This window comes from Triturus cristatus, chromosome 1_2 (genome assembly GCF_964204655.1).
Source record: "Triturus cristatus chromosome 1_2, aTriCri1.1, whole genome shotgun sequence".
Classification (NCBI taxonomy): domain Eukaryota; kingdom Metazoa; phylum Chordata; class Amphibia; order Caudata; family Salamandridae; genus Triturus; species Triturus cristatus.
The window spans coordinates 764,075,421-764,219,599 of NC_140580.1; the positions used below are offsets into that span (position 1 = coordinate 764,075,421).

The following is a 144,179-nucleotide window of genomic DNA, read 5'->3' on the forward strand; positions in this document are numbered from 1 at the left end:
GTGCAAGTCTAACAGAGCAAGAGCAACACAAATTAAATCTCTGAGAACAATTCCTGTGTGCAGACAGACTCATGGTGTGATTCTAGGCACAAAACAGTATTGCTGGGTGATACCAGAACACCTTAAATTATGGTGAAGACATACTCCATAATATCTTACAAGTTCAAGGCAGTTAAATATCTTCCTTAACATAAAATATAAAACACAACTTTAAAAGTGGAAGGAAAATGTACCATGCTAATTTCAAATGTGTTAGCATTCGCCTCTCATTTGTGAGATAGTGATTTCTGCTGAATGCTAACCATCACAGTTCAAGAAAACAAGCTGCCCCTTTCCTGCGAGTGCAAGTCTAACAGAGCAAGAGCAACACGAATTAAATCTCTGAGAAATATTCCTGTGTGCAGACAGACTCATGGTGTGATTCTAGGCACAAAACAGTATTGCTGGGTGATACCAGAACACCTTAAATTATGGTGAAGACATACTCCATAATATCTTACAAGTTCAAGGCAGTTAAATATCTTCCTTAACATAAAATGTAAAACACAACTTTAAAAGTGGAAGGAAAATCTACCATGTTGATTTCAAATGTGTTAGCATTTGCCTCTCATTTGTGAGATAGTGATTTCTGCTGAATGCTATCCATCACAGTTGAAGAAAACAAGCTGCCCCTTTCCTGCGAGTGCAAATCTTACAGAAGAACAGCAACACAAAGTAAATCTCTGACAACAATTCCTGTGTGCAGACAGACTCATGGTGTGATTCTAGGCACAAAACAGTATTGCTGGGTGATACCAGAACACCTTAAATTATGGTGAAGACATACTCCATAATATCTTACAAGTTCAAGGCAGTTAAATATCTTCCTTAACATAAAATGTAAAACACAACTTTAAAAGTGGTAGGAAAATGTACCATGCTAATTTCAAATGTGTTAGCATTCGCCTCTCATTTGTGAGATAGTGATTTCTGCTGAATGCTAACCATCACAGTTCAAAAAAACAAGCTGTCCCTTTCCTGCAAGTGCAAGTCTAACAGAGCAAGAGAAACACAAATTAAATCTCTGAGAACAATTCCTGTGTGCAGACAGACTCATGGTGTGATTCTAGGCACAAAACAGTATTGCTGGGTGATACCAGAACACCTTAAATTATGGTGAAGACATACTCCATAATATCTTACAAGTTCAAGGCAGTTAAATATCTTCCTTAACGTAAAATATAAAACACAACTTTAAAAGTGGAAGGAAAATGTACCATGCTAATTTCAAATGTGTTAGCATTTGCCTCTCATTTGTGAGGTAGTGATTTCTGCTGAATGCTAACCATCACAGTTCAAAAAAACAAGCTGCCCCTTTCCTGCGAGTGCAAGTCTAACAGAGCAAGAGCAACACAAATTAAATCTCTGAGAACAATTCCTGTGTGCAGACAGACTCATGGTGTGATTCTAGGCACAAAACAGTATTGCTGGGTGATACCAGAACACCTAAATTATGGTGAAGACATACTCCATAATATCTTACAAGTTCAAGGCAGTTAAATATCTTCCTTAACATAAAATGTAAAGCACAACTTTAAAAGTGGTAGGAAAATGTACCATGCTAATTTCAAATGTGTTAGCATTTGCTTCTCATTTGTGAGATAGTGATTTCTGCTGAATGCTAACCATCACAGTTCAAGAAAACAAGCTGCCCCTTTCCTGCGAGTGCAAGTCTAACAGAGCAAGAGCAACACGAATTAAATCTCTGAGAACAATTCCTGTGTGCAGAAAGACTCATGGTGTGATTCTAGGCACAAAACAGTATTGCTGGGTGATACCAGAACACCTTAAATTATGGTGAAGACATACTCCATAATATCTTACAAGTTCAAGGCAGTTAAATATCTTCCTTAACATAAAATGTAAAACACAACTTTAAAAGTGGAAGGAAAATGTACCATGCTAATTTCAAATGTGTTAGCATTTGCCTCTCATTTGTGAGATAGTGATTTCTGCTGAATGCTAACCATCACAGTTCAAGAAAACAAGCTGCCCCTTTCCTGCGAGTGCAAGTCTAACAGAGCAAGAGCAACACGAATTAAGTCTCTGAGAACAATTCCTGTGTGTAGACAGACTCATGGTGTGATTCTAGGCACAAAACAGTATTGTTGGGCGATACCAGAACACCTTAAATTATGGTGAAGACATACTCCATAATATCTTACAAGTTCAAGGCAGTTAAATATCTTCCTTAACATAAAATGTAAAACACAACTTTAAAAGTGGAAGGAAAATGTACCATGCTAATTTCAAATGTGTTAGCATTTGCCTCTCATTTGTGAGGTAGTGATTTCTGCTGAATGCTAACCATCACAGTTCAAAAAAACAAGCTGCCCCTTTCCTGCGAGTGCAAGTCTAACAGAGCAAGAGCAACACAAATTAAATCTCTGAGAACAATTCCTGTGTGCAGACAGACTCATGGTGTGATTCTAGGCACAAAACAGTATTGCTGGGTGATACCAGAACACCTAAATTATGGTGAAGACATACTCCATAATATCTTACAAGTTCAAGGCAGTTAAATATCTTCCTTAACATAAAATGTAAAACACAACTTTAAAAGTGGAAGGAAAATGTACCATGCTAATTTCAAATGTGTTAGCATTTGCCTCTCGTTTGTGAGATAGTGATTTCTGCTGAATGCTAACCATCACATTTCAAGAAAACAAGCTGCCCCTTTCCTGCGAGTGCAAGTCTAACAGAGCAAGAGCAACACGAATTAAATCTCTGAGAAGAATTCCTGTGTGCAGACAGACTCATGGTGTGATTCTAGGCACAAAACAGTATTCCTGGGTGATACCAGTACACCTTAACTTATGGTGAAGACATACTCCATAATATCTGACATGTTCAAGGCAGTTAAATATCTTCCAAAACATAAAATGTAAAACACAACTTTAAAAGAAGAATCACATTTCTATTATTTATATCAAAATACACCACATACATCCCCTCTCAAATTCCTAACTCGCCTTTAAAAGTAGTTAGTTGAGAAAGAAATGTGGCACTCACACAGCAGATTATCAGAGCCAGAATCTCTGAACTGTACACCTCTCAGCAGAACCAGTAAATGGCAATGTTTCCCTCTCTTTTTTCACACATATACATGTTAACTTCAAATCACAGTGTTTCCCACATTTTTTCAAATGGAAACACACATTTCTATTGGTTGCACATTTCAACCCTTTCCAAATGATCCCTACCCCCAACATTACTTCTGTCTGCTACCATAGCAACAGGTCATGGAACACTGGTGTGAGCAGAGTGGTCAGAAGTTCAGCACACAATGTTTCAAATCCAAAGAGCAAGAGTGCTTGACTTTTCAAACCTAACAGCAAATCCAAACTAGTGTTCTGTTAGAACACATTTTTCACAACCAATACAAAACATGCTTTTATAAATGTAAACATACAGCCTAGATTTTAGTGTAGAATGGTTTGAAACAGCCAATGAGTTCTTTTCATTAAAAAAAGTATGTGTGCCTCCATTTTACAACTATCTTTCATTTCATATTGCCATTCTACTGAAAGACACCTTCTGAGTGCATCCAGATCTCCTTGGAAGATGTTCACAGTGTGGATTATAGGTCACAGCTATGTCTTCTGGAGTGAAAAGTTTGCAGAAAAAAGAGGTATTGTGAAAGACCTTGCTTTGCCAACTGTAGACATTAAATGGATTGGTCAGAGAGGGTTAAAGTGGCACCAATTAATGCCTTTGGTGAAAACCTTTCTACATCTCCCACAGCCTAACCTTATTATTGTGCACTGTGGTGGAAATGACCTAGGCACTTTAACTGGGGTAGGTCTGGAAATGCTTATTAAGGACACCTTTGTGCAATTGATGTCACTTTTTCCACAAATTGCCTTTGTATATTCTAATATATGCCAAAGGCAAAAGTGGAACTGGTCCAACCAACATTGTCCGCAGATTGACAAAGCAAGAAAGCACGTCAATAAGTCTGTTTCTGCTTTCCTCAGAGACTATGGTATGGGTTCTATATACCACAACAACTTGCATTACAACATGCATGGCATTTATAGAGGAGACGGTGTAGATGATGAAGGGAACAGAGTCTTCCTCTTGAACTTTAGACTCTGCATCGGTACTTACTTGTAGGTACCAAAAAACACTCAATAAACACAACACCTCTTTTTAGAGCCACCTAATATCTAAACACTTAATCTTCTTTTTTAAATCTTTTTTTTTTTATTTTAAATTCCGTGCGCGCACCCCACGAATTTTTTAGAAAAATTAAAATCTTTTTTTGGGCCCTTCGGGGTCCCACTGTGACCCCCTGACAAAGGCTAGGGGGTCAGAAACTCCCTACCCTGCCCCCTGTTCACGTTCTCCACCTTTCCTTTTCAGTGTGACAGACAAAATGGCGGCCGACACTTCCTGATTTCGACCGATTCGAATGTTTACAGACATCTAACAACCAATCAGAATTTCGCTCGTGCACGGCACCGTGCGCGCACGGTGCGCGCACGGTACACGCTTATAGATATTTATATGCTTTTAAATGCTATTTTCTCAGGAACTACTGAACAGATTGACACCAGACCTGCAAAAGGCACTTCCCTGACCTGAGGACTACCTCTCTGCCAAATTTCAAGTAATTCTGTTCAGCCGTTCGGGCTGTACCTTCGACTAAAGGTCCTATGGAAAAATGCATGGGGAAAACACGTTTTGGGACCCCCCTTTTTTCTCGGCCCCCACTTGACGAATCACACCGAGACTTTCAGGGTAGGAGCTGAACGGAGCGCCCCATTAGTTTTGAAAATTTCGCTTGGATTCGTCAACTGGCGCCAAAGCTATTCAAAATAGAATTTTCAGATTTCCTATGGAAACACGGTCCTAACTATAACTATCTACTGGCGACCGCCAGTAGATAATATATATATATATATATATATATATATATATATATATATATATATATATATATATATATATATATATATATATAAACTTTTATAAAAAAAGGAGAAAAAAAGAATGACATTTTTGATACATGTGCTTTCAATGTTAAAAAAAAGCTAAATAAACAACCATGTTAAAATCAATTTTATTCTAATATTCTTGTTGATGTGACTACATTGTTGTTCAGCCCATATTGAATTCAGTTTTACTGTGATAAAAGAAATATAGGTCGCAAGGGAGCTCTTTATTGAATGTTTTGGTTTTACCCTCTTCTCCCTGACCTCAAATTATCTTCTTTAGAGGGGTTCCCCTTTTTTGTATGAGCAGGAAGGCGTCATACTTACTAAGATATGGCGCATTTTCCGTTCTCTGTTTGCGCTGGCGCACGGAGTACAGCCTAGCGCCATCACAGGCACTCTTGCGCCAAAGTGGAGGGTAGTGCCTACATTACAGACAGGATTGTTTTTGTGCAGGAAAGGACACCTTCTTCCAGGGCTAAATCCAGGAGACAGGAGTCAATAAAAGATATGTTCATAAGCGATACTTGGACATCCTCAGAAAAGCCACTTGTCCTCAGCTAGGTGCCGTAAGGCCACTGTCAAGGAAACCACTCTGCCCGGTGAGCTGGTGGTGTCCAGTCCACATCGGATCATGAATTTAGCCACGTCTCTCTTGTTGGCAACCGCCTGGGAGAGTACGGCCCGGGCCTAACCTCCAGGACAGTTGGCAGCACCTGTACAACCGTATTCCACAGAGCATGGGAATAGCGTCCCAAAAGGCACGCTGTATTGACAGACCGCAGTGCCAGGATGGCGGAAGAAAACATCTTCTTGCCTAAGTTTTCCAGCCTCCTGGATTCCCGATTCAATGATGCAGTTGGGATTGCGCCAGGATTTACATGGGAAGTGGAGGCTTGGACCATCAAGCTCTTTTGGGTAGGGTGCTGGGTGAGGAGGGGCAGTGGCGGCGTGCAATCATCCTGTTCACAGAAGCCTTTTTGTTAGGCCTGGACCAAGTCCCAAGCAGGATGTCAGTAAGAGCTTTATTAATCGGGAGAAGTGGTTCTGAGGGGGACACTCTCGGTTGAAGCACTTCTGTCATGATGTTTGCCTTTACTGCCACTGATGGCGACCTAAGCTCCAGGACCTCTGCCACCCTCCTCACCACCATTTCAAATGATGCTCCTTCCTCTGTACCCATAGTAGGGGGAGAAAGCATGCCAGAATCTGGAGAGATATCCAGTCTGCTGACATCCACCAAATCCTCACACCAGTCTATGTTTGTGTCCTAAGGCTGCTATTCTTTATGGTCCAGTAACCCCTACCACTCATCCCTGAGTCGTAGCCCATAAGAATAGGACTCAGAAGGCATGGCTCCAGTCAGCGACGAGTCGGCTTAGGATGATGCTCCTACTTCTACATGTCCGAGTTGGGGATCAGAATGGGGAGAGCACCACTGGTAGCATCGACATCATCTATTACCACCTCGTCCGTCTTCTGTTCCATTCCTTAACAGTGAGCAGCTTGTCTGCTCCCCAGAAAACCTATACCCAGCACAGTTTTAACACCTCCCCCAATATGGCGCCACCTAGCAGGTAGGCATAAAGGGGGAAGTGCGTCACATAACATCCTGCTCGTTCTTTTTCTGACTTCGTCAGATTTCCTTGCCTGGCAGAGCGGTTGGTTCGGTGGATGTTTTCCCCTTCATTTTTGTTTTGTTTGTTTTACTCACGACCTGCTGTAGCGGCCGCTTTTATGCATGTGTTTCTTTGTGTTGTTTTCACGGCCTGCTCTAGCGGCCGTTTGTTAGCTCTGTTTTGTTGTGCTCGCTTCGGCGGCACGTCTGCTTGTTTGGGACTTTGCTGTGTTTGCGCTTAAATGCGCCCGGCTTCAGCGGGTGTTCCCGCTTGTTTACTCACTTTGTCTACAGCCTGCCCTAGCGGCCGCTTCTCATTGCTGGTGCCTTTGCACCCTGCTTTAGTGGGTGCAGGCCCTCTGCTGCTGGGCTGCGGCGCTGAGCGTCCTCTGCTCCAGTTTGGTGCCTCCCCTAGGGTGTTTCCCGTCCGTCTGGCTCGTATTTGAGCTGCCACGAACTTCAGGGTTACACGAGAGGTCGGGCCTCAGGACTACGTCTATTTTTAAATGGGTCCTGTTCAGTTGGGCTACATCTCTGCGTGTTTGCATGACAGAACCTGACCTTGACTGTTCTTTCGCTGCCATGGAGCAAGGTGCTCCTTGCTCTGCTGCCCCTAGTATGGATGCCCTGAGCCTCATTATTAATGAGGCTGTTGTTGCTGCTTTTAGGGGCTCGGGAGGCGGATGGCCCTCCTGCTAAGGTGCTTTGTGGAGGTTTGAGTCAGCCTAGTCCCTTGGCTGATGATGTGGGGGCCGAAGAAGAGGATTGTGTACATGGTCGATTTGTCCAGGGGGCAGAGCTCTCTGATTTGTTTGGCCATGGCAGGGACAATCTGGGTTCACTCCTCCTGCGGTGGATGTCCTGGAGGATGACTTTTTTACTCAGTATCACCAGCCCGATCCTGAGTCTTTGCCCTTACACGGCGCAGAGCGCAAGGTACTTACCCATGAGTGGAAGGATGTTGATAAGCCTGTATTCCCTTGCTTTTTGAGTAAGCGGTATCCGTTGGAGGTGTTTTCTGCTGAATTCCCTCAGTCTGTCAAGGTTGACAATTTAATGGCTGGCCTTTCCACGTAGGGCTTAGTTCTGTCCGAAGTTGCCCTTCCTTCTGACGCTGTTGATAAGCGAGTGGAAGGGGCCATGAAGCGTTCTTACGCTGCTTCCAACTTTGCTGTCCGGGCTACGACCTACTCGAACTATATGGTCCAGTCCCTGCTAAAGGATTTCCAGGCCCTGGCTCTTCTGTTGCAGGAGGGGGAAGATCCCTCCTCTCTCTTGGCTCTTATGGAACTGTAGGTGTGGGTTGGTGAGCTTGGTGCTTTGATGACTCCCCCCACCCCTTTTTGCGCTTTTGCTCTGACAAGGTGATTCTTCTGATTGTCTGAACTGGGGTGGCAGAGTGGGCTAAAGAACGGTGATGGATTAAACCCAGATCAGTTGACTGGGGGTGAGTGCTTGCAATGTTCAACACTCCGTCCATCATTTCCTTTGGTTTTGCTTTGTTCGCCATAAGTTGGCAGGGTATGCTCAGATGTGAGTCCCTTGCTCACTTTGCCACTGGATTCAAGCAAGCCTGGCTGAGGACGGCTGAAATGCCAGAAACCGGTCCTAGGAAGCTTGTTTCCGGTCCAGGGAAGACATGGCTTGGCAGTTTGGGCTGGACTGTTCCCATGAGGCACAGGCTCAGACTGATTTGCATATGGCCATGTCTGAACTGGGGTGGCAGAGTGGGCTAAAGAACGGTGATGGATTAAACCCAGATCAGTTGACTGGGGGTGAGTGCTTGCAATGTTCAACACTCCGTCCATCATTTCCTTTGGTTTTGCTTTGTTCGCCATAAGTTGGCAGGGTATGCTCAGACGTGAGTCCCTTGCTCACCTTGCCACTGGATTCAAGCAAGCCTGGCTGAAGACGGCTGAAATGCCAGAAACTGGTCCTAAGAAGCTTGTTTCCGGTCCAGGGAAGACATGGCTTGGCAGTTCGGGCTGGACTGTTCCCATTAGGCACAGGGTCAGACTGATTTGCATATGGCCATGTCTGAACTGGGGTGGCAGAGCGGGCTAAAGAACGGTGATGGATTAAACCCAGATCAGTTGACTGGGGGTGAGTGCTTGCAATGTTCAACACTCCGTCCATAATTTCCTTTGGTTTTGCCTTGATTCTTCGTCCTAGTCAGTTTTTACTACCGTAGATTTTGTCTTCTTTCCATTGTCAGGAGGATATTGTCCGTCCTGGTTTTTTTCTGGATCCCTCCTCCCCGGAGGAGGTGGTTCTGCATTCTTTGGATGTGTTAAGGGCTCTCCGCATCTATCTGGATTGGTCCAGTGCTTTTTGGAAGGTTGATTCCCTGTTTGTTATGTGTGGGGTCTCTGGGAAGGGGCTTTGTCCTTCTTTGTCCACCTTGACTCGTTGGGTGAAGTGTGCTGTTGTTTTGGCTTATGAGTCCGCTCACTGTCCTCTCCCTTCTTCTGTCCAGGGTAGGTCCACCCGGGTTGTCTCCTCTGCCTGGTCCATGTCTAAAGGTGCCTCCTTGCGTGACATTTGTAATGCTACCACGTGGGCCTCTCCCCATACCTTTGTTTCGCATTACCGTCTTGAGTTGGGGATGGCGGCCTTGGCTGCCTTTTGCGCTCAAGTTTTATCTGCTGTACATGGTTTGTGATTTGTACTGCTTTTGTTGTGATTAAATGGACCGGTTTACTGCATTTCCTGGTCTGTTTCCTTACAATCATCAGGTGCTTGGGTATGGGCTCACTGTTAAGGAATGGGGCGGGAAGAAGGACGAGGAAGTAATGCCCGGTTACTCACTGGTAATCTTCATTACTCTGAGTCCTGGTCTTCCCGTTCCATTCCTGAGCCCTACCCTCCCTCAGTGTTTTTTAATTTTAGGTGATTGTTTTGATTTCTGGGTTTCTTTGGTATTCTCAGGATGTTAGGTGACGCACTTCCCCCTTTATGCTCACCTGTTAGGTGGCGCCATATTGGGCGAAGTGTTAAAACTCTGCTGGGTATAGGGTTTCTGGAGAGCAGACAAGCTGCTCACTTTTAAGAAATGAAACGGGAAGACCAGGACTCGGAGTAATGAAGATTACCGGTAAGTAACCGGGCATCATTCCCTACTGCCAAATGAATGCAATTTATTACCTGTGGGAAAGTATATATTATATGATGTGCAGTCCAGTTCATTGTCTCCACAGAAGGTTGAGTACTAACAGACCAGTGATATGTGGTCTAATTCATTTAACTTATTGGCTGTGGTAGGCTATGAAGGCGGACACCTGATTGTTACTAGCTTGCAGTGTGAGTAGTTTCCTGCATGAGATGGGTTTAGTGTGAGAGTCGTTTTGTGTTCAAGTGGATGACTTGCAATTCAATTACACCACTACAAAGCCTGCAACATCATGGAACTCACAAGGCCCTCGCCCCTATTCGACAATGGCACGCATTTGTCATTGAGGTCCTGGGAGATCTGTTAGAGGATGGGTCATTGTTCTTCGTTGATGCCCTTGTGGAAAATTACAGGGTACTCCAAGGGCACTTCATAGTCTATAGTGCACTTCTGTATGTGCTACGTCGTTATTGGTAAATAACCACTCATGAACTGCCAACGCACGAAGTTCACCAGTCAAGCCACTTTCTGGGCAACATTAGCTAGATTGTCTTCTCGCTGGTATCACACACATTGGTACTCCTTGACGCACTGCGAGCCAAATGGGAAGTGGAACTTGAAAGAATGCTCAACAATGCTGAATGGAAAGGTGTTCTAGCTCATCAGTTTCTCAGTGGTAATGCCCGACTGAAACTTATGCAATTTTATGTGTTGCACAGAGCCTACCTGAAATGCCCTCTTTCCAGGAGTCAACTATGTCTGCCCTCGCTGTCATTTCACAGGTGCCAGCCTACATCACATTCAAGAAGCGACTGGACAACCTTACCTACATAGATGGAAGGTCAGTGTTCTGGGCCTTTTTACGTGCTCCAATTCAGACTGTGCCCTTTCTCGTTTCCTCAACCTAGCACTTGGACTTGCGACCTGCTAAATGACGCCCTCTGGAAAGCTTTGGTGCCATCAGCTTTTGGTGCTTGGCGACTAGGACTTATTTTGTGAACGGATACAGAGAGTGTGCTACTCCATCACAAAGATACTCTGGGACCCCGGAAATACCCATTGCCAATGAGCTGGTATACCCACCTAGAGGCATTTCAGCTCAACACGATGACAAGTTCCCAATATAAACTATCACTGCAAGATTACTGCCTAAAAGGATAATAGTTATTAACATCATTCCACAATTAGGTCCTGTTTCCTTACTCTGCTTGCCACACTTAGCAGGGCCTAGCAGATGCTATGCCCCATTATCGACATGCACAGCGCTTGCGGTGATTGTCCAGATAAATTAGATTCTTATCCCAACTGGCTAGCCGAAGAGATCTTGACTGTCATGTATGACACCTGCTAATGTTCCAAGCGGATTTATCTCCTTGCCCTGCTTCTTCTCCTGTGCCGCTCCGCCATACCCACCCCACCCATTGCACATCATTACAATATACCTGTATTGTCTTATCGCTCTCCTTCCTATTAGTTTTCTTAGTTCTCATTGTTGGCTGTTTGCATCACAACTCTCACTTACTTGCCTAGATGATGTCACACTCTATGCATTCCTTATTTCTTTGTACTGCAGCATATGTTGACTGTACACTGTATTGTAATGCACATTGAAAAAATAGGTGTTTGAGTGGATGACTCCGTAATCGTCTCTATTAGACATGGGGTGGGTGTGAATGACTGGAGGTAGGCATCTGAGGGATTAAATGTCTGTAATAACTTTAGGAAAGCCAGTGTTTTGGTGTAGTCCGATTGCCTTTGGGTGATGAATTATGCATGTTATGAGACAGGTGTGGCTAGCTGTACAGTGGTCAGTAGTGCAGATGGCCAATATGTGAGTTTGCTTTGTTTGTGTGCAAAGCCTAGCATTTAAGAGTGGCTGCTTGAATGTGTTTGATCGTGGTTGGCTGTTTGTGGGTGGGTTGTCATAAGTGATTTTATATGAGTGGTTGACGTAACTGGTGTACAGAAGTGGTTGTAAAGGCTGTATAGGGATGGTTGGCTGTACATGAGTGGATCTTGTGTTAGGTACTGAATACATGTAGCATGTTTAGGGATTGAGTGGTTGACAGAGGTATGCGATACATGGCTCTGTTTGGTGTGTGTGTATTGGGAAAAATTAGTAGTCTTAAGGCTATAAAGTATTAACGGAAGCAGGGACATTTTCATGCCAGGTTTATTTAAACCAGTCTGATGTGGCCACTATTAGGGCACGTGGCAGTGCTTTCTCCCTCGGCTCAACCGCATGTCCAAGTTTTGTAGCTGTTGGAGGAATCCATCATTTGGTCGGATGTACCTCTCTCTGGTCACTAAACATATGGCCTCCATCAAGGTTCGATTGCGATAGATCATTAAGTAGGCAAGAACGATGGTGGAGTTACGGCTTAATCCAGTTTCACAGCAGTGAACCAGCACCTTTCCTATAAGAGAATAAAGAGTTGGCTCAGTCAGATGTTCATGTAATGAAGAGACAGCAACAGAAGCACAACTGTTTGAAGAGAGCTAAAGGAGAGTTAAGAGAAGACAGTAAAGTGGAAGCAAAGGAGATGTGAGAGGGGAAGAAGAGCAAAGAGAGGCAGGAGTAATCTTGAAGAGAGCCAACCCCAGCTCGAAAAAACAAGAGACATCTTCTTCAACCTCATCAATGCACTCAACGTGAAACAGCATGCCACACAACCAACACGCTCCAAAGGCCACATCCTCAACTTCGTCTTCCCAACATCACCAATATTTCAATTTAACTCACCCATACCCCTGGACTTGACCAACACCTTTGCCATCCCTATGCTTAAGGCCCTACTAAGAAATTAAGGTGAACACAAAAGAGAAGACCAACCCTTCAGATCCTTCAAAGACTTCTCCATAGACAACCTAATGCTTGAAATCATCTCTCTCACCCAATCAACATCATGTTCCACGCCCACACTTTCCTGAATAACTTCAACAATTTTTTAGAATGCTACATGAACATCCACGCCTAACAATTATAAAATGCAAGAACAAGCCAAAGCTTTCAGCATCCTGGTAATCTAAAAACCCTGCTGTCAAGGAAAGATCCATTGGCAGACAGGAAGAAAATAGAACAAAAACAGATCTCCCAAGGAGCTTTTGATAGTGAAGACCCTCCATTCAACATGCAGACAGCTCATCACATCAGTCAAAGAAAGGTAGTATACATGGAATACTGTTCAGGACAATCGAGAACTGCATCAACCTCCTGCCTGTCCCTATTCTTCACTACACAGAGAAGTGAAATGCTATCAATCTCTACTTCTGTTTAAAAATCCAGAAGGTATGAAAGCACATCAATGACCTGCAGCCTGCTGGAATTCTGAAACCCGCCTCTTCCCGTAGAATCCTGCAATGGTCAGCCTTACAAACCCTATCTCTTCCAGATGTCACTGGCATACTCGACCACCTCGAAGATGATGTTTTACCATTGCCATTTATCAAGGCTCTCTCTGGAGATGCTATCTTGCTCCTACTTATATAGTTAATGCCTCCCTCACTCAAAGCATCTTCCCAGAGGCAGGCCAAATCGTTCTACTACTAAAAAAGCTACACTAAATCCTGATGACCTCGCCAACTACCAGCCCATTGCTCACTTACTATTCATTGGCAAGATCATTGAAAAAAGTATATTCAGCTTCAATACCACATCAGTGTACCTATCTCCAGCACAACTACCAGCTTGGTTTCAGAGTGCACTGCAGCATGGAGACTGCTACCTTACAGACAGAGTTCAAGACTCACCTCTTTAAAGAACACTACATGACCGTGTATTAACCATTCACAACCCAGCTTTCTCTCCTCTTTCTCATTGAATTTATGCTTGTCTTTGTCTATATTCCATGTTAACTTAGCTGCATTTTGGCTAGGTTGATGCTAAAGAAATACCATAAACACACACACATACATACATACATACATACATACATATATACATACATACATACATACATACATACATACATACAGAGATCAAAGGGGAGACATGCAGGAAGAGAGGGCAAAAGGTCAGGGAGTTGATGGGAAGGGCAAAGTGGACAAGAAGGTAAAGGTTACAGACAAAGGGGAAGTTAATAGACAGAGCACAGCAAAATGGAACTGAAAGTGAAAGGGAGTAAAACTGAAGAAAAAAGGGTGGGAAAGGCAAAAGCACCAGAGAGAAGAGGGCAGAACAATTGTATAAAAGAATAAAGAGGAAAAGAGGAGGGAGACAAACAGGGTAGAAGCATGCAAACAACAGCAAGCTAAGTGACTGAAAAATAGGGGGAGAGCAAGAGGGAGGAAAGGGGGGGACAAAAGACAGAAGGCACAATACAACAAAAAGCAAAAAGGAAAAAAATACAAAGAATGTGCAAAAAACTGTAAATAGAGCAAATGATGATGTGAAGGAGAGGCCAAGAGTTCAGAAAAATTATCAAGTTGGAATAGTGAACAAGATCAAGATAGAGCAAGTAGAACAAGATGAGAGAGCAATCGTGACAGCAACAGGAAGCAAAGAGTACAAAAAAGAAAGACAGACGGAGTGGTAGGGGAAACTAAAAGTCTGTTGTCTTGGTACAAAAGGGCATGGAATGCTGTAAGGCACAGAGAAAGAGGAACAAGCATTGTCAAAGCCGATAGGTCTCGCCTATGCTAAAACTGTTGGGTTTGCCAGTAAGTTTCAGCCATGGTGTACACTGGCGTGGCTGTTGTTCAGCATAGCAAAAGGTTTTGGGGGTAAAGAAGAGTGGGGTGGAGTGGCATAAAGTGGAGTGTTATGGAGTGGCATAGAGTAGTGGAGAGTAGAGTAGAGTTGAGTGGCCTGGAGTGTCATGGAGTGTTGCGGAGGGAGTAGAGTGTCGTAGAGCTGCAGGGGGTAGAGTGGAGTAAAGTTGAGTCTGTAGAGTGAAGATGAGTGTTGTGGTGTACAGCAGAGTGGAGTGGCATAGAGGGTGTTGTGTTGAGTGGGGTAGAGTGTTGCAGAGTAGAGTGGCGTAGAGCATAGTAAATTGTCGTTAAGTAGAGTGATATAGAGTGGAGTAGTGCAGGAGAGTGCAATGGGCTAGAGGGGAGTAGAGTGTTGTAAAGTCGAGTGGCGTAGTGTCATAGAGTGGAGTAGTGTGTAGTAGAATAGAGTGGAGTAATGGAGTGGTATAAAGGTAGTTGCTTAGAGTCGTAGAGTGAAGTAGTGTTGCAGAGTTGCATAGAGTGGAGTAGAGTTTAATGGAGTAGAGCATTGTAGAGTGGACTATGGTAGAGTGTAGTGTCGTAGAGTGGAGTAAAGGGGCCTGGAGTGAAGTGGCTTAAATGACAGTGGTGCAGAGTAGATTGGTGTAGAGTGCAATGGTTTTAAGTAAAGTGGTGTAGAGTGCATTAGCGTAGAGTGCAGTGACGGAGAGTAGCATGGTGTACAGTGGAGTGATGCAGAGTAGTGTGCAGTGGCATAGAGTAGATTGTTTCAGAGTACAGTTAAGTGACGCAGTGTACAGTGGGTTCAGGGTAGAGTGGAGTGGTACAGGGTAGAATGCACAGATTTACAGTAGAGTGGCATAGAGGTTAGTGGCGCAGACTTGAGTGCAGTGGAGTGGAAAGCAGTGGTGAAGAATAGATTAGAGTGGCCTGGAGTGATGCAGAGTGTAGTGGCGTAGAGTGAACTGGTGTAGAGTGCAGTACAGTGGAGTGGCATGGAGTGGCATGGAGTCTTATGGACTGTCTTGGAGGGAGTAGAGTACCGTAGAGCGGAAGGGAGTTGAGTGGCGTAGAGTGAAGCAAAGTGTTGTGGAGTGGTGTACAGGGTGTTGTGTAGAGTGGAGTAGAGTGTTGTAGAGTAGAGAGCCGTAGAGAAGAGTTAATTGTAATACAGTGTAGTGACATAGAGTGGAGTTGTGTAGGAGAGTGGAATGGCATTGAGAGGAGTAGAGTGTTGAAAAGTCGAGTGGCATAGAGTGTCATAGAGTGGAGAAGAGTGGTGTGGAGTGGTGTGTCACAGATTTGAGTGGGGTAATAGAGTAGTATAAAGGTAGTTGCACAGAGAGTGGTAGAGTGAAGTAGCATTGCAGAGTGACATAGAGTGGAGTAGAGCATTGTAGACTGGAGTGGTATAGAGTGGAGTAGAGCGTCATAGATTTGAGTAAAGTTTAATGGAGTGGAGCATCGTAGAATGTAGTACCGTAGAGTGTAGTGTTGTAGAGTGGAGTAGAGTGGCCTGGAGTGGAGTAGTGAGTATAGTGGTGCAGAGTAAATTGGTGTATAGTGCATTGGTTTTGAGTACAGTGGTGTAGAGTGCATTGGCGTAAAAAGCAGTGACGGAGAGTAGCATGGTGTACAGTGGAGTGATGCAGAGTAGTGTGCAGTGGCATAGAGTAGATTGTTTCAGAGTACAGTAAAGTGGTGTAGAGTGGGTTCAGGGTAGAGTGGAGTGGTACAGGGTAGAATGCAGAGGTGAAGAGTAGAGTGGCGTAGAATTTAGTGGCACAGAGTTGAGTGCAGTGGAGTGGAATGCAGTGGTGCAGAATAGATTAGAGTGCCGTGGAGTGATGCAGAGTGTAGAGGCATAGAGTATATTGGTGTAGAGTACAGTAGAGTGGTATAGAGTTGAGTGGCATAGAGTGCAGTGGCATAGAGTAGAGTGGTGCAGAGAGCAGTGGCGTAGAGTAAAGCGGACTGGAGTAAAGTAGAGTGGTATAGATTTGAGTGACGTAGAGTGCAATAGTGTAGAGTGGCATAGCATTTAGTGGCACAGAGTGCAGTGGTGCAGAGTAAAGTGGCACAGAGTACGGTGGTGCAAAGTCGAGTGGTGCAGTGAGCAGTGGCGTCGAGTACAGGGGAGCAGAGCAGATAAAGTGGCATAAAGTGTGGTGACTCAGAGCGCAATGGTGTAGAGTAGCATAGAATGCAGTGGCTTAGAATGCAGTGATGTGGAGTGCAGTGTCGGAGAGTACAGTCTTGTAGAGTGGCACAGAGCAGTGTGCAGAGAAAAGTGCCATAGTGTACAGTAGTGCAGAGTAGAATAGAGTGGCTTAGCCTGCAGTGGCATGGAGTGCAGTGGCATAGAGTGTAGCAGAGTAGAATATAGTGGCATAGAGTGAAGTGATGCAGAGTAGTTATCGTACAGTGCAGTGGCGCAGAGGACATTGGTTTTGGGTGTAGTGGAGGATAGTGCATTGGCGTAGAGTGCAGTGGTTTAGAGTATTGTGGCATAGCGGGCGGAGGCATTGTGTAGTTTGGTGCAGAGTAGAGTGGCGTAGAGTGGCGCACTGTAGAGTTGAGTGACAGATAGAGCAGTGTTGCAGAGTAGATAGTCGTAGAGTGCAGTGGTGCACAGTCGTGACGTAGAGTGGAGTGCAGTGGCATACAGTACAGTGGTGCAGAGTAGAATAGAGTGGCATTGAGTGCAGTGACACAGAGTACAATGGCACAGAGTGCAGTGCTGTAAAGCACTGCGGAGTAGAATATAGTGGGGTAGAGTGCAGTGGTGCAGCGTAGACTGGCATAGAGTGCAGTGCTGTAGATTGCATTGGTTTTGATTAAAGTGTTGTAGAGTGCAGCGGCGATGAGTCAAGTGAAGTTGGTCAGAGCGGAGTGGCACAGAGTGGACTGACGCTGAGTGCAGTGGCGCCAAGTGCAGTGGCGCAGAGTGCGGTGGAGTAGAGTAGATTGTTTTGTAGTAGAGTGGAGTGGTGCATGGTAAAGTACAGTGGCGTAGAGCAGAGTGGCGTAAAGTGCACAGTAGATTAGAGTGGCACAGAGTGGATTAGCATAGAGTGCACTGGCTTAGATTGGAGTGGTACAGAGTAGATTGCATTGGCGCAGAGTGCAGTGGCATAGAGTGCAGTGTTGCACAGTGGAATGACAGAGTGGAAAGGTGCAAAGTTGAGCGGCATTGAGTGCAGTTGCGAAGGGTACAGTGGTGCAGAGTAGGGTGCAGTGAAACAGTGTGGAGTTGAATGGTGTAGTGTGGAGTGGTGCAGAGTAGAGTGGAGTGGCGTAGAGTAGAGTATGCATGGTGTGGTATCGCACTGCCATTACAGGCAACACATCTTCAATTGAAATGATCATTACATTTGCACAGACATACAGTTTTACTGATGTACAAACGATAACGTGAGGAAATGTCAACACCTAGTGTACTGATTGTTTTGATCGTATTAAAATATTTGTTTCCACCACACTTCAGAACTACCAGAAAATGTGCTTCCTTTGTGTTTTTCTAATTATGATATATTCTGAAATATCTAACAAGTTCATTTACAAACATTTACATTTCGTTGTGTGCTAGGAAAAAAAATAACATTGTACAGCCTTACTCAAGCACTTCCCCATGGGCCAGGCTGATTGTCACATAAATGTTCCTACTTTGAGGTCAGAGAAAGAAAGGTAAACACCAAACTCCATGGAAGACAGAGTCTGACATTTGACCTCTGTCTTTGAAAGCACAGCAAATGTGGCAAGATAAGTACAAGATTTAAAGGCTGTTTTCAGAAATCCAGTACTGGTGGATGAATACAGTAAATAAGGTTTGGGCAAGGGAAGGGATGAACTCAAGCTGGACAGCCTAAAACAAACAGAGCCAGCAAATAGAAAGCCAGAAAATGTGTGTTGTAAACAACAAAGCCAGGTAAGCAGTGAGCAAATGCAGTCCGAGGGAAGCTTTCTGAATGTCCCCAAGATGTTGTTAGCGGGTAGGATTTGACCTAAAAATGGATTGCAGAGGTTAGTTTGTGTTCACGTTAGCGGTCAAAGAGGCTTTCTTAAGTTCATGTTATGGGTCATCTACTATGGACCTACTGTGCAGCATAAATGAAAGTTTAAACAAGCATTGGCATAGCCAATAGGTCTCGCCATTGGGACCTTATAAGTGTTTAGCCATGCAACAGTTGCATAACTAAATACTTATAAGGTCCCAAAAGCGAGACCTATTGGCTATGCAAAGCGGCCGTGGGGCCGCGAAAGTGAAAGTGATCCCGATCATGATCACGATCAAACATCAAAGCGGCCGTGTGGCCGCGAAAGTGAAAGTAATCGCGGTAAAGCGCGGCGAGCGCGCCCGCGCACATGCACGGTAGCTCTAGTCTGGCCTGGAAGCACTTTTTGGAGCCCACTCAATAAGTCTCGCCAGACCAGCGCATGCGCTGGGTCAGGCGAGACCTAAAAAAGGGCCAAAGTAGACCGCGTCGCGCTTTTCTTTTTTTAAAACTGTCAACCATGCCCTAGAGCAGCTAATGTACAACATGGCTTTAAAAACATTGACAAAGTCAAATAGTAGAGCTATTGGACTTTGCCACAATATATCTGTGTGTGTGCGCGCGCGCGTGTGTCTTTGCTTTTGTGTGCGTGTGGCTTTAGCTCCTGGTAGGGTTTTACACATTTTTGGCACAAGGCTTAGACTGGAATAAATGGATGTACTTATATTCTGAGTTCTCGCAGGCCAATTTCATTGAGATCAAGAATCCTCATTTGCATTTTATAAGAGAGGTGACTGCCTGATCTTACCAAGAAGGTCAGACCAGACAAACAGCTTCTATTATTGCTTTTACTGGGGCAGCAATTTAGCCCAATCTCACCAGAGCGGACATGGCTCATCCAGCCATACCGATCCTTTGCTTCTTTATGATGCAATTGTAAATAGCTCCGTTGGGTGGAAGTAATTACGTTAAATTCGTAACAATTTAAATGAGAAGACATTTTCTTGTAGTCTAAATATAGTCCTGGACACACCACAAAGATACCTCAAGTCATAAATCTGTTTCCTTCATATGTTTCATTTGGTGAGTATGGCTGTTATACAAAACATTAACAAAACAACCAGTTAATCAGTGACTGATGTGGCAATTTCACTGGTTTATTAACTGTAACCCATTAAGTTGGTGGCTCCCAGTATTACAATAATATAGATACTTTGATTATTTTTATATGGCCTGATATTTCCTACTGTTGATTCTATCCAGGATTAGAGGAGTCACCGGTTTCTGTTTCGAAACAACTTGGTGAGTCGCCTTTCGGCAACCCCATTTTTCCACCTTGTGATATAACCTGGTACAGACCCACCCCTCTAATACCCCCACCCCCTTTTTTGTTTTCAGGCTGCCCTAGCAGGGTTCGCCTCAGTAGACCCTGCGTAATGCCCTTTCAATAATGCAGACAGCAGGGTCTAAACGTCGATGTAAAACCTACTCATGTCCTTAGTCACTGTAACCATGAATATTTGATATTGTGGGTTACTTTTGAACTTTATAATTGGACGGAGATTTTTTCCTTGTTTGGTTATTTATGTATTCATGTAGTGTTTGGCAGTTCACCACTGTCACATCCCTCACTATATGTCACAGTGGAGAGGTGTGGCTCACTGGTTAGAGGCGGCAGATCCGCAAGCAGAGAATCGGCCAGGGACCAGGGTTCAATTCCCGACGCGGCAGGGTCGTGGACCAGGGTCAAAACGGACTTGATAATTCTCGCCTCGGTACCTACTCTAACCAGGAACACACTCGGCAACTCTGGGCATTAGCTTGCCTCATCTCCACAACGGCCCCCCACATTCGCTGGGGATGCCTGGTTTCACCTTGGAGATACCCAGGAGGGACCATCTCACAGGGATAGCCAGGACGGGTTCCCCAGCGGTCTACAGCGCCACGACGCCTCAGGGCAGCAGTGCGCTTTACAAGACACATACATACACACACACACACACACACACATCAGTCACCAATTAACTGGTTGTTTTGTTTATGTTTTGTATGACACCCATACTCACCAAATGAAACATATGAATGAAACATATTACTGTGGAGAAGTGTGGCTCAATGATTAGAGCGGCAGACCCTGATGCAGAGGTCTAGCCCAGGACCAGGGTTCAATTCCCTTCCTCGGCGGGTCTTGGGCTCAAAAATTCCACAGACCTCATAATTCTCGCCTCGGTGCCTATTCCAATCATGGAGTCCCACTCTGCAGCTCTGGGCAATAGCTTGCTTAATCTCCACAACGGCCCCCACAACGCTAAGGATGCCTGGCCTCCACCTTTGGGGTGCCCAGGAGTGGACGCCTCACAGGGAAAGCCAGGATGGGTTCCACAGCGGTATTCGTACAAGCGCCTTGAGACCCTTGCGGGGAGTAGTGCTCTATTCAAATTTACATTTACATTACTTGAAGTATCTTTGTGGTGTGTCAGTACTATATTTAGACTACAAAAATAAATGTCTTCTCGTTTAAATTGTTCGGAATTTAAAGTAATTCCACCCAACAGAACTTTTTGTAGACTATATCAACAATACCCAGGTTCCGAGGGACACTGGATCACCCCTTTGACTTTAATAACAAATGTAAATAGCAGTGCATTCGATTCCTGCTGCAACATAACACTAAAATGCTGATTCTGTTGAGGAATCACTGGTTGTTACTTGTACAATGGAATGCTTAACTGCAGATGACTTGTACAAAGACAGAAGACCAACATCCAAAGAGGAGCCTGACAGAGGAGGCTATAAGATTAAATCTTAGCAAGGCACTGACGGCTTTAACGTGCTGCCTAAGAACTTCAAATCTTCAAATACCACCCTGCACTAACTCCAACAAGGTTAGGGCAGTAAATCCTCTCAGACAGCTAACTCTCTGTCCTACTTACATACATAGTACACATCGTTTACATACACATTACGTGTTGCAAAGCCACACCCCTTGTGGCTTTGCAACTTGCATTGTAAGCATCGTGTTTCCTCACAACATTTGTTTCCTCCCTCCCCTTAACTTGGTCCTCGTGTTTCTAATGTGCACTCCATTTGAGCTACTTCATAGCTATTCCTTGCAACTCCCCACCCTCAAGACAGTGTTCCTTGTAGCTATCACATCAGCGCGGTGTGAGTAAGCTTCAAGCTCTTTGTGTGAACTCACGGTACACCACTTTCCCCCCCAGACAAACCAGTTCTGTGGACTCGGGCATCCTTTTTGCCTAAAGTTGTGACGCCATTCCACATTGGTAAAAACCCTGCCTGCATTCTATGTTCCTTCTGACCTGCCTAAGGAGAAAGACAGACTCAATTACTTGGACCCCAAGACAGCGCCAGGTGGCCAATCAGCAATTTTTGTGGCATTCTCTGGAGAGAAAAAGGTAAGTCAGTGTAGAAGAGAACCATGTTCCACTGGATCGTGCTCTGCATTTAGCGCTACTACGCACTGGCAATAAGGTAGCCTCTGAAGGAATGCATGCTCATTCTACTAGGGCCAAAGCTGCTACCATTGCATTAGAACGTAGAGTTTGTGTACTGGGCATCTGCCAGGCAGCTACATGGGCGTCTCTCCATACGTTCACAACACAAAACTGCCTGGACAGTCGGGTTCACAGAGAGGTACATTTTACCCACTCGGTCCTTTAGGAAGTTTTGGTTTGAATCCATTCACAGACCCACCTTTAAATAAGTACTGCTTTGGTATTTGTTCAAAAGAAAGGGTAGAAATCTGTGGATAGAAGTCTCTATAAGAAGAACAAATGGCATACCTTCTGTAACGTTCTTTCTAGTAGACTTTATCTAGTCCACAGATTCCTCACCTGCCCTCCCGTTCTTCCTGTTCTGTGATTGGACTCCATCCATTAATAACATCTTAAGTCTAGGAATCTGCACCATGGTCACACCTATTTGCTTCTGAGGCTCTGGGCATGGGTCATGAAAAGTCTCAAAAGCAGTTTACATCAGTGTGAGGGAGGTGCCAATATATGCTCCTCAGATAATTTCTCGGGCAGAATGGCATCTGTGAGGAACAACACAGTGCCACCTACTGGCGCACATAGGAACTGCAGAAAAGTAGGAACCGAGCAAGATGGAGTCAGCGTGAGTGTCCGCGCTGCTCGGCTGCTCACGCCAGACGCGTGGATGATCGGCTAGGCGCCCTGCGCCCTGCGATACGATGCTGACACGGATGCTCGCACGAACGCAGAGGCTGCTGGCGGGAGGCTTTCCACTACCCGGCTCTCATCCCCGGCAAAGCGCCACAGAAATGGCTGCTTCTTTCTTTATTATTCCGGCGGACCTCCGTGCGCTGCCTGCCTGGTGTTGGATCCCACTCCTGACATGGATTTTGTTTTACATCACTTTCTCGGTCCCGGACCTTTGTCTGTTCGCACCGGCAGCCTTATCTTCACCAAGATCTGGCAGATCTCGACGGGGGACACATCTGGGCAGTGCCTCCAGCATGATCAGCTGAGGAGCCAGGAGGGGCGGCAAAGTGAAGAGAGCAGCCATCCCTGAGCCCAGAGAATCCAGGGATACTGCATCTACCGAGGGCACTTCAAAACTCAGGCTGGAGGTTAGTGGCAGCAGAAAATCATTGGGGAAAGCAGGGGGAGGCGGACAGCCTAAAGACTTAAAAGACTTAAAAGACCTAGCAGCTGCACAGCTGCCCTTAGCAAAAATGTTTTTAGGCACTAAAGCCCAGCCCTTGGGTATCAATTCTAAAGCCCTTGTGCACACGCCCCCCCTGAGAATGCCCCCTTGGTCCCACTGTCCACGCTAGCGCATGCACCCAGCCTGCAGCTGTTTGCTGGCCCAACACCTAACCACCCGCAAGAGACTGACCTGGTAGCGGCTGCAACAGAGGAAGGGCCGCGCGCTGACGCAAGTACTTCAGCAGGACCAACTGTAGCGCAGAACATTGATGCTGGCTCTTACACTGTCACTCCTGGTACCCCCCTTAAAGCCCCCAAGGCTAGTATGGCTGGCTTAGCCAACTTCATCCAGAGCCTGGAAGCAGCCGCTGGCGCACAAGTTCCTTGGACTCCAGAAACAGGGCTTGAGCATTTTTACTCTGTTTCTGACGGTGCAGCTACCTCTTCGGAGGAGGGGTTTGACTCAAGCAAGGACGATAGTGACGTTTCAACCAAAGACACTGGTACGGTTCAGCGATTAAAGAAAACCAGAAGTAAGGGCAAGCGGCGCAGTCAACTGAAGTGGGATTACTCTGATTCACAAATGTCTTACCCCCTGGACGAGGACGACCCTAACACGACACAGTGGGGACAAGCAAAAAGACTGCCAATGGACACTGCTGAGCCCTCCCTAGCTTCTATCTTAGCTTCTATCAAAGAGTTTCAGGAGGAGGTCCGGGCAGACAGCCGCGCAGCCAAAGGTGCTTCCAAGAAACTGCAGGGAGGTTTAAGGCAGCTGAACAAAACCTGTACAGACATACGTGACCGTGTTTCTATGGTCGAGGCACGCACCGAACATCTAGAATCCGAATCCACGGCAATCAAACAGCACAGCGAGTCCAACTCTGCTTGCGTGATAGATCTAATGTCTAAGATGGAGGAGCAAGAGAATCGTCAACATAGAAATAATCTTCGCCTGCTTGGAATTCCGGAGGGGAAGGAAGGGGATGACCCCAGGCGCTTTATTGTAAAACTTTTGCAGGAATCCTTCCCTGATCAACCAGGCTGGGACTGGGACCGAGAGGTGCAGAGAGCGCATCGCTTTCTCTTTAATCAAAGACAGCAGCGCGATGGCAGCAACGCAACCGGTGGACAGCCAAGGGTGTTTCTGGTTTATTTCGGCAACTTTCTCCTGAGGCAGCTAATTTTTGACCAGGCTCGCCCAAATTCCCAAAAAGGGGCTAATGGCATAACATTCTTCGCAAAACCTGACTTTTGCCACCAGACAGTAGAGTGGAGATGGCACCTAAGGCAATTAATTACCCCATTTCAGCAGCTGGGGGCTGAGGTCTACCTAATGAACCCCGCCAGACTTAAAGCAATTTTCAACGGGGGCACCAAAATCTTTCTGTCTGAGGTTAAGGCTGGTAAATATCTGGATGAAATGAAAACTAAGAAAAGCCTCAGATAAAATGGTCACCATATAGGGCCCTCCGGTTTTTCTTCGCTCTACGTCAAGCATATGGTTGGCTGACCGAGCAGCGTTCATACTAAATGGAGGTCACTAGCCAAAACGTAGGATTAACTTGGTTTTTTAGGCGTGGTCAGCAGCCGGGCCTCATGACTGATTACCATCACTCAGGTTAACCCTGATTGCTCAGAAGGGGGCGGGGGGAGGGGGTGGTTACTACACAGGGTGCCAAAATAAAAGGGGTAGGAATCATGGTAGACAGGAGACTCTCTCTTAAAAATCCCCGTGTTAAAGCCGACTCACTGGGCAGATGGGTAATCACCGAATGCCATATATCTCCTAATCTCCCTTTCACCCTTTGCTAACTGTACGGGAGCAATACAGATGACCCAGAGATCATCGACCTGGTTTCAGGGGAGCTAGCTCACTGGCCTACCCCAATCATCCTCTGTGGCGACCTTGACATACATCTGCCCAGTGATTGGAAAATAGACAACAAATGGAGGTATAAAGGCAGAAAGCCCCTAGCATATCAAGCACTAACTAACTTAGGTCAGACTCATGGGCTAAGCGACATTTGGGCTAGCTTAAATCCTGCCCAACCTGGCTACACCTACTTCTCTGCCCCGCATCATACATTTGTCAGATTAGATTACTTTTTTATCTCATCCTCCTTACTTAACAAATGCACCATAGACGTCGCACCTCGCTTCATGTCAGACCACAATCCTCTCATATTAAACATCAAGGGATTAGGGAACTGGAAGGAGGCACCAAGGTGGAGTTTTGAGAAAGCCCTTTTACAAGACGCGGGTTATAGGTTACATATGCAAGGTTGGATACAGGAGTTCCTGGAAATAAATACTGGAACCGCCTCAACCATGATTGTTTGGGATACATTTAAAGCGGGTGTTCGGGGTGAAACTCTGAGGTTTTCAACTAGGAAAAACAGGAAGGAGAAGCTGTTAATTTGTGATCTCCAGGAAAAACTAAGGCAAGCAGAAACAAAACTGGTCCTAATGGTTACCTCTGGACAGGATATTGAGAATGTCCAAAAAGAAGTAATTTTTGCAAAGGCAGCAATTGGGGCAGTTTTCGCAGAAAAAACCGCAGCAAAATGGGCGACAATGCGAGAAAAGAATTACGAGTGTAGTGACTGTATTGGACATCACCTAGCCGTCAAAACCAGGCAACTGTTCACTAGTAGCGAAATACACGCAATTAAACTGGCAACAGGGATAGAGACCAACGATCCCAGCGCAATACAAAAGGTATTTCAAGACTTCTACACTGAACTATACACAGAAGAGAACGGCAGGGGAGCTAACTCAGTAGGAAGCGAGATAACTAGCTACCTGAATGAGGTTGACCTAGAACAACTTACCTCTGATAGTAGGGAGCAGCTGGATCTCACCCCTACCTGGGATGATATCTTGGAAGCCCTAACCAGTCTACCAGATGGGAAAGCCGCAGGAATTGAAGGCATTCCTGTGGAGTTCTATGAAATCTTTTCCCCTCAAATTAAACCCATTTATACTGAAGTAGTGACCTCAATCGTTTACGGGGTTTCCCCTCCCGCCTCCTGGTCTAACGCCAAAATATCCATATTCCTTAAAAAGGGCAAATCGCCATTAGAAATGGGCTCATACAGACCGATTACACTTATTAACTGCGACTCTAAGGTCTTCACTAAAATAATGGCAATCAGAATATCCTCTGTGGTTGAATCCCTAGTCTCAGAGTAGCAATACTGTTTCATTCCAAAGAAAGGCACCACGGAACATGTCAGGCGGGCTATTACCCTGTATGATGCAGCACAGGCAGCAGGAGACCCGATGTCACTAATACTACTAGATGCCGAAAAAGCATTTGATCGGGTCTCCTGGTGGTTCCACTACGCTGGTTTATACCACAGATCAAGCATCGGAAATCTATTCTTTAATACAGGAAGTAAGAAACATGGACACACATAGTGGCTCAATCTCGCAACAACTCAAACAACTCGAATATTTAACCAGACGTCAACTAAACCAACAACTTCATGCTTCCACACTTGTACAGTATCATAAAGCTAAACGGATTCCCAGAGGATTAAGACTTTCTATCAGACCAATGTTATTCCGTTTCCATTTAAATCCCACTTTCATGAATAAATGGTTCTCAATCCTGAATAAGTGTTCTTTGGATTTGATTCTGTTAATTATTGAGGAACTTTCTAAAACCATAACAAGAAATTCACACATTGAAAGACGAACTCCAAAATAGGTTAGAACATGACACCTGGAAAATAAATCTCGAAGGGCTCAACATCAAACTAGACAAGTACAGTAGAGAACTACAAGAAGGCAAACTCAGGAAGTATAAAAGAGACACCATTGACTACAAGTTAAATGAGGTTTACACCTGGGCCGAAATATACGCACGAAAGAGATTCGAACCCCGTAAGCAAACAACCCATTCATCTGAGGAAAGCTTGGTTTCTGACAAAGACATCTCTACATCCAGAGTACCTGTGCAGTCCGCGACCTCATCATCCAATTTATCAACATCAACCAAGGACACTACGGAACAAGTTGATAGAACCAATACGGTGTCTTTTTTATCCCAGGCCCCGGACCAGGGAATACCTCCAGTATTACAACCAGAAACTCAAAGCGCAGCCACAAGATCAGGAGAGGAAAGGGGAGGCAAATCGCTACGCAGCGGGAAGAACATTCCCTGATTATAAACATCTCTTCTGTTGATATCACACCCCACCAAAAAGCCGTCCTAAACAGAGGTTTGTCCTTTGTTCCAACCTCTCATGCCAACCAACTGGATATTGATGTCGCACTGTACAAATTTATGCGGACGTTACGTCTACGCCATTACTTCTCCAATGTAGTCATCTCAGATCCGACTCCACCTACCAACCAAATCACGAAATTTAAACCACGAAGCACTTTTCAAGCCCCTGTGTCACACAAGATGCTGGATACATTCGAGATTCTCATTAAGAAAGACATTAAAAACCTAATACTTCGTCCTAATACACACTGGAACCTAACAAACAATGAAAGGATTACATTGAGAACCCTCGCCAGAAATCCAGACATTACCATTCAACCCGCTGACAAGGGGGGAGCAATTGTCATAATGGACACAGAATTTTACTCAAAACAGGTCAATATTCATGTGAATGATCAATCCACATATTTACTTCTACAAACCGATCCTACACCACAACTGGAAATCATTTTGCAAGGAATATTGCAAAAAGCTCACGATCTAGGATGGATTGACGAACAAACCAGGCAGTACCTCACTACACCAAATCCACGCAGACCACACCTTTATATGTTACCAAAGATACACAAAAATCTTCATCAACCTCCCTTCAGACCCATTGTCTCAGGATGCGGGTCAATTTTTGATGTTGTAGGAAAATATTTGGATCACTACTTACAGAGATTTGTGCAAAACTGGTGGTCATACACCAAGGATACCACTGAGTTCCTCAAGAAACTTCAACTCATTCAACTCAATATCCAACCGACATGGTTACTGTGCACTATTGATGTGGTGGCTCTCTACACCTCTATCCCTCACTCCACAGGTTTGGAGGCAGTAGAATGGGCCTTACTCCAACGTGAAGACATTGATACAGAGAAGGTTTTCATCTTGCAACTCCTACACTTCTGCCTTCACCACAGTTACTTCAAATGGAATGAACAATTTTATGCCCAACTCTCGGGAACTTCTATGGGCTTTCCAGGAGCTCCTTCTTATGCCAACATTTTCATGGCGATGTTTGAACAAGAATACATCATGGACACACCTCAATGGTGGACAAACATTTACACCTACAGTCGATATATTGATGACATCTTTCTGGTTTGGACTAACTCCCAGCAACTCTTGGAAGAAATGATATCTACTTTAAATTCTCATAACCCCAGGATACAATTCACTCACAGGATTGAAACACAAACCATCCAATTCCTTGATGTTACTATCAATAAAAATCTTGATGGTCCAGGACTCTCGACTACGGTCTACACTAAACCCACGGATCGCAACAATGCGTTACATTTCTCAAGTTTTCATCCCAGTAACCTTATCCACAACTTACCTTATTCTCAGTTTATCCGCATTAAACGTATTTGTTCTAACACGGGAGACAGCATGACTAAAATCGATGAACAGAAAGAAAAATACCATGAGCGTGGGTACCCTCCAACCATCATTGACTCTTGTGCACAACGAGCATTGGCCAAAACACGGGAAGACTTATTGACACCAACCAGCAGAGACAACAAATCAAAGTTAGTCTTCATATCCAGATACTCTACCTGTTCCACAGCCATCAAGAAGATAATCAATAAACGTTGGGAACTACTAACAAATGAAGCTGAATTCAACAACATTTTCTGTGAACCGCCAATGCACGCTTATACTAGAGGTCAAAACCTCCGAGAACTACTATCGTCTACCAAGCCACAATCTCAAATTGCCCGCATCCACAAAGGCACCATGAAATGCCATAATTGCCAACACTGCAACAACATCATTGTAGGAAACATCTTAAAACATCCCACCACTGGCAAGGACGTTGTATTACGACATACCAGTGATTGCAATACTTCCAATATAATTTACGGGATCAAATGCCCTTGTGGCAAATTATACATTGGAAAAACCGAACGAAAAATGAAAATACGCCTGACAGAACACAAAAGCCGCATCAGAACTTTAAGCAAAAATTCTCCTCTGGCATCCCACTGGCATGAAGCTAACCACTCCATATCACAATTAAGATTTCAGATTATCGAACATGTGGAGTTACAACAAGGCACTAACAATCACCTCAGACTTCTCCAAAGGGAAGTTTTCTGGATCAAAAATTTGGACACTCTGGCTCCTACCGGTCTTAATGACCGGATGGATATGTCATGTTTTATCTGAAAAAATTTTTTTTTAACAAATCAGCATCCCCTAAGGCCAAATACCATAATCACAAACTCCGTCTTTAATCTCGCAGTAATATTTTTTCCAATTTCATGCTACACACACACATCAAATCACTAAATATACTAATTATGGTCATCACGCAATATGTAGTGGTTTTAGAAACTCACAAAATCCACCAACACAGTCTGATGCGCACTCCAACACCTGTGCGCAAACTTTATTGTACACCACTCTTTTGTTAACATTACCTTATGGGTCTATGAGTCCGCAAGATTAGGTTCCACGAATTCGAGTATATCCATGCAGATAGAACTTTATTCTTCTTAATACTCTAAGTCGCCACCCTCTTTGAATTATCATTCATATCTTACCTCCAAATAACACACTCGTATAGAGACATTCATCACCCGATTTTTGAAATCCGTTTTATGAGTACGCTCAAGTGATTATTTAGGCACTCATTTCAGTTCTGATTGTTTGCTCTTTTTACGTTTTTTCCTGTACCCTGTTTCTCCCCTCTTATATCATTGCGTTACGCCTCCGTTCCAACATGGCCCCCATATATGCTATGAGATTATCTGCTACTTAGATCTTATCCTAGTTTACTGAGTCCGTTGTCATTGCCGGTTACTTCCGGTGTAAGTTTCGTCTCGCTCCTCTTACATAAACGTATGCTCGACTGACGTCTCTAACTGGTTCACTGGTGTTGCCGAGACGTTCGCTATTCCGCTCACGAAGCATTCTTAAGGTGAGGTTTCTACGATGAACTGCCCGTAGGCTAAGATCGTTGTTATATCGCGTTATATTGTTGTGATAACGCTTTCGCTTCCTAACAAAATCCGGTTTCTTTTTCTTTTTCTTCCTTTTCTTTACGCAGCTTATTACCAAATCTCCGGAGGTAAGATTTCAGTTGTCTAGCCCTAACGGCAATTTCTCTCTGCGTGTAATTCTATATACTGTGCACGCCAAGTTTAGTTGACTTGACTCGCTATTAGCTCATATACGGTACTGTTATTTCCTTAACAGCTTCACAGCCGATGACCTCACTTAAGGTATGAATAAACTATCTTCATTGTAACGGCAACTTTTCTCAGCGTGTAATTTTAAATATTGTGCACGCCAAGTTGAGTTGACTTGACTCGTTATCAGCTCATATACGGTACTGTTATTTCCTCAACAGCTTCACAGCCGATGACCTCATTTAAGGTATGAATAGACTATCCTCATTGTAACGTGACACCGATTACCGTTTACTTGTATTAGGACCCCAGTTCTGATTACTTGCATTAACACAATCCGGTCCATTTTCTCATCCTTTCAGATATATGAGTTTTTTACACCCAGGTAAGCCCAGAGCTGACCACCATCCACACTCCTCTTGTTCGCAAATTTTATCATGTGAACCTATGTTGACTCAATCACATTTTCGTCCTTTTCAGTGAATATCCAACCACACAGTCAAACAGGTAACTTGTTGGCAAACACATCTGTTTTGTATTAGAGTCATTGAGATTGAGCCCCCATTACATGATCCTAACCAGAAAAATGGTTCGGTTTATTTTTCAGATTGGCCCCTGACGAAGGAACCGGCTGGTTCCGAAATGCATTGGGCATTTAAAAAATCTTTCTGCTGTGTATAAGTTTTTATGTTATTGCAATATGTTCAGAACATACAACTTGGAAATATGTGAAAAATGATTGTATCGATGTTACTCATGTACAAATGACATTAATTTGTATTGGCACAAACTACTACATTTTTGAATGTTGTCACATCTGATAATCATGTGTAAAACTTCAGAGTAAGCTTTGATTTATCGCTGAAAATTAAAAACACACGTTTCAAACAAACCAGTGTCAGGAAGGACACTTTGTGAACAGTGCTCAGTTGTATACAGGCTCTCAACCTGTCAATACCCGGTTTCGGTGGGGTGTCATGGGTAGGATGGGTTTTGGGCCTAAAGTTACACAGGCTGTACGGGCTCTATACCAAAAGCCGACAGCCTGTGTTTCTATCAATGGGCGGCTCACGGAGCAATTCAACATCTCCCGGGGTACTAGGCAGGGTTGTTCCTGCTCCCACTTGCTATTTGCCCTCTATATAGACCCATTCATCAAAAAAAATGAAAGGAACCCTGCTATCTTGGCAACAAGTATGCAGGGTATTAACACTAAAATTATGGCTTATGCCGATGACCTGGCCATAACTTCCCCTGATCCTGAGAATGCCATTCTGATACTGGAAACGGAGGCACAAAAAGTTGGGGAAATCTCGGGGTATGCACTGAATAAAACAAAAACCCAAATAATAATAAATAAGGAAATCACCTTTACCGACACCCGGGTAGTTCCGAAGGCAAAATACCTGGGGGTCTTCATTTCCGCTAATATTGACGAATTTGTAACGGAGAACCTATCCCCCCTTGCAACAGAAACCAAGAAAACCCTTAAGCTAATTGACAACCTGCATCTGACCCTCGTTGGCAGATGTAATGTAATTAAAATGACCTACTTCCCTAAATTGCTCTATTTCTTCCGCACCATACCACTGGAATTCAGCAAAGCAAATCTGCAGAAATTTCAGCAAATATTTAGGCAGTTTATCTGGGCCTACTCACAACCAAGGCGGGCTCTAAAGCAACTGTCTCTTCCTAAAGAGCGGGGTGGCTGAGCCTAACCCAATGTTGTGCTGTACTACTGGGCTTCGGTCCTGCAGTATAGTACTGAATTGCTAAGGGAACACTCCCCCTCCCCTCCATCTGGGCTTGCCTCACCATTTCAGCTTTTATTGGGTGAAGAGCATCGCAGTTGTCTTTTCCGGCAGATAACCTTTGGATATTACAAACGTGTGAGATTCAAGACTTTAATGAACTCCTTTAAGGTCTTCCGTAATATCCGCAGAATATTTGGGGTGGGGAGATTTCATTATTATTCTCCTATCACTGTAAATTGTAACCTCCCCACCATCTTTGACAGGTCCTATCTTTTAGAATGGCATAAGGCAGGCATCACGAAACTGGGAGACCTAGTCACCAGTGAAGGAGTTAAATCCTTTACAGACCTGCAAAATAAACATGGTCTGAGCAGTCAAGAGGCCTTTAAATACTTTTTCAATCGGGATTTTCTCTCCAGAAAGGTTGGGGGCAGCACAGGGTTTGCTGAAATAGAACTCATCAATACATTGCGGGACACTGCGACTCCTCGGATAGGTCATATATACAATGCACTAAACAGACAAACTTCAGACGATCTACTGAGAATAGCGGACAAGTGGCACACCAAACTCGCGGCTCCACACAGTACGTTTTATAACTCTTTAGAACTTTCTCAAAACATCTTGCTGTCAGCCAAACTGCAGGCGCAACACTTCAAAACCATCTTTTTTCTGTACATTACCCCCAGCAAAATTGCCAAATGGGGAGTCGGCAAAGGGACATTGTGCCCCCGGTGTTCGGAGTTTGGTGCCGACTCAGTTCACATGTTTGCAACCTGTCCTAAACTCGCTTCAGTTCTCTTTAAGGTACAGGAATTTCTGGGGAAAGTCACCTCCCAGGCCATTGCACTAACCCCCACAGTCATCTTGCTGGTGACCAAGACCGAAACTAATAGAAACAAAGGTGGGTCACTAATTTTTGTTGCCATGGCAGTTTGGAGGATCTGTGTTGCTTCGGCTTGCCTGGATGTTGATCCCCCACCATTCTCTCAATGGCTGGCTAGGCTAGTTGCAACTTACCATCTAGAAAACGCTATCTATGCCAGAAAAGGTTGTAAAGGGCGAAAGAAGGGTTTAGATGTCTGGGAAGTTCTCACTACTTGGCTGGAGCAGCCGGGCTAACCCGGCCTGCGATTTTCTCCCCTGTTCGCTTTTTCTTGGTTTCTAATACTTCTACCTACTTTCTTTCTTTACTTTACTTTCTCCTCCTCCTAGGGTATCACTTCTGACCTAGTGATCTTGCACTCTGCCTTTTTTTTGTTTCTTTTTTTCGCTGTTTTTCTCTTCTTCTCTCTTTTTTTCTTCTCTCCACAGTGCAATTAATTCCTGGTCTTTCTTTTCCCTTTTTGTGTCCTTGAACCGCCAGTTTATCGGTGTAGGAGATGGGGGGGGGGGGGGGGGGCTCTGAATGTCATACCTCTGTATTGTTTTGCTCAAACTCAAATAAAAAAATAATTAAAAAAAGGAACTGCAGAAAAGTTTCCGGATACAGTGTGACGCCTGGGGAATATTCAAAAGATGAGGAATCTGCTGAGAGATACAGTCTCTACCAGCAGGTAAGTAATTTGTCCCTTACACACAACTTACAGTTTATGGTTGATAAAAACACAGATCAAATACACATCATAGACTCGCGTAGATTTCCCAGACACCATAAATCACACACAACACATACTGCACACTCACAAACATAAAAAATCACAACACACCTTACACAACAGATAGCACCAATTACGAATCGCGAACAAAACACATGCACAGGTCGCCCACAGCACAGACCACGTCACAAAAATCACTCACGCAGCTGATTATATACAAAAACTAAACAGCCCTGTCTGACACACACATGCTCTAACAGCCACAACATGAAGACTGATTTTACCCAGGGCCACTGAAATTATGCGAATCTCCGAATGTGCAGTTTTTTTACAAAATTATAGATTACCTGCATTTACAACATAACCCATCAGCTGCTGCATAATTTGTAGATTTTAACCAAAAAAATGTGTTTCCAGCACAAACGGATCAAAAGTTTCAAAAAATGCAGCAGGTTGTAGCACAGGCTAAGAGGAGGATAAAGGAGGTAATTGGGTCATTAGCATGACCTGGTTGGTGACCTTGATCAAAACACTCTGGTCTCTGACAGAAACCAAGGGGCTCCCACAAAGAGGGTTGTAGATGTGCTGTAAGCGGGTCCTACAACTACGCGCAGAGACACAGCGGTCTAGACTTAATCACGCTCCCTTCCTCACTTGGGACATTGTCCCCGACTGACTGCATTGAGCCTCTAGTGCCAAGTGTATACTGCCTTCCATAGTGGGTGGCTCGTGCAAGTGGAGGCCAGCACAAGCCTGGCACCTGCCAAGCGCCCTGAGCAGGCCTACGATGGGGAACTCTGTGACCTGGGCACTGTGGTGAAACATCCTGGAGGCAGTGCCATCTAGAACACTATATTTTACACTGCCGGGGTTCTGCAGCTACTAAAAATGGACACTCGCCATTAAACTGGTCTTCTCCCCATCATGCACAGACCCACTGCCCAGCATGTGGATGTTGAGCTTGGAGGCACACACAGGGGAGCCTGCAATCTTGAGATGGCTCCTTTTGAATTTCAATCTGGAAATTGTAGGGAAATGGGACGGTCATAGAGCATTATGTAGAGGTGGACACGAATTCAACACCTGACACTGCCCTCACCCTGCATTACCAACTTGATTTCCATAAGAAACCTGTGGGAAACCCCACATTGCCAGTGCAGCAGGCGGACCAATGGCATTTCCGGGATCAGGCGTTTGCCAGTAATCAAGCCTGTCAACCCGCATCCTTGTACCTCTGGTCTATCATTGTGGCAGATGGTGAAGTATCAACTCAAATGGACTCCATGCGAACTCACATCATTAATATGAACCAACAGAGTTAAACGACAGAAATGTTGAACGCGTCACCTTGGAACTGCCTGAGAACCTGCAGGGTCAGAGCGCCTGCTTTAATCACGGGGAGGATTGCTGTAGTGAAAATGGTGACATTACCTACAGTACTTCCTATTTTCACATTTTCCAACTTTTTATGGTCTCCGTTGGTTCTTTAGGCCCTTCCCACCACATCTGGAAAGTACCTCTGGGCAGGCACAGGTCTTCAACTTAAACGGAGTGCCAGCAGCTCACATATGAATGGGGATGGCTGGCAGACTCCTGAAGATATTGTAGATGCATGCGACTTGGAACGCCAAATTCAACTGAATACTTTTGTGGACGGACACACAGGCCCATACATTGTTTGGCCTTGATATTAAGAACCCCCTACAGCCCTATTTAGCAGGTGAATCTAATCAAGGCACTAATGGTTTGGGATGAGCGCACATATACTCTTCTATACTAGAGAATATTGTGATGGAGCTTTCAATTATTTTTCCAACTGAAAGAGACAAGCAATGGTGTGATGAAAATTCAAACTCAAAAGGATCTTATTCATTCCAGGCTCTGAGAAATTTTGAAGGCATCTAATTTTTCCAATACAAAAATTGAGAAAATTCGGCTCTTGTTCTATGTTTTTTAGGTCGATCCTATAGCGACAGTGGGCATGCGCTGCTCGCTTTGTGAGACCTACAGGGGCATATCATCAAGACAATTATCGCCGCTTTATCACAGGAGTTGCACCTTTGCGAGCACTCCTTCGCAGAGGAGAAACACACTTGGAAGAGCTGAGTTGAGAAAAAGAATCAGAAGGAACAGAAGAACATACAAGAGCAATTCTACCAAGGTTCCAAATGCACCCATTATCGAGTTTTACAGCATTAAGGAATAATTTAATAACTTTGCGAGGAGTAGAGAACTTTGCACCTCCTGACTTCTGTGGAAATCGTACTCTTACACGATCACCTATGTTGACTTGTGTATGAGCAACAGCATGTCTCACATCAAAGTTAGCTTTCTTTTTTGCCGACTTGAGATCCTGGAGCGCCTTCCACTGAGGATCCGCAGGAACACTAATGTCCTCCCCATTCCCTCTCATCCAAGATTGAAACAAATGAGTGTTAGGCGTGCGTCCCCTAAACAACTCAAAGGGAGCTTTTTCAGTGGTAGAGTGAGGAGTCAACCTGTAAGCCATAACCTTTTGAGATATTTCAGCTCTCCAGTCACAACCTTGTTCCTTAGCTGACTGAATAGATTCTTTTAATACACGGTTGAATCTCTCAACCATCCCATTACATTCTGGGTGATAGAGAGAACACCGTTTATGAACAATTCCCTTCTTAGCCAGAAAGTCCTCCATCTCTCTTGACACCAGTTGCACACCATTGTCAGTCAAGAGAGACTCAGGAAGACCTCTGTAGAAAATGCCTTCCAAAAATTTTATGACATCTCTAGTTTCAATTCCCTGAGTAATCTTGACCTCCGCCCACCTAGAGTACATATCAATAAGCACCAGAACATAAAACTGTCTCGTCTTAGAAGAAACAGGACCCAATAGATCAACTTCAACATGTTGCCAACATCTAGTCAGAGATTCACGAACAACCATTGGTTGAGTACTAGTTTTGCACACTTACTACACTCATAGCAGTCTCTGACCACCGTTCCACAAGAATATCAACACCTGGCCACCAGAAGTGCAAACAAACTCTCTCCTTCGTTTTTGAGATGCCCTGATGACCATCCTGTGCCAAATGAATAATCTTCTCCCGAAGAGAGGACAGAGGAACAAGCTGTGTCTCTCTCCACAAGAGATCATTACGAAGTGAAAATTCATGCCTCACATTCCAAAATTTTTGTGCATCGCCAGACAGGGACTTAATACCTGTCCACCCATTGTTGTGTTTCGATTTAGATGTCCGTATATAGGTTTTCCTGAATCATGTCCTTATATAGGCACAATTCGCATTGCCCTTATTTAGGCATAGAATCCCAGTCCTTATTTAGGCATTAGCTATGCTATCCAGATACAGACATGGTCACCTACATCCATCTATCCCCACGTCACAGCGAGTTCTTAGAAACCAGACCCTTAAGCCATTGGGACTTTTCCTAGCTAGGATTATTTATTTCTTCAAGAACTCATCTATTATGCATGAACTACTATTCCTTAGGGGTTCATTCATGACGTCTTCCTCTGCCTGACTTTACGTCAATGCTAACATTCCTAAGCACCTTCCAGGTATAAATATACCTTCCCTTACCATGGCAAACCATGGCTCGGCTGCACAGCTCAATATGGCAAGTTCGGAAGAATTTGAGTCCCCGCCTGACGCACTGACCAGACGCTGTCATACCTGCTCGCAGAGAATCCAGCTTCCAGTGTTCTGACTCCCTTCGCGGGGTGTTAGAGTTTGAGACCAGGAAAGAGATTCCCACCTCTCTCATTCTAAGGTATGGAGCTGACTAGAACCTAGAGGGACTCTTGGCATATGCAAAACTATAGCTTACCGTACTATAGAATACGGCACCTACTTCTTACCTTGTACTACACTTAGGTTAGGTAGACTGAGGCAGAACTATTTAGAAGCATAAAATAAGTATCCACTTTTTAGCCTATGTTATTTATGTATGTGTATATGAATATATGTCATAGCTAGAAGACAATGCTGTTGCAGTATTATTTCTTCTTACTGCTTACGCTGTACGCATTATATCTCGCATACTGTCTTGCGATTGTAACAGCTCATATCTCTTACACGAGAAACAAGACTGTTCAATAAATCCTTTTTATTGAAACGCCCGTCTATCTATTTCTGTGTAACTCTGAAACTAAGTATGCACGATTGACTGAGTGAAACTGTTATCACTGTGTTCAAACGTGAGCAGGGGATTGACGCTGCCAACAACTGCTGCTGCTGCTATTGCCGTGGGCGCTGACCTACCGCCGCCGTCGCTGACGCTGGCTTCTCGCCCTGAGTGTCGGGCCACTTATGCAGCTGCTGCCGCCGCCTACCCGGGGACCACAACTCCCGCCAAAACCCGCGGCCAGGACGCCGCCTACGTCGCTACAGCGCCCGCTGGCGCATAAAATCACCTGAGAGCTCCGGTGAAGCGGGGGTGTTCAAACATGAGCAGGGGATTGACGCTGCCAACAGCTGCTGCTGCTGCTGCTATTGCCATGGATATGAAATTGGGGGAAGATTCAATGTGGTGAAACAGAGGCTGGAATCTGGACTAACTTTTTACATCATACATTTTACCTCTGACACCATTGATCACAACATTTGTTTTATCAGCTAGTCTATTTAATGACTGCGATTTGAAATACGATTTTTTCATTTGCTTATCAATTCTTGAATGGATGAACACTACTCCTTAGTAATACACTTTTTGTATACATAAAACAGTGACATATATTTACATTTATACAGTGACTTCATAACATGTCAAAAATAACACTGCAATTAATTTGAAAGCAATCAAAAAGCCTATTTTGGCATGACAATAATCGTTTGTCCGATACTGTTTGATTTTAAGAACTTGAGCCGGTAGGCTCTTATAGTTCTAGCTACTGTTGCGGTCCTGGGCAGAGTCGGATACCTGTGACTGTAAAGAGTTCAACCAAGCATATAGATTGCGTTCCTTCTATTTGTTTGCCAGTGAGGACGAGCTGGTTTCTAAGTTCGTCTCCCACATAGGTTTTCACGATCTCTGCATGTTCGCCAACGCGTTTCGACCAGTGTAATTAGGGACCTGTGTAGTGTTTATGAGGTCGTCATCAGGGCTGATATGGAGTTGTAATCGGACTTCTATTCCTGTAATCGAATCACAATGATGTCTATTTAGTATTAGTGCTGGATTGAATGATTGTGAATGAGAAAAGTCATGTGTCAACTTACGCTCACTCTGAGATAAGGGGGCTTGTCTTCTTTGTCTTGCCGTGTTGTGTGAGGTGCCAGCTCGCAGGAAATGACTTGCCTCGTGTTAGTCTTGCTTGTTTCTTTCTGGGGGACAAGAGATCAAAAACCGGTTGGCATCTCCATCCTGTTATTGTCGTTGGTGCTGCTATGCCATGGGTATCATGGTCACCGACTTGTGGTGGTATTATTTGGCTCAATACATGGTGTAGTTGCTGGTGCACCGTGATTAATCGTTTTGCGTCATACCGAGTGCTCGTGGCTTACGTTGATTTTGGGTGCCTTAGATATGGTGCTTGGGCTGTCATGCGGGGCTTCACCGCTTGTGCAGTATATTGGGTTCATGCATAAAAGATGTTTGTGTGATTGCGCTTCGCTTGTGGCGCTTAAAGAGGACAGCATACTCAACGTGCTTAAGAAATCTTAAAATTGCCGTTAGGGCATTATTTTCTCGCGTACGTATGGAATCAATCCTACCTTAGTGCTAGGGCGGTATTTTCATAGCGCGTCTTGCTTAATTCAAAGGGCCCGTGTGGGCTTGCTATTTCGTACCTCTTTGCTCGTTAGTGCTCTCGTTGTCTGGTACGCTGCTCCTCGTTCTTCCTGCTCTTTTTCGGCTCTGGTCACTCTTCTGGCATTTTCAAAGTGCTGGGAAACCCTCTTCAGCTGATTGGTTTATGTGAGGTATCCGGCGCAATTACGTGTTGCGTGATCTTGGTTGCAGCTGTTGGTTGTAGTCATGGGTAACAGAGTTGTTGTCATTTCCGAAAAAAATGTTGAAAAAACTTTATTGTTCCGCTACGTGATTCTCTTCGGTGACGTCCAGCGCGGTCGTGGTTACTGGTCTTCCAGCCCGTGTTTGTTTGTTGTGGTGGTTGCGTGATTGTTGTCCCGGCGGGGAAGCGGTGTTTTTTGATGTACCTTTAATGATCCGCAGTTGCTGACTAGTGTGTATGGGTTTTATTTAGTCAGTAGGATAACGATCTCATAGTTGGGTTTGTTTGTCTTGATAGCGTGAGCTTTGAGCAGGTTTTGTCTTCTATTGATGTTCTGTTGTTTGGTCTAATAACTTCCTGGAAGAGAGCTTCATGTTTTATTGCGTTGCCGTGTATAGGGATAGTCATATTTTGTGCTGGGCTGTATACTGGATGTCTGGATATGTCTCAAGTTCTGCACGAGTACAGAAGGCATCAGGTGTACTTGCACTTTTAGGGCTGGTGCTGGTGATGACTCACTTGTTGCGTGAACTGGTTGTTGTGTTGTTGAAATTGGCTTTTCGAGGAGGTGACATGTCTGGCCCCTATCAAGTGATGTTGGATATTTCAGTCATTTCGTTTAATCCATTTTCTATTGTCCCTAGGAACATAATGGTTTTTGCTTCCGTTTTTGAAAGAATTGCGTCAACATTTTTGCCTTGAATATGGCGTAGAACTGTACACTTGAGTTCGTTAGGGCTGTGATTTTTCTCAATACAGTGGGAAACCATTGGTGCATTTAGGATTTTGCATTTAATTCTTGATCGATGTTGCGAAATGCGATTTTTCACCGGTTGTGTCGTTTTCCCGATGTATGCCAGTGGGCATGGGCATAAAACACAGTAGATGACGTTATGTGTGTTGCAGTTGGTGAAATCTTCATGGATCATGTATTTTTGTCCATACACAAACTTTGTTCCTTCCACTGTACTCTCGCATGATACGCATGTTCCACATTTTTTGTGGCCTTTTATTGGAGGTAGTGAAAGCATGGACCTCAATGATGTTGCTGGATGTTTGTACGTGGTATTTGCACGTACCAATTTTTCTCTTATGCTGGTGTTTTTTTTAAGGGCAAAGATTGGTATCTGTGCGAATGATGGAATTCCTTTTACTGTATCCCAGTTTTTCCGGATGATCTTTTGCATTTCCGTTGTTCTACTTGAAAATGTAGTGACGCATACCAGTTTTGGGCTTGTTTTGTCTGGTCTTGGAGTTAGAAGGGAATCTCTGGGTGTGTACCATGCTCTTTTTAATGCCCTCTTCAGTAGTTTTTTGGGGTAATTCCTTTTTAGCAGTTTCTCCATTAGTAGTTGGGCGTTCTCAAAGTAGTCTTCTTTTTTAGAACAATTCCTCCTAATTCTCAGGAATTGACTGTATGGAAGATTTTCACGTAGGTTCCGTTGGTGAAAACTTGAGAAATGGAGAAATGTGTTTCTGTCAGTTTCTTTGGTGTACAGTTTTGTGTAGAGGTGACCATCCTCATGTCTGATGAGGAGGTCCAAAAAGTTCATTTCTGTTCTGTTGAAATTCATAGTAAATTGAATGTTTGGACTCCTGCTGTTCAACCATGTCACAAACGCTTCTAGGTCTTGTGTCTCGCCTCTCCACAGCAAAAAAACATCATCGATGTAACGACGCCACATTTTTATGTGGCCGTCGTATGGGTTGTTGTTGTACACCCATTTTTCTTCGTATAGGGCCATGAACATTATGGCCATTTCTGGGGCGAAGGGACAACCCATCGCAGTTCCCGTAACTTGCAGATATTGAGTGTCGTTAAAGGTAAAGAACTTGTTTTTGAGACAAATTTCTGCTAATTGGACAAGATAGTTTGTTGGAACATTGTGTGGACAAACTCTTTTGTCTAGGAAAACTTGTATTGCTTCTAGGCCTTCTTCTTGTGGGATGTTTGAATATAGGCTGACAATGTCCATAGTTACAAGGAATTCGTCGTCTTTGTCAAAAGGGAAATTTTCCAGCATGATTATGGCCTGCATTGTGTCTTTCACATAACTTGGAGTATCTTTAATCAGAGGTTTTAAAAAAGTGTCCACATATTTAGCTGGTCTCTCCAGTATCGAGTTAACTCCTGAAATTATGGGCCTCCCTGGAGGGTTCCTGGAGTCTTTGTGCACTTTTGGGAGGACATACATGATGGGTGTCCTGGGGTTATCATTGATCAGAAAATGTGATTCCTTTATTGTCAGCCATCCTTCTTCTTTGCCTGTGTTGATAATTGGCAAAAGTTTCCCTTTTATTTTCGAGTTCCAATCATCATTAGTTTTTCTGTAGTATTTTTTGTCCATTAGTTGGCGTTGTACTTCAGCTTCGTATTTGTCCCTCGGCCAGATAACTATTCCTCCCCCTTTATCCGCCGGTTTGATTATAAGGTTCTTGTTGTGTGACAGGTGGTCCAAGGCTTCCGTTTCTTGTTTTGACAGGTTCCATTTTATAAAAGGTTTTTTTCTGTCTAGGTTATCAAGATCTCTTAAGACGTTCTTCTCAAATGTTAAGAGTTCAATGGGCATATTTTGTGCATTTGGAAAAAGGGACGATGGGTTTTTCAAACCAGAGAAATTACGAGAAGTGGTTTCTTCTCTGTCTTGGAAGAATACTTTAAGTCTCATTTTTCTGAAGAGTTGAATTATTTCCATTTTCATTTGGGTTAAATCTGGTCTTGCCGTGGGGATGAATGATAGGCCTTTTTGGAGTACTTGGATTTCTGCTGGGAGAAGGGCTTCGTTTGAAAGATTGTATATGGAGCCTATTTCTTCCCTTACCATCGATATACATTCCTCCTGGTTGTAATCTCTCCCTGGTGTTGGTTCGATTGGGGATTGTACCATCTGTTGGCTCGTGAACGGCCTCTCGGCTGGCTGTTGCCTCTGTCTAAAAAAGGTGCCTGCTGGTAGAAAGGCCTTTGTTGAGTGTTTCTGTTATCTGTGGGGCCTTCGCTGTCGCTCGATGTCCCGGATGAAGAAGACGGTTCTGAAAATGTGAGGAACCTTCTCTTGCTTCTGCCTCCGTATACGTTTAATATTCCAGTGTTTTGGGGCTGGCTGTAATATTCTTTTTCCAGATAGGGGTAAGCTTTAGGTATTGAGAAGTTTATTATATCCTTCTGTAGTATAAATCTTTTTGCTTCTTCAGTATTCTTTTTGAAGGTCGTATTTTCTTTTTCCAATTTGGATAGAATGTTCTTAGCGTCCTCTATTGCTGTATTGTTTAGAAAGGCTTCTTCTAGTTCCTGAATTAGTTCCAGTTCTTTTATACTCAAGCGTTCAGCGGTTTTGATGGAATGGAACATCCAATCTCTTGAACATTTTGTTCCGATGTGGCTGAAACCTTCGAGGTACTCAGGTTGGTCTGTAAATATCACAGGTATATTCTTGACTTGTAGGCCTGTTGGTATTGTGCCTGCTCTTAGATGTTCTAATAGTGCTTCTCCGTGTAGAGCTGTCCTTATCTGTTTTTTCTTCAGTCTCGTTATTCTTTCCAAGTCTGTTTGCTGGGCAAAACTGGTAGAACTCTTTCCTAGATTGAACGACGACGGCCGTTTTAGGAGTTCTTCGATGTCTTCCTCTCTGAAGCTTAAGGTTTTGGGTTCTGTCATTGATGTAAGCTTGCTCCAATGTTAGCGTGTTAAACAGTGTGATCTTGAAAAGTGAGAGCGTAAGATTGACTATTTCTTTGCTTTTTGTGGTGCTTTGGATCTGACTAGTGTATGAAAAGGGTAGTGTTCAATCACAATTTAGAACCTAGGTGTTATTTATTCTAGGTGCTAGGATTGTTATTTTCCCGAGTAGTAGTAAATTACCTATTTACCCTCGTGTGCCTGGTGCCCACTCTAATCAAGGATATGAAATTGGGGGAAGATTCAATGTGGTGAAACAGAGGCTGGAATCTGGACTAACTTTTTACATCATACATTTTACCTCTGACACCATTGATCACAACATTTGTTTTATCAGCTAGTCTATTTAATGACTGCGATTTGAAATACGATTTTTTCATTTGCTTATCAATTCTTGAATGGATGAACACTACTCCTTAGTAATACACTTTTTGTATACATAAAACAGTGACATATATTTACATTTATACAGTGACTTCATAACATGTCAAAAATAACACTGCAATTAATTTGAAAGCAATCAAAAAGCCTATTTTGGCATGACAATAATCGTTTGTCCGATACAGTTTGATTTTAAGAACTTGAGCCGGTAGGCTCTTATAGTTCTAGCTACTGTTGCGGTCCTGGGCAGAGTCGGATACCTGTGACTGTAAAGAGTTCAACCAAGCATATAGATTGCGTTCCTTCTATTTGTTTGCCAGTGAGGACGAGCTGGTTTCTAAGTTCGTCTCCCACATAGGTTTTCACGATCTCTGCATGTTCGCCAACGCGTTTCGACCAGTGTAATTAGGGACCTGTGTAGTGTTTATGAGGTCGTCATCAGGGCTGATATGGAGTTGTAATCGGACTTCTATTCCTGTAATCGAATCACAATGATGTCTATTTAGTATTAGTGCTGGATTGAATGATTGTGAATGAGAAAAGTCATGTGTCAACTTACGCTCACTCTGAGATAAGGGGGCTTGTCTTCTTTGTCTTGCCGTGTTGAGTGAGGTGCCAGCTCGCAGGAAATGACTTGCCTCGTGTTAGTCTTGCTTGTTTCTTTCTGGGGGACAAGAGATCAAAAACCGGTTGGCATCTCCATCCTGTTATTGTCGTTGGTGCTGCTATGCCATGGGTATCATGGTCACCGACTTGTGGTGGTATTATTTGGCTCAATACATGGTGTAGTTGCTGGTGCACCGTGATTAATCGTTTTGCGTCATACCGAGTGCTCGTGGCTTACGTTGATTTTGGGTGCCTTAGATATGGTGCTTGGGCTGTCATGCGGGGCTTCACCGCTTGTGCAGTATATTGGGTTCATGCATAAAAGATGTTTGTGTGATTGCGCTTCGCTTGTGGCGCGTAAAGAGGACAGCATACTCAACGTGCTTAAGAAATCTTAAAATTGCCGTTAGGGCATTATTTTCTCGCGTACGTATGGAATCAATCCTACCTTAGTGCTAGGGCGGTATTTTCATAGCGCGTCTTGCTTAATTCAAAGGGCCCGTGTGGGCTTGCTATTTCGTACCTCTTTGCTCGTTAGTGCTCTCGTTGTCTGGTACTCTGCTCCTCGTTCTTCCTGCTCTTTTTCGGCTCTGGTCACTCTTCTGGCGTTTTCAAAGTGCTGGGAAACCCTCTTCAGCTGATTGGTTTATGTGAGGTATCCGGCGCAATTACGTGTTGCGTGATCTTGGTTGGCTATTGGTTGGCTATTGCCATGGGCGCTGACCTACCGCTGCCTTCGCTGACGCTGGCTTCTCGCCCTGAGTGTCGGGCCACTTGTGCAGCTGCTGCCGCCGCCTACCCGGGGACCACAACTCCCACCAAAACCCGCGGCCAGGACGCCACCTACATCGCTACAGCGCCCGCTGGCGCATAAAATCACCTGAGAGCTCCGGTGAAGCGGGGGTGTTCAAACGTGAGCAGGGGATTGACGCTGCCAACAGCTGCTGCTGCTGCTATTGCCGTGGGCGCTGACCTACCGCCGCCGTCGCTGGCTTCTCGCCCTGAGTGTCAGGCCACTTGTGCAGCTGCTGCCGCCGCCTACCCGGGGACCACAATTCCCGCCAAAACCCGCGGCCAGGACGCCGCCTACGTCGCTACAGCGCCCGCTGGCGCATAAAATCACCTGAGAGCTCCCGCCTCGCAAGATGCGCGCGGGGAGCTCCGGGAGAAGCCCGGGACAAGGGCGGGGCCGTCTTAGGCCGTCAGGGGCCAGAGGAGGCCGGGCCGGGCAACCCCTCTGATATCGACGGTGAGTTATAGTACTGTAGTCGTGTGCAGGGATCTGACTATGGTGAAAAGGAAAGCTACAGCAGCCAAGCTCAATAGGGGGACAGGGGCAACGCTGGACTCATATCTTGTCCGTGCCGCAAGTGTGTTAACTGCAGAGATAGAGCGAACTGAAAGGCGATTGTCAATGGAGGTAGCGAATGTCACATCGGCCTTAATTCACAACTCCAGTGAGATCCCCGACGCTCAAATGCTATTATCATCATCTTCATTATCGCCGGGGATACCCAGAGATTTGGTGGATAGGTCCGTAGCATTGGCCTCTTCCTGTCTTGTCTCTGAAGAGCAGACGGAGAATACGTCCCTGATAGCGATCCCAGATGATCTGTCTATTGCCGTTCCCTCTCCAAATGTACCGACCCTAGGCAGGCGCACAAGAAGGGGGGGGGGGGGCTATACCGGCCACGAAAAAGCAACAACAGGGAAAGGTCTCTAAAGCTGGGTCGGCTCTTCCATCGTGCCCCGAGGTCCTATCTAAAAAACTTTGGTTAAGCATAAAAGAGAAAATCGACTCTATTATGGCACCCTGGGTTAGAAGATTGGACTCTATTACTGACACTGTCACTATGTTAGAACAAAAGATAAACCGTACTTTTCCACCTGCTCAACCCTCTATAGATCCTATGGCTACTTTCAGTTTCCCTGCACAGCCGGAGTTGCTAGGGGCTATATTGACCATGGACCCTTCTCTTACAGACAATGCCACATTGCTACCATCTATAGCGGGCTGTTCCAGTGACGTTCTAAAAAACAATCGTCCTGTTCGAGATCGTTGTTCCGTAAATACATTCCCCCCCAATCTAGAACATATGAACACTGCTCCAAAGCATGATACTGGGACCTTTTGCGAATTAACCCCAGGAAAAAGGTTCACACTGGTAGAGGAAGCTCCGTCCCTGGTTCTTGTTCTCGCTAACGTCCCTCCCTTGAGATCAGATCAAACAGAGTCATCAACTACCCTGATGGACAAAGCCCTATATTGGTTAACCAATAATATGAATATCAATGTACAGGGTGGTTTCCAACTAGCTAAAGAGATCATTATGGCTAGACGAGTTCCATGGGTGGGCGGTGGCGTGAAGAAGTTCAAAGGGGATTGTATTGTGGTAAACTTTTCTAGTGCGAACGTGCTCCCTAATGTACTTGCTAATTTGTTGCCCCCCCAGAAGAGGGTTCCTGGTATAATTCCCTTAACGATATTTTTTTTTCAATCCAGTTCTATGAGGAAAAATGTAAGCTTTAAGCTTCCTTGTACACAAAACGTTTCACTACATAGGAGGGCATCACCTAGTTATGTGCGCGGATTTAATTTAGCCAACAGATTCACAGCCCTTACTGATCTGGAGGAGTGCGATTGACTCAGGGAGGTTGGTAGGGCTCCTGTATTGAACCCCCCCGTAAGTGATCCACCGAATAAGGTTTCGTTAAAAAACCCACCTAGAAATAGTTCTTCACTCTCCCTTCTATTGGATAACAGGAACCCAGTTTCATTAACACACCCATGTCACAAATTAGGTCATGAGACTATTAGCCCCCCTATGGTCGCAAGAGAAGATTCCTTACCTACTAATATTAGTGGAGAAGGTAAACTGACTCTATTATCTTGGAACATCGCGGGCATTGGGCAAAAATCTGTGTCCGAGGATTGGGGTAATTTTGTAGACAAATATGATATCTGCCTGTTTCAAGAGACCTGGGCAGTGGACCCAGTCCTTCGGGTGGGGTATCTCAATTTCTATATTCCAGCCATCAAAAAAGTCAAGGGCGACCTGCTGGTGGCCTGGTGGTATGGGTTCGTCAAAACCTATGTTGTGGTATTGCCCCTATACATTCCTCAAATAGTGATATCCTAGCCATTAAGCTTGTCTGGCCTCACGGCCTAACATTGGCCTTATTTAATGTTTATGCTAGAGGCTGTAGGGGTGGTTCTAGTTCAGAGGTAGTAGCCGCCTTGGATATCCAGTTGGATGTTCTCCCTGACTCTATCTCATCAATTGTGGGGGGAGACTTTAATATCACTTTTGAACCACCAGGGGTCGAGGAGCAAGAGTTAGCAGCAGAGCAGGATCTGATATGGGACATTCAAAAGCTTGAGATCCCAGTCGTCAAAAGATGGACTGACGCTGCCATTCAGTTGAAAGTGTTGTGTTTAGAAAGAGGTCTTAGAGCTGCTAATGGGCGTACTAGATCGGACCCATTGGGAACCAACACCTTTGATAACGGACGCAATTGTAGCCGGATCGACTATCTATTGGTAGACGTAAGGCTTTGGCGGTGTCTTGAGGATATGGAGATTGTATGGCGTATGGAAAGTGACCATAACCCCCTCTGTTCAGATTTTCTAATATTACCCACGGAGAGGGTCGGGAACTCGATGGAGGGTTTTATATCATGTGATCTGGTACTATCCAATAGTAAGCGCCAAGTAAAATGCAATAAGTTCTGTGAACACCCTGTAAAGTTGGCCGCTCTCAAAATAGAGGTTGCGAAACAAACGGCCTTTATTGGGTCTAAAGCCAATAGCCCAGATTTTCCATCAATTATGTACGAATCTCACTTATCCCTATTTGCCAACCTAAAAACATATTTTTTGCATGATGTCAGGCCCAGCAAGTGGACCTGTAAATCTAACAAGGTTGGCTGGTTCAATGCCAATTGCAAAGTGGCTCGTAAAAAACTGTGTGATGCGCTCAAATCCAAAGATCACCTTGGGGTAAGGGAGGCCAGGGATTCTTATAGGAGGGAGCAAAGGGCTGCAAAAAGAGAATGGGGCAACGACAAGTGGCAGGATTTAAGAAGAGCCTGTATAGCCAAAGATTCTAAACAATTCTGGAACATTGTTAATTGGGATCCGGGAGGGAGCCCAGATACGCCCCAAAACAATGTAGCACAGACACAATGGCTTGCTTTCTTTAAACCCCAGTACGCGAGTGGCCCTACGGGAGAAGTTCCATTCCTGTCACCTCTTAAATTTTATCGAGGTACGGTGTTCTCCCCCAAGGATGTAGATTCAGCACTAGATTGTGTGTTGGGAGGAAAGGCCCCTGGAATGGATGGAATACCAGCTGATGTCTTCTTAAGTGACAGACCAACCTGGTGTCAGTATATTGCCTTTTTGGCAAATGCAGTGGCTAACGGGTCCCCAGTGCCACCATCCTGGAAGGGAGCGGAGATCATCCCCGTAATCAAGAAGGGAGACAAATCTCTCCCAAGTAACTACAGGCCCATTAGCCTCATAGATTCCATACAGAAGGTAGTGGGCCGTTTGGTGCTAAATAAAGTTCAAATGTGGGCGGAACAAGCAAAAATTCTATCTCCATTTCAAGCTGGGTTCCGTTCCTGCACTAGCACCATAGACCAGGTTTTCCGGTTTATTACAATTTACTGGCGAACCGTGGTCTTGGGGAAAGGTTCATTATATGCTGTCTTCGTTGACCTTAAGCCGGCGTTTGACTTGGTCCCACGCGGAAATCTATGGGGAGTGTTAGAGGACATGGGGATTGAGCGGGAATTGCTAACCCTACTCATCCGCTTACATGAGGACAACTTTGCCAGGATTAGATGGGGGTCACAGGGCGAGGTTACTGACACTTTCCCAGTCGAGCGTGGTGTTCGGCAGGGATGTGTATTAGCCCTCACCCTGTTTTCGTTGTACATCAATGGGGTGGTGGAGTACCTCTCCCGTACGCCATCTGATGCCGCCACTCTGGCGGGCTTTCGTGTCCCAGTCCTCATGTTTGCGGATGACACTTTGATTATTTCTAGAACCCCGAGTGGGTTACAAAAAGCTGTCAACGCATTCAGCAATTTCTGTACCCAGAGAGGACTAGTGATTAATACCTCAAAAACTAAGTTTCTGTCACTTAACCAGCACAAGTCCTTTAGGGGAAGGATATTATTAAACAATGAGCCTTTGGAACAGGTTGATTCTTTCACGTACCTAGGCATCTCTCTCCAAAAGGACATGGGCTGGAAACATCATTTAAATCTTACAGTCCTAAAACATCACCAGCACATAGGTGCTCTGTTGACGAAACATAAAATGTCATTTACCAAACCTGTAACCCCGGCCCTGGAAATTTATAACATCAAAGTGGTGAGCTCAGCCCTGTATGGAGCTGAGCTATGGGGATTTAGTGATCTAAGACGTTTAGCTCTGGCAGAAAATAAGTTTCTTCGCTGCCTGGTTGGGGTCCCACAAAGTACACCGATTACCCCACTCCGTTTAGATCTAGGCAGGAAGAGAATTGAGGATATGGCAAAGCTACGTCCACTCTTATATTGGAGGCGACTTTGGTCCACTCCGGAGCTCTCACACTTTGCATTGAGTCTAAAAGATGTGATTGCTCTGGATCGCTTTCACAAAATAGGCTGGCTTAAAGAGATCAGAACCTTACTTGCCAAACTGGACTTGTTGTGTCTCTGGGATTTCCCAGAGTCCACCGCCTTTCCAACCAAGTCTGAACTAAAGCATAAATATTGGGACATGTTATTTTCGTCACCATTTAATGGGATTTTAGCAACTAGCTTGTCAGGCCGGTTCTTGGATTTCAAAACCAGGCCTGTTTGTGAGTTGTTTTGAGACCTAATAGAGAAGCCACTTGATCAGAAACTATACTTCCAATTTAGGATAGGCTCCCTTCCCACTAAGTCTTTTACATATAAATGGGACTCATCCACGAGTAGTGCTGGAGAAGAGTTTTCTGTTGAAAATTTATCGAGTTTTGCTCCGGTTTTGTTTATATGTTTTGATTAAAAATACTAGTTTAAGAAGACTAATTAATAGTTTGTCTTGTTGAAGTCGGACTAACCAACATTACTAATGAGAGAAATTACACATGGGAATGCATATATGTTGCTTAATAATAATGTGCAGTTTTAATTAAATGAATGTTGCAAAGTGCTATTTGTTTAAAGCACAAAACGCTTTTGAAATAATGTGTATTAATGCTTTATAGTGTTGCAAAAGGCTAGATAATTACATACACATAAGGGTATTAGTGGGGATTAACACTGTTTTATCATTATGCTGTGGTAACGTTGTTTTGTGTCTCTTTTAATTAAGATGGTCTGTTTTGGCCTAAAACAAGATGGCTGCCATTTACAGCCTGCGCTCGAGTGAATGAATTTTGATGAGAGGCCTTGCTGAACATGGTCGAGAGTCACCTGACCACAGCCTTTGCCTGGTTAGAAAATCTTCCGTGAGGACAGCAGCTCTGGGAACGATTCCAGCTGGCCTTGGACAAGGATAAAGCACAATGAACATTGTCCAGTCTGCGGTGACTTTGCTAAGATATCAAGGAAGAACATTTACGAAAGTAACATTTGCAAACTTGAGTTTCCTTCTTCCGTCTTTTTATTTTTGTGATTTTTCCTGAGCGGAGGTTTTCTTAATGTAACCGAGAGACTTACTTTCCTGCTCGCTCTGCTCAGCGGCTCAACGGATATCTAATTTTTGTTTGTAACTTTTGTTCGCAACATACCCTATAAATATGTTAGACTAGAGAGGGTCCATGTTCGTTCGTTTATTCATTCTTTCCTGGTGATCATCGCGTTTGGATGTTACCCATGCTGAGGACGGCAGCTCGAGAGACTTTACCAAGAGACCTGTCCTGACCCTTTAGCTAGAATAGGTAACTATGAGAATGACAATTTTGCTAATGATTGACCTTTCCATTTGAATTAATTTAGATAAACAAGCATTGTTTGAATTTCAGTGTCGGGTGTTTATTCTTTGTCAATTATTGAGTTTCAGATGTATTTCTTATGTTTAAAATCATGACTCAAGGCAATATCATTTAGGTCGCATTGACCTCATTGTAGATGCAGATTGGTTTCCCTATATTCAGTGTGGATAGAGTAATAGTATGAATTTAGTGTGATGGGCCCTAGCGTGTGATGTGTGTTTGTGCGTGTGACTGTAGGTTTACTCTATTCGTGGAAGCAGGGAGATTTTATATGCGCCGATCTGCAGCAGTTTCCTGGTAGCAGAGGATGGTTTGATTATTGTCTTGATCAAGATTAGATTGCTTGTACATTGGCTTTTGATTCATTGATTTATTGATTGATGTTGGGATATGTACTAATACTATATGTTGAAGTCGTCGTGTTGAGTTTTATGTAGTGCTTCTGGAACTTGGAAGCTGGTGACAGTTCCGTAGTAGGGCAGAGGGAAGGGTGTGCTGCTCTCGGGGAAAACGGAATTGTTGGAATTACCTGTACGTATGCAGGAAAAACGTGTGACAATTGAAGTTGCGCGTCACATTGTCTGGGTTCGGAATCAGTGACATCGTCGTGTGTTACTACTAGAGATATTTTCGGTATAAAAGGAGTGTGTATGGTAGCGAAGGTTATTTGTGAAACTCTGGTCTTAAGTCTCAGGGATCCGTAAGGTTCACCGTTAAAGCTTATCACGGGAGGAGTAATAGGTATTCTCTGAGCTTGTCTGAAGGACTGGGCAGAGGTAAGCGCTGCTTGGTTAATGTGTGTTATAATTCTGTAGTAGGACAGACTGTTCGCTGTTCTCGGGAAAGGCAGGATTCTGTGTGCATGTGCTACATTTTCTGGTGTGAAAGTGCGTGAATGTATGAGCATTTAATTGATTGTAAGACTCTTTGGAGCAGTCCTAGAGGAAACAGTTGATGGATGCAGGTTAGAAGGGCAGAGTAGAGGGATGTGCTATTGTGTCAACGAGAGTAAAAATTCCGTAGTGGAGCAGAGGTAAACGCTGTTCTGGAGAGAAGCGGGATTCTTGTGAGAAAGATTTTCTTTACTATTCTGTGGTTAGCGAAACAGACAATGGAGATGTTTATATGTTGTAACTAATAGATTTTGTAAAATCTGAAACGAAGTCTACTGAGAAGGCTTTGTAAAGGAGGGGTAGACGAGTGACAGGAGACAGGAGCAGGAGCGACTGCAGCGACTGCTGACGTCATACAGACCGCGCTCTGATTGGGTAGTGGATCAGAACAGTGCTCGCGCTGTGATTCGTGCGTTGGTGTGAGCCGCGCAGGGATTGGAAGGAGTACAGAGTGACGTAGACGCTCCAGGATTGGTGTGTTGGTGTGAAGTCGCGCTGTTGTTGGACAAAAGATTGTACAGTTGAGTTGCGGAAGGGACTAGAGAATATTGGTAAACTTTAAAATGTATTACCAACCGGAGGAAAAGAAGAAAAGATCCTTGTTCAGTAAAATAAAAAAGTGGTTCGACAAGGATAAGAACATAATAACCAGAGAGGGTGAATTGCTACCTCCGACGAAAACTCCTGCATCCTTCATGGTTGCGAAATATGGGTATCATACCTGTATTTGGTTAGATAACTGGGCTAAGTATACTAAGGAAGATGGTGTCTTAGCATTCCCGGACCATGGGTCATTTAATTTAGCCGTGTTGAGAAATTTACGGGAGAAAATGATGTGTCTAGAGCCTAGACCGAGGCCGACACAGTTCGAGGCATTGGTGGAATGGGAAGATGAGGTGCATGAGCGAGAAAAGCAGAGGAGTGGAGGCAATTATAGGTACCTTTTTGGGAGGAAATATGATCATGAAACTCATCATGATCGAATGAGGAGATGGCGAGATGCTAGTATGTCAGAGGGATTATATCCTATGAGGACAGTTGAAGAGAAGGAAGAAAGGAGGGCTACAGAAAAGGTGCCTGATGCAGAAGTGAGAAGGTATGGAGTTAATGATTATGAGGATGAGGTCTTGGATGACATGATTTACAAGAGACCACCTCCATATAGACCAGAATCAGAAGAGAGTACGCCAGCTGCTACTCCTGTAAGAGATACTTTGCGGATTATTAAAACTGAGGTTGTGACACCTGATCTGAAAAATGGTAGCTCTTTCACGGAAAGGGAGAGAGAGAGAGAGCGAGAGAGAGAGAATCGAGTCAGTGACGAGAAAACACGAGAATTAGCCAGAACCACAACTGAGCTGACTGAGAAAATTAGGGAACTAACGAAAAATCTTGAAGCAGTAATGGTACCTGTAATGATTGGTCCGGTAGTGCCTATTTTTGATAAACAAAGAATGGGTGAAAATGGTTTGACAGTTCCTTATGTTGGAAATGGTCTGGTTGGTACTTGCTCTTTGGAGGAATCAGGAACGAGAACAGGAGGAAATAATTTGAGACAGTCGAGACATGACATATGTAGTGGGGGATTAGATGTACAGCCTAATTCAGGAATGAATACTGGTTGTTTGGGAGGAACGATTTTGGAACCACAGAGGATGACAGAACAAGTGGGTGCAGTGAAAATGTCTACTGAAATAACAGCTGAAGATTTGAATGATTGGCTGAAGGTTCTTCAAAAGAAAGATAAAGATTCACAAGCAATTGATGTAGCCAGGTTGCACATGGAATTAGAGGAGCTTATTGCAGGGACAATTCCTACAGATATACTAAAAAACCATCATGATGGAGAGTTGTTATTCATGTGTAAGAGTATTACCTGGAGGGCTAAGAGTACACATGACAGGTTAAGGGCAATAGCGAGTGAACAAGGAGTTGACATGGATAAAGTGAAGGTTTTGCAGAGGTCTTACAGGATGGATTTTACAGACAAGGATATTGAAAATCTGAATGGTGCTGGTAGAACAGGGCAAATTAAGGAAATGATTGCCTTATTGCGAAAATGGGGCGATGTAGAAAAGTGGAAGGATAGATGGTACAAGAAAAGGGAAGATTCAGTGGACAGGACTTATTCAGCTTTTCCCATGAGAGAAAAGGAGAAAACAGTGGATGCTTATCCTATGAGAGAGATTCCTGGAGGTGGATATGTACATGTCCCATGGACTAGACAGGATATTTTGTCATTTACGAATGATTTCCCTCGACTGAGAGAAAAGCCCGTCGAGTGGTATAGGCAGGTAGACAGGTTTGTGAAATTGTCAAAAGTGCTGTGGATTGACCTGAATAGCCTGTTTGATATAATTGTTCCGGCAGACTTGTGGGCCGAGTGTAAAATAGTTGTAGATTGGCCTGCTAAGGAGTATCCAAGAGATCCGAAAACAGGAGCACCAGATCCAGAGGTTATGAAGAAGTATGATCAGGTTATTGTGTTCCTGAAAAATAAATTACCCCCGAAAGAGACAGACTGGGTTAAGATAGATCGAACACATCAGGAAACAAAAGAATCCGTTCATGCTTTTTATGAAAGGCTGATACTGGCTTTCAAGCAGTTTAGTGGAGATGAACACCTGGGTGACAAGGATTTGAGTCATTTTGTAAACAGATTTGTATATGGCCTGAGACCTGAAATAAGTGAAAGGATACGTGAGCATACAGTTGATTGGCAGAGTAAAAAGATTGATGAAATCTTGAGACATGCAAAATACTTCAGTGATGAGATTGAAGCCAAACAGAGAAAGCTGAAAGAAAAGGCAATGTGGGCACAGTTGAAGGTTGCTGAAAGACAAGAAGCACAGATGGTGGAACAGGCAAATAATCCAGGAATTAGACCAAGATTTGCGGGAAAAGGAAAGGGGAATTTAGAAGAGGCCAAAAAGAAGTTCCCTTGTCACAACTGTGGACAATTGGGGCATTGGAGATCCGAGTGTACCAATCCACCATTAGTGAGTAATGAGAATAAATCATTGAATCAACAGGTGCAGAACGAGGGGTGTAATCAACAGCAGCAACAACAGAAGGTTGTCAGACAGCAGAGCCAAGAACCAAAACCGCCCTTGCCGCAGAATAGAGGGTCCCAAAAGTATAACCAGGACTCAGGATTCTACAATGATGAGCAGGTAAACAAACCGAGACGTTCTAATCTGGTACAACAGTACTGGTTAAAGAATGAGGGGAGTGAGTCTGAAGGGGACTATTGACGGTGCCGTAGAGAGGAGGAAGAGTGCATACTTGGTGCAACTCTAGAAATAGACCAGGCAGGACCATTTGTGGATGGGAAAATAAATGGGGAGAGTGTTACTTTTTTGGTAGACACAGGAGTGACAAGATCAACTGTCAGGTCAGCAGATATTAGAAATCTTCCTCTCTCGGACGAAGCAATCCAAGTAGTTGGTGTAGCCAATACACAGATTAAGACTCGTCTTACCGAACCAGTAAGGGTAAGAATAGGGAAATTTTCAGACATGCACAGATTGGTTGTCTGTGACACTAGTCCAGTGAACTTGCTAGGTAGGGATCTATTGTGCAAGATGAATTGTACCATTTTCTGTACTTCGGATGGAATAGCTTTTGAGACACCGGATGAGGATGTTTTGTACCGGATGACTCTAGATAATAGAGAAAGTGAGATTGTTGGTACCTATGCTGTGTTTAATCCAGATGATTTGCCTCAGGAGTTGAGAGACACAGTGAAAACAGCAGTTTGGGATTTTACTGGAGAAGATGTGGGATTGATGAATAATGTAGATCCAGTGAAGATTTCAGTGAAAGAGGGGATTGTTTATCCTAATATTCCTCTGTATAGATTGACACCAGAAATAATTGAGGGAATAACCCCTATAATTGACAAGATGATTCAACAGGGTGTTCTGAGAGAAATACTGAGTAGCCCGTGTAATTCACCGATAATGGGGCTAAAGAAACCTAATGGAAAATTCAGGATTGTACAAGATTTGAGAAAAGTTAACAAAATTGTGGTGGCATGTTGTCCCATTGTGCCAAATCCTTCAGTGATTTTGTATCAGATTCCTCATGATGCTGAGTGGTACACAGTGATTGATTTGTATCATGCTTTCTTTTCAATTCCATTGCATCATGACAGCCAGACGATTTTTGCATTCCGGTTTGGCCAGCGTATTTTAGCATGGTGTCGTATCCCACAGGGGTATAAAGAAAGACCTTCGATATTCAATCAGTTATTGAAGAAATCATTGGAGAGTTTGATCATGCCTGAAAGCTCAGTACTAGTGCAGTATATCGATGACCTACTTGTGGCATCGAAGACACGTGAAGCTTGTGAAGTAGATACCATAGCTTTACTGAATCATCTGGCAGATGGAGGGTTAAAGGTATCTCCAGCCAAATTACAATTTTGCAAGAAAGAGGTGCATTATCTTGGACACAATATTGAAAAGGGTCTGAGAAAGGTGACTGATGACAGGATCAAAATTATCAGAGGAATGAGAGCCCCGATGACCCAGAGAGAAGTGAGGATGTTTCTGGGGATGGTGGGTTATTGTCGTCAGTGGATAAGTAATTTCTCCCTGATAGCAAAGCCACTGATTAAGTTGACTAAAAGTGAGGTGAGAGACCCATTGAAACTGGATGGTGAACAAATGGCAGCATTTGAAGAGCTGAAGAGCAGAATGTGTGAAGCCCCTGCTTTGGGAATGCCAGACTATGAGAAAGAGTTTGAGTTGTACTCTAGTGAGAGAAATGGTTGTGCACTTTCAGTGTTGATTCAGAAGCATGGACAACTGAGAAGGCAGATTGCGTACTTCTCATCGACACTTGACCCCGTAGCTGTGGGTTTGCCAGGTTGTCTGAAAGCAGTAGCTGCTACATGCAGAAGCTTGGAACAGAGTGAGGGTATAATAATGGGATATCCTGTAAGGGTATTCGTACCTCATGATGTGGCAATTCTTTTGACAAGGAGCAGGACTCAGTACATGTCACATAGTCGGTTGACTAAATATGAGAAAATCATTTTGGGAGCATCAAATGTGACTCTTGAGAGGTGTGTGAATGTGAATCCAGCGACACTTCTACCAGATGCTGAAAATGTGAATGTTGGAGATGAGGTTGATCATGATTGTTTGGATGTGCTTGATTACTGCACAAAACCAAGACCAGACATAAGAGATTTGCCATTGCCAGAGAGTGATCATGTGTTGTTTGTGGATGGATCATGTCTAAGGACGGATGATGGTGTGCTGAGTGCAGCATATGCAGTGTGCAAGGTTTCAGAAGTTATGGAAGCTTCGCCTTTGAAAGGAGTGAGATCTGCTCAAGTGGCTGAATTGGTGGCATTGACAAAAGCTTGTAAAATTGGGAAGAATCTGAGAGTGACTGTGATGACTGATAGTCAGTACGGATTTGGAGTCGCTCATGATTATGGCCAGCTTTGGCTACAGAGAGGTTTCTTGACGTCGAGTGGGACTCCAATAAAGAATGCTGAAGTGATTGGAAAATTGCTTGAGGCGATACAGCTGCCTAAAGAACTAGCAGTTGTGAAGTGTGCTGCTCATGGACAAGGAGATGATTTTGTTACTCTTGGTAATAGATTTGCCAATGATATTGCACAGTATTGTGCGAAAACAAATCAATCGATTAATAGGGCACGAGAGAAGGAAATGTCTTTTTGTTCTGTGATGTTTACTAATGTCCTAGAAACGTGGGATGAAGTGAAACAGTTGCAGGATGAGGCAGGAGATGAAGAAATGAGAGATTGGATCAAGGCAGGTTGTGCCCCAAGAGAGACAGATCATGTTTGGATCTATAGAGATGGTAGACCAGTCATGCCAAACTCCATGCTGTCGACAATGGCAAGAATGTATCATGGCCAGGGACATCTGGGGAGGGACGCAATGATCAGGTCTTTTAAACAAACCTGGTATAATGCAAAATTCAGGTTGATTGCAGAGAGCATCTGTCAAAGATGTTTGATTTGTCAACAGTTCAATACTGGGAAGAAGACAGTGGTGAGTCTGGGCACAATATGCAGAGAAGGAGGTCCTTTTACCAGAATGCAAATTGATTTCATTGAGATGCCCCAAGTGAACAAATTGAGGTATGTTCTAGTGGTAGTCTGTTTGTTCTCAAGATGGGTTGAGGCCTATCCGACTAGAAGAAATGATGGGATAACAGTTGCAAAATTACTGTTGAGAGAGTTAATTCCTAGGTACGGGTTCCCAGTGACAATTGAGTCTGATAGAGGTGGACACTTCTATAATGAGCTCATGGGTTTGATTTGTGAAGCATTAAGCATACAGCAGAAGCTACATTGTGCATACAGACCAGAGGCTTCTGGCGTCGTTGAACAGATGAATGGCACAATAAAAAACCAAATTGGTAAGATGTGTTTAGCCACTGGAATGAAATGGCCTGATGTCTTGCCTCTAGTGCTGATGACTATTAGGTCTACTCCAGATAGAACCACAGGTTTGAGTCCGCACGAAATCTTAATGGGACGTGCGATGAGACATGCATTTGTGCCTGTCAATAAGTTGATGACAATAACTGATGACATGATTTTGGATTATTGTAAAGGCCTGGCTGACGCAGTTCATTCTGTGTTTCACCAGGTTGGAGGAGATGCTACCACACTTGAGAAGAAGCAAGCCCATGATCTGAGTCCAGGGGACTGGGTGAGGATTAAGGTGCACAGAAGACGGAATTGCTTGGTTCCAAGGTGGGGAAGGCCAAGACAAGTCATTCTGACTACGACAACTGCAGTGAAGTGTGCCGGTGTGAAAAACTGGGTGCATGCTAGTCATACTCTGAGAGTTCCTAATCCAAAAGAAGGGACTGGTAAGGAGTATTTTGAAGAGTCAGATTCGAGTGATGATGCAGAGACTGAACCAGTGAGAAAAAGGAAGAATCCTGAAAGAGGTAAAGGAGAAAGAGAGTCAGGTGATTCTTTCTTTCCAAGAGAGGCCTCAGGGGAAACATTGAGAGTCTCAGAGGAGAGATCAGATTCTGTAAGAGTGCCTGAATTTCCAACAAGCAGTGGAGAAAACAGAAGAGAAAAGGGCAATTCCACAGAGACTACTCCTGAATCAGATGAGGAAGTTGAAATTCCACTTGAGATTATACCTGAAGAAGCAGGGTCAGAAGAAGATAGAGAGGGACAGATTGCGGAAGACCCCCGAGGAGGTGTAGGGAACATTCCTAATAAGCTAGGTGAAGGGACAAGTAGACAGCAAGAACAGTAGTGGAAAAGACTGTGGAGCGAAAGAAAACTGTTGAAGAACAAGAGGAAAATGAAACAGAATCAGATGAGAGTGAGAATGAGAAATCAGAGGGTCGAGTTCTGAGAAAAAGAACTTGGATCGGAGAAAGGAATAATAAAGAAGTAAGACCGAAGAGAGTTGTAAGAGGAGATCTTTGGCCTAACAACAAGATAAAGAGACTAAGGTACAGACTGACACGAGTAAATTCATCGAAAGCTGAACAGGTGAACGAAGTGTCGAGTCAGAATCAAGCGAAAGGTGAAAAACAAAAGGTCACAAAAGAACCAGAGGAGATCAAGAGAATCAGAAAACCTAACCAGAAGTATAGGTCACCGGAATGGACGTACGTGGCACTGTCTGAAGGTGAAGAGGCAGAAAGTCAAGGAAATCCAGAGGGGACCGTACGTAAAGTGGTTGAGGAGAAAACTGTTGGAATCCTGAAAGTAATCTTGACTGACATTGGAGAAGAGTCAGATGCACAGGATGTTGTTGATGATCTGATACAGTTCGATGTTGCTGAAGAAGAAGTGAAAAGTGATGAAAATCCAAATTGAGTGAACTAAAAGAGTCATTTGGAGAAAAGTGAAAGAGAAAATCTGAAATTAGCTGTTTAAAATAATCTAGTGCTCTAGTGTTTCAGTAGTGGAGTAGAAGAGGCTAAGTCAAAAGACACTGCCAAAGTAGTAAAATGGCTAACACAGAGAATAATCAAAATAGATGTGCCTTCTTGAAAAGATGGTGTAGAATGTGCTGCTGCTGTACTGGATTATTAATGCTACTATGGGGTGTATTAGCTTTACTAGTTACTTTTAGAGTTACAATAGGTACTTTTGGAATACATACTGATAATGTGACTAATGTAGAGAAGAGTTCACAGAAAGTAGTTCCAACTAGAATTAGTAACATTTACATACATAAAGATAGGTCGATTAATGATTTTTCTAGTAATGTTTTTTCAAAGCTGTTGTACGAATACATAAAGACAATGGAAGTTAGGGATTGCTACGTATGTATGCAATTACCTGCATCCGTTTCTGAGGGTGTTACTTATCACCATTTACCAGCTACGTATGGAATTTCCTGTAGCATGTTGAGTAGTGTTTTTTATTTGTTAGGGAAAATAGATTATGAGATGTCTAATAAAGATAACATTTTGGGGCAATTGCCTATGAACAAAAAGCTGAATCCAGCTAAAGAAGCTAACATTTTTGGTGAGATTTTTATTGAGAAAGAAGAATTAACATTAGATTACATTTTTAAGAACAATTTAACTTGCAGTTTGAAAGAAGAGGAGAAAGTTTTCCTAAACATGGTAGAGGAGAGGAGAATGAACATGCATGAAAAGGCAGGGAAATATAAAGTGAGTGAGACAATTTGGGACATTGAGATGGGAAAGGAGTTGAAGAATGAAGCTAGTCCAACTTTAGCTTTAGATGCACCACAGAAGGGTAAACTATGCATTACCAGAAAGAAATCCCAATATGATACATATTTTGTTGAGACTAGTGAGTGTCATGATACATACTTCATTGCAACAGGATGGGGTTTTAAAGGTGGAGAGGATCCAGTTTTCCCAGGAGTGTATTATGTTTGTGGGAACAAGGCTTATTACAAGTTGCCTGACCATTGGTATGGCACGTGTTATGTGGGCCTGGTCTTTCCAAAGATTTTTCATATTGATAGAATAGATGATGTAGAACACATTAATTTACTAACACGTTTTAAGAGAGAAACCTGGTCAGAAATAGTTGGTGATATATTTGGAGTTTTAATTCCAGCAGTGGGAATTTCTTTGAATGCATATGGTATTCGGAAACTGTCAACAGTGGTGGATCGCTTATCGACAAGTACCGCTGGGGGGTTTCTTTTGGTAAATACGGAGATGATTGCCGTACGTGCCATGTCTATGCAAAATCGACTTGCCCTTGATATTCTATTGGCCAAGGAGGGTGGAGTCTGCGGAATGCTGAAAGTTCAACATTGTTGCACTTACATTCCTGACGAAAGCAAAGACCTAAAGGTCTATATCAAAAATATTACTGATTTGCATGAAAAATTAGTACCCCTGGAAGCTGAAAGTATCTGGACTAAAATAGCTAATAAGATAGTTGCTGTTAAGAGTTTTATTGCAAAGATAGGTAGTACCATTATTGGTAAAGTTTTATTTCCATTAACTTGTGTAATTGTTGCTTTATAGTTACTAAGATTGGGGTGTTTGTGTTGTAAAAACAGGGGAGGGAAAAAGAGAATACTTAGAGAAAAGGCTGAAAAGGAACAAAAGAGGTCAAGGAGAGATCCACAAGAAATAGAATTAGAAGAGATGAGGGAGAGTGTTTACTTGGAGACAAAGAGGGATGATGTGAGGGAGTCTGGTGTTTAATGTTGTGTCATAAAAGACATTTTCAATTTCTCCTAAAAATTGGGACTTAAATTTGTTTTTTGGGTTGGTTTTGTGGTTTTTGTGGTGATAAGATATCACCAAAGGGGGGATTGCTGGAGCAGAGTTTTCTGTTGAAAATTTATCGAGTTTTGCTCCGGTTTTGTTTATATGTTTTGATTAAAAATACTAGTTTAAGAAGACTAATTAATAGTTTGTCTTGTTGAAGTCGGACTAACCAACATTACTAATGAGAGAAATTACATGTGGGAATGCATATATGTTGCTTAATAATAATGTGCAGTTTTAATTAAATGAATGTTGCAAAGTGCTGTTTGTTTAAAGCACAAAACGCTTTTGAAATAATGTGTATTAATGCTTTATATTGTTGCAAAAGGCTAGATAATTACATACACATAAGGGTATTAGTGGGGATTAACACTGTTTTATCATTATGCTGTGGTAACGTTGTTTTGTGTCTCTTTTAATTAAGATGGTCTGTTTTGGCCTAAAACAAGATGGCTGCCATTTACAGCCTGCGCTCGAGTGAATGAATTTTGATGAGAGGCCTTGCTGAACATGGTCGAGAGTCACCTGACCACAGCCTTTGCCTGGTTAGAAAATCTTCCGTGAGGACAGCAGCTCTGGGAACGATTCCAGCTGGCCTTGGACAAGGATAAAGCACAATGAACATTGTCCAGTCTGCGGTGACTTTGCTAAGATATCAAGGAAGAACATTTACGAAAGTAACATTTGCAAACTTGAGTTTCCTTCTTCCGTCTTTTTATTTTTGTGATTTTTCCTGAGCGGAGGTTTTCTAAATGTAACCGAGAGACTTCCTTTCCTGCTCGCTCTGCTCATCGTTCGTTTATTCATTCTTTCCTGGTGATCATCGCGTTTGGATGTTAACCATGCTGAGGACGGCAGCTCGAGAGACTTTACCAAGAGACCTGTCCTGACCCTTTAGCTAGAATAGGTAACTATGAGAATGACAATTTTGCTAATGATTGACCTTTCCATTTGAATTAATTTAGATAAACAAGCATTGTTTGAATTTCAGTGTCGGGTGTTTATTCTTTGTCAATTATTGAGTTTCAGATGTATTTCTTATGTTTAAAATCATGACTCAAGGCAATATCATTTAGGTCGCATTGACCTCATTGTAGATGCAGATTGGTTCCCCTATATTCAGTGTGGATAGAGTAATAGTATGAATTTAGTGTGATGGACCCTAGCGTGTGATGTGTGTTTGTGCGTGTGACTGTAGGTTTACTCTATTCGTGGAAGCAGGGAGATTTTATATGCGCCGATCTGCAGCAGTAGCAAGTGCCACTACTGTAGGTCTGAGGACGAAACAATTTCCCACATATTTTTTGTTTGTCCGCTATATGTGGCTCCACGCCGAAAATGGCTGAGATCAGTTTGTATTTCTCTGGGCACACGGAGCTGTATGCCTGCACTAAGAATTTTAGGCTCCGATTGTGGTCCTATTATAGCTATTGCTGTTGCCAAGTTTCTGGGATAGGCATGGGCCATTCGCACTCGCACTTTAAAATCCTCCGCTGTTGGTCAAATTTAAATATTGGTGTCTTATCTAAGCTGTTATGCGAGATATATAACTTTTATCAAGGTGTTATTATTGTTTTGGAGCTTTATTGGAATTTAATACTATTTTTATATTGTTTTAGTGTAAATGTTGTTTCGATATTGTTTTGTGATGTATGTTGTATATGTTTTTAGTGCTTTTATGACAATTGTCGAATAAAGCTTCTAAACTGGTTATCTGTTGTTTCCACAATTCTGAGACATGTTCCGATTCTAAAGGGAAACAAAGTTGTCATGTTTATGCGGTTGCCAGAAACTACTCCCTTCTTGTTTATTCAAGGAGTTTCTAGTGGCCGCTGAGTTAGCTGGCACACAAAGTAATTAAGTTTAATGTACTCGATAGAGGCATACTGACCTCAGTCCTATGCCACAACTATAGTGTATATTATTCCAATGCGCAGAGCCTTTAAGGGAAATAGGAACTACACTACACCTTCAGACACATACTTGCAAATTTCGAGTAAGACATTATCATTTTTCAAAGAGTTTCACCATTGCATTTCAGAAATGACACCTTCAACAACCTCACACACCTTAAAGTTATCAATTTCCCATGTGCCTTCTGGGTCAAGATCAGCAGAGCATTTGGGCACTAAATGGGAGATACAATCTGCGACCTTGTTGGCAACCCCAGGAATATACTTGACAACAAAATCAAAGTCTTGGAGTGCAATGACCCATTTGCAAATTCGAGAGGAAACTGCATCCAGCTCCTTCTTGCAAAACAGGTCTTTGAGCGGTTTATGATCCGAATGTACAATAAAAAAGGTGCCCCAGACAATTTTTTTTAGCTTCTTGATCGCCCAGAAAATGCAAAGGGCTTCTTTTTCTATCACAGAGTACTGTAACTCTGGACCAACAAGTGCTCTCAAAAGAAACATAATAGTTTCTTCCTTCCCATCTTTTATTTGCTTAAGAACAGCTCCCAAACCTTTAGAACTCGCATTAGTGACAAGCACGAAGTCCGAGGAAGTATCAAAGCTTTGTAAGGAGGGAGCAGAATTAAGAGCACTCTTGATTTCCTAAAACTCCAATTGACACTGAGGCGACCATAATAACTTCACAGCTTTCTTCAGGAGGGACCTAAGTGTATGAGTGCGGCAGGCAAAACGTGGCACAAACTTATTATAATACTCGGCCATACCCAAGAATGTTACCAGTTACCTGGATTGAGGAACCGGCAGCTCGTCAATAGTTTTTACTAAGCGCTCTTTGGGTCTGACTCCATCACCTGTCAAACGATGGCCAAGATAATCAATTTCGGAAAGATTAAACTTGCATTTATTTTCACGGAGAGTTAAGCCTCTCATACGAAAACGTTCAAGCACACACCTCAGTCTCACATCATGCTCAACTTGCGAAGAACCATGAATCAAGACGTCGTCTTGACATATCTTGACTCTCTCTACACCTCTCAACACATCTTCCATCACCCTCTGAAAAACAGAGGCTGCAGAGACCAAGCCGAAAGGAAGACGTGTGAACTTGTAAGTCCCAAAAGGGGTAATGAAGGCAGTCAGATCCATGGAATTAACTTCAATCTCAACTTGATGATAGGCAGCGCGTAAATCTAGTGTGGCGAAAATAGGTGAATCCCTCAATTGTGCTAGCATTTCAGTAATGTTAGGGAGAGGGTACCTGTCTGCAACAACTGCACGGTTGAGAGCACGTACTCTTTCATGGACTCTTTCATGGACTCTTTCATGGCTAAAGGAACATTCCGCACCTTACATGTTCGGGAACAGAGTTAGGTATTAAAGTAATTTTATGAATGTAGTCAGAAAGGCAACCTAACTTTTCACTAAAAACGTCTTTGAATTCAGTTCGTAATACAGAGCTAGAATCACCTAAACTTGAAACATTTTTGCAGACATCGATACATAAGATTTTGTTCTTGGGAAGAGGATGAGAATGATGAGAGGTGATGTCCCTTAGAACAATGCAGATATCAGCACCAGGAATTAAAGATACCTCTAAATCAGCCTGGTGAAGCCAGCTGATTATGCTGTCACCTCTGCATGACACATAAATCTTTCCAGCAGTTTGTCTCCCTTTATATTCAATCTTGCCAAGAAAATAACCAAAGAGCTTTCTGGGTTGAACTCCATTGCCAATGGTTTGATATCTGGCTTATACATTTTTACCTTCCCATGTAGTTTTAAATCAAAGAATTCTTTGGGTATGAGAGAAATGTTAGAACCTGAATCAAAGAGCATCTTATGTTACACTCGTTTACAAGAACAGCATCAACAGGACCTTTACACTTGTTTTTTTCATTTGGTTTCCTTATCTCCCCACAGTGCAAGTCATCATGTTTGTATTCAGAGTCGTCATTTTCAAAGAAAACTTGTTTGACACGTTTACTTGACTTAATCTTCTTGGCTCTACAAGCCTTGGCTATGTGTCCAACCTTTCCGCAATTGAGACATTTGGAGGACAGTGCAGGACAAGACTTGTCGTTGGCCAGATGACCAAGTAGGTCACAACGGTATCATTTGACTCTAATTTTCTCCTTTGGTCTGGAAGTAGCGGAAAGTTATTAGAAAAGTGTGTTTTCCGAACAGGTTCACTTTGTTTCCAAAGAGGTTTCACTGGATTTTTGTTTATAATATGAACGTTCTCTTCCGAGACACCATTCTCTTTTTTAAGTACTTCCACTCAAGCTAAAGAATGTTCGATCCTCTAAGCTAAGACGATCACCTCATAAAGTTTTGGATCATCTTTTTGCCAACGTTCATCTTTTATTTTTTCAACGTTGCAACCAAGCATGAACTGGTCACGTATGCGTTCCTCTAATGACCCTTCAAATTTGCAAGTTGCTCCAAATTCAGACTCATCTGATTTTTGTACACGTTTACCAAAGTGATAGAGTTCTAATATGATACTTAGTTTTAGGAGATAATGTTTATCAAGTTTTTTTAGACAAATTTCAAACTCATTAATATTGTCAGATTCGTCATCATTTAAGTCCGTAAGATGTTCGAACACATCTTGGCCTTCTGACTCTAAACAGTGTAATAATAGGGCAGATTTTCTCTCCGCACTTAACGACACACCACAGACCCTAGCATAATTAAGAAATACCTTTTTCCATTTTGTCCATCCCAAAGGTGGGTCACCAGGATTTGAGAGAAAGAAGGGTGGAGGTGTTACATTTTGCATGTTGAAGAACAATATAAACAGGTTATACCTTATTGCCTTAAATTGTGGAAGATTCGAGAGCTATCTGGCAGACCGTATCACTACGGTTTCTGTGGACGGAATCGTCTCCTGCTCATATCCAGTAACAGTGGGGGTCCCGCAGGGCTCTATTCTCAGCCCTATGCTTTTTAACGTATATTTAACACCTCTAGCTGATATCATCAGGTCCTATGGTTTTGACACGCTATCGTATGCCGATGACACCCAGCTGCTAGTGACCTGTGACCCTGACCAGTCTGATGTTCAAACCCGTTTGAAGAGCTGCCTGATTCGTGTCAATGAATGGATGAACCTAAATAGGCTCCAACTGAACGGTGGGAAGACGGAGGTAATTTTATTTGGGAAAGCCGAACAGCTCTGGACTAGCGCTTGGTGGCCATCAGAGCTGGGCACCTGTCCCTCTCCCAAGCTCGTAGTCCGCAACCTAGGCATCATGATTGATAACTCTTTGTCCTTGAAGACCCATATAAATCAAGTGCTTGGGACCTGTTTTGGGATTATGCGTATGCTACGTAAGATCTTTAAATGGCTACCCATAGAAGCAAGGAAACCCTTGGTCCAGGGTCTTATCATTAGTCACCTGGACTATGGAAATGCCCTGTTCACCGCACTCAACCAGGATTTAATTTCCAAACTTCAAATCCTTCAGAATACGGCCGCAAGACTTGTTCTGAATCTTCCCTCCCGCACCCCCTCTGCCCCTACCCTAAAAACTTTGCATTGGCTCTCGATTGGCCAAAGAGGTAGTTTCAAACTCCTAAGTCTCACGCATAAGATAATGCACGGCACTGGACCACTATACTTGGCAAAAAAACTTCAATGGTATGTCCCTGGACGCCCTCTGCGGTCTAGCTCCAGACTTTTCCTTGTCCAACCTCGCATCCGGACAGTCCGCAATGGAGGTCGATCCTTTTCATACTTAGCCCCTTTGCTATGGAATAAACTTCCATTAGATCTGCTTTCTATACCTGACCATTTACTCTTTCGTAGAAAGTTGAAAACTTGGCTTTTTTCTCAATAAATGCTGTTACATGAGCACTTTCAGTCACACCTGGTTTCTTTGTCTTGGTTGCTAGCGCCATGAGACCTTTGGTGATTTGTGCGCTATACAAAAATCTTTGACATTTGACATTTGACATTAGCTTTTAAAACATAGAGAACGTAGATAATATGATATATTAACTTGTAAATAATTGAATAAACAGAAATACGAGTGAATTATAAATTAGCTGTGAGTAAAACATGAAGTAATCTGAAATTAAACTTTGTGCAGTTGCACGTAATAACATTTTTAAATACACATTGCAAAGAGGTAAACTGTGTGCATCAGTGTAGACAGGTGATAATAAATGTTTAAGGACAGAAACTTCTCACATTTTTAAAGCTGTGTGCATCAGCGAAATTTAAACATTAGTATTAATGCACATAAAATTTTTTTTCCTTGAGTTGACTGAATGCGTTTGCAGAATATGAGCTTAGAATTGATAAGCTTTCGAACACATATGAGGCATTTCTTTTAAACTTGAACAAATATGAGGCTGTGTGCATCAGCGAGCCATAAACTGTAGGACTGATGCACAAAATAGTTAAATAAATGTAGCTGTGCGTTATCAGCGTAGAATGCACCAATACGCAATTGCAGTAAATTAAGGTTGCTTAAACGTTGAAAGTTTGCGAGCACGTTCTTTTGAAGAAGGCGAATGAACGCGACGTGCTGCTAAGCTTTGTTAAAGACACATTCTTCAGAGGACGCGCGTCGAGTTGTTTCCTTGGAGACAAACAGCACACTTCTCTGACGTGTGCTGTCTGTTACGTTACGTCTGGCTTTCACTGGATTCAAGGAATGCAGAGGCTCGAGCAGACGAACTGAAGCGTGATTTAATTCGAAAGACGCAGTTAGGAAGCGCGTCGTCAAAAGTAATAAGAGTTGCTCTGTTTTACTGTTGCACAGCAAAATAAAAGTAAGCAACTCTGTACGCAACGCTCGAGTGGTTTAAAAAAAAATTAAGTCACAGTCGCATTGCTGGCTTTAAACAAAGTTAGAGACAGAGTACAGTAGAAAGGCTGAAAAGCGCTTTAAAGGTGGCACAGTACCATTTCAGTTCAAACAAATGAACTTATCTTCTGTGTTAGGACGCTCGATGAAGAAGGAGATTCCATGAAATCAGATGAGTCTTCTTGTGAGATGTGAAGTCTTCTCTCTTGCCTCGTGGGGTCGTCCACTTCCAATCGTCGCCAGTGTAATAAAGTGCAATGGAAAGGAGGTTGATAATAAGATCTTCTTCTTTATTTCAGGATCAGGATCAAGTAGAGAAAGCGTCCAATCCACAGGACACACAGCAGTAACTGAAACTCTAGAGAACTTGGGGGCATATCACCAACAACCGGCGATAATTATCGCTAAACGCACTTAGCGCTAGGTTAATTATCGCCAGCTATCGCTGGTTTCTATCGCTTAGATAGCGCGCCATCAGCGACGCTTATCTCAAAAGCGATGGAAATACCAGCGATAGCTACATATTGTGCGATTATCGCTGGAAATCCAGCGATAATCGTACAACGATCGACAAAATGCTGGTGATAGGGAAGGGCAGACTTAACCATTATATCCACCTTCCACTGGATATAAAGGCTAAGTCAGATTAAAAGCAGGCATAAGAAAAGTAGCAATAAGTGCGGTTAGCACTACTTTTCTTATCGCCATGCCAGTTAGCGGGAGGTTTGATAATAGGAGAAATGTCGGTTAGCGACATTTCTCCCGTTATTTTGGGGGAGGAACGCCCACTTTGCATCTCATTAGAGATGCACAGCTGGGCGTTCAGGGAAAGGGTGAAAATGCATGGAAACATGTGCTAACTTGTCCATGCTGATAGGGCGTTAAGATTATCGCCGCTTTAGCATCAAAAAGTGCCGCTAAAGCGGCGATAATGCCCTTGATGATATGCCCCCTGGTAGCTAGGCACCGAATACATTTTACATTCTAAAGCTGACTGGAAGTTACACATATTAACTAGATAAAGAACAACAGGTGCATACAAAACATTAACACAGGTAAATACCACACTTGGGTCTTAAATGCTGCCTTCCAATTGGTTTTAGGCTTGTTAGTCCCTCCTTATGACAGCCATGTGGTCATTTGTGTCCATCCATCGCTACTGGCCCGGTTGTCCGATTGTTGCACAGCACTATGAGCCATATTATCAAGAATGGCAATAACATTATCGCCGGTTTAGCGGCAAAAAACTGCAGCTAAAGCTGGTTTGGCGGCAGAAAACTGCCGCTAAAGCGGCGATAAGGCCGTTAAACCGGCGATAGTGTTATCGCCGTTCTTGATAATATGGCCCTACTTTCTTCCCGTGCCCCCCCCTCCCGCAGTCCGTGCCTTCTCGCCAGCCCCACACCCCTACCCGTTGTTCGTGCCTTGTCGCCAGCCGGCACTCCCGTTTGCAATGCAATAGGCCTCGCGTAAATGCAAGTCCTAATGGATTGCAAATGCTTGTTTGTAATGAGTTTCTCCTGCTGCAGGCAGGACGACGTGCCCAGCTGGGACAATGGCGGCTGCTTGTTTTATTTAGGATTTCTGCCCTGCAGCGTAGCAGGTAGTGCTACAGTGAGAGTGGGCAATGCCGCTGACCGAGGCACCCACAGGGGGTCACTAGAGAGGTCAGCGCTCTAGTGTCGCTTGGGCACCCTACACCCCCCCGCCCCCTACTTCCTGCCTGGTCGTGATGCGAGGGGCGTCACTTCCTGGGCATCTTGGGGGAGGGTATATATCCCTTCCCCACCATGTTGGCGACCTCTTTGTTCGCCGTGCACGCCGTCTGGTCGGTCGTCTCCCGCCGTCCTGCCTCACGCTGAACTTCACGCCTTCTGAGGGAGCTGCAAGTGAGGGTGAGTCGTCTGTCCCCCCCATGCCTTTTCGGTGTAGGCGCTGCCCGGCTTTTGCTGGACTTGTGATGCCTATGAGGGGGGGCAGATTTAGGAGCTCCACGGGTACTTGGTTAGGCTCCCTGGTTCTGCGGCGCGGTGCGGTGCGGTATAGTCTACGGGAGTCAGCGGGCGGCCGTAAATTCAGCGTTCTTGGTGTGCATTTATCTATTCAGTCTCCGATGGTGCAGGTTCAATCCCCTGGTCTTTGGCCGCCGAGGCAGCCGCCCCTAAGTGTGGTGCGGTGTGGGGTCAGGAATAGATCCACATGTGGGGGTGTTCACCACCCAAATGTGCAGCCTTGTTCGGTGCGACTTGGACCGGGCGCTAGCCTGCATGCCGGTCCCGGCTGGGCTGGGGCACAAGTGTTGCTTGCCCGTTCGGGCCTGGGGCGAGTTGAGCACTCTGAGCACTTGGACCGGAAAGAGCACGGGGGTCCGGTCGGATAGGGCGCGCCGTCCGGATCTGTTTCCGTTGTTGGGAAACTAGGAAACCAGCCTCATCCCATTTGATTTATGGCAGCGGGGCTAAGCTGGCCGTAGTTTCCTTTGCAGCGCTGCCTTATATTCCAGACACCAACTGTTGCCACCGGAGGGCAGTGGGCGCATACTAAAGTGTAGCCTTTGCCTGCCCTTCAGGGTGGCAATTTAAGGAACGATCCACGTGGCATATGAGCAATCGTTAGGGCCGTTGCAATTTTATGCAGGGTGTGTTTGCCGTTCCGCCCGCTTCCAAGTGATGCTCGGTCCATCAGCAGCAATATTTTCGCCCGGCATCGGCACCCACAGGGGTTTAGACATTATGTTGTAAGGGGCAGCTGGCGGGGCTGTAGGCCCGATGCGGGGTGGCCCAGTTTGCCCGTTCCTCCCCCCATGGCCCCACATTTACAGTCCTTTTAGATCGGAACCGCCTCAGCTTTCATCCCTGGGAGCCACCGGGGATTTACCAAACCTGTGGGTGAGGGCGCTGAGGCTGGACAGTGGCCCCACGGTCTGGTAATTCAAGGGGCAGCTGGTCCACGTGGGTCCTCAGCTGACCCCTTCTCTTGGTGACCAGCCAGTGATAAACAGCAGGGGGTAAATAATTGGCCTTGTTGCTGAGGCCCGCTTTGTTGAATCTCTGGTTAGCACAGAGGTTCTCCCTATGTACGATGACCCAGCGGTGCGTTGCTGCACAGGAAGCGAGGGGCTTTGTGGCGGTATGCGGGGTCGGATCTAGCAGAGGTTGCTCTTCCAAGCAATTTGGAGTTCGATCTGTGCTGAAGGTGTAACACCTCGAAAGACCCTTCCTTGGGCGTAAATCAAATCAACTATTGGCATGTGCGTGCATGTAAGTATTCGATTACTGTAGCCAGCCTTATAGCACAATAAACATACCCGCCAAACAAGCAATCCGGTTAGCAATAACTATATTTGTTAACAGCAGCTAATACATTAATAATTAAAAACTATTTTGGCGTCAATTAGGACTTAAAATGTTACTATTCGGAAAATATTAGGGTGTTAAACGTTACTAGCTCTGCGGAAAGGAAGTGGTCTCCAGAGCGCTTCAATAGGCCACATATCACACGTAATCTTCTTCATCGCAGTCTATACTGTCATCCTGACAGGGATATCAAGGGCATGTGTATTCCTGCGGCGAGCCTCGAACAAAATATCTCACGCTAGTTTCATGATGTCATTGCAGAATTGAACGGATTGCCGTGCTTAGTGTAGCTGTTTATTACTACCCCCTAAGCGCTTGGTAAAGTTCATGCGGCCTCAGTCATCCTTTCCTCTCGACGACCTTCCAGGGCTAGATAGCTTGGGTGCAAATAAATTGGCTTCGTCACCGGTATTGGGAAGAGTTTTGCTGCTTAGTTGGCATTTTGCGGCGTGAACAATAAGATGAGCGCGGGATCATTGGGTATATGGCAGTGCATTGCAGTAAGCGTTTTCGTTTACACATCGCACGACCAAGCTGCAATTTAAAACAAACTGCCTCGCAGAGCGAAGAAGAAATAGGGGTTCAACCTGTTTGGCAACTCCTCGTTGCCGCCTTCCTTTCCACGCCGTTTAGACGTGTCCCACACGATACCGCGATACCCGGGAGCAGTGCTGCAGCGGGTCCGCCACTGCACCCCTCCCCCTGTTTTCTTTGCCCCCACCCCTAGTCGTGGTCAGCACATGGCCAACAGGGGAGGGGGTTAAGGGGGATGGAGGCAGTGTTCACCAGGCCAGCGTGCGCGGGTCTGGCCCCGGCCGTGCTGGGCACACGTGTGTGTGTGCTGGGCAGGGGGGAACCAGCGTAAGGCAGTCAGACATAATTGGCCTGTGATTACGATATTGGCTACAATCGGTGTTAATGCAATTTATAGGTCAGGACGTCTCCCCTTTCGGGTCCTGGTGTTCCCTGAGCTGCACGTTTTCAATTGTGCCCTCATTCGCTGGAGTTCTTCCTTTCCACCTTCACGGTAATGGCTTGAGTTTTGGAGTCAGGGGTGCTGCTATTGCGGGGGTCCTCCAGGAATGTTTGTCACATTCCTTCCATGTAGGTCCACGCGTTTCTGTGAATTTTGGCGTGCCGTGCAGGAGTGTGGGAGTGAATTAGAATCAGAAACTCTTTTCCCCTACCAGTACTAAAGACATAAAAATGCTGATTGAAGCAATAATGTTTTCACATGTAAATGCACAGGTGGCATAGGTTCTCAACTGGTGATTAAACAAGTGCACTTCGGAGAGCACTACGGTTCCCAACACACATTGCCCTGCCATGTTTTCAATGTGGGTGCACACGCCGGGCCTTCACGGGCCTCTCTTGTTACGACGCCTGATGGGGTCCGGGTCTGTGGCACTGGAGTGGGGTAGGTGTCCACCGCCATTGCAGACTACGTCTTGGGCCTACTTAAAAAAACAAACAAAAAAAAAAAACATTTAAACATGGAACGCTGCCCACAGTCCAAAAGAGGTTTGTTCTAAGACTGCAACTCTGCCCCCCCCCCAATGTGCATATGTTGGCCATTATCTGAGCACAATGTTATGTAGGGATTGCCACATAAAGGAGCAATTTACAGCCGGTTTGTCCTTTCGTTTGCATGTGTTGGCTCATGGGTGGGGTCCATGGGCCGGGGGTGTGGCAAGTGGCGCCATCTATGGGGTTACTATTCGCCAGGCCTACCAGTAACGGTCACTATGATCCAACTAGTTAGAGCTATGAATTGTATGGCCTATAGACTACCGTACACAGGTATGTTTGTGTAATTACTGATATCGATATGTCTCCCTCATCTTCATTGTTTGATTTTGCTCGCAAGAAAGTGTCAGTCATAGGCCTTTAAATGTCACTCATAGCTGCACTGCTATGATGAAAATGTCACACATAGCAAACTGAAACCTTGCCAACTATGGAGGGGGGCGGCTAGCTCTTGGTTGGCTACGCAACAGAGCTATAATTGTGGCTTATTTATCTGATGCAATTAGAAGCATTGACTAAGCCAAAAGATGGACTTGTTGTAGGTGTAGTGCCCCTATTGTATTTTGTGCCGCAGCAGGGGACTGGAGTCGGTTTTGGGGCTTTAGTTGCAATGTTTGTCCCATTGGCAACTGAGGCTGAGTGGCTTTGGCATTGGCTTATCCTTCTTTGGTGGTTTTGGGCTCCAGACAGGGGGCTCAGCAGTTTGTGTCACGGATTTTAGCCACCGGGTGGCACTGTTCCACTGTTGTGTTTTACATTCGGTTTATGGGTGTGAAAGTTGGCAGGTTGGAGCCTACAGTGGTCTAATTGGGGCAAACTGCAGCCTCAAAGACTAGAGTCATGCGTGATCTGACAGGCCTCTAAGTGTAGCTGCACTATTACAGTATGCAATCAATAAGCTCCAATGCACATAAGAAGGATAGAACACTCACCTTTAATACAGATACTAGAGAGTTTCTATGTTTAGGGAATCAGATGTCGCTGTTCCGAGGTATTAGACGCCTCTTATTAAGACCTAAGAGGCAGACCGCAATACAAGCCAGAGGCTGTCTATATAAGTGACAGGTAGTGACACCTGGCTGCGTTCAACATGCTGTCAAAATAATCAGCACCCTTGGAGCACCTACTTACCTTCTTTGGAGTGCTTCTGGATTGGGGGAAGGGGAGGGACGCTGCTTGTCAAATCATGTTCGCGTGTCCTTTGCAGAAACTGTTTTTTCCTTCAAGTGCTGCAATGGCCTACTAGGTGTAAAGTACAGCATCAAGTTTACTTGTGCTAAATTTGACCAAGCGGCTTCTGGTGTGCCACACCGTTGCTTAATTGTTACACCAGCGCTTGGGACAGTTCGCCACTGCTTGGCGCTGTCTGTCTATTTTTTTAGATGACCACAACAGGCACGGCATAAGTGGGGGTGATGGGTTAGGTTCGGCCTAGAAGGTATCAAAGGTCTGCCTAGGGGAACCGTTGACCATGATGTTGGCAGGGCAGGTCACAGCATGTCCCCAGTCGCACCCTCGCTCTGGCTCAAGCAGCTACCCTATTATTACGATAATGGAAATCCAGATCAACATGGTGCCATAGGGGTCAACCTTGAAAGCCATTAACTGCAGATTCCATGGCAATGCTCCTATATGCTTTCATAATTTAGTGGCTGGTGCCCTGTTGGTCGCAGTCAGTGCGTCTTACACCTGCAGAGCAGAGGAGAAGTCATCCACATCTGGTGCCATGGGCCCCGTCCAAGTCAAGGGTTCAGACGGTTTTTACAGACTAGGACATGCAGCGGAATTTTTGTAGACAGCTGACAAGAGATGGGTCTTCCTATACATCTATTCCATGGTTGAGTATCCAGGCTAAGGGGTGGCTGAGTGACACTCTGGTGTGGGAAGCGGTCATCCGGCTGGCAGGCAGTCTAGATGAGGGTTTCTAGCTCGGGCCTGTACAAGTATGGGTTCAAGTGCCAGAAGTCGGCACTTGGATACAATTCCACAGGTCTGTGGAGCGGCAGAACAGAAGGGGGCTTGTGTTCGACCTCCTGTTCACATGTTCAGAGCCTGGTAGGTCCACTTAGCATTTCTTCAATCAGAAGTTGATAAAACAAGTACCAGTGAGTGGTACCAATAACCATGTTAGGCAGCGCCTAGATACCATGGGGTGAAGGTATTCAATTAGTCAGAAATGGAATTTTGAAAGGTTTTTTGTTCTCACTAGCACAGGAGCTTTATGAATGGGTGCTGTCTTCCAGCAGTCTGGGAAGATGTGTTTGGAGCACAATTGCCGATCATTACCAGTACAGTTGGCATTTCTATTTCAGATGGGGCAGGTAAAGTTGTGTATGTTTACTCCCTGTCCTCTTATCCAAATACATTGGCTAACCTTTTGGCATGCTGGGATACCGTAGCAAAAGTTGTTATGGGATACATATGCTGGGTGAGGGACGTACTCTAGAAATTGATCTTATGCCCAGGGTCTGTCTGCCTTTGCCACTGGTTAACAGCCCAATGGTGGGAAGTATAATTTTACTTTTACTCTGGAAATTACAACGCAAAGAGAGGCGCTGCGAATTGCTGAGCTGCATTGGGCACGAGGGCCTTTATTCGCAACATCTGCTGGCACCATATAGATGGATACCATGTACTTTGGGTGGGCATCCCTCTGCAACCATGGGTAGGTTTTAGGGCGCTTCAGTAAGACATATTCACCCGCGCTTTAGCCAGGGCAGCAGGCGGGTGGTGGTAGTTGTCATCTAACAAGTGTGCTGCATACGTAAAAGTTTGGTAAACACTGCATTAGAGCCAATTGGTGACAGGGTATTATTAACCTTGGCATTGCCTTTATTCCGGAAAAGGGCAAGTAGTTGCACAAAAGGTTCCCATCTGTTTCCTACAGACTTGCCTGCCCCCTGGGTTATCCTTCTATGGGCTAGAACCTGAGATTGGAAGGGGCATCTTCTGTTACCGGTGTCACAAATACGTTGATAGCCAATGCCGGGGTAGATATACCATGATGGGCATGATTACTACTTGGGTTTTCCCTAAGTTTTGGGGGTCTAACTAGGTTGGAGCTTTTAATCTACAGTCCTTAGGAAGCATCCAGCATTCCTCCAATCCAAGTAAGGGCAGTTGGCGATAGATAAGTAACAGCAAAGAAAGTAACAGACACCGGCTGGTCAGTGACATCGTGCCCCGGGGGCACGCGCGCTTCACAAAAACTGAGAGCTGCAACCAGTAGGGTACCAGGGGGCAATAACCAGTAAATAGGTTGAATTATGTGTCTCTCTGGCCTTCCAGCTGGGTGGAGGCGGTCTCATTGAGGGGTACGCCCAGGTGAAATTGTGTGCTTCTTAAGGTTCTCATGACCAATACGGTTTGTGGTAGCACACCAAGCTGATTGTTTAGGTCATCCTGGGCCGCATTTACACAGCCCAGTAGGAGCACAAACAGCTGGGTGGAGACAGTCCCATTTAGAGGTACGCCTGGGGGGAAATGGTGTGCTCCCTAAGGATCCCATGACCTAGGCGGTGCGTGGCATCTTCTGCATCAAATGTTAGGCACCTTATTACAGACAGTGCGCCCTGTATCGAATCAGACAGATTATCTAAGTGGGTATGCCCAGGGGGCTCCACCAGAGGGAGCTGAGCGGGCGAAATCCCCAGATGGGATAAGGGATGCAGGGCAAGTGCTGGAGGGCAACCTTGCTCATTGTCATAAAACGCCTAGTTATGGACATTCCTGTGCGCCTTCATTTGGCAAGCACAGGGACTGTTCAAAGATTAAGTATAATCCTTCTTGCCATAATAGCCAAAGTAGGCAGGCGGGTGGGGGAGTGGTCACCTAGCAAGTGGGCTGCTGTCCCATAGATGGGGCACGCAGGTGTTCAGGCACACTCGGTGCTAGAAGGACGGCAGCTAGGTGAGATCAGCAAATAGATGGGGCATTGTGAGCCTGGGTGTCGGCATTCACCCAGCCCAGAGTTGCCTTGGGGCTGAGGCAAGTGATGCAGTGGAACTTTCCCGCATGGGGGTGAATAGTTCTTGGCACAACTTCTCAGGCCTGACGGGCCTTTTGTTTCATCAGACACTAGCTGACCCAGGCTAGCGTCAAGGGCTTTTGGATATAGATGGGGTCATCTATAACCAGTAGGGATGGTTCTCTTTCATTTAGATTTGCCGGAGGCTCTAGACAGGAGAGGATGCAGGTAAGGCTATAGCTGTGGTGGGGGGCCGTGGCAGTGACGGGGGCCACCTCCAGAGCTGTGGCGGAGTTACAGGGCGATCTGGAAGCAGGCCGGTACCAAGGGGACCTCTGCGCGGCACCATAGGGGGGTGCCAGAGCCAAATCCGAGGAGCCTCATGGGAGGGTCCTTGAAACCGTGTCGGTGCCCCGCTAGTCCTTTGGGCGGTTGTGGGCCTGAACAGCCGGGGGGGTTTGCTATGCGACGCTCCGCCCTGAAAGGGGCGTGAGTAAGAAGGTACCAACGGTCACGTGATCTGGGAAGAGGATCACTAGTAAGGACAGCACATGCAGGGTTTGCCCCGGTGCTGCCTGGCTCATCAGGTGGCCCAGTTGGTTGCCTGCCGTTGGATCGCCCATAAGATAACCCACCTATTACATAACGGTGTATGTAATAAACCTGCAGCAATTGTACCCAAACAAATAATCTGTGTTGTGTGTTTATTCTTGGGGAAACGTATATATTGTTGGAGGAGTGTAAAAGGATGCCAATGACGATACTATGCCGCTGACCGAGGCACCCACAGGGGGCCACTAGAGAGGTAAGCGCTTTAGTGTCGCCTGGGCACCCTTAACCCCCTCCCCCCCGCCCCCTTTGGGGGCAGGGACTCCGTTTGGAGTCCCCCTACTTCCTGCCTGGTCGTGATGCGAGGGGCGTCACTTCCTGGGCGTTTTGGACTTGGGGGAGGGTATATATCCCTCCCCCACCATGTTGGCGACCTCTTTGTTCGCCGTGCACGCCGTCTCCCTCCCTACCGCTTACCCGGCATGGTAGTGGCAGGAGGGGGGCAGAGAATATTGTAATGTTTTCCTTTTTCGTTGCAGGCAGAGTTACAGGGTGATCTGGAAGCAGGCCGGTACCAAGGGTACCTCTGCGCGGCACCATAGGGGGTGCCAGAGCCAAATCCGAGGAGCCTCATGGGAGGGCCCTTGAAACTGTGTCGGCGCCCGCTAGTCCTTTGGGTGGATGTGGGCCTGAACAACCGGGGGGTTTGCTATGCGACGCTCCGCCCTGAAAGGGGCGTGAGTAAGAAGGTACCAACGGTCACGTGATCTGGGAAGAGGATCACTAGTAAGGGCAGCACAGGCTGGGTTCGCCCCAGTGCTGCCTGGCTCATCAGGCGGCCCAGTTGGTTGCCTGCCCTTGGATCGCCCGTAAGATAACCCACCTATTACATAACGGTGTATTTAATAAACCTGCAGCAATTGTAACCAAATAATCTGTGTTGTGTGTTCATTCTTGGGAAATGTATATATTGTTGGAGGGGTGTAAAAGGATGCCAATGACGATACTATCATTGATAGCCAGTGTTTGCTATCAGATTTGAGGCTGCCGCACTACGCAGCTAAAATGTTTAACCCGTTGGAGAAGATCGGCCAGCCAATGTTGAAGTTCGAGTCTCAGCATCTTTAGCGACGTGGCTCCTCCCCGATGCGGGACTGCACAGGCGCAATGTACTGTATATGCTGCCTGCGACTCCACGGCCACCGCCTGCAGTTGTCAGCACAGTTGATAGGCTACAACAATCAGAACGCAGCTTGTTGTGGTGCGACTCCGGTACGTGGACTCTGCCTCTGTGCTGTACAGGGGCTTTAGTCATCAGGGCGTACAATATCCTGAGAGGGGAGTCGAGTGCACTGACGGACAAAGGCATAGCGAGGTCCGCCCTGGGGCCCGGGAGGGAGAGAGGGGGCTCTGGAGAGTGGACTCACTCTGGTGGCCAGACAAGGTGGGACACCACGGGGTGTAGGACAGGAGCCCACTCTGGCAGACCGCGGCACAGCAAGGGTAGACGCCAAGTCCTGAGGTGGGCAGCGGTCCGTACTCCCGGGCCGTCGTGCAGAGAGGCAGGAGCCCCTGCACACCGAGAGCCGGACCATGAGGAGAGAATAGAACGGGGTCACTAAGAGCAGGTTTGAGGTGAGGGTGGAGAATCGGAACGGTGCAACTTGCAGTGAGTGAGGTGTGTCTCAGGTACACAAACAAACAGAAGGCTGGCAGTGCACAAGGCTATTGTTTTGCTCGTCAGGCTTCTCGGTGGCATTGAGGGTGCAGGCACACTAAGAGTTTCAAGGTGGAGATGTATTTTAAAGATCTCATTGTGAAGGCACGTCAACAGGTTTCAAGGTACGAACATTAGCTATGACTTTATCAGGATGTACGTATCTGGAGATGTTATTGGGTTGTTGTAGTGGTTGTGCCTCTCGTACGGCTCAACATCCTGTGATTCTGGGCAAATCATTGAATCTCCCTGTGAATACCAACAAGCATTTGCAATGATATAGGTCTTGCATTTACGCGAGTTTATGCTATTGACATCGTAAATGACAAAGCCTTTTATTTATGTTTTAAAAACTAAAACAAATAAAAGGCATTGTCATTTACAATGCCATTAGCTCAATCCCGCGTACATGCGAGACCTATTGTATTGCAAATGCTTGTGTTTCCACTTACTTGGACATGGTGGCATGAATCATGAGGGCGTGGGGAGGGAGGCGGGGTTTCAACAGGACAAGTTTCCCTACCCCCTGGAATGTGACACTTGTTCGGGTGATCATGCCGTTGCAGTCTTCCTTCTTCTTAAATTAATGCTCTGTGGCAATAGCCAGGTGTGCAAATCCGCGCTCTACCAGGAAGTTGTTTATATTAGCTTTTTTGACAGGGTGCTCATGGCTGAAAGGCATTGATTAGAGGGATTTGCCTGCACTGCCTTTTTGTGGCATTGATCAACAATCCTGCAGATGAAGTTCGTCTCCCAATGGTCAAAAATCTCTTGCGGAGCAGGCTTGCGCAGCCCTGGATGTAAACCATATGTAGAGGCGGTTATAAATGCATAGGCCTGCGGTGGCCCTCTAGAGAGCTTGAACCTTTTCTGTATGGCCCTTGCAGCTGAGACAGAATGTCTGACACAAATGACTCTGCTCCAGCCTAACCAGCTTTAGACCACCAGTATTATTTTAAGACTTCAACCAAGTCCTTCCATGCTGTTCAGCCTATGGCTTTTGTTGTGATGCAGGATAAAATAAACTGACTCTGCCCAGTCCCGTTAGGCCTCATGGAGAAAATTATATGTTGTGGAAATCACCAAGAATTCTTTGTGTGCATTCTCTTGTGCCACCTCAAACTCTACAGCTTCTTTTACATCTGAACTTGAATTATGCTTAAATGCTGCATGTTTTGGTTAGCTTTTCATTTTTTTCCATATACCTTCTTTAACCAGCAATGGCACTTTTTGCTAGCCACGTCAGAAATTGATGCTGGGTCCAGACCATCATATTGAAGTGGGGCCCTTTGTAGGGAAATTAGACATTTGCATAACTTCCTTTAAAAATAAATAGAAGACAAAAGTGGTACGGTGTTCCTGGGTGGCAAGTTGGCCACCTGGTGAGTACTCAGAGTGGTGGGGAGGTGGGAAATACCTCCTTTCGGAATTAGGACCCTCACACACCCAGCAAGCTAGGTGTCATGCTTCATCATATGGGTCTGCGCCTCGTTGAGCCGGCGCTGCAATGCTCGACTGGCACCCATAAAGGGGCTCTTTATCGGAGATGTTTTGTTCCTTGCCGTATAGGTGCCGTGGGTGTGAGGGGCCTGGTAAGATGTAGATGTGGTGTGTGGGTTAAAACAGGTAAGGGAATCCTCTATAATTATTTTTATTCTGGAGAGGTCACAACCTGATTAAAAAGTAAAAAGAAGAAGGAGGGCGACTATTTTGTTTTAATCTGACAAAAATTACGCTCTACCCGTAGTGGTCAACATGTTTCTCGCCTATAAAATGTCTCTAATAGATCAGTTGGTGATTCCTCAGGACCTAGTGACTAAATGAAAACTATCTACAGTGTGTGGTGTGGTTCTACATACCACTTCTTCTCTCTGTAGGATATTCCCCCGGAGAAAAGCAGCCAACCTCTTAAGGATTCAAGTGCGGCTTCATCAGACTGCAGCGGAGTATATGGACACTCAACGTAGTGTCGCTGCTCCCGCTCAGAGCAGTCCGGCTCACCTACCCGCTCCGCTGCATCAGGAAGGATGAGTGCATTCTCTTGTGCCACCTCAAACTATACAGCTTCTTTTACATCTGAACTTGAATTATGCTTAAATGCTGCATGTTTTGGTTAGCTTTTTATTTTTTTCCATATACCTTCTTTAACCAGCAATGGCACTTTTTGCTAGCCACGTCAGAAATTGATGCGGAGTCCAGACCATAATATTGAAGTGGGGCCCTCTGTAGGGAAATAAGACATTTGCATAACTTCCTTTAAAAATAAATACAAACAATTTTGGGAAAATGATATAAAAATGCGAATCCTTCATGTAGCACTGTGTAGCGCATAAACCTCACAAATGCCTCGAGCAACAGCTGCATGTGTTCTGGCCCTTTTCGTTTGGTTGTAACATTTTGCCACGCATGGCATGCAATTATGCAACATGACTTATGTCATCAATTCAGGAACACTAAATTCCTGCAATTATACCAATTACGCCTGCATAATTTACATTTCTCCCGGGCCTAGACCTTTGTAGGAGAGGAGAACCTGTTTCAAAGTTTACAAATATGTCTTAGGGAAAGAGAAACTCGGGAGATCAGTGTTTGGTGCTATTTACTGCAATCAGAATGTTTGCTCTTTTGTCATTAATAAAAACGGTAGCTTTGATTTTAATTTGTATAAATAAGTATGTTACAGCACAGGTGTGGGTTCTTTCAGAAGGCAAAGGCTCTCTGTTTCCCTCTTTGATATACGCATACCTCACTTTGATAAACGCATACCTCACTTTGATATACGCATACCTCACTGACCGACGAACTGCCCTCTACCTAGCTCTGTGGGTCAACCAGTCAAAAACCTAAGTGATTGGTTTGATGAGGACCTTAGATTCTCCACACAAATAAAGAAACTGGCCGGACAGTGTTTTTGTACACTGAAGATTCTCAGGAAGTTTCTGCCCTTGCTACCCAGGGCAGCCAGGGAAATGGTCACTGATTCTTTCACGCCTAGATTACGCCAACGCACTGAATATAGGTCTGCCAGGCTTCCAGCTGAGGAAGCTGCAAGTTGTACAAAATGCGGCAGCCACAGCTCTGCTAAACATCCCCGGAAGAACTAGTGTGAAGCATTATTTGCTTGACCTACACTGACTTTTATATACGCATACCTCCATTTAATAAACGCATACCTCCATTTAATAAACGCATACCTCAATTTGATATACGCATATCTCACTTTGATATATGCATATTTCACTTTGATATACGCATGCTTCACTTTGATATATTCATGCCTCACTTTTATATACAGATAACTCATTTGATATACACTTACCTCATTTTGATATACTCATATCTCACTTTGAAATATGCATACCTCACTTTGATATATGCATGCCTCATTTTGATATACGCATACCTCATTTTGATATACACATGCCTCATTCTGATATAAGCATACCTCATTTTGATAAACGCATACCTGATTTTCATATACGCATACCACATTTTGAAATACGAATATCTCACCTTGATATATGCATACCTCACTTTGATATACGCATGCCTCACTTTTATATACGCATACCTCATTTTGATACACGCATACCTCATTCTTGATATCCACATATCTCACTTTGATATATGCATATCACACTTTGATATACATATGCTTCTTTTTAGGCAACATCTTCGTTCTACGGTTGAGACCGACACACAGCTCTGAACATTGCACTAAGGCTCCTAGCTTTCAATCTCACTGCGGGCTGGGGGAGGGGTGGATAACTAGTGCTTTTTAGTTTGTAATCCTTAAATGGAATTATCCTTCAAAACACACAATAGCTCTCTCTCGCTCTCTCTCTTCTCACTGCATTTCTCTCTCTCTCTCTCGCTTCCACTTTTTTCTTTTGCTGATCTCCCTTTCCCTTTCTGACTCTCCTTTTTGTTTAAGGCAGAGTCCCGCGCTTATCCTCCTTCCTCCAGAGACATGGAAGACAAACAACAAATTAAACCAGGAATGTACCTTTTAAAATCTGGATAAACAAATATAAGCCTTGACCAAACCCTGGGTCAACATTTTTCCAACGTGATTCATGCAACAGCAAACAGGTGGACTGCAAACAGTACAACTTGTGCAGTAAGTGCAGCTACACACAGGCTGCAAAGAGTGCACGAGTTGTACCAAACGTTTAGTGTAGCTAGACAAACGGAGTGCAGAGACTTCACTCTTTGGTCATGTTCTAGGTACAAGCATATTAGGCTGCTACATGCGATGATTTTGCTCTATTGGGCCAGTGTGTCATCCCAATCCCTTCCCATTAGGTTGTCAAGAGCTCCAACACATTTCTAGCCAGACCTAACAAACTTTAATCACATCCAAGATGCCATTTGTGAATTGCTGAGTAGAAACCATGAGTATTTTCTAAAGGCATGGATACTGCATACTGTAGAAATGCTTCTAATGAACAAGGAAAGAAGTGGGAGAGAAATCACAGTTGCACCCTGAGAAAAACTATACAGTCTTTACAAGACCCAGAGTCCAACTACACCTGCTAGGCAGAATTAAACCAAAAATGTTTAGTAGGAGTCACAAACTCTTCTCATGCTACCAAAGGCGAACACGCACCAACTGGGACAGTCCTAGTCAGAACATGGGACAGAGCTCACACAGACAGTCACTCTCTTGACACGTGAGGATGAGAGATGAAGGGTATGGTAAGTTGCTGTCCTCAGCCTGCTCGGTCTTACTTTTCTGTCCTCACACCTCCATGCAAGATTAATATTTTTCCTAGACTCTAGGGACCTTTTCTACTTTACATATGGAGGCATTCTCCTGAACTTCTAGAATTTCCTCCCAGACAACTTCCACTTTCATTATAAGTTGTGATGTATATGTGTGTGTTTGTGTGTGTGTATATATACACATATAATTTTTTTAACTGATGATGCATCTTACATATTAGCATAATTGAAGTTTCTTGTAATTTTTAAGAGTTTTAAAAATGATTTTTCAATATGGCACATCGTCACTTTAGCTATGAAATAGTGTAATAGCAGATGGTGATGATTTTCACTTTTTTATGGGGATATGCACTTTAATATATTTTTTATGCTATCAGCTTGTTTTAAATTAGGACCTCTTCGCATTTAAGTTGAAATATTTGTCCATTTAATGGAAGAAAATATATACGGTCCATTTATTTGTCGGCAATCATACTGTATATGTGAATGATTATATACGCGGATATAAACTTGTTTTTAAATGGCATTTTAACAAACATTTTGTGATCGTATTGAGTACTAAAACTCAAAATGTGAATTTGCCCAAAATATAGTATGTTGTCTATGTCTATTATACAAGTTGGCAGCACTAGCACTTTAAAAATAGGTTTCACTGTCTTAGCCCTGTCATGTGATCAAGGCCGTTCTTCTGGATGAAACGCATCATGGCGGACTGAATTGGTGGAAATAAACATCTTGCACGAACTCTGGGTCTACGCTTGTTTTTTCGGAATTTGGAAGAAAGCTGGAACGAGGCTTTGTGATATATATATATATTATATATAATATAACATAATTTAAGTTGTATTGTATTTGTCCCACGATAATGTGCTGCATAGCTAAACACTTATAGGAACCAAAAGGCGAAACCTATTGGCTATGCCAATGCTTGTTTTTCTAGCGGAGTGTCTGTGGCTCCAGATGATCTCAATCTCTCTCACACTTCAGTCTTTTCCTAGCTCCCCTGTGCTCCATACAGAATTCCCACTAGCTCACCTTAGTTCTCCAGCAGCAGAGTGAGAAGGGTGTGGTATGTGTCTGGAGGTACTTTTTGGAGCAAAGTGCTCCAAATATATTACTAGGGGATGGTATGTAGCACATTGTAATTTACAGACTACACATTTTCCATTGTAATACCTACTAAATTGTCACAGACATACAACTTTACTTTTAAAACTCTATAGTGCACAAATGATAACTTGTGGAAAACGGATTTCAGTGAATATTTTAAAATGTGCGCCTCACCCAGTAATGTCTTAATTCGCTTTGAACATATTAAAATCTTTGTTTCCATCATAATTCAAAATGTGCCTCATTTGTGCTTTACTTGCTGCTAATATATTTTTTAATATGTGTACAGTTCATTTACAGGTATTTAAATTTGTTCTGTGTTAGAAAAAATGACATCCTGCTGCCTTTCATCTAACACTCATTGTGCCCCTGAAAGATTGTCACAAAGTTCACTCCACAAAAAACCTCTCACTTTGAAGTCAGAGACAGAAAAGTGAACACCAAGCTGACTTTTAAAAGAAGAAGCAGCAATTTGTCAGAAGACCCAGCCTGACATATAGCCCATGTCTTTGAACGGAATGCAAATGCCACAAGATAAAAGCAAAAGGTGAAGGCATCTTTATTGCTCATTCACTTTCTTACTTCTAGTACAGTTATTTTGTGGGTGCTGCAGCACCTCTACATCCAGCGCCTATGTCTACGCCTAGCTCCCCCAGTCTTTTCTGCAGCCGCGGCCGCTGCAGGTGAGAGCGGTGGAGCCGGCTGGGGGGGATTTATTTATTTAATTTTCCCTTGTGGTCGTCTCTCGCAATCCCCCCCAGCCGGCCTCACTGCCCCACCGCTCTTACCTGCAGCAGCCACGGCTGCTTTCCTGGTAGTCTGGTGTTAGCTCTCACTTCAATCCGTCTCTTAACGTTTCTTCAGTCTCTCTCTCACTCTCTATCTCTCACGCTATGTCTGGATCCTCCTTTGGCTTCTTTTACTAGCTTTTCTTTCCATGCAGTGGATCATAAGCACCTCTTCAATGTCTATCACTATATACCATTTCTCCACTTTGAACTTACCTCCTGGTGTCTTTAGTACTTGGTCAATAAATTTGGAAGTTTCACAGAAGTATTGGCTGATGTCAAATGTTGGAACATCATCTGCTGGCACACCATAGTAAGAAATAGGCACGCATGGGTAGCAATAGGGTCCGCTGCGATTATCAGCTACATTCAAGACATGGGTGATTCCCATGCACTCGAGATAGTTTAAGTCACGGGCTGCAGATCTGTTGAAATAACATAATGTTAGCATCAATATCTCATTCTATCTATCTATCTATCTATCTATCTATCTATCTATCTATCTATCTATCTATCTATCTATCTATCTATCTATTTTGATCCTTTGACAAATTTGGACCACATTTTGGCCCTTAGGGGCAACAGTGTTCACAAGTGAACTGCACAGTGGTCAAACAGATCAAAAGCTATAAGCGGGAAGGTGTAAAACATGCCACTTTTACATTTAACATGGGTTTGCCCAAAGCAGACTTTTGCAGTGCCAGGTAAGTTCTCAGCTGCAGAACCATTCTGCAAGCTGTATCTCCATAAACATCAAAGAAGGAAGCTGAAAAAACCTAGAGTTGAAAGGAGGTAAAGGTCGATTGATGGGGAGGGTGTGGGGATCCATCTTAGCTAAAGCACAAAACTACAAACTAGATATCTACAAGTACATATACTACCTTCACCTAATCTCCCTCTTGCTCCATCGTGCTAACATAACCTTAAGTACCATCACCACATAAACTCTTGGCAACACCAAAAATATTTCACATAGAAAAAAAATACAAAACACAAGATACAAAAGTTTGAAAAACATCTATAATAAGTACGCACAGAAGGAAATCAATCATCGAAGGACAGCAACATAAAACACTAAGATACAACACCCTAAATACAATTACACACTGGAATCCAAGGTGTATGTCAAATTGTATGTAACTCATACCCTTGCAATTCACTGTTCATGTAAAACAGCTTGTCACACACAGAAAACCTCATTTTTTTGTTTACATTTATTTAATAATTTTAAATTCAATAACAGGTGTTACACATGTGCATGCTCAATGATAAACATATTTGGATCACATAGGCTTTCTTGGAGTGAAAGCAGCATCTCATAACAGCCACTTGCATTGTATGCCTATGATGACGGCAGTATCCATTTCTGTGTGCAACATGTGGAGTGTAGGCTAGGAAGGGTGGGTGGGGAGGGAAGTGAGGAACAGGGGAGGGAAAGATGGTGAACAGGTATGTACAGTGTCAACTGTTACCCAACTGAGTACTCTGCTGCCCCCTATTGCCTGCGCTCTGCTCAGTTCTTTGTGATTTGCATGTCGTCTTTCCTATCGAAAGTAATGTCTCCTGGATATGTACGTGGGTTGTTTAGGGTATTAGGTCGCCTGCAGTTCTATTTAATAGGTCATATAGGCACCCTCATTACACTATGGTGGTTGTCAGTAGCTGCGCCTCGCCAGTGCCCATGGTAACCTCCTGGGTTCTTCGTTTGCTTGCCAGGTGGTGTGGTGATCCAGTAGGATCTTGTCCCATGCCACTGCCCTCGGGAGCCTGCGGAACCTCAGGGTATCCTCACAGTGCAGAGCAACGCTTCCCGCTTGCGCCCAGTTCACCATTGAGTGAAACTAAGCTGTCTTGGGCAGGGGTTTCGGCCACTTCCAGCGTCTGGTGAGTAAGCGCTTAGCTACAATCAACCCCAGGTCTATGAATCTGGACGCTACCTTATGCTTTTTGGATCTGTGGCAGAGACCCAGAAGGCATACTTCCCAAGTACATTCTACTACGTGGCCAGTGCGCTGCAACAGGTGAGTGATAATAGCCTTCCAGTAGGAGGTAAGTGCACTACAGGTCCACAGCATATGTAGTAGGTCCTCGTTTACCCGCCCACACCTGGGGCAGTGAGCTTCAGTGCGCGTGAAGTATTTGTTTATTTTGGCTGGTGTCAGGTATGCTCTATGTACTATAAAGCATTGTATCAGACTGAATCTGGCATTCCTGGTGAAATGCGTGGGCCCCTCTAGTATAGCTAACCACTCTCGGTCTGTACATGGCCGACAGAGGTCAGTGTCCCAATGGTGTCCAAGAGATGTCAGTCGTTGTGCTGCATGCGATCTCACTGAATCAGCGTATCACTTTGTGAGGTGCCTCCCTGTGCCCATCACATGCATATATTGATGGTGATGTGTTTTGCAGCCTCTTGTGTTAAGTCTCCCCACAGTGTTCGCAGCGCCGAGGTCAGCAAGGTGTGTAGTAAGAATTGGCCCCGTGGCAGGTCATGCTCCTCAGCCAGGGTGTCAAAGGGTGCTAATTGCCAGTCGCGATATATGTCTCCAAGTGTCTGTATCCCTACTTCCCCCAGACAGAGTTCCGTGGCAGTGATGGTGCACTGCCCTCTTGGCGTACCCTGTATAGGTAGGGAAGGCGCATATGGGACTGTACTGCTTGTGAGGCGTAAGTTGTGGTGAAAGTATCTGTAGGCCACTGCTAGCATTAGCTGAGTGGTTGTTGTCCCTTTCCTCCTGGGTTGGAATAATTGTGTGATTAGTGTGTGTGCACTGGTAGTTGCGTGGCAGTGTCCGCTAAATAGAGTCCGCAAACCCACTAGGCTATCCACTGAAGTTGAGCTGCCAGGTAGTAGTGTTCCATAATTAGGTACAGCAAGCCCTCCCTGATCTGTTGGCTAGTATAGCTTAGTTAATGCCAACCTGCATTACGAACCATGCCATATGAATTTCGCATATTACCTTTAAATGACTGAAAGGTTAGGGGTTTGATATAGATTGGCAGGTTGGTGAAGTAATATAATAGTCGCGGTAGGACCACCATCTTTAGAAGTGCGATACGTCCCATGACTCTGAGAGGGAGAGTGCGCCAAAAGGGCATCTGTGATTTAATTCAACAAATCGCCCGCATGAGGTTCCGTTCTAGTAGATCTTCTGGTTGGTGGTAAATCCTGACACCCAGGTAGTGAAATACAGACGGCTGCTATTGCACCCCAGTGCCACTGATCGCTATTGATGGGTCAGTAGTGGCTGCTGAAAATGGGTATAGACACGATTTTGCCCAATTTACTCATAGGCCAGATAGGGATCTGAAGTCAGATAGTGTCTTCTCTATGGCATCGCACGGCTCCCTTATGTCTTTGAGATATATCAACAAATCATCAGCATAAAGAGGTACCGCATGTGTGCTATCCCCTAGGGGGATTCCTCATTCTTCCCCACCGTGATGAAGGGTTTTAGCTAGTGGTTCTATGGCCAGGAAGAACGGCAGTGGGGACTGTGGACAACGTTGCTTGGTACCACGCTGACATGGTATCGACTCTGACACATAAGGACTTGTCTTGACCCTGGCTGTGGGAAGGAAGTATAATAGCTTGATAAGACGCAAGAAGGGGGTGCCCAGTCCATACTTGGGTAGGGCGGCAAACAGGAACTCCCACTCCAGAGTGTAAAATGCTTTCTTCAGGTCAAGCACCAGACAAGCTATATGGGGACAGCAGTCTACTGAGTATTTAGCTACTCGAAAGAAGTAGGTTCATGGATGTATTACGAGCTGGCACAAACCCATTTTGCTCAGCGTGCAACAATCGAGACACCAGTGGAGGCAGTCAATCTGCTAATATTTTGGCCAGGATCCTATAATCAGTGTTTAAAAAAGTGCTAATGGGTGATAAGAGCCCAGCAATTTAGGATTCCTGTTGGGTTTAGTCAGCGACATGAGCACAGACTCGAGGAGTGACGCCGGGAGGGTGGACGCCTCCATTAAGTTACCGAATAGTGTCAGTAGGTGCGGGGCCAGGACTGTTGCAAATGCCTTTTAGTATTCGGCTGGTAGCAAGTCCAGTCCAGGTGCCTTATTCGTAGCTAGTGCCTTTATGGCTCGACCTCTAGAAGAGCGATCGGCTCGTCCTGTTCTGCCCTCTGCAACAGGGCCACAGCTGGCAAGGAGAAAGGGGAAAGAAAGGTGTTCAGTGTCCCTGGGTCTATGTTAATAACAGACTCGTATAGTTTAGTATTGTGTTTAGCAAACTCTTGGTGTATTTCTTGCTGGCTGGTCAATAAGGGTCCTGACATTGAGCGTAGTGAGAAGATCGGTTGTTGTGATTGCTCCTGTCTAATCAGCCAGGCCAGCAGATGGCCCGCTCTCTCTGCCGCAGCATGGGTGCGAGCAGAGTGAGCGGTATAGTTCAGTTCATACATTGTAGCCTTTCCATCACTTCCCCATGCTCACGCCTTGATTTGTCTAGCTTATGCTTGTGGGCTGGGTTCAGCACTGTGCCTGACTCTAGGTGGAGAAGCGAGTTTTCAAAGCGTGCTATCTACCGGTCCAGTTGCAGGTGAATGCCCCAGCTGAGACCCAGGCATTGTCCTCTCACTACTGTTTTTAATGTGTCCCATCTTATCCGCTTATCATTGACCAAGTATGTATTCGTTTCAAAGGTGTCATAGTTCTACCCAGAGATGTTTGGAAGGGTGACGGCAAGCTATATAGGGCGATATAGCGCTCTTCCCTTTCACCGGTCTTGCATGAGCCACAGGGCCTAGGCTGCCATGGAGGCAAAGGGGCTCCCCAAAGCAGTTTCCCCTCCTCAGCAGCTTCGAAGAGGGACAGTTCCTATGCGTGTGCCACCAACCGGAGTTGGACTGCAGTGCTGGAAAGCAGAGGTCGTGGGCCTGATAAGATCCCGACAACGTCGCACTGCCCCTCGTCTCACCTGGGCTGTATGGCGGTCCCCAGTCCTGGTTCAGGCCCCCATGGACAGCAGGTCTTCCTGTGTGTTATCAGATACAGGCTCTGCACTGTTCTGGTGCCCGCCTTGCGGGACTCAATGCAGGGCGCGCCCCCCACCTCTGCTCTGGTTCAGGCGCAACTTTGTCCGACTCATATGTGTCAGTCGGTCTCCGCTCTCCTTCACACCAGAAGTCGGGATTAGGCCATACAAGGTCTCATGGTACGCCTCAGTCATGCTGCGTAGGTCTGGACTCTGCAACCCCAGGCCACACTACTGGATCCACACCTCCTCTGCGCCTCAGGTGTCTTGGTCTCAGCCGCCTACTCCGGAGCCCAAAACCTCTCCTCTGTGTTGCATGGGGTAGGGATAGCCGCTGGGAGGGCATTGTATCTGCCTTCCGGGTCACTTGCCCCACGCGATCTTCAGCGGGATTGCAGCCTGCCTGTCATGTAGGCCTGAGAGCTGGCCACCAAGAGCACTGGGTTGTCCCTTTTCTTCCGGTGGTTGACTCCGCAGCAGCTCGCCAGTGTCCGACATGCATGTGGCACGGTCAATCTTGTGGATGTCGCAGTGTGGGTTGCGTTATTGCGGAGGATCCCAGAGCGAGATGCGGAGCCTCACTAGAGTGCGTCCGCCATCTTGGCTGGCTAGCAATGCCCCCCTCGTCACAGACAGAATACCTATTTACACAAATTGTACAATCTCATAAATTTCATATGATGCATATGGATAGAAACCAAATTTTGAACGAGAAAGTGTAACACTACCACAACATACAATGCACAAAGTACTATTACCCACCGGCACTTTAACACAACACTAATATGTTCCCAACTGAAACAATAGTCCAAAATCAACATTCCTATGCTACACTTACTACTTCTATTCATTGTGACACCATCCACTTGCTCTCACACTTATATAAATGTTTACACACTCATAAACGTAGTCACTCAGTCATTCCCTCTCAGCTCATTAGCACCAAATAGTAGGGTTCAAATTAGTACAGCTGGGATTGTAGATTAGGTGAAACTAGCATCTCAATGTATGACTTTCTGTTCTCTTTAGGTTGTGCGATGTTGACTCTCCCCCATCAACCTTAGCTTCCCTCAAACATTAGTACTTTTCCAGGATTTTCTCATAGTTGTCTCATAACTTCTCTCTCCATAATTATAATGGGGCGGAATAGAGATAGAGGGCCCGATTCACAGAATTAACTTAAGACAAAATCCTAAACTTACTACTTTTGGTATTCACAGAATGCACTTACTACATTTGGTATTCACAGAATGCACTTACTACTTTTGGTATTCACAGAATGGATTTATGACTACTAACTTTACGTCCGCACTTGGGCCGGAAATTCTGGCCCGGAGGTGGAGCTTCCGGCCTGGAGGCGGAGCTTCCGGCCCGGAGGCGGAGCTTCCGGCCCGGGGGCAGAGCTTCCGGCCCAGAGGCGGAGCTTCCGGCTCAGAGGTGGAGATTCCGCCACTGGCCGGAATCCCCACTTCCGGGCCGGAAGCTCCGCCTCCGGGCCGGAAGCTCCGCCCCTGTGCCGGAAGCTCCGCCTCCGGGCCGGAATTTCCGGCACGAGTGCGGATGTAAAGTTAGTAGTCGTAAATCCATTCTGTGAATACCAAAAGTAGTAAGTGCATTCTGTGAATACCAAAAGTAGTAAGTGCATTCTGTGAATACCAAAAGTAGTAAGTTTAGGATTTTGTCTTAAGTTAATTCTGTGAATCGGGCCCAGAGTATTTTGTAGGATCTTTGAGTCTGATTATTTTTTGAGGGAGAGGAGTAATGATGGAGCGTTTCAAACTGTTGTGATCTACTTTATTTAGCAGGAAGGTGTCCATAAGGTTTATAATATCAATGATGAGTGAGGGTGTGAATTGTTTTTAAATAAGTATTTGGACAAAGTTGGGCGCTAGGTGGCGCACGTGTGGAATGGCCGCACTCCAGTGAGGCTCCCGCAGGCTGGCTCCTAAATCCGGCAATTATCCTGCTCCTCTGGGAGAAAACAATACTGAAATGCGAGAAATGAGGTCCCGCTAACTCGCTGAATCCGATGATGAGCATCGGTGGACGCCTTGGGCTGCCGGACATCGGATAAACAATGGTTGATGCCCCGGATCGTGACTGAAGTCCACCCTGGAGATGGGCAGCGGCAACGCCGACTACGCGAGCGGCGTGCTTTCCACGAGGCGGACAGGCCGCGCAGCGAAGATGGCGGTGAGAGCGACATGCTGAGTGTCCCCTACAATCAATTATCTGCTGCTAGACGCTGCTGAAATAAAGCCCGTGTGTGCAGTGAGGGAAAGTGGTGAGGAGCCGAACCTGGCCGTAGTGACAGCAGCTGGACTGAGATTGCCTGTGCCCTGTGGCGGTGAAGGAGGCTCCACTGGGGCTACCGCGATGGAGCTGCGCTGCCCGAGAGAGGCAGGAACTGAAAAAAGCACATAGGACCCCCCCGCGGATGTTGCGGTGATAGCTGAGGGTGATCAAATGGACCTAATTACACGGTGAGAGGCAGCGTTGCGGGGGAGCGTATATCGGCTCTGGGCCCCCTGTGCAGCACCTGTGTGGTGACTTGCATGCGCGGAGGCTGAAACAGCGGGTGCCGCCTCGGTTCGTTTGAGGCAGGTGTTGGAGCCCCCCCGGAGACCCTCCAGTCAAGAGGCATGCGGCGGTAAAAGGGGAGCCTCATATATTAAAAATACACAATGCGCTGTGTGAAGCGCGGCGAGCAGTGGGTCCGAGTGCTGTGCGCTGGACTGGGGAATTGCGGGGACCCTCTGAAGGGGCATAGGACTGGTGTGAGAAGCATTTCGCTGGACTGCACTTTTGATGAAGCCATAAGGTGGAGTGAGTGGCGCTTGTCACCTACTGCGCCGAGTGCGCAGACTGTCAATCGGAGGCTGCTGCTGCAGAGCGAAGGCCATAGATGCTGCTGCAGTAAGGGCACAGCGATCCTGTAGAGTGTATGGGTGCGTTGGACCTCTGTGGAGGTGATCTCTGCAGATAGGGGTGGTGAAACAGAGGAGGACTTCGCCAAATACCGGGAGGAGAGTGATGGGGCACTGATATCATCGTAGTCTGCGGCGTGGTGAGCTGCATACTCTGTGACGCCCCTCTGAACGGTGCTCCAGTACATCCTCGGTGTGGCCCAGTGGGCCCACAGATCGGAGTGGACATCGACCACACATCTAACCTTGCAGCCCAGAGATGGGGAAGACGGACGCTTGTCAGCAAAAACTGACCTTTGACGGCCGGAAGCCTCCAAAACAGCAGCAGATGGAGATGGGGTCAGGAGGAGAGCCCTCACAACAAGATCAAGAGACAGCTCCAGGGGAGGACCTGAAAACTATTTTGTTGGAAATGCGACAGGGCTTCGCAGTCATGGCAGATAAAATCGATACCATAACGACACGAATGGATGCGATAGCCCGGAAGATCGAGGGTCATGAGGCGCGATTGAAAGAAGCAGAGCAACATATCTCCACAGTGGAAGACACCACTGATCAAGTGCAAAAAACAACTGCACAGCTGGACAAATTGCTCAAAGTGATAGCTGCTAAGAACGAGGACACTGAGGTGCGTAGTCGAAGAAATAACATATGCGTTATGGGAATACCGGAGAGCACAAACATGGGCAAGCTGGAGGAATATATCGAAAAACTTCTAACATCTGTGGTGGGAAGGGACTACCTCTCTTCTCAATTTATAGTGGAGCGAGCGCATCGTTTCTTTCGGCCTCGACCGCCTCCTGGCAGCGCCCCTAGGCCTATCATAGCTCGTCTGCTAAATTACAGGGACAGAGATGTCGTGTTACGGGTAGCTAGGGAGAAGAAACAGCTGAACTATGAGGGGATAGCCTTCAACATGTACCCGGATTTCACGCTACATGTGCAGGAGGAGCGTCGCCGCTTTATGGCGGTGAAACAGAAACTGAGGCAGGCTGGAATTGATTATGCTTTGATGTACTCGTCTCGTCTCCGAGTGACTCATCAGGGAACACAAAAATTCTTCACTAATCTGCAACAGGTGGAAGACTACCTAAAGCAGCTTCGCAGGCAGAGCAGGGCGTCTGCGCAGCGGGACGATTTGACGCGATCCTCGTCACCAGAAATGGACTGATTGTTGCTGCAAACGGATTTGAATGGCGATGGTGGCAAGCCTTCAGACACATAGACCTGGCACTGCTCAGAACATTGTAAGTGGGAAGGGGTGAACAATGCTGCGGCAGTAGAGTGAGGCCTTACTAAGGTAACGTAACGAAAGAGGAGCATTACACAATATTGCAGCCGGCTACCCTCGGAATCTGTCCAGGGACTACCGGAGACGGTTGCCTGATCTGGGCGGATTGGAGGTATTTCTGAGCCACCTAGATATATAGCCCCACCGGGGAATACCCAATTTTCTGTTCTCCATTGTTTGCGACTGTTCATATGCACTTCTCAAGTTTGAAATGGGAAGAAGTTGGCATAATATCTAGATGGGAGATGTTGTTCGATGCTGGGGTGGGGGGGGAATGTTTAATTCTGGCATGATTGGGATGCTTCAGTGGGTGAGGGAAGTGGCTGGTTGGAAGTTTCAAAAATATACTGAATCGCAGGCACAGAATGTTTTAAATTTGTTGTCAATGGGATGTATTGAGTCTGTACATGTGGAACTGCACGAGCTCATGGAATATAGGGCAATTATAGTTGAAAGACGGTGATGGCGCAAGAGGATAGAACTATGATTAAAGTGCTGTCTTGAAATGTCAGAGGTCTGGGGGATTCGAGAAAGCGGAGACAACTTCTGGCGTATCTCGACAGATACAGGTGGCCCTATTACAAGAAACCCATTTAGATCCCAGGGCCTTAAATCATTTTGTGTGTATATGGGCAGGGCATCGTCTGTTCTCCTCTTACTCCTCTTTGCCCGAGGGACAGCAATCCTTTTTAAAAAACAGGTTCAATTTGAGCAGGCTGGGGTGATCGAAGATACACAAGGCAGGTATGTTATTGTGTGGGGGAGGCTGGATAGGGACTCGGTTACGATCGCAAATTGTTATGGTCCTAACACGGATGACCCAGCATTCTTTATTGATTTGTGGGGTAAAATACTTACTGTTGGTTTCACTCACATGATATGGGGGGGGGGGGATTTCGGGATTTCAATGTCGCCCTACAACCGCATCAGGACAGATCTAATGTGGACATGCACCACTATACCAAGTCCCAGGAGGCACTGCAAGGCATCATAGAGGAAGGAGGGTTAATTGATAGCTGGAGGCACCTTCCTCCACAGGAGAGAGAGGGTACACACTTCATGTCCCACAGAGGGACTTGGGCACGACTAGATTACTGTCTTCTGTCTAGGGGACTGGGGTCCAACATACGTGGTGTGTCACACTTGGCTAGAACATTCTCGGACCAATGTCCGGTTAGGGTATCGCTCGCCCCACCAGGATACGATAGCCCTAGGTCAAGTTGGCGGCTGCAACCCACGGCCCTACTTGATGCTGTTTTCCATGCAGAATTTGGGGAGGAGATCCGAGAGTTCTTTATTAGAAATAAGGGATCGGTGGACAGCGTTGAGGTGATCTGGGAGGCTTTTAAAGTAACTATAAGGGGAATCTGTCTCTCTAAAAGCTTTGGAGTATTACAGGACATGCGGCGTACGTTACAACGACTAGAGCAGGAACTGAAAGGGCTAGAAAGGCAGATGGGGCAGGGAGAGGGGGGACCAGTGCACAGTACATTCCGAGAAAAGTTGACGGAGTATGAGGACACTGCTCAGAGAGAATTGAAATTCCGGGGACGCTATTGGGTGGCCCGTAGATATGGGGAGGGGGAAAGGCCCGGGAAGGCACTGGCAGAGGTGACACGGCGTCCACGATTCACTACACAAGTATTGGAGGTACGGGGCCCTGATGACACATTGCAACGGGATTTGCTAGATATATTAGAAACATTTAGCACACACTATGACACATTATATACATACCAGAGGCGGGGGTCGCTGGATCTGGAGGGGTTCCTGGGGGAGGTGGCGCTCGGATGGCTTGGAGACACACAGCATGAATTTCTGTGTCATCCATTCGAGCTGGATGAAATTAGAGAAGCCATTATGCAGTTGAAAAATGGGAAGGCGCCTGGGTCAGATGGTCTGCCTGCTGAATTTTATAAAAGCTATATTGATGTGATGGCGCCAGTATTGAAAGAAGTGTATGAGGAATCTCTGGAAGTGGGGATACTCCCGCCCTCAATGAGAGAAGCCATAGTCACATCCCGGCTGAAGCCAGGGAAGCCCCTGAATCATGTGACTCTTACCGGCCGTTGTCACTGATGAATTGTGACACAAAGATATTGGCAAAGGTGCTGGCCAATCGCCTGTCCCTACTACTGGACAAGCTTGTACTTCCAGACCAGTCCGGGTTTGTGCCGGGTAGGGTGACGTCACATAATCTCAGAACTCTGTTTTCCTTGATGCAGACAGTGGATCTCGAATTCCCACTCGCCACTGTATTTCTGGATGCCACCAGGGCGTTCGATTCCGTGGAGTGGGATTACTTGTTTGGGGATCTACAAAGGATGGGGTTCCCGCGTTTATATCTCTCTTGGCTTAAGTTGCTGTATCATCAATCCACGGCGCAAATCCTGATTAATGGCCACCTGTCCCGGACGCTGACGATTTCCAGGGGCACCCGTCAGGGATGTCCGTTATCCCCGCTATTATTTGCTATTGCCATAGAACCGCTGGCTTCCCGGCTGCGACAAGTCCATAAAGACAAGGTGTTTCGTTGTTGCCTACGACAAATTATGATATCGCTATATGCGGATGATATCAGGTTGTACATTAGAGACCCGCAAAGCAACATAAACCCTATACTGCGAGAATTTATAGGATTTGGAAGATTATCTGGGGTGGGTATTAACTGGGGGAAATCTTAGGTATTTCCCCTTACACCGGTGGTGGCTCTGTTTCCACTTGATTTTCCACTTGAATGGTGTCACGCGGATTTGAAATATCTTGGGGTCCAAATCACTAGAGATAGGGATGAAACTATACGGGCCAACTATGGCACAGCAATAACGCGTTTAAATGCTAATGTTACACGCTGGATTGCACTGCCCCTTTCATTGGCGGGTCGAGTGTCACTTATAAAAATGGTAATACTCCTGCAATTTCTTTATATGTTTCTTAATATCCCTTATCATCCAGGGTGGCATTTCTTCGCCACACTGCGCACTGAACTCATACGATTATTATGGGGGTAAAAGCAACCGCGGCTAAAATGGTCAACACTGATTAGGCCATATGAGCAGGGGGGTCTGGATGTCCCTGACTTCAAGATCTATTTTTTAAGCGCTCAGGCACACTACGCATATTATTGGGTATACCCGCCTCGCTATATGCCCCAAGTGGCGGTGGAAGATTGGCTCGCGGACCCCATACCGTTCAATGGTATGTTTTACGGGCCTACACGCACGCGGGCGTTACCCCCCACCACTGTCACTGGCACGGTCGATGCATGGCATCAGATTGCAGATCTTCTAGGTGCATCACATCTCTACTCCCCTAGGTTACCACTGTCTTATCACCCAAAACTCTCACTGTTACAGGAAAAGGGGTTCACAGGCTTGTGCAAGTGGGCAAACATTAACACATTGGGGGATCTCTTTCATGAGGGATCGTTCCGTACATTGGAGCACTTCATGCAGGATGTGGAGCGCACGCCCCTAGATTTTTTTTGTATTTGAGATTGCGGCAGGGCATGCGATCGATCCTCCCTGACTTTCCTCAGGAGCCGGAGCCCCTCAAGCCCTTGCATCAGATGTTAAGATCAAGTGATGGAAAGCATCTGGTGTCTGGCCTATATAATACATACGAACACACAGAGTGAGGATTGATAACCCGACCAGAATACATTGGGGAGAGGAGCTGGGACGAGACATCACTGATGAGCAGTGGCAGTATTGCTGTCTTCAGACCGCGCAAATATCAGCCAGCAGTAGGTTACGGGTAATACATTATAAATATTTGCATCGTTTATACTATACACCGATAAAAAAGATGTGCTTCAAATTAGCTGACAATGACAGATGCGGGCTTTATACACTTGGCCTGGGAATGCAGGAATATACAGGAATATTGGGAACAGATCTTCTTAGCGCTGGAAGAAATGGTGGGTGTTCGAATAGAAAGGGACCCACTCCTTGAGCTCCTAGGACATACAGCACAGATACCCAAAAAATACAGGAAGTTGGTAGCCATTTTTTTTTTGTTGAATATCTATTATTAAGTTTTCAACACATTCAACTCCCCACAAGTGGTGCACTTCATCGGTTGGAGACATTTCCCTTATTACAATGCCAGCTTTTATGTTGTTAAATAGTTGAACTCCGTTCTCCTCATATACTGAGCTGCGATTGATTATCCCTCTTCCCCCGCCCCCAGTGCCTTTACCATCAATGTTAACACTCAAGTGCTTCTGCTCAACCCAATACTCTCAACCTGAATGCCCCCTGTGTGTTCCTACCCCTCCCTCCCCCTACCCCTTATCCCCTCCCACCGGTGTGCTCCCATTAATATAGCGAGGATAATCATTCGTTACCTACGTGCCGGGGTGTGTGAACCTCTTTTCTCAAGGAGGCCGAGCTTCCATTTCCGAGTGCTCGGTGCCCACTCCTTCGCTCCCGCGTCACTCCCCTTGCTATCCATCTACAATCTGTGCCCTCCCTCAGTGTCCCCCGCTTCCTCTAATGTATCAGTATCTGACTCTGACTCTGGAGTCCTCAACTGAGTTACCAATGCTTCCCATGTCCGTGCTGTTTCCATCGATTTTTCATTGTTCGTTCTCCTGGCCTGTTGCATCCGGATTATACTTTCACTGGCCGCCCAGTTTATAAACTCCGCCTTCCACCGTTCTACTCTAGGTCTCTGCTTCGACTTCCACTGCCTTGTCAACTCCCGCTTAGCCAACAAAAGCCCCAGGTCAATGAATTTGCTCGTTACCTTAGTTCGCGCAGTGTGGGGAAACCAGTGCAGAATGCACACCCCCATGGCGAGCTCTATCTGCCTATCTGTCACCTCGTTTAGGGTCTCAACTACTTCCTCCCACTATGTTCCAAGCTGCGGGCAGCTCCAGAGCATATGTTGGAGATCCGCCGCTTCCCTATTGCACCACGGGTAACTGGCAGTGTCCACTTGAAAGTATTTATTTATCTGTTTCGGAGTTAAGTATGCCCTGTGAAGGACGTAAAAATGAATTAGTTGGAACCGAGCGTTCCGCGTTCCCTTCCAGGCCCTTTCCACTATTTTAACCCAAGCCGTCTCAGCTATCTCTTTCCCTAGGTCTGTTTCCCATTTCTCGCGCAGCTGAGTCAGCGGCAGCAGTCCCTCCGTCACCATTCTTCGATTCAAACATGCTACTGCCTTTATTGTCCCCGCTGCCATCACCACATATTGACATGTGAGAGATGTCCGTGGCTCCGATAGCCCTTCACCCCAATGCTTCTGAATCGCCGCAATCAGTGCAGCGTGCAGCAAAAAGGCCCCCCTGCGTAAGCCATACCTATCCTGTAGTGTCTGGAAAGGCAACAGAGCCCCCTCCTCATAGAGATCCCCGACCATTTGCAGCCCCGTCTCCTCCCATTCCGTTAGTTCCGACCAGTCTCCTCCGTGCGGTAACGCCGTACACATGCCCAAGGGAATCTCCGGGGTATATTGACACTTGTTTCCGCTCCTTTCCCTGCATCTATTCCAGCAGGCTCTCAATGTCTTCTCCTCTAGCCCTAACTCCCCCACCCTCAAGTGCTGCCCAAGTACTATAAAGGACAACACATGTCTTGGGATCCAGCCATCGCCCGACCCACTCGGGCCCCGGAATTCCCGTGCCACCGCCTGTGTAAGCCACTGCAGCTGAGCCGCCAGGTAGCAGGAAGTTGGTAGCCATATCGCTATTATTAGCGAAGAGAAGGCCAGCAGATGGGGGAGAGGACGAGCTCCAAAATTTATGGAATGGATGGCGGACCTCGTATATTGTCAAGAACAGACTTCTGCCTACGCTGAGTTGCTGCCACAAGCCTCTCAGCCCAAGGACATTTGGGGGCCGTTAGCGAGATACCTCCTTTCACATAGCCCTGAGGACGGGGGCTGCAATGTCAGATCGGCACAGAACTGATGGAGAGGTGGGGTAGATGGTGGATCCTCGTCTCTTTGTTGTAAACTACTATCACTTGGTTGCGGTATGCAGCATAGATACTAGCTGAAAAGATCTCATTATTCACTAGCAAAATGGGGAGGACTTACTGTTGATTGTGTGTCTGTTACATTCTCTGGCGGCTCGGGAAAAGCACTGTGCTGGTATTATTGGTTCCGGTATACTATTCCTATTTGTACCATCATATGAATGTTTCAGATCGGCTGATTATGGCCCGTACGTTGACAACAGACTAAGATTACTGACTGATGTATTACTGTGCCTATTGAGAGTATGTATTACTTTGTATTGCAATAAAAGCATAAATAAAGTGTTAAAAAAAAAAGTAGTTGGACAAAGTCCCATTGGCAAGTTGGACTTTTAGCTGAATGGCCAGTTTCAAAAGCACCTCATTGTCTAATAGTATGAATTAAGTGAAAGTGCACTGACATGGAGGAATGATGGATGAGTAGTGAGATGATATTATGTTGTTAAAGAGGGGGACTCAAATCTTGTTTTTTAGTGCATTGAAGAAACCAAGCAGGTCTTCACAACGACGCTGTAATTTCTGAGGGCACTGAGGTCTAGAACTGTGTTGATTTTGAGGTTTCCTTGAATTTTCAAATTCTTTGTATTATTATTATTATAGATTTATAGAGAGCATAGCTACACGACAGAGTATCCACTCACTAGCTGTGTGCGGTAAGGCATCAGAACAGTACGGCAGAATTTGATTTAGAAGAACCAGGTCACCAGAAGTTTCAGAAAAACACTCAGGGACTGGCACGTTCTCATAACAGGTAGTGTGTTATACAGTTTAGGACCCAGATAGGAGAAAGATTGGCCCTTCCTGTCGAGTTCTCCTGATTCCGGGCACTCCGCAGAAATTACAATAGCTTTGATTGGTGAGAATGGCTCCGACGGTTGTGTGCCACCAATGATCTTAAATACTGTGGGCCGGAGTTGGACATAGCTTTGTGCATATAGCACAGTGCTTTTGTTAGAAATGGAGTTTGCACCCTGTCCAAGCAGGAACCATCACTCTAGTCAGGGTAAGCTAGATACACCCTAAAAGATAACCTATGCTCACCCTCAGATAGCTTGGCACAGAGCAGTCAGGGTTATCTAAGGAGGCAATGTGTAAAGTATTTGTGCAACACAAACACACACACAGTAACACAATGAAAACGCCACAAAAATACACCACATAGAGTTAAAAAATAGATTTCATTTTTATGAGCAAACCCAGCAAAAATTCAATAAGTAGAACTGGAGTTATGAATTTTTAAAGATTAAATCAAAATATAGCGCATAGAGTTATAAAGCGCCAACTGGGGACATCTGGTCGAGCGAGACCAGGGTGAATCCAAAGTTCAGGCCAACTGCAATGGAGGGCGGGCCGGCTACAGCACTCACGCAGGTCCAGCTGAAAAAGTACCTTGGATGGAGGAAGAGTAGACATTGAGAACCCGTAGCGAGGAAGAGAGGAGGCGTTGCGTTGTCGTCGATCCTGTGGATGCAGGTAATGGGTTGGTTCCAATCCACGCAGTCAGTGAAGCCACGTCGATGAACCCCTTTGTGATGCAGATGATGCATTGTTGTTGAGCTGCGCTGTCTGTTGAAAAAATGGCATCGGACAGCAGCTTCGAAAGGGTTGAAAAGTGATGCGTCAGTTACGATCAGCGTAAATTCATCGATGCATGGATTCTGCTAGATCAGCACACAAAAAGGCATGATATAGGGCCCAGAACTAGATTGGTCCCACTTGGCAAAGCAGGACTCAGATGGTAGAGTCAAGATGCTGTGCAGGGTTGTAGGATGTCTTTGATGGCCCTGAGACTTCGGAACAGGGGGCAAGCAAGCAAGCGCCTTGAGTCACTCTGGAATTAAGTGAGATGGGTCCAGTCCTTTTCCTCAGCAGGGAGAAGGGTAGCATGCAGATGGCAACAGGTAGTACAGAAGAGCAGAAAAGCAGTTCTTCTATAGCAGCAGACCAGCAGAGTGGCAGGCCTTGTAGCAGCACAGCAGTCCTTACTGACAGGTCCAGTAGTGTACTGTCTTGGTATGGTCAGAGGCCTAGTACTTATACCCAGTTGTGCCTTTGAAGTGGGGGTGACCTCAATGAAGGGTCTCTGAAGTGCATACATGTCCTTTCTTCTCAGCCCTGACTCTGGACTATCAGTAAGGGGTAATCAGCCCTTTGTGTGTAAAACAGGATGCTGTCTACTCAGGTGTAAGTGTCAGCTCCCCCCTCACTTCCTGATCAGGAAGAGCCATCAGAATGCAGATGAGCACTCAGACACATCTAACCTTCCTGTGTTTGTGGCTGTTTAGAGGGAATGCACAAAGTGTAGCTGTCACCCACCTCAGACGTGTATTGGAGACAGGCTGCAGACACACAGAGTAGTAACAGCAGTGAAATGTCCACTTTATAAAAGTGAACTTTATAAAACAGTAATGTTAATCCAACTATACCAGTAAAGAAGATTTATCATTACCATTCCGAAGATATAAAACATGATGCAGCTACTCCTTTCTAATCAGGAATTACCGCTTAAAAGTGTATTAGGGAGGGGTGTGGCTGGGACCATGGCCGTGTAAGACGTGCTTTCAGCGAGCTCTCACCGGAGCACTTAATCCGTTATTAATCCTGCTATCCTAAGAGCGACCTGACGATGCCCACAGAGCCTCTCTGACTGGTGATGTGGCACTGACTACAAATGAGTGCCCCGAAGCTGCAAAACCTGCGGAACCATGGAGCACCGCTGTGGAGACGATCAGACAAACGCTCTAAAAAATGATGGTGTACCGTCTTGCCTGACCTTCCCTGGAGAGCTGCGGCTGGAGGCTGCTCCTGGGATTGAGTGGTCAGGTTGAAGCGGAGTACATCCACTGAATATCCCACTGCTAAAAGCCGCATGGTGTCTCTCTTGCCTCTTCCTTCCCCTGTCACCACAGAAAAACCCACAAGACAGAGGAGGCCATGCGGCTGTGAAAGGCTGCAAGGCGGTGCTTGAGACCGGGCAAAATGGCGGGTGCCGGGTGCGCGTGTGACCGGCACTGGCCGCACACAGCCAACGAGAAGAGTGATGGTGGAATCGGCAGCCTCTGAATATCGCTGTGCTTCCTGGAAAGACTGGCAAAAGGAGGTGAGGCACCCGACCAAAGTGAAGCCGGTGGCTGTAAGGAGCCGTGAGGAGGTGTTCGAGAGTGGGCGGAGCAGCGGCTGCTGGGTGCTGCATGTGACCGGTTCTAGCTGCGTACAGCCCAACAAGAAGAGTGACAACGGAATCAGCAGGCCCTGAGCACCGATGTGCCTGCAGAAAAAAACTGGCATTGAGGAGATGAGGCACCCGACCAAGATGGAGGTGGAGGCCCGAGGTGCTGACTGCGGCCCAGAGCAGCGATCGTGACTTTGGAAACGGTAGCAAAGCAGCCTACCCTGATAAGTGTGGGAAACATCCCTGAGGCTGAAATGAGTGACTGTCAGAGCTCTTGCATACCACTCCCCTCAGATTCTTCCATTTATTTTCTTTGATAACCTGGGGCAGCGGCCCGGGTGCAAAGGAGGGCGAGGACTGATTTGAGAGAACCAGGAGTGAAGGCCCGTGCAGGGCCTGTAAAAGAGGACCACGCCAGGCCACAGAGCTGCACCACCGGGTTGATATTGGGTCCTGTGGGGAAAGGGGGCGGCTCTGGTCGCTCGATGCACTGGAAGAGGAGACGTGTATTGAACCCCAGCCGCAACCCGAGCCTATAAGAACTTAATGACTGATCACTACTGAGTGGCCAACAGAGAGCCAACAGGCTACTAAAAGGGAACTCCCAGGCGCTGCTCCCCACAACTCCATCACTTGAAAACAGAGGCTGACGACGGGCAGCCGAGCCGGGTGGGCAAGACCCCCTGACCCCCCAGCTGTAAGGCCCCCCACGAATGATAGGACTGCCTTGCCCCATGTCTGGTGCTTGATGGTCAGGCAGATTGGCCTTGCAGGAGGAAGTGCCAGGCTGCGTCTGACGATGATATCTACAAACGATGATGGCCAAAGGCAAGGATCCCAGTCACCCTAAACAGGGGAAGATGGACCGTTTCACAAAAGTGCTGACACCCCAGGTGGAGATCATGGAAGCCGCACAGCCTCCATCAGATACGGCTCTGTTACTCCAGGCGATACAAAGCTCCAGAGAGACGCTCGAAGGAAAGATAGGGGAGGTTTGCTCAGAAGATACACTCCTACACCAAGTCCTGCACAAGGTGTCAGAACAGGTGACGGAGGCAGAAACCCGCATCTCAGAGGTGGTGGACGTGGTAAAGGACCTCCAGAAAGGGGTGATGGACCTCCGAAGCACCACCGCAGACATAATATGGCTACTAGAGGATGCAGAAAACAGGGCCCCGGAGAAATAATCTCTGCTTCGTGGGTTTACGGGAGGGAGTGGAGGGGACAAACGTACCTGCGTTCCTGGTGACTTGGCTTAAGGATATAATCCTGTCAGAACAATTCTCTGAATGCTTCATCATAGAGTTGGCACACCGTGTATTGGGAGTACGACCTCCTCCGGGAGCCTGGCCCAGAGCGATCATTGCAAAGTTCCTCAACTTTTTGGATAAAGACACGATCCTGAGAGAAATGCGCCACAAATGAGAGGTCAGACATGAAAATTCCAAGATCATGATTTTCCCAGACTACAGCCGTGAGGTCAAAATACAACGTCAAACATTTGGCTCCATTAAAGCCAAACTTAGGGCCCTTCGCATACATGTTTCTTTTGGCTGCAAAGTTGAAGGTCATTTATCTAGGGAAAACGCACTTCTTCCACACCCCTGAAGATGCATGGAACTGGGTGGAGGAGAAACCTTTCCTCCGCCTTTCAAAAGAACCCACAATGGAACGATGTCAAGAACAAGCCACGGAGACAAGACCCCAGGCATCGTTGCGAAGGAAATGCAGAACTGACCGTAGAATGTGACGTGCAGGAGGAGGAACGCCCTACACCCGAAGAAAAGCAACTCAAGACCGAGACGCATTGATGACGATGATGGCAAATGGGCCAGTACCACGCGAGGGGCCAAGTCTTCGGATAATCACACTGACTCGGAGGACACAGGGATGTCCTCGGGACTAGAAACCCTACACCTACTGGCTGCTGAGATAGCAGCTCTAGAACAGGATGGAGGGGTAGGGGCACAGTCAGCGTGAGTGAACTGCAGGACCCAGATCCAGTGGACCTAGGAACTGGCACCCTGAATACAGGCAGGATTGGGTCCATATGTACAAATACAGGCCCCTTGCCAGTGGCTACACTTTCCCATCTTTTGAACTGAATTGTTGGTTGGTTCAAATGTGTTAAGTGTTTGGAGATTGAATATTGTGTAATTTTGTGGGGGTGGACAGACCTCTCTATCCTCTCTGGCGAATAGCTGTATCTCCAGGATGAGGGGGCTTGATTCTGGGGGCGATGTGGAGGTTGGCAGGGTGTTCGTTGGGTGGGAAGAAGGTTTTGTTTGAGTTTTACGATTTATTGTTTGCCAGTCGCTCGAGTCACCAAGGGAGGGAGTCCCCACAGGATAAATGGGGTTGCCAAGAGCCAATCCCACCTACACAGGGTGGCACACAATCAAGTCCCATGGCCACAAATACCCAAACACAGACCCCAGACTTTGTGGTGTTGACATGGAAAAAAATTAAAAGGGGGCTGGTGATGCAATTTATAAAAAGGCTACACCCTGATATAGTGATGCTTCAGGAAACACATCTGTAGGAAAGTAGTATCTGCTTCTTATGGTTACCCCCACTTTTCGCTAAAAGTGAAACTGTTTTTGACTAGTCTGACTGGGATCCTGCTAATCAGGACCCCAGTCTATCTGCTTTCTCCCTAAACTGTAATGTTATGTACTTTGGTACATTCCAGATTGGATACTGGGGTACCCTTGTCAGTCCCTAGTATATGGTACTCATGTACCCAGGGCATAGGTACCCCAGAGGCCTCCCATGGGCTGAAGCATGTATTATGCCACCCATGAGAGGCCAAGCAAAATGGAACCTACAGGCCTGCCATTACAGCCTGTGTAAGTTGGTGCATGCACCACTTACTTAAGATATAGGTTTACTATATCTAAGGGTCACTGCACTTAAAACCTATAAGTCACCCGAGCGAGTTTCGTTGGGTCTCTGATGTTCCCGGTACCAGCCTTCTATTCCCGAGCAGCACAAAATGGTGGCTGCCGACCAGAGACACATATCTGCCCCCCTGCTGCTGAGCCAAGCTTGAGCAGGGGAAGGCAGAACAATAGGCATCCTGTCACAGGGAGGTGTGAGCACCTCCCAGACAGGATTTAGTGTATTAGGGCTGGGTGGGTGCGCTTGCCAGAGAACGAAAGTCTGCATGAGGGGCACATTTAGTGTCCCTGTGCGTAGTCCAGTTCAAACCAGTCCTGGGAGCCTCCTGCTCTGGCGCGAAACTGGACAAAAGACATAGGAGTAACCTCCCCACTGTCCAGACCCTCCCCTGAGAGGGTCCCCTGAATCTGTCCAACCCTCTTCAGCAACATAGGAGGTGGGTTTCTACATCCCTCGAGGCCAGAGCTGACCTCTCACCAAGTTTGAGGCCAGAATCCCTCGTGGGGGCTGCAAAGCACTCGACATCCTTCGTGAATTGCTCATATACGGCTCCTGGTCCACCTCGACGTCTCCTGGTCTCTATAGCTGGAGAGTCAAGAACTCCATCAACTCACCTGAAGCACCCGACATCGGTGGGCACTCGTCTACCGAGCCCCTGGTCACTCCTGAGTGACCCAGACTCTGTTCCTCTGCTTTCAGGTACTCTTCAACAAGAATCCACCTTTGGATTCGAACTGACACTTTTCTTCCTTCCAACAGCGGCTCTGCTTTGAAGTCCTTCATTGGGTTTGATGGTGGTTTCCGAAGCCACTTCAGACCTATAGGTAACTCGGGTACCTCGGTATTCACGGGTGGGGTGGCTCTCCATCCTCCTAACTTCCACGGGTTTCTTCAAAGTCCACTGAGAAGGGTCCTTAAACTCTAAAACTTCAACCATGACTTTCCCATAGAATTGTACGAAGCACGCGGTTGTGTTCCCACACTGCACCTGTCCTCTGCGGGGTCCCTACTTACTCACCTTGGGTTGTTCCTCGGAGTCCCAGTGATTCTACAATCTCTCGACACTGTCTTTAATCGTGGTTCTTATACCACTATTTTAGTATATGGTTTGGTCATTTCTGTGCTTAAGTATTGTGTGCTTTGTGATTATCTCCGGGTAGGTGATACTGTGTCCTAATAGAGAGTGTCATATTAATAAATACATATTTTTATAACTACTGTGTGGTTCTCCTTCAATTTAACCAATACTATAAGATTGCATTCTGGTAAAACAAGCTGCTTAACATTCCTTCAAGACTAAGCCTGAAGGCTGCTCTCCACAGCTACCACTTGGATAGCTTTCTAAGGTTATCTTTGACCTCTTAAATCACCATAAGAATTGTTTCGACTGGTGCAAGTTGCCCACTTCAATTAGTGGACAGCATATACCAGGCCAACTTCTCACAACATCTCCAGGGTACACAGTGTAGATTTCATGGCCGGGGCGCATTCACAGTGTTGGCACATGTAGGATATACTAGGGAGTCAAGGGGAGTGACCACACTGACGAAGAAGTCCCCACCTTTAAGACAACACATCTCTGGCAGAATCCCATGGGCAGATATGGAGGAGTGACCGGGCAATGGGGTAGGAGAAATGTAACCCTGATATGCGCATTTGAACCGCCCAGACTCCAGGCATCCACTCTGAGCAAGATCACGGACATTCTGTTCGAGACACCCTCACCCTTCATGTAATAGGGGGTTACTTCAAAGATGTAATGATCCCATCACTAGACCGTTCAGGGGGGATGGAGAGTCTTTGACCACCACTCCGTTGGCACGATTCGCTAGCACTCTCGGACTAGTCGACTTGTGGCAACGGGAACATCCCCAAGAAAAGCAATTCTCCTTCTGTTCTGGGGCAAACTAAGTGTACTTCAGGCTAGACTATGTGTTTGTTGTTGGGGATAAACTAAACAAGATAAGACGGGCTGATTATTTGGCGAGGGGTCTCTCTGACCACTCCCCGCTCAAAGTACGAATAGGAACACAGGGTCTTGGTTGCAAAACAGGATGGCGTCTCAACGTCTGGGACTTGCGGGACTTCTGTGAGAATGAGAACTCAGTCCCTTCTGGGGTGACGGTGTGGGAGGCCTACAAGACTGTGCTGCGTGATAGGGCCCACAGTTGTATTGTATGGTAAAAGAAAGAAAGGGCCAAATCACTAGAAGACTTGGAACACCAGATACTAGGTCTCGAAAGTCAGTCAATTCATAATAAAGATCCCAAGTTAGCCAGAGAACTCGACACCCTGAGACAGGAATATAAAGATGTAGCTATGGACAATGCTAGGAAGCAGAGATTGGCGACCCGCCATCGCCTCTGTGAGGTTGGAGATAAGGCGGGGAAACTACTGGCATGGTTCAGTAAAAAAAGAGCAACAGGCTAGATGGGTGTGAGTGATTATAGGGAGTCAGGATATCACTTAACTTACAGATACCCATATCGCCAGGGCATTTGCCGATTACTGTCGGAATTTCTATATGACCCTCCCTCTAAGTGCATGGGAACTCAAAGATACAGAGACGGTCATGGTGCTGACAGAAGCCACCAATAACTACTTCAAGAAGAGTTTTGGGCGGGGAATGGTCAACTTGGAGGTTCTCAGTGCTAACAAACATATATGTTTTTGGTAACTCATATGCTTCCAAGGCAAACTACACCTTGATTCGTCCTTTCAACACTCTCTGAATAGGGTTTACTACTGCAAATTTCTTTGTACTCAGGGCAGAGAAATCTGCAGCATTAATATAATTAACGCTTGCCCAGCATCTTTCTGTGTATTTCTGACTGGGGTATATTGAGGTATTTGTGGCCATAGTTGGACATTTGCAGACATAAATCAAGACCATTGCCTGCGTTTTCTTCTTACAGGCCAGTCTCTTAGGCTATGCATGTTCAGCAAAGGGGCAATGCTAGGCCAACTTCCTTGAACCATAAAGTATTACATTTGCACAAATTTGCAGATCTAACAGTAAATATGACCATACAGGCCTGTTGATCTCTTACTCTGTGCCCAGGTAAAGGTTCGGCCAGACTTCGTCAGCCTTGTTCTGACAGCAGTGCGCTCGCTTCTTCAGCATAACAATGAGCTCAGTGAGAGTTGGTGTTCCGCACCCCCAGCCTGCTCTTTCACTCATGCATACAGTCTGGTTGCAGCAGCTGGTACACCCTCGGCCACTCTTGCAGTTGTCTTGCTTGGCACACGCCATGATGACCTAGAAAAAAACATGTACAGCTGTTAAATAGTCAACTGATAAGATTCAGATTGTTGTATTATAAGAATGGTGAACTGTTGTGCTCCAACATTACAGAGAGTGCCGCCTCCAGGTATTCTGGAGCAGTAGGTGGTAAAACTTTGTGCAGTCCACACCCATTCTTTTTACACAAGCAAAACATGCAGTACTGTCCAACCCAGCTCACTCCATGTAGCAAAAAACTGTATGCTTCTAAAGCGACAGATGATATCTTCTGACACTCCCCCAACACTTTGAGATAACCTTCAGTGGCGAAAGTGCCATACATAGCATTGATTTAGCAGAAACGTTTCATGAATTGTACCCTGTCACATTTAGATAAATGAACATTAGCATGCATTGCTTTAAGACTGGGACCAGCTTATTTCCAGGAGCCCATCATTTTGACACATAAGTGGCAATAAAATATTTGCCAAAGCCTGGGTTCAAACTATTTTTTTAATGGGGAAGTCATGATGATTTTTTTTTCTCAACAAATGTTATTGATTTCACAAACAAACACAACCACAGTCCACCTGTTTGTATCACAGTAAACCACAATATACATATTCGGAACTTAGCCATTCCCCACATCCAACCCATGGTATTCCCACAATTTTCCCCATATATCCTCATGTTTCCGTTGGCAGCCTCGAGCTGCGTAGATGAGCCGCTCTTGCTGAGACCACCAGTCTACCCCGCCCACAACTCTGATAACGCAGGATTCTTATATTATCTTATCTTACCTCTCCTAAGAATCCTCGGCCGACTGGACCTTTTTACCTGCTGTGAAGTGTAAAGGGGAGAAAACCAACTCATTCAAAGCTAGATCAATGGACCAATCAGTTCAGACTCGAAAGGATCACTAACTCCAAACTAAATTTTAGGGAATTTATTACAAAGCCAAAAATAACTGGACATACAAGCACCTCAAGACGAGGTTCAAGAAATACATAGGCACTAATACAAAGTTCATCCTACGCACCAGTCTAATCTGGTGAAGCATAAAAAGAATAAGAAACTCCAGAAATATTAAACAAGCGATAACTGCTCCAACATCTAAATCCGTCTTCATGGATACCTGTGGAAAAATCCATTAATCTGTCCCTACACTATCACTAAGGTGACATCCCTACTTAGCATCTCCCAAGGCAAAATCAAGAAAAGGTGTCAGCTCGTGAAGACTTCCTAAGAAGTACACTCGCATTGTAAGGGTCAGTAGCCAAAGCTACAGATTCGTTCTAAGTCTCCTTTCTCAGTATCGATCCTTTCCTTCTACCCTCTAATGGCTCTCTGCTCGCATCTGCCCTCTCCTCCCTCGGGGCACTGCCCCTAATACAGAATGTACAGTATAGAGGACACGCCTCTGAAGCACCTCTTCTGGCTAAGCACCTCGTAGGTAATTTTCCACCAAGACTTGTACTTCGTCCAGCAACGGTTGGTTTGTCCTTGGGTCCCAGGCTTCTTCCAATTATCAGCATTCCAGGATACACTGTTGCAGCTCTCCTCCATGCCGTCAGTCTAACTAACGAAGACGGTGTCCTTGCACCTGCAACAGAAGCATGAGAACAGAATATTCTTGCACGCACATGAATTTCACTGACTACCTCCAAATTAGAGCTTTTCCAGGGAAGGTACACTTCAGGCCTACATAATTCAACTAACATAAGAAATACGAATAGGCCTTTCATAGCAAAATGTGAACATTCATTTAGGCCTCGTGATCAGCTTCCGCTTCCCGCTGTTTCTCTCACCTTCCCCTTAGTTTTCTACTAGGTATAGCGCCGAGATGCCCCAGGGTGAGTAGTGCGCTTTAGAAATAACCTTAACAATAACAATAACAATGATCAATTTTAGTACAACACGTGATTAAATGCGGGTGTGGACTATTCACGATTATGATGCACCCCCTCTATCAGTTCCCCCCTTTGATGACTAGTGTCATCACAAAATCACAATTCCCTGGAGAAAGACCGACCTAAACAGAGCTCATAGCCATTCTTCCCTGTCAGAACTTCTCCAGATTCTTGATATTCTGATAATGATTGTCCTGCAGTCTAGCCATCCTCATCTCTTGCTCCCTGAGGGACCTTTCAACTTGGTTCGCCTTGTACCACTGATAAGCTCTAGCAAATCCCCACAAGCAAATCACACAGACCACAATGATAATGATAGGCTACAGAATATAACCAAGAATACCTTTTCCCAAATTCGCAAACCAATTTCCCACTCTGCCAAAACCTTTACCAAGCTTTTCCCAAACACCCTCTTCAGTCAGATCCTGGATCTCATGATGGATCACAGTGATGTTACTTATATATTTCTCCAGATCTTTGCTGTTGTCTGGTATATAAGTACAGCACTCTTGAACCTTCAACATTTTACAGACTCCGCCCTCTTTTGCCAATAAGACATCTAAAGCAAGACGGTTCTGCATCACCATCATTCTTATCAACAACATCTCTCCATCAACAAGTATCAACGACTTAGCTGTATTAGTCGACAACTTGTCAACAACAGTCCCCAACTTTCTAATCTTCACATCATTCAAAATCACTCCCAAACTTGGTATTACCGCACCAAAGATATCCCTTATCACTGCTTCTGCACTTACATCCCTCCTTGCTCTAGAATGCTTTTCATCTTCCAAAAGTTCTAATTCCCCTGCGTGGTAGATCTTGGGGAAGATAATTCCCAGATAACAAGTGCCATACTAATTCGCAGGCAGTCTCACATAAGCATTCTTTCCACACACATAATATACTGTTGGCACCACTTGTACAGGACCTTGCAAAAAGTTCTTTGCAGACTCTTCCATGGTGAAAACATGATTACACGTACTCTGTCCCACATAAACCTTGTCATAATAGGCCTGTACACGTTTCACACACAGCTTCCCCTTCTGCACTAAGTCCAATGCTATAGGGCCATATCTTCCCTTGGCTCTGTGAGCTCTCTCCTCCTCTGTCCAATCTACTGGACTTTCTCCGGTGTTACGTGTTTGTGTTAGCTGTCTATATCTATCTTCTACTTGATCTACAAATTTCTTCTCTACACTTGTTAGTGAACAGGTCAGAATATGTCTATGGGAATAGGCTGCATCTAACGTTGTAGTCGGTATGAAAAACTTCACAATCCTATCTTCCTGCTTATAATAATCATACTTATTCAGGTGCTTGTAAGCTGGTACCTCTGAAAGCACTGCATTCGTAATTCGAAAAGAAGTACTCATAATGGCCTCTCCCATAGAACATACTAAGCAACAAACTACATGAAATTCCGTACGTCAGTGGAAGATGGTGATATTTAATACCATCGTCCACTGAGGCAGGCAACTGCATACACACATAACAATCTTTCGCATCCATCGCCTCCACGTACTCGTATAGCAGCTTGGAATATGCATTAAGTTTAAAATCACCTGTAGACAAATCTACATGCAACCTACGCTTATTCTGATCTAGCATAGCCTTTTCAGCTCCTATGATTCCCTCTTTCTTGGTTGAAGTACAGGGTGTAGGTGTTCCCCTCACCTCTACAACTTCTACCTCATGTGGAACAGCAACTGACACTACAATAAGTACATCTATTGAAACTATCACTCCCCCTATGAGTGTACCTATCATACATTCAGTGGAGAAGTGTGGCTCAATGATTAGAGCGGCAGACCCTGATGCAGAGCTCTAGCCCGGGATCAGGGTTCAATTCCCCGCCTCGGCGGGTCTTGGGCTCAAAAAATTCCACGGACCTGATCATTCTTGCCTCGGTGCCTATTCCAATCATGGAGTCCCACTCTGCAACTCTGGGCAATAGCTTGCTTAATTACCACAACGGCCCCCACAACGCTAAGGATGCCTGGCCTCCACCTTGGGGGTGCCCAGGAGTGGACGCCTCACAGGGAAAGCCAGGATGGGTTCCACAGCGGTATTTGTACAAGCGCCTTGAGACCCTTGCGTGTGAGTAGTGTGCTATACAAGTATCAAATTTACATTTACATTTACATTTGGACATACGGTTCGGATTTCCAGCCTCCATTCTCGTTGTCGGCTTGGTTTTCAGCAAACAAACACATAGGGCCATATGTAGGTAAATTACATTTACCGATTCTTAAATACCGAATTTTACCGATTCGGTATTTATGAATCGGTAAATGTAATGGAGGTAAAATATTACCGAATCGGTAAATGTCGGTATTTTAGAATCGGTATTTACCGAATCGGTAATGGCAACTGGCTTCCCATTCATTCCTATGGGCCTGGAGGCCCATAGGAATGAATGGGAAGCCAGTTGCCATTACCGAATCGGTAAATACCGATTCAGTAATGGGGGAGGCATCATCATGGGTGGCAGGGTGTCACATTGACACCCTGTTGCACCCCTGATTCGTCCATGTGTGCACATGTGGCGCATATACATGCCCTGCGGGCATGTATGTCTGCCACATTGCACACTTCAAAGTGCACAAAAATGCATTTTTCCAGCTATTCGTCATTTACCATCAACTTTTAGTTGGTGGTAAATAACGAGTCCACACACCAACGACACACTCCCCCTACATCTCATTTCAGGATTCGGTATTTACCGAATCGGTAAAATTACCGATTCGGTAATTTTACCGATTCGGTAAATTACCGAATCCTGAAATGTGCCCCCTACATACCAAAAGCCAAAATACCGGTCGGTAACGGGATATTTACCGAAAATCGGCCGTTACCGACCGGTATTAGGCTTCCTACATATGGCCCTTAGAGTCTTTCTCTCCACCGCACGTTGCTGTTTAACCAGTTCAATCACCACTCCGGAAGTGCTGGAAATTCCCTTTACAGTACTTTAGTTCTTTATTTACACAGTCCAAAAAAAGACTTCCTTAACCATCCTTCTTCTTCTACGGAAAGTTCCTAAATTTCTTCTTCTTCCTCTCGGGCCTAGGTTATCTTCTTTAAAGACTTATTTACAAAACACAGTTCATTCGCAATCTACAATAAGTTCAGACCCAATTGCAGCTAAAACATGATGCAAAATTTCAAGACAAACATCTACCATTTGGTGAGGTGGTGGTTCGAATCCAAACGTCAGAAAAACCAATCTGTGCAAGATCAGGATTCGTACCTTGCTCAAAACTGAAGGTTTCGGAACCGTGATGGTCAGCACCCCTTTGATTTCAAGTCCTGGAACTAACAGTTCCACATCGATTTTCAGTCGAGGACTCCTGCTGATCTCTTTCATGAACCTCAGCCTCCCGGAATTCACTACTCCCGACATCAGTTACTGCGTAAGTCCACTCCGGGGAAGCGTATCTCTGGTCCCGGAACTCACTACTCCCGGCATCAGTTACTGCGTAAGTCCACTCCGGGGAAGCGTATCTCTGGTCCCGGAACTCACTACTCCCGGCATCAGTTACTGCGTAAGTCCACTCCGGGGCAACGTATCTCTGGCAAGGCACTCTTTTCCTTCTTGACCTCCTCTGACTTTGAGTTTGTTCTTCTTCAGTCTCTTCCGATTCAGAGATCTCAGACACAGGGGCAAGATCTCTTTTGGGAGCCAGTCTCAGGTTCAGCCCCCTCTGTCTCCCAGGCCACGCTTCTTCTGCACGTCCAGCCCTTCTGCTTTCCTCTCGATCACTCTGCTCACCACTTCCTCTCGCTGAGTCTGACTCTATGTCACTCCCAACGTCACTTTCTTCCTCAGATTCAATATCTGGGTTCTCTACAGCATAACCTTCCTCAGCTTGGTCTGGTGAGCAACCATCTTCGTCAGCAACCCTAACAGCTTGAATTGTCCCCTCTCGTGGCCCTGCCGCCACAGCTGGATTTTCATTCGTGAGAGGAGCTGTTTCTTCCAAGGGTGCTGATACTCTGCGGGTGTGGGAAGCATGTACCCAGTTTGGCAATCCTCTGCACTTAACTGTTGTGTTTGTTACCAGTATCACCTGGCAAGGGCCTCGCCACCGAGCATCCAGGCAGCTCTTCCTCACGTGCTTGCTAACGAGTACCCAATCCCCCGGGCACAGGTCGTGGCATAGGTCACTTGAAGCTGGAACAGCGGCAGCTTGCACCTGCTGAGATACAGAACGGACCACATCAGCTAGTCCTTTGCAGTAATCAAGGATTAAGTCATCAGTGATGTTTATCAAAACTGTGGACGATACTGCTGGCAATCGCATAGCCCACCCCATCAGGATATCATGCGGGGGAAGACCGATCCTTCTATCTGGGACACTGCGAACACTCATCAACACCAAAGGCAATGCATCAGGCCATTTCAGAGATGTAGACAAACACACTTTTGCCACCCATGCTTTTAAAGTTCCATTAATCTGCTCCACTATCCTAGAAGCCTCTGGTCGATAGCTACAATGGAGTCTCTGATCAACATTTAAGGCGGCACAAAGCAACTTCAAGATCTCGCTGTGGAAGTGTGTTCCTCTATCCGACTCCAACGAGGTTGGAAAACCGAACCTAGGAATCAACTCCCTCAATAGCAGCTTCTCCACTGTGAGGGTGTCACACCTTCATGTTGGGTAAGCTTCCACCCACCGTGAAAAAACACATACCACCACTGGAATGTACCTCAATCCATTGCACTTAGGCATCTCGATAAAATCGAACTGCATTCTATTGAAAAGCCCTCCCGACCTCCCAATGTGACTCAACGTAACCACAGTCTTCTTTCCAGCATTCATCTGTTGACAAGTAACACACCTCTGACACCCTGCTTCAGCAACCGTACGAAATTGTGGGTTATACCACGTCTGTCTGAACACTCGCAACATCACATCCCTTCCAAGGTGGACAGCAACATGAATCTTCCTTGCCATTGGACTCAGTAGGCCATCTGAAAATACTGCTCGACCATCACTTGAAACCCAAATGTCAATATCCCTTTTCTCACATCCTGATTTGATCCATACTTCTTTTTCCTGCTCTGGAACCTCTTCCTGCAGGCGCTTGAGTTCATCCCAAGTGTCTGCCATGGCTAACATCATGTTGAGCTCGGTTCTTTCTTGGCTCTCTCCTGTGTAATCTCCGGTAAAAATACACCCTTGTTCAGCGCAAAAACGTGGTACTTCATCTGCATATTTATTGTCAAGGGAAACAAAATCAGTTCCCCTCCCATGTGCTGCGCACTTTACCACAGCAATTTCCTTGGGACATTGCAAAGCCTCCAACAGTTGTCTCACATATTCTCCGTTCCTGATAGGTGAACTAGATAATGTCATGTAACCCCTCTGAGACCATAGCTGTCCGAAATCATGAACCACACCAAACCCATGCTGACTGTCGGTGTAGATGGTGATTCGAATCCTATCAGCTGCCAAACAGGCGCGAGTCAAGGCAATGATTTCGGTCACTTGTGCGGAGTATACTCCTTCTAGACAAGCAGCTTCAACCACTTCCGTAATGGTACATACAGCAAATGCTGCTCTCAATTGACCAACATTGTCTCTTAAGCATGAACCATCGACAAAGAAAATTTCATCAGGGTCAGGCAGAGGTTCATCAACAATGTCAGGTCTCGGTTTGGTGCAAAGTTCAGTCACATCGAGACAGTCATGGTCTTCACAATCTTCATCATCTGCATTCGGCAAAGACATCAGTGTAGCAGGATTTAAAACAGAACACCTTCGCACAGTCACATTCTCCGTGGCAAGTATAACTTTCTCGTAGCGTGTGAGTCTATTGTTTGTCAGGTGCTGTGTTTTAGTCCTCGTCATCAACAGTTCAACAGAATTCAGAACGTAAACTATCAAAGGGTGACCCATGACAATGCTTTCACACCTCTCAATGCTGACACCCGTTCAGCAACGGATTTGAGACATCCGGGCAACGCTGAAGCTACTGGATCTAAAGTAGCTGAGAAATAGGCAATTGGTCTACGGACACCTCCATGACTCTGAGTCAGGACTGACAATGCGCAACCTTCTCTCTCACAACAGAACAATGAAAAGGGCTTGTTGTAATCAGGCATTCCCAGAGTCGGAGCACGGCACATGCCCTCTCGCAACTCCAAGAATGACACCAGACAGTCGTTGTCCCATGGTACAGGATCACTTACATCCTTGTGCGTCAGCCTCTGCAAAGGATTCGCCTTTGGAATCTATTGGCGACAGTAGCTAACCAGCCCCAAGAACATTCTGACTTCCCTTTGAGTGGTAGGTACAGCCATATTCATGATCGCCTCAATCCGATCTGCTGACACCTTTCTCTTGCCTTTCTCAATTTGATGACCCACGTACTGTACCTCACTCAAACAGTACTGCAACTTATTTGGGGACACCTTGTGTCCATTCTCTGCCAAATGATTCAGTAGGGCAATCGTGTCAATCCTACAAGCATACTCAGTTTCTGACGCAATAAGGAGGTTGTCAATGTACTGCACGAGAACAGAGTTCTGGGGCAATACAAGACTCTCAAGGTTCTTTTTCAAGATCTGATTAAAGATTGATGGGCTCTCTGTATACCCTTGAAGGATACGACACCACATTAACACACGGTCTTCCAGCCGGAAAGCAAACAAAAATTGGCTTTCCTTGTGGAAAGGTATCGAAAAGAATGCTTGACACAAGTCAATTGGCCTCGCATTGAATCTGGAATAGTATCACTGATGGATTCCGTACCACTGGACAACATGGAACGACAATCGTGTTGACCTTTTGTAGGTCTTGCACGATTCTGAATTTCCCACTTGGCTTCTGTAATCCCATAATGGGTGAGTTGCATGGACTGCCCATTATTTCCTTCAGGATTCCCTGCTTAACAATGGAATCAATTACAGGTATGATCCCTGCGATCGTATCGGGTGACAGATTATACTGGAGCGTTCTCGTAAACTCAACATTCTGCTTAACCTGGACCTTAACTGGCTCAACACCCTTGATTAATCCAATCTCTTTTCCCGTGAAATCTCACACATCCAGTGAAAACGGAGTCTCTTAGGTCAAGTGGAAGCTCTTCCACTGTCAACACAGGATACATCTCTATGCACAAATGCTGATTTGCAACCTTAAAGGTGGCATCATCGTCCTTCGTCTGTACTTCCACTCCCTTGGCCGTGCAGTAAATGGTGCAGTTTAACTTGCACAAAAGATCTCGTCCTAGCAAGCAGACTGGACTTGAGTCGCACACCACAAACTGGTGCCAATCTCGAAAGCTTCCTATTCTCACAGGAATTGGCTCAGTCAATGGATTAGTCATTTTCTTGTTTGCCACTCCTATGACTTGGATTGATTGTCCCGAGAGGGGTAGGTTGGGAACTACTGCAGATCTTACAGTAGAACGGGTAGCACCAGTATCAACCAAAAAGGTGGTGGGATGACCGTCAATATCCGCCTCTACAAACGGTCCCCTCTGGTCTACCTCTAAGACTGCCCCAAGAGTGCAGTCTTCCTCCCCACTCAGGAACCGTCATTTCAACGGGTCTGAGCTGTACTCATCATAATTCTCGAAAAGGGGCATCTGCTGGTATGTTCGATTTCCCTGTGGAATTCTCAGAGGTTGCGGAACTTGCACCTGCGGGACCATTGTCACTCCTTCCATAGATCTAGGTCTCGTTACTGTATTGACAACCTCAGGTACCTGCACTATCTCTGCCTCTTGCTGCACCTGGTTTGCTGGATGCAATCTACACTCGCGCTTCCAATGCCCGATCTTGTGACAAAGGTGACACGCAGTAGTCTTTTTCAATGTTGCCAAATCCAACCCTGTCTTAGGGTCTACAGGTTTCCCTTTCCCTCGACCCTGCCCATTCTGAGTCCCTCCTTGATTGTTTCCCTTTCTTCTCCTTAGTGTCCCTCCATTTGGCTGTGTCTGGAGTTCCCTGTCAGCGGTTTGCATTTGGACTAGCATCAGCTTGTCATTAAGCTTCCTGTGTTTCGAGTCCACCTCATCGCTGCAGTACCTGGCTGTTGGACCTGATATCCTTGGGGTAGCCTGGCTCAGGCAGGATGGCCTTTCCTCCGGCATTACATGGCGTGCTTGCATCACACCCACTCGCACTTCAGCGCTACACCACTTCCCAAAAATGACGCTACACCAAAACAGTGTTTAGGTTTAGAAAAGAAGTTTTATCTTTCCTTTTTAGGTGCACTCAATTAACATTATCCATTACAACTCAGGATTTACATCACAAGGTATTCAGAACAACAGTGTACTTCCTTTCTTTGCCCCAGTTTAGCACCTTCCCAACCACTATCATATATGTCGAACCAGCGCCTTGATTCTAGTATTTCAAATTACATCCCCACATTTACCACTTCATGTCATATTTTCTTAACACATTTCCTCAGATGATCAGCAGGCCCACAGGTGGCCCTTCAGACAGTGGGATACACTAGACACCTCACTTCTTGTACTCTGGTCTATCATATACGATCACTCTTACACAATAGGCGCTGTACTGGTGACTTATCTGGTTGCTAGGAATCACTGTTACATTTGAGCCTACACCTGCAGTTTCTTGGTGACTGGTAGTCACACTCATTCGGTTGAACATCTACGCATAAACCATCCCAGTTACTGGGAACCAGATTAACACATTTGAACCCCACTTCTCCCTCTCCCCTGGGAGTCCCCAACATATAGATCACAGTCTCGCAAGTGTGCCTCTCCTGGCACTGGTAGTTTCTTATCTCCCAGTATCTGGCTTTAAGTTCACCAACCCCCGTGCATTTCCTGCCCTCCGCTCATGCCCCGCTTACTGTCAACCTCTTGTTCCACCTCCCATGACGATCGGCGAAGTATGAGCCAAGTTCTCACTTCTTCCGGGGTTGACGGCTCACTGTGCAGACACAGGGGGGGAACCTTTTCTTTGACACGGGGGGGGGGCGGTAATGGAGCACACCCGCCTATCACCTCCCCCTCAGACTTTCCTGCTCGCGAGTCTTGCTATGAGGGGGCCGCCTGAAGCAACACGGTGAAGAGGCGCGGCCTCCTCCGACTTCCAGCAGCCGGGGGCGGCGCTTCGATGTCGCCCCCGGTCACGAGTTGCTAGGGAGACGGCCTCCAGGCCTACTGGCAGCGTCTCTCCTCAGCTGTTCCGATGTGTCATCCACACGCCGGCTCTCACCAGGAAGTCCTGACTCTCTCTCCGGACCTCCCGGCTCACCTCAGACACTCCCCCGCAGCACCCAGCGATCCCTCAACTCAGGCTAGCGGCGGTGATCTCCAGTCACAACGCCTCTCAGGGACATCATACAGGCCCACGGAGTCCCGGCCAGCGGCGGTGAGTCTCGCACACGTGGCACCTCCTGGCTACAGGGTACTTTCTGCCTCAGCACTTGGGCATCAGGGGATAGGGTTACGCCGCGCTCCGCTGCGCTCCGCTCCGCTGGCACAGCGCTGGGGGCAGTTGCAACTGGGGCAATAGAGCGCTCAGCTGGTACAGTGCCTCACCGTTCCTCAGAGGGGGGCTGAAATTAAGGGTGCAAGGGACTCACCGCAACGGTCAGGTAGTCAGCCACTCATTTGCTAAGGGGGCTCAGTCACTTGTTTCCAGAGTCTCAGGCAACAACAGGGATTCTGACTAACAGGAGCCCCTAAATCAGAGATGAGTCCCCATATCTGTGGCTGGAGTCAGGGACAGGTCAAGAGGTCGAGGGTGGTATCAGCGGATGGGGGAAGCCACGCAGATCCTAAGACCTGTCAATTCCCTCTCCAGTGCAGCCACCTCCCCACTCAGGTGCCTTACTCCTGTCTACCTCACAGCCCATCAATCTCCTAAAATGGCCGACCGCCTTTACCTCTATTTATAACCTGGGCCCTGACTGGCCAAAGTGGTCCAGAAGGTTCCGGAACCCCTCATGACAGTCTATGGCCCAGGCTCCAGGGTGCCAGTTCAGTCCACCATTTTGTAAAGACTCACTCTTCCTCCATTTTAGTGCAGCACCTTGCGCCTTTTTCTCAAATAGTGAGAACGAGGCGCCCAGAGCCTCTACATCAACACCCAAAAAGAGTTAGTGGACAGGGAAACAAAAAGATGAGAGGGTAAAGGGAAAGATAAAAAAAATAAAAATGAGGAGGGAACAGCAAAAGGGCTGACAGGTCTAACACTGGCATACTGCAATATTTCATCCACTGACTTGTTCTGCCAGCAGATCAAATGTTGCTGAATCATGAAGCTAACTTCTGGTCTCAGACCCAAAATGAACTTGGAAACAAACTGTCCCATATCCTTGGGGTCTAATGTGTCTAGCCCACTATACTGCTTAAAGGCTTCTAGGAGCCTTTCGTAGTATTTATGTACGGACTCTTTCGGTTCCTGAACAGTTCGATCTATCTTGACCCACTCAATATCTTGTGGCGAGATTTTGGATTTCAGCAATGTAATTACTTGTTCAAACTTTTTCATAACAATAGGTGAAGGACCATTTGTAACAGAATCCCTGTCTGGTTCGGACGTTGGCCAATCAACTGCAACTTTACACGCTGCCCACAAATCACTTGGTACTACAATGTCAAACAATGTATTCAGATCAACCCACAACACCTTCGAGATTTTGACAAAACTGATCGACCTGCTTGTACCATTCGACAGGCTTCTCCCTCAGCCGAGGAAAGTCATTCGTAAATGCTGCCAAGTCACCTCTACTGCAAGGCACATGCACCTACCCTCCGTTCTGTACTTCTTGTAAAGGGTAATTTTCCACTCCTATCATTCCCCCTCCTGGAGGCGGCGTCTCTCCTTCGCTCTTTTTAGGGTTTTTCTTCTTGGACCACCTTTCCTCCCACTTATCAAGCATGCTCCATGCGCGTATCCCTATAATCAACTCTCGAATGTAAGCTTTCAACCCTATGACTCTCTTCTCTTCCAATTCCTGGTCACTGTACTGCAATCTATGACTTCCCTGTAACATTTTTGTTTTGGACAGATCCACATCATACCTTTTTGCCAGTTCAGTCAATTTCTCATGTGCTGACCTTGCCTTGCGAGTTACATCTTTCGCTACAAACAGTAACTCGTCTGGTTCATAAAGTTCCACTCTTTCCAAAGGCAGGTTCCCACTAATTATCTCATTTACTTCAGCTTTCAATCTCACCAGTTCCAACATCTTTGCTCTTATGGCAGCTTTCAGGGTCCTTTGACTAGATGTGCCACTCGATTCTTCATTCTCACTGCTTTGATCTCCACATCGGTCCTTTTCCGCTATATTCCTTAGGACTTGTCGACTTTCAGAGTCTCTGCGATTCCACTCTCCTGCCATCCTGTCACTCTGGTTTATGACTGGTGGTTCCCACATTCTTAGGTCTGATCTTGAATAGGCCAAAGACTTTGGTCTCCATGTCCTCACACTGTCCTCTAGAGGAGTCTGCAGTGGCTGGTAATGGCGTACTCGCTTCTATGGGTCTCGGGAGGTGAACTATCCCACTCACTGTGCCATTCCCTCCAGAGCTAATCCCATCTCCTCCTGCTGACTGCGTCGAACTCCGATTTCTCGCCTGATCTGGGTGATATACTGACACTATGGGACCAATGGTAACCGGCACCGTAAGAGCATCCGGTAACCTTGTAACTCCAATAGCCTCAATACTTGATGGTGTCTGTGTTCTCATCCCTTCTGTTCCTGTTGAGATTTTCCCAACTACTCTTGCATTAGGTTGAGCCTGCAATTCTCCAATCCTCTGTGTCGGTACCAGGGGCCGCTGGTGACATTTGAAAGTGGTGAGCGCAAACTTTGTGTCGGAGTGCACCGTGGCGAGCGAGTGGGTAAATGGTGCATTTTCAAGCAAATTTGAGAAGCAAGAAGGTTAATGAAGCAATTGGGAAAGTGCAGTTATGACATTAATAGACTAGACAACCACACTGCCAAAAGCATACTGCTGAGCAACTCTGGTACAAGGGACCGACCGACTCGCAGCAAATCTGGCTCTCATTCAAAACTGGCACTAATCTTGTTCTCTTAATGGCATAGTTCGCGCTGGCATCATGATAATCAATAATTAAAATAGGCGTTTCATTTTACTGCAGGGGAAGCACTTTGATGAACAGGATTATCACTAAACTAAATGCCTCGGAGGCCTCAACAGCGTTAGACATGCCACTTGGAGCGATCTCTCGGCTCCGTATTGATGTTTATCTTCCAAATCCCTCGAAACAACCTTTGAAAAACCTATTACTATATTCTAATGTATACATTTCCTGCCACTTGCAGCTTTTACAAAAAAAAACCACACAGAATGATTTTATCCAGTACATGACCTTCCCCAGCGAAAATATTCAAAGGAAAACAATGCACTCGCTGTGTGGCAGGCTGCAAATATGGCGTTTAGAGTTTGACGCACTTGCAGAAAAAAAAAAAGAAAAACGTAGAACAAGTTTTAAAAGTGAAGCTCTGGTTATCAGCCTCTGGTTTCCACTCCATGGAGTATCGGACATTGGAAAGTGCTTTCCTTTAACCAAGGGGGAAAATATGCGGTCGAAGATATAGCTGTTGAGGAAGTGGGCCTGCCCTGACAACTGTCTGTTTTGCAGATCTGCCCTCATGCACACTCGGTGGAATGCAAATGCATGTCCTTGCCACGCTGTCCCGCATTCCATGTTTTATGAGGGCGCACTAAAAGGATGCCAACATTACCATACAGCTTGTCCACTGCCAGTGTAGACGGGGTCAATCGCGCTGTGCACGGGGGGGGGAGGGGGGAGTGTGATGTCACGTGGGAGTGGGGGCCGGGGGGGAGTGTTAAAGAAAATGTAAAAAAATACTACCTGAGGTCCACCGCGCCGCCTCGGGTCCGTCCGTTGGCGCCTACAGCCCCTCTCAGGCTCTCAGCCAATCCTGGCGCTGCCAGCAGCGCCAGGATTGGCTTAGGGCACGGTTACTGCTCGCCCGCCTGCCCATTAGGAGACCGAGGTTTGAGCCTTTGCTCAACCCTCGGTCTCCTAATGGGCATGCGCCAGCCAGAGCAGTCACAAAAAAAAAAAAAAAGAGTGCGCATGACTGGGCACGGAGCGAGAATTCGCTCACCTTCCCCAATCATGTGCACTTGTGCTGCTGCCTGTTGCCCCTGCCTGGTCCTCTGACAATCATGTCAATCAACATGACGCCGGACCGCCCAACCCCTTCAGACACTGAAGAGGGTGGGCGGTCCCACGTCATGCTGACTGACATGATTGTCAGTTCTCCCTCTGCTTCTTTGAACTTAAGTAAACTGATTCAGTTTACTTAAGTTCAAAGACGCCGACGCTCCGTGCGACGCTGCGGGCGGGGGGGGCTCCGCCCCAACACCCTAATGGACGCACCGCTACTGGTCGGTACAGACTTTCCCTCTTCTGAGTCTGGGTTATGGGGGGTGGTCTCTCTGATAGTAATCTTTCTAACAAGCTGTCATCTGTGTCACTATCGTCTTCCTCAACACTCTTCTTCTGCGTGCCTCCCACCTTCACCATCAACGGGAATAGCCTATCCCCCTCAATAGTTTTCACCCTCCATCTTTTTTCCAATGCATCCCATCGCACATTTTGAAATGCCCTGATCGACATTTTCACCCTTTCCTGACTTCGATCTCGTTTCCTGTCATGTGCTGCTCTAATCCATGCATGTAACGCCTCAAACTGTGTTGGTCTGGGTAGAGGTCGCAACGAAGACATCATGGATTTCAACTGGTACAACGCTTCCAACCTGAAAGTACTGTAACGTGGAAAAGCCAATTCTCCATCTTTTTCAATCATTTTATGCCAATTTTCAAGCCAAATTATAGTATGCAATCCTACATCCGTAGCCATGTAATGGGCCGGGGTATCTTCGGGTGGAGCTTCTTCTCCTCCCCGAGTAACCACCCTTCTATCTCCTCTACACATATCCCGTAAAACTTTAAAACATTTCATGATGAAATCAACTTCTTTTTACACACAGCGTTTCGTTCTACTTCCTGATGTCTATCCACCAATCCCAGCGCGGCTTTCCACCAACCGACCTATCACAGCGCGTCACCCTCTGACGTCACTCTTCCTCCGCATACGGCTGTTCCCCTCCTTTGCAATGTGTCTCTCGCACACTCAATGTGTCTCTTTCAAACAATTAAATAACTGTTTGTCCACCAAACGACCGAACAGTCACTTCTCTGACTGTCTGTCCACAAACGACCGGACAGTCTCATACAATTGTCGACCTCAACTCCGGCAATTGTCTGTCCACAAAACGACCGCACAACTACCTCAGACTATCTGCCCACGAACGGCCGGACAGTCATGTACTTAATTGATAGGATCCACTCGCTCAATGGTCCACATACAGTAACCCACGACCTGCGTCGGTTACTCACGCACTCAGACACACGTTTCCCTATCACCGGTGGGTCAGTCAACCACGTCTCATGACTCCCACAATCACTGGTCAGACAATTTCAACTCTGGGTGTCTTCTACACCACAATCTCTTCTCCCGGGATATCAAAATCAAATCTCATGGACCGCGCGCGCTCACAGTCTGAGACCACAATCACGCGACTCTCACTCCAACTCCGCAAGACATCACACAATCAACACAACACCGCAATCTAACAGGCATACATTCCTGTTCATACTCACTCACCCACGAACTGCTGCTTCCGCCGCATCATTAATCTCCGCCGGCTTCCATCAAACGCCGTCGTCCTCACGATCCACTGGATCACCATCACTTGGGCTTGATGGGATCAATATCTACCCTTCTCTACTTATCCCCTTACTACAGAGATAACCATCCTACACTGCTTCCAACTGATAACGCCGGACTCTTATCTTATCTTATCATACCTCTCCTAAGAATCCTCGGCCGACTGGACCTTTTTACCTGCTGTGAAGTGTAAAGGAGAGAAAAACAATTCATTCAAAGCTAGATCAAAGTACCAATCAGTTCAGACTCGAAAAGATCACTAACTCCGAACTAAATTTTAGGGAATTTATTACAAAGCCAAAAATAACTGGACATACAAGCACCTCATGACGAGGTTAAAGAAATACATAGGCACTTATACAAAGTTCATCCTACGCACCAGTCTAATCCGGTGGAGCATAAAAAGAATAAGAAACGAGCGATAACTGCTCCAACATCTAAATCAGTCTTCATTGATACCTGTGGAAAAATCCATGAATCTGTCCCTACACTATCACTAAGGTGACATCCCTACTTAGCATCTTCCAAGGCAAAATCAAGAAAAGGTGTCAGCTCGTGAAGACTTCCTAAGAAGTACACTCACGTTGTAAGGGTCAGTAGCCAAAGCTACAGATTTGTTCTAAGTCTCCTTCCTCAGTATCGATCCTTTCCTTCTACCCTCTAACTGCTCTCTGCTCGCATCTGCCCTCTCCTCCCTCAGGGCACTGTTCCTAATACAAAATTTACAATATAGAGGACACGCCTCTGAAACACCTCTTCTGGCTAAGCACCTCTCGTAGGTAATTTTCCACCAAGTCTTGTACTTTGTCCAGCAATGGTTGGTATGTCCTTGGGTCCCAGGCTTCTTCCAAATAACGGCATTCCAGAATACACTGTTGCAGCTCTCCTCCATACCTAACTCCTAAAACAAAAGGCATCAGTCTAACTAACGAAGACAGTGTCCTTACACCTGTAACAGAAGCATGAGAACAGAATATCCTTGCACGCACATGAATTTCGCTGACTACCTCCAAATGAGAGCTTTTCCAGGGAACGTACACTTCAGGCATACATAATTCAGCTAACATAAGAAATACAAATAGGCCTTTCATAGCAAAACGTGACCATTCATTTAGGCCTCTATATATCAAGAAATACACGCGTTAATAAATGTTGCAGCAGTAAATACTACTCTTCATCACATTTAAGGCACAATTTATCATTTCTACATATGCAGACTTTAATATGGTGCACGTTTAAATCTAATGCATTACCTTACACATAACCTACTTCACTAAGCATTTGCAATGAATATCGAAAGTTATATAATCACATTCAAATGCCACTTCTACTTTCTCAAATAGCACAACTAATTTGCTATCATTATATTCACACATTTCATTATTACCTCTACAATTCTAATGATCAATTTTAGTACAACACGTGATTATATGCGGGAGCGGACGATTCGCGATTATGATGCACCCCTTCAATTTTCAGAACATCTTGACGCTCTATCAACTCTGCCACAGTAGGTGGGTTTGTGGACCTCCATTTACGTGCAGCATTTGATTTGGCAACCAGCGTTGCAACCCCAATAAAAATGCACTCAATTTTTGGACCTCCCGCATCCTGCATCAACTCCAACAAGGAGAAACTGGCAGAAAGTTCCCGCAGCCGGTTTAAGACTGTCAAGAGTTCTTGCCCTTTTTGCTGCCAGTAGGGAATAAACACAGGGCAGGACCAAGCCACATGGAAAAAGTCTGTATCCCAGCAGGAACGTCGGAAGCATTTGGCCTAGGGAATCTTACTAGCTTGGTGAAGCGGTGGGGCGGGGGAGGGAGTTCATGTAAGTTAGGTGCAAGTAGTTAAGTTGGATCAATCTAAGACGTGTTGAAATAGCTAACTCTTGGGGGGCATTCTTGCCTTTCCCCACTCAACATCTTCAAGTTCACCAATCCAAGCCTCCCATGTCAATTTCAATCTGGGGAACTGATCCAGGCAATTAATGACTAGGGATCGGTAAATCTATGAGATAATACTCTTGTGAAGCTTCTCTGTCAACAGTTTCGGCATAGAGAGGGCTGAAGTCCGGAACATCCATGTCTGGGGGAGTGTTGCAGGTATTTATGAAACTGAGCGCGGGACAGTTGATATTGCTCCTGTAATTCCCAAAATGTCTATATATGGTTATCCACCCAGACGTTTCTGACATGGGTAATTCCTATCCTGTTCCACCTTGCAAATCAATCCTTCTGGCTTTGCGGTGTGGAACATAGGAGATGAGAGGCAACACATATGCAAAGAAGAACAATTTAACATCAAATGAACTATGAAAATCTTTCCCAAAATCATCCATAGGGTCCAGTGTTGCTTGAATGTTCTTTTTTATTCCTTCTCTTTCAATCCTGAAAGTATAACAAGCCGACGCAACCAATGCGTTTCGCCACAGACATGGGCTTCTTCAGGGTAAAAAAAGAGTAATTTATAGGCAACATGGTCATACCAGAGTCCCAAATCCTCGCTACCTACTTCTTGCGTTCAAGCCAATGTTACAAATAGTCAACAGCATTTAGCGAGCCATCATGTGTCTCGGTTCGCACAAACATATATTAATTCCGGAAACAGTAATCCCAGCCAGGTAAGTACTTTATTCGACAACACCGTCTGGCCCACCGTGTCTTTGTCTACACACGCGGAATGCATTGGTTGCGTCTGCTTGTTATACTTTCAAGACTGAAAGAGAAGAAATAAAAAAGAACATTCAAGCAACACTGGACTCTATAGATGATTTTGGAAAAGATTTTGATAGTTGATTTGCTGTTAAATTGTTCTTCTTTACCTATGTGTTGCCTCTCATCTCGTATGTTCATTATGTATGATTCATGATCATTTGGCAGCTGGCCATTTGAGGAGGGCAATACTGGTGCTCAGAAACTTATTTGTCACTATATTTGGTGGTGCAGTGATTGAGCCTACCTAGCTGCCACTATTTCTTTTACTTTGTGGTATGGTGGAACCATTTCCCTTGCTAGAGAAGGGTCATCCCTGTCAGCCTGCAGTCCCAGCCCGTCAGGTGGAGTGCCACTCTCCAATTTAGTAATGTAGCACAGGTGATCTCCGAGAGGGATCGGGGGTAGGGCCCCAGAGAGCATACCCATGATCTTGTCAAGGCTTTTCGCCCTAAGTGGGATGGGTATTCCCAGACGTGGGACCCGTGCTCACTACGCCACTGGAGTCAAGCTATCCTGGCTGATGACAGCTGATAGCCAGAAACCGGTCCTAGGATGCTTGATTCCGGTCCAGGGAAGACATGGCTTGGCAGTTCGGGCTGGACTGTTCCCATGAGGCACAGGGTCAAGACTGATTTGCATATGGCCATGTCTAAACTGGGGTGGCATAGTGGCCAAAAGAACGATGGATTTAACCCAGATCTCTTGACTGGGGGAGAATGTCTGCATTGTCAGCATTCCGTCCATCAATTGTTTGTTGTAACGCTTTTCGCCCTAAGTGGGATGGGTATTCCCAGACGTGGGACCCGTGCTCACTACGCCACTGGAGTCAAGCTATCCTGGCTGATGACGGCTGATAGCCAGAAACTGGTCCTAGGATGCTTGATTCCGGTCCAGGGAAGACATGGCTTGGCAGTTCGGGCTGGACTGTTCCCATGAGGCACAGGGTCAAGACTGATTTGCATATGGCCATGTCTAAACTGGGGTGGCGTAGTGGGCAAAAGAACGATGGATTTAACCCAGATCTCTTGACTGGGGGAGAATGTCTGCATTGTCAGCATTCCGTCCATCAATTGTTTGTTGTAACGCTTTTCGCCCTAAGTGGGATGGGTATTCCCAGACGTGGGACCCGTGCTCACTACGCCACTGGAGTCAAGCTATCCTGGCTGATGACGGCTGATAGCCAGAAACCGGTCCTAGGATGCTTGATTCCGGTCCAGGGAAGACATGGCTTGGCAGTTCGGGCTGGACTGTTCCCATGAGGCACAGGGTCAAGACTGATTTGCATATGGCCATGTCTAAACTGGGGTGGCGTAGTGGGCAAAAGAACGATGGATTTAACCCAGATCTCTTGACTGGGGGAGAATGTCTGCATTGTCAGCATTCCGTCCATCAATTGTTTGTTGTAACGCTCAGCGCAATATGTCTGATCTTCCCACCGCCCATTAAGCCAGTCATTTACCACAACCAACTGTGAGGCCATGTAATAATAGTATAAGTCTACCATGCCCAGTGGTTAATGTGTAAAACAAAATAAGTGCCGGGGCTTTCGTCAGGTGGCAGCTTGCACCAGCCCATTTCTCCAGTTAGCGCCACCTAAAACAGAACCAACTACTACTCATAAAAGTGGGGAGTGGATGTGGTGTAACGGCCAGAGCTGCCGACTTTGGAGCTGGGGAACCAGTTTTGAGTCTCGGCGTATGCTCAACATCCTGTGATTCTGGGCAAATCACTTAATCTCCCCGTACACAAATGTGTCCTTAACTGGTGCTCATGAAAAGGGCTGGTGTTGATGATTAAGTGCTGATGCTGAGAACCAGAAACCACCGGCTCAAATTAAGCACTGGCCATTCTCATCTCTCCATCCTAGGGAGACTGTCAGCAGTTAGTTAGAGCCACTCGGGGCGACTGTCTGCCCAGAGGAAGTTACCGATTATAGAGCTAAGTTTCTGAAACCATTGCTTGGAGATTGTAAGGGAAAAACTGTGGAAAACATAAAGGAATTGGGCTAATATCATCATTTTAAAGAGTAACACTCTTCCTAGTACATGAAGCAGAGGTCCCTCTTTTTCTCTAGGTCCATTCTCATACTGGTCACTAGGAGAGTCAGAGTGAGGCTCCACACCATCTTTGGAAGGCGAGGAGTGTAGATGCCCAGTTATTGGAATAATAGGTGATGCAAGGGGATCGTGGAACGCTTGGAGCAGACACTCGAGTCACCCTTTATTTGGACCAGCAGGGCTTTGGCTTTATTCACTCAGAGACCTGAGGCTTCTTCATAAATGTTGAGTATTTCTAGACATCGTGGGCCCAAGATCTGCGGGGTCACTAAAAAGAGCAAGACCTCATCTGCATATAGCACAATACATTTGTCAGGGCTATTGTCCCATGACCACACTTGTATACAGGCATCGCATTGTATGAGTAGTGCCGAGGGAGAGGGCAGGGGGCAATCTTGCAGGGTGCCACTATGGATAGGAAAGAAACGCGAGAGGGACCTGTTGATCTGGACTTGAGCAGTTGCGTGAGAGTACAAGAGTTGATCCAAGGTACAGGAATACAGGAATAAATCCCTAGTGCGGCTCGATCTAGAACGACACTTAGGAAGGACCAGCCACCCTTATTGAAGGCCTTTTTGAAGTCTACTAAGAGCAGGGATGAGGGCAAAGGAAGGCGATGTGCTATAGAAAGGGCTACTTGGACTCTCTGGATGCAATGCCTGGTCCCAGGGAAGCCATGAATAAACATCTGGCATTCTGGTCACTTTTGGCAACATAATCACAAGGCAATATCTATGGGCATTGTTTGTTCATGTGTTCGTTCCATCAGCAGAATGTGTAGCTGGTCACATAACATTGTTAAGTGTATCTTTCCAGACACCTTTCTGAAATGATGAATCATTATTTGATAATAAGAAATGACCAAGAGAGGTGCTCCTATACTACTATGGGGCACATCACCTACTAATGTGATGGAAGCAAGTGAGAGAAACAGGGAGCACAAATTAAATTTTAGTTAAGACTAAAACATAGAGGCAGCTATCAAGCACGGACCTAGAAAGAGGGCAGAATTTTGAACACAGGCGGTGCCTAATGCCCCCAACATGCTCTCAAAGGCTCCCAAAGGTGGACAAGCAAAATTAAGGTGAGTTGTGTTCAGATCATAATTCAGGCTCTAGCCAGAGGGGCACCATGCTTTTAGGAAGATGAGAGACAAAGTGTTTGGTAGGTTGTTGCCCTGGCAGCCCCAGAAAGAATCAGCCTGCTACACATTTGCTCTTTGTAGTTTACTTGTGAGGCGGTATACTCTTGCTCTTCTAGAATTTCCTCACAGGCAACTTCCGGTTTAAATATGTATAGAGAATGACATTCAGGGCAAAAAGAAACAATGTAGTAAAAAGGAGAGGTACCATGAGTCCATTTTTAGGTCTTGCCTAGCGTTGCAGCGCATGTGCTGCTCGCTCGGCGAGATTTATTGCTAATGAGGAGTTTGAGAAAAGGGCTTGGTGCCCCGCCCCTTATTTCCATTGGCTGGCGTTACCGTTTATGGTAAACGGTGGCCTGCCATTGGAAATTAGCTGTTTGGGTTGCCTCCCTTTGGCTTTTTGTGCCGGCCCACCCGGACTGCCTCGTCTGCTTTGCGTCTGTCGCAAAGCACTTTCTTATCTTTATTGGGCCATGTGTTTCTAATTAGAAACACGTGGCCCCATAAAGACAAGAGATCGATGCTTGTTTTACTTTGAAATCTCGCTAGATTTCGTCGTTGCATTGCTTTCCTCCAAATAGATAAACCACTTTAATGCACGTCAAGGCCAATGTTTCCTCTTTCGCGAAAGTGAAAGTGTATACACACTGTAAGATACATCTGTAAGATACACATTGATATGAAAGGGATATGTTATTTTCCTGACAATGGCTCTCATGGACACCATCATACCAAAGTAAGTAACACCGCATCGAACCGAAAGTACGTTTGGGGAGAGGTGCGTAGGATGTCAGCTGATGAGACAGTCGGAGCAAACAGAATCAATGCGTGGTTCTCCCTGGCAGGCAGTGATGTCGGGGCCTAGGGGGACGTGCAGCCGAGTGTCTGCAGCAGAGCCCAAGATGCCGCGCATTGCCAAGAGTGGTTCACGAAGGAGGAAGGGTCTATGCGACACGGACGGCGACGTCTCGTGTGTGAGCCCAACTATCTATCACAAGCTGGCAGGTCCTTTGGCGCCTGGCACAGAGGCGCTATGCAAACACCCTGAGGCCAGAGCAGAGATCCCAGCCCCATCTGCAACAGTGCTAGCTTGCAAACACAGAAGCGTAATCACATGCAACGGTGTGACATTTTACAGACAATTTATGGCTTGAACCGTCAGATGAAACATCCCAAAAATAATATTTTCTGGAACCATTAGAAAATGAAAAGGGCCGCACTCGTGTACTACTGGTGACAGTCACCAGACTCCGAAGGCACTGAGTTAGGTACACATGACATGAAAAAGCAAACATGGGCACCAACCACTCCAATGAGATCATTTGGAGGAGGTACAGCGTATGGGTATTGCATGTAAGATAGTTAGTCAAGACCCTGATATGGTGCGGGTAGCAATGGGGCGGCGGCGACGTCCTGTGTTCACAACGAGCCTTGCAGGCCACTGATGATAAGCATTGCCACCAGCAGGGAGTTTCGCTCCTACTCCGCCCCGGAGGAGGAGACGCATTTCCTTTGAAATGTTAGAGAAAAAAAAATGAGGTGACGTAATATGTAGCGCCAAACACCCATGCACACGTTCGAAATGCATCAAGCTGCTCCGTTGTCCGGTTGTATTTATTTCAGCAGCAGCTGCGTGGTTTTGCATCGCCAGAGTTCGCGGCACTCAAGGACAACATACTTAGTAATAAGTAACTATCCTATTTACAAGGTAGCTTTCACAAAACATTGGTTAAGACAGCAAAGCACTTTTTTGGGTCGCGAACCGCTTTCCAACACGCAAAAGGGCTTTTGCTACCCTTTCTTAATCACATTTAAGAGGATGCTGTTAAAATCGTGTCCCTTCATATTTGCGAATTGCAAAGGGCTGTAGTTTGTGAATGGAACTATGGACGCAAACCACTGACAGTTACTGATCTTTTACTTGCTCTTTCTGCCCACCTTCGGGAGTGATCTCACTGCAAGCAGCAAGCACCAGTGTATAAAATAATTGCAAAATGCTACAGTCACATAAGAAATGGTAACTGTCCGCGTGAAAGGCAAAAGAAAAAATGCAAGCATTTGCAATGCAATAGGTCTTGCATTTACGCAAGTTTAAGCTATTAGCATTGTAAATAACAATGCCTTATATTTATGTTTGTTAAAAAAACAAAAATAAAAATAAAAGGCATTGTCATTTGCAATGTCAATAGCTCAAACTCGCGTAAATGCGAGACCTATTGCATTGCAAATGCTTGTTAAAACTAGGCCTTGAAATCAGTATGCTGCCTGAGCCTTATCACTGGTTCTGCCTGTGGCGCCTCTGGTGGTGTGCCTGGTCAGAGCAGTCAGTACGTCGGAGAGCTGAGCAAAGTAACGATGGCACATAGGCAGGTTTACAGCCTTCAATGGCATTGGGAAATTATCACTTGCAGTGCCTTGCTCATGTCATTCCAGATAGCACTTCACCAAAGGTCACCACAACTAGAAGGAACTTGTTGGGCCTGTGGTGCAAGCCACACCTCCGTGCACCTTTCAGTTTGCTTGTGAGTGTGCCGCATCAGCATGGGCCTTCAACATGTCCAGACTGGGTGCCAAAACCGGCCATGACAAAAATGCTAAAATCAGTATGTAAGCAATTGGGTTGCTGATTGAGTGGTGTAAAATCCCACTGAAGCAGAAACCACAGTCCTGGTCAGGTTGAAGCCACAAGCAAACCTTTAATTATCCTCTGCTCAACACCCAGGTAGCTTAATACAGAGCAGTTAGGCTTAACTTAGAAGCAATGTATAAAGTATGTGTGCAACACTTCAAACAGTAGCACAGTGAAAACCCAACACAAAAGGATCCCACACCAGATTTAGAAAAAATAGATTATTTTTTCATAAATAAAACAAGACCAAAACGACAAAACTCCAATCCATAGAACAGGAGATATACAATTTCAAGGATTACAGTGAAAACAGCGCCAAAAAGCACCAAGGGCTAACTGTGGATATCTGGTTGCGCCAGGCCATAATAAGTTTAGGCTGACCACGATGGAGAGCGTGCCAGCTACAGTGACCCAGTGAGGCCCACTGAACAATAGTACCCTAAATCCTGGTTTGTTGTGAGGTCCCATGCCAAAGATGAGTCACACAATCAAGGTGATGCGTCGGTTTTAAGGTGCTACAGAGGTCTTGCGTCATCGTTAAGGATCTGATCGACAAGGGCTTGCGATGTGAAATCCGGCGTTGAGGTTGTGTCACACAGTCAAGGCGATGAGTCGGTTCGGAAGTGCTGCAAAACTGCGATGTAAGAACCTGTGTTGTGAAGGCTGCCGTTGACGAGAGATTTGCATTAAAGGACCTGGGTCTGTGATACTTCCCACAACAGTGGTTCTGATGTGGGCTCGATGTGGAGTCCTTGTGTTAGGAGAAACCTCGCAGCAGAGGCGATGCATCAGTTTTGCTTGGCATTTCGCCGAACAAAATAGGAGATGGGTTAGTTCTGCTGGGTCCACAGATGGGCTGGCAGAGCACCTTCAGCCCACTTCCAAGGGTCCTGGACTGGGTTTGTCCCACTTGGCAGTGTATCACTCACAGATGGCAGAGTTCAGGTGCTGGATTCAAGATTGCAGGGGCATGATGTCCCTGAGTCTCTAGTCAGAAGGCCAGCCAACTAGCCCTTGGAGTCACTTTGGGGTCCACCCATCCTGCCAGCTATGGACCTTCCAGGCACACCTAGGCTCCTTATTGTGTGTGGCTGCCTAGAAGGAATACATAGCCCAACGGTTAGCTGCACCAAGTCATGTGCCTAAGAGCCAGGCTACAGGCACTAAATATCTACAGGAGGAAAATACCAAATTTATAAAAGTGGCATTATCACAATTTTATTTTAAAATCTGAATTTAGGGGCGTGGACAAGATGTTGGACGGGTGAGACGTGTTTCCAAGTCTCTCCGCTCCACTTCGTGGGCCCATCCGCCCAGAACAGCACTACCCCAGGGTGAAATTTACCAGAGCACCCCGCCTCCCTGCTAGATTGACGGGGCGTTCCGGGTCTGCAAGGGCGATCAGTGGATGTTGTTCAAGACCCTCGGAGCAGGTCGGCGGCGCCGTGAAAGCTGAGGCCTACACACGGACAGCTGTGGTGTACCCAACTCGCCGCCCCGCCCTGCTTCTCCTCGTGATGCCAGGCTGATATGCCGACGATCCGCGTCTGGAACGCACTGCTGCCCTCTGGCGCCTGAAGAGAGGACCCAGTGAGTAGAGGAGGGAGAAGGCCCCCGCCCGTGAAGCCTGACCTTGCAAAACCACACGCTGCATTCCCTCCAGCAATGATTTACTCTCCAATGGGCCCTGTCACACCTCTCTTATCTAGGGCTCCAAATCGTTTCTAAGATCTCAACGATGGTAGTTCTCAACTACTGCGCCCTGATTCGCCAAGTACGCTCTGACTTTAATCTCTGGCGGCAACATTCTTTTTTCTAGCTCGGGAGGATCATGGCAATAAAAATGATGACCCTACCCCGCATTTTGTACTTATTTCAAGCCCTGCCAGCAGAGCCCCTACTGGGCTCACTTCGTACCCTTCAAGATAAGGTAAATCGCTATATCTGGGCAGACAAACAACCTCGCCTCCACAGAGACCTGGCCTATTGAACTCCACTTGAAGGTGGCTTGGTGGTCCCAGACCTAACACGATATTACCAGGCCACCCAATAAAGAATCTTTGTTGAATGGTCCTGTGCAGAGTCGGAGAAACACTGGCTGTTCATAGAAAGGGCCCTGACGGGACAACCCCTGTGGAAGATTCCCTTCCTTCCTAAAAACGTTTGACCCCCTATCTGTATCTGTCTTTAATCACTAAACCAGTACTAACTATGTGGGACAAACTAGCAACCCGGATGGACCTTACCTCCTTCTCTTCCCCTCTGAGTCCCATAGTAGGGAATTCCGATTTCACACTGGTCCTGAATGATCCAGCATTCCATCGCGGAACCAACCGGGATGTAGATCAGTCTGACACATGTTTGAGGGCTCCATTCTGTTCAAGTTCTTCCGTGCAGAACACGGAATCCCTGAAAGAGAACGCTGGCACTATACACAGATACGCCACAGGGTGATGCAACAATCAGTTCGCCAAGGAGTGCAACGTCACCTCACCCCGTTTGAACGCTGGCTGCTTTAAAACTCTACAAACTCATGCCTCAACACACACCTATACAGACTCATAAGCCCAGCGAACACACCAATCAAATCCCCAGGTTAACTTTGCTGGGAATTGGAGATTGGGTGGAAGCTAACCTTGAAAGTACAGCCCGTAATATACCATGGATCAAAACAGTGTCGAAGATCATAACATATTGGTATCTTACTCCCATCAGAATACACCATCCAGATCCCGGACTTCTGGCGTCAATGCGGCTCCCTGGGCACATTATCACACATACTATGGGACTGCCTGAAATTTGCACCATACTGTACACAGGTCCTTAATGATAATGATACATACCTTGAAACAGAGTTCCCGAGATTCCCTGCTTACATCCTTCTAGGTCTCCCCTCATGGCAACTTTACAGAACATACTTTTGCACTGGAGCACAGGGCTCATCTCGTCAGACCAAGGATGGTTCCATAGATTGTGGTATATCATGGGGATGGAGCGAGTTACCCTCGCACTGCTGAACCAAAGTTCAGCATTCTCCAAGCTTTGGAAACCACTTCTGAACCTCTTGACGTCAGAATTCCGGGAACTTACCTGCCCCAAGTACCTATGCCTTTTGCGCCTGTCGGAGGATCCTACAGTTACCACTCAAAGGCCCAAAATTGGGATATGACTGGGTGGGAGTGTGACATATTCTTTACCTGTTAATACAAGGTAGACCAGGTCCGGTTTAGGGAGGGGGGAGTTATGGGACGTTTATAGAAATGTATGCAACGCAACCTATGACCTACAGGCTATTAAGCCACTGTTACATGCTATGATGGAATTTATAATAAAGAAATGTAAACTATAAAATCTGACTTAACCATGAGAGAGGACTTTTCATTACAATTCCAAAGACACCAAACAAGAACTTGTTACCGGCTCCAACTTGAAAAAGATCACTTATTAATTAATAAGGTAACTCTGATGTTAGCCCAAGAGAGGAGTAGGCCTTGCAGTAGTGAAAAACAAATGTAAGGGTTTTTCACTACCAGGACATGGAAAGCTTAAAAATAAATGCCAACTTTTTTAATTCACTACACCCGGCTGTCCAGGGCCAACCCTAGGGATGTCTTATATGTATTAAAAAGGAAGGTTTGGGTTTGGCCAAAGATTTTGCCAGGTCGAAATGACAGTCTACAACTGCGCACACAAGCTGCAATAGCAGACTTGAGACGTGTTTAAAGGGCTACTTAAGTGGTGGTTACAGTCAGTGCTGCAGGCTCACAAGTAGCATTTAATTTACAGGCCATGTGTACATGTAGTACTAATTTACTACGGACTTACAAGTAAATTAAATATGACAAATGGGGATAAACCAATGTTACCATGTTCTAAGAAGTGAGCACATGCACTTTAGCACTGGTTATCAGTGGTAAAGCGCACAGAGTCCTAAGGCCAGCAAAAACGAGATCAGCAAAAATAAGGGGAGGAAGACAGAAAGTTTGGGGGAAGACCACCCTAATGCTGACAGGTCTAAACCAGCCCAATACTACACAGTGCAACTGATCATAGTGAGTAAGCATGACTCTCAAGTGGATTTGGGCACAGGTTCTCCCCCCAAAGGCAGTTTCAGAGATTTTTCCAAAGAGGAACCAATTACAGCACACGTTTTCAAATGTAAGGCTACGTGCTTTTGAAAACTAGACCCTGGCATCCAATCTAGTTTTAAACTGTCCCGCAGCTTGCTGCCCACTGTGGTCTCCTTGAGCCCATAATACTCTGATATGCAGCTTGGAAGGATTCATAACTAAGTTCCAAAGCAGAAAACAGTGATATGCCAGGAAGTGGCCAGCCTTGATTGCCTATATCCACTGTTGTTGAGAACACATAAACAGAAAAGGCATTGAAAATGCTCTGCAGCAGGTGGGACCATAGGTTACTGCACATTCCACTTATACATAGACAGCTTTGATTAAGGCCCTTTCAACCACACCCATTTTTCAGGCAAGTACAGGAGGCTGAGGGACGGTGAAAATAATATATGTGCTTCTATAAAAGAAGAGTTTGTGGAGTTTGAGGGATGTAAACACTTTTGTGCAAATGCCAAAAACAGTTGTTTAAATAAGCTGTTACTCTCAGGTATTGAGTACCTGCACTTCTTTATTTTGAGAGGAAGACTGATTGAACTTCTCAGCAGAGGTGCAATACTTTTAACTAGAGAGTACCAGCACTACCAGACCTTCAAGCTCTCAGAAGCAGGTAGGTACTAAGGCAGGGTGACCAGATGTCCCAGATTTCCATGGACAGTCCTGTCTTTCAGAGGACTGTCTCGGTATATGCAGATAAAAAAGGACGATGTAATGGTCCACACCCACAGATAACATACCCTGCCATAATTTCCCTCAGTTAACTTAATCAAACGCTGAGGAGAGCTCCATAAACCCTAAATGAATAGAGCCGGGGTGAGCAATGGTATATTTACTTAGGCCCATATAAAGGTTTAAACACTGGTCCACTGTTGACCTTCCAGACCGAAAGCCATACTGTACTTCTGAGAGAATATAATTTTCCTCAGAGCACTTCCCCAGTCTATCCAGAAGCATTCACCCAACTACCTTCACGAAGGAGTCGAGCAGTGAGATGGGCCTATAGCATTCTGGGTTACCCCTGTCCCCCCGTTTTGAAGACGGGGACAATGATAGCAGATGCCCATGACTGTGGAACTCTCTCCCTAACCACCACATTAACAAGTGAGGTCAAAACTGGTGCCCATACCTTGGTGTCACAGATATACATATCAGGGGGGATACCATCGGGTCTAGGGGCCTTACTCCTGATTAAACCTGCCATACCCTTTGATATAGGGCAAGATGGGATACATTATACAGTGACCACACAGATCTGAGGCCTAAGACTTTCATGCAATGTTTGCAGGTTAGAGAGAGTTTTTTTTGTTTAAATTTGTTTATTGGGCTTTAGCAATCCACAAAACAAATTGGTATATTTCAGATATAAAATATCAACATGTATTTGCAAACAACTGTAGGTGTTCGAATTTACAATAGCCTTTTGTACAGTATATAATTAACGCTTATCATTGTTACATTCTGGTTGCTACCTTCTGGGTAGGGCCATTTACCTTGTCAATATGCTTTTAGTAACATGGCTGGGTTAATTTTCCCGTGGTTACGGAGCTTTGTCTATCCCCATAATTGTTTATTGGTACAATGCAATGTTGTGTGGGGTGAGTGAGTTCCCTTTTAATTATCACCGGCTTCGGAACTGCCTGCTGAGGGGTAGAAGTAGTAGTAGTAGAAAATTATTTATTGTATAGTTAGTTAAAACAATCGCAATGTTCCAATACATAAGATCCATTTTCTTTACATGTTAAAAATACCCCAATTTCTTTAAAAAAAAAAAAGTGAAGGAAGAGTGAGTATAAACAACTGGTACACCAAATCTTTGTGCAATACATTAAAATGTGGTTCATTATTTCTATTTACAACGTTATAACTCTTAAAAGACATGGTGGGGCAACTAAATGGTGTTTGTGGCCTGTATCATTGTTTCATTAAGTTCTCAAAACAGGTTAGAAATGTTATCAGTTGGCCGATTAATTGCGGCTTCTTTGAGTCCAGACTTTTTAGTATTGCGGATCTGCAGGTGCGGATACCTCTTTCATTAAACTGTCTCCTCAGCAGATGACGGCGGTAGTACCCTAACACTGGGCAAATACACATTAGATGTATAAAGTCCTGTATGGGTGACCCACATAGGCTGCATGCTTTTGAGCCCTGGGATTTCCAATTAGGAAGATGGCTCGAGCTTGTTGTAGGAGTGTAATACCATCCATGCATGAGCACATCGACTTAACGTTGCTTTGTCTTCCATTAGTGAGTGCGTTTTTGCCGCCTTTTTCACAATTAGCTAGAATGATGTCAAAGGTAGTTTCTGGTGCCAGAGGTCTGCCATCCTGGTTATTTGCAATGAGGCGTCTAAGTACTTTGCGTAGTATGATTTTGGGTCGTTTTGCAAGGCTTCCCAGAGCGCATAGTTGATTTCTAGACCACGATTAAGCCACATTTTATACCAGATTTTGATTGCCTCATACCTTCTATGCAGTTGTTGTTGCTGTAGGCCAAATTCTAGACGTACCTGAGCTGGTGAGGCGTCACGTGGCAAACAAAATACTCTTTTGTACACTCACGTCTGGATATTGCCCAGAATGACTATGCTGTTTCCGTGATGGACCACGCTTCCGTAAGTGATGGTTGGGAGCGATTTTGCTTTGATGACTGCGATTAGTGGAGTGAACAGTGGGCCTTTTAACGATTTGGATAAGCTGCAAAATGCAAACAGTAGAGCGTTATCCTTTTTTTGTATGGTCTCGTAATGCGTGGAGAAGGAAAACCTTTGATCCAAATATATCCCAAGATATTTGTAGCTTTTAACCACTTCTAACTTTGCGTTGTTAGTTGTGAATGTCATTTGTTTGGGTAGTCTATGAGTTATGATCATGACCTTTGGTTTTTTTGTATTTATTTCCATCAAATTTGATTTAGCGAAGTCGGCTAATTCGTGAATTGATCGTTGCAAACCGATTCTCGTCTGGCTTAGGAGGACAACATCGTATGCGTAGGACAGATGTGTTAATGGCTGCTGAGGGCAATAACTGCTAACTTTGGTGGTGAACTGAGGGAGTTATTAGGGGACGGTGGGAATGCTTGTCACTGAGAGCTGCTGTGTGGTTGGTTATAGTGTGATTTCACGGTTTGGTTGCGCGCATGCGGGGGGATCACTAAGGGCGACCCCGGCTTGGTGTGTGGGACTAACGGGTATGACCTCTGCATTGTGTCCATCTCGGGTTATTTGGCTTATTCTATTACGTACTTCTAGCGTTCCAGTCGGGGATAGGTGTGGCGTCTGGGGTTAGGATGCCTTGCGTGATTCCACATGTGCGGTTTCTTGCTTGAATTGTTGTAGTAGCTATTAGAGACAGTTTTAGGCCCCTTAAAGAACACAGGCTTCTGAACATAAGAGTAGAGGCTTAGGAGAACAATATGTCTAGCAGAGATAAACAGGTCACACTGTTTGTTAGAAGGTCAAAACACAGGTCAGGAAACATATTGCGGTCAGTAAGTGGAGCTACTAAATAAAATTTAGATCACATCTCCCTGCAGACTCAGGAAACCATCAGTCCTTAAGCGCAGAGGTTACAGAAATAGGTTACCACAACTTCTATCTACTAGAAAGGTGGGCTGAAGTGCCCCATTCACATTAGGGTCTGTTTCCTTTGCAATTGTGCTGCTGGTACGTGCACCCATACATTAAATGCATATAGAGGATGGACTGTCAAGTCAAGTCAAAAACGTCTTTATTGCGATCATTATGATCATAAAAGACACATCGATTATATACATTTATAACATTTTGATATAAGAACATTTAGCAGTAAGGTGAAATATTAGAGACAATAAAAATTAAAAACATGTAAAAAAAAAAAGATTACATCCCATTCTAAAACTATGATAAAAACCGTACATTAAAATGAGAATGAGATACTCAAAGCG

The 144,179-nt window shown here is 45.6% G+C and overlaps 1 protein-coding gene across 1 annotated transcript; it reads right to left on the bottom strand.

Moving 5' to 3' along the window:
• Positions 1-11,905: 11,905 nt before the first annotated feature.
• On the bottom strand, positions 11,906-110,973 carry LOC146867982 (dual specificity protein phosphatase 13B-like). The gene is made up of 3 exons (XM_085608742.1): positions 110,771-110,973; positions 86,672-86,880; positions 11,906-12,120 (listed from the first exon to the last, which is right to left on the bottom strand). Exons 1-3 carry the CDS (start codon positions 110,971-110,973, stop codon positions 11,906-11,908), a joined length of 627 nt encoding a protein of 208 aa, XP_085464868.1.
• Positions 110,974-144,179: the final 33,206 nt, after the last annotated feature.

Coding starts and splice junctions, on each gene's coding strand:
- LOC146867982 (XM_085608742.1), bottom strand. CDS start 110,973: ATGGCGTGTGCCAAGCAAGACAACTGCAAGAGTGGCCGAGGGTGTACC. Junction 86,881..110,770: donor AACCTTTACCTGGGCACAGA/GTAAGAGATCAA, acceptor TTATTTCAACAG/ATCTGCAGCCCGTGACTTAA. Junction 12,121..86,671: donor AGTACTAAAGACACCAGGAG/GTAAGTTCAAAG, acceptor ATTCTCTTATAG/GAAAGGTGCTGGTTCACTGC.